The 139,579-nt window shown below is 35.7% G+C and overlaps 1 protein-coding gene and 1 long non-coding RNA gene across 9 annotated transcripts; both read left to right on the top strand.

Annotated features, from left to right (window-relative positions):
- Positions 1–18,300: 18,300 nt before the first annotated feature.
- On the top strand, positions 18,301–48,652 carry LOC149786507 (uncharacterized). 2 transcript variants are annotated; one of them, XR_016424936.1, is made up of 4 exons: positions 18,301–18,372; positions 18,882–19,014; positions 41,545–41,615; positions 44,352–48,652. It is a non-coding gene; the product is annotated as an uncharacterized LOC149786507 (long non-coding RNA). The 2 variants fall into 2 exon arrangements; XR_016424937.1 differs by lacking the exons at positions 18,301–18,372; positions 18,882–19,014 and adding an exon at positions 21,457–21,618.
- A 9,940-nt stretch (positions 48,653–58,592) lies between these two features.
- On the top strand, positions 58,593–99,241 carry LOC149786506 (baculoviral IAP repeat-containing protein 8-like). Of its 7 annotated transcripts, XM_089976984.1 has the most exons (14): positions 59,752–59,850; positions 61,850–61,898; positions 74,869–75,023; positions 76,628–76,736; positions 78,092–78,511; positions 80,399–80,556; positions 81,687–81,729; positions 85,638–85,817; positions 88,373–88,548; positions 91,311–91,407; positions 91,532–91,636; positions 94,328–94,447; positions 96,114–96,152; positions 96,967–99,241. In XM_089976984.1, the coding sequence occupies exons 5-14, from the start codon at positions 78,112–78,114 to the stop codon at positions 97,164–97,166; spliced, it is 1,518 nt and encodes a 505-aa protein (XP_089833110.1). In that variant the 5' UTR covers positions 59,752–59,850; positions 61,850–61,898; positions 74,869–75,023; positions 76,628–76,736; positions 78,092–78,111; the 3' UTR covers positions 97,167–99,241. The 7 variants fall into 7 exon arrangements, with proteins under 7 accessions (XP_089833114.1, XP_089833112.1, XP_089833115.1 ...); XM_089976986.1 differs by lacking the exon at positions 59,752–59,850 and adding an exon at positions 58,631–58,710 and having other exon boundaries at positions 76,628–78,511; XM_089976990.1 differs by lacking the exon at positions 76,628–76,736.
- The last annotated feature ends 40,338 nt before the right edge of the window (positions 99,242–139,579 follow it).

Below are 139,579 nucleotides of genomic sequence, written 5' to 3'. Positions count from 1 at the left end.
CGAAATTACATTATTTTGACAAATAACGAAAATAAAAATATTTTTAAAAAACTTACAAACAAATAAATTAAATCAAATATACATAACAAAGCAAAAACAGAGGTGGACAAAGTAGTCATTCATAAACAAAGAACTGGGAAACACCTGCCGGACAAAATTGGCACACAATTCCAATAAATTGGATGCAATTATGTAATTTCGTTTATATATTCCGTATGGTATGTCTGGTATGTCATATCTTTTATTTCAATTTATGCGCAATACACATTTGTTCACATTAAATTATGTGCTTTAACACACATAAAATTCTAAAAAGAAGGCTGTCAATTAAGGTTTATTTTTGTTAAATTTTACATCATGCTAAAATATCATGTTGAAAAAAATGTCACATGTACAAGGTAAGAATTAAACTTATTGTATGTTACTCGTCTATCCCATACATAGCTGAACATCAATACAGGAGATGATTGAAGATGCACGCGACTTCCTGTTTACGCGATCGTACACTTGATTCCCCCTGCACTAGTAATAGTTCAATCCAGTATCGACTTTTTTTTACCCAGTGTGATGCCCAACTGCCATTGTAAAAAACCATAGCGATCGATAATTTTCGTCTGAAATTGTTTTGTGACAATTAATGAGTAGATCACTAAAAAATGACGACTGAACAAACTTTGTTATAACTGCTAGTATATTATGATTAAATTTTAAAAATAAAATTATTTTTAAAAACTTACATCTGTAAATGCGTAAATTGGTCTATATAGCTAAGGAAATCTTGCCAATCCTGAGAAAAGTGAACATCAAATGTATCCGCAATGGATGTTACAAGCAACACACGCTGATCTGCCAAAACACTATGTCCACGCTGATGCTTGATAATATCAGTAAAATATCTGCTCGGGTTTCTGCCATCAAACAACCCTTGTATGATGCAGAGTATTAATCATCAAAGCAACGCACACTTGATATAAAGATGATAATTAGAAACGATAATGTAACTTCGGACCTTATTGGACTTATAAAAGCACAATATAAACATGTACATGAATCTAACTTGACATAAACGAAACCTACGCAAAACAAACCAAAATTCCAGTCCAGATAAAGCCCAGTTACAGAAAGATTTGAAACGTTTCCAGAGACATGTAAATTGGCTAACAACCTTGTTACGTGGGAAAATAAATAGCACAAGATGACACCAGCATTTTTAACATTATTTCATATATTTTAGCTGGGTCACACATTATAGGTCAAACTAAACAATCGGCTTTCTCCATCAACATTTGAACGGTAAAATAGCAGAAAAAAGTGTTAACTTTTTTAAACATCTGTAACATCTATCGGCAGTGATGACTTTATGTATGAATGTTTCAACTCGACAAGAAATATCGCTTTTACCTTTATAAATATCTAGTTTTAATAAATTATTTGATCTCAGATACTTTTCTTACTGTTGGTCAACATCTGATATCTCATCGGTTCACCCATTCATAAGCAGGGAATATAAATATGCCCGAAAATTATGTAGGGATTAGAAGTTGTATTTTACCAGACCTCAGCTTACTTCTGTCCTAAATGAAAGATTAGTAAAATATGTCTAATGATAATGTTACTATTGGGGGAAAGCAAATCAAGCTGTTTTCAGAAGCGATGTTGATAATACCTTTATTCTAACCACTTTGTTATGTAAATATTTTAGGAAACAAAGCTTGTTTTGATCATTACGAAAAAGCATCTGACATTATTGATTGGATGTTACTAGGACAAGACCAGCAACTCTCTAACACTGTGTCCCATTTTTGTGCCGGAATCTGTCTAAAATCTTTATACACCATAATCAGTTTTCACACTTGACTTATTCTAATTATTAGTACAATCGATCAAGCGATAATAATAATAATAATAATAATAATAATAATAATAATAATGATAATAATAATAATAATAATATTCAGGTTTAACATTTTTCAATTTAAATCCAAATAGGAATTGTGGTTTTCTTTGCATTTAAGAAAAAAAAAGAAACAAAAAGAAAAACAAAACAAAAATCAAAACAAAACAAACCCCGCCTCTCAAAATGCAGTTATTAAGCCCTATCTCATCAAGCGAGTGCTATAATTACCTTGCATAGAGCAACATATGAGTATTCGGTAATAGCACCACTATTTCACTAGAGGTAAGTAATGCAAAATACATTACAATACAGAAAGAATGCCAGGGTCACACAGAACCAAAGATCCGGTGTTCTCTGTGGATATTTCACTTACTACATGTCATTTCCGTCCTTGAAACTGTCAAAGAGGTATAACTCAATGAACAGGTTTATCAAGCCCTCAGCAAAATTAACTCCCTTTCATGCTTACGATTTCCAAATATTTATGATAGTTATATATTGTTTTATGGCTTGGACGGGTATTAAATCACAGCCCTTAGATTACGAGTCCGCCGCTCTACCAACGGAAACACCGTGGCTCCCCAAACCTCACATGAATACAAACGAGAATGGTATTGGAAACAAGGGAACTGAACACCAGAAAGTTGATTCTACATGTAATAACAAATACAATTTGAGCAAATCAATACATCCCTCGAGGTCGTTATTTGTACGCTACTGCCACCTGGATAAAATAAATAAATTTGTCTACACGGATGATGATAATTAATAATGATGATAATAATAATAATAATAATAATACAAACCAAGGGTATTTGCTTTGACCGAGCGGTGTAAAACCCTGGCGTGATTCCGCTAGAAGCCTGAAGTTTACCCTAATCCAAAGACTTCTATACAACTTCTGTTTAAGTCAGAAAGCCCAGCGTGTCCATTCTATAAACAAGTTTAGTATAGTCAATACAAAACTACAAATCTCACAACTTTCCAATTGTCTATCAACCGCACATCTGCATGGTTTCTCTTCAACTTTCTGTACCGTCAGCAGTTATCCCCTAAAACAGGGAACTGTGTTTACTAAGTCACCTTAGGCAAGTCAATTCATGGTTTCGAATTACATTTCGCATGTAAACCTGCATCACATTTGTCACCATGGTGACATCAACGGTATCAGCGGACGACAAAAAAGTCCCTTCTTGTCTATTCCATTGTATAATTTGCCAGTTTTCAGCCATAACTACTACACCTGCAGTCATCCAACCAATGTACACTATTAGATTTAATAGGGACTATGGAACGACAGGGACACTCATGTGCCTCTGACCCGAATACACCGCAAGCAAATTATGGCATCATGTAAATTCATTAACACTTCATTCCGTGACGTTTGCTCCTAGTAATTCGCTAATTATTTCGGGCTAAGGAATATTTCCACTGGCACAAATTCCTATAATCAAAAAAGTAATCACAAAAATCTAATCACTCCTTAAAACGGGGCTTAATACCAAATGCGCATACTCCAAATGTATTAAATTGATAATAATAATAATAATAATAATAATAATAATAATAATGTTGTTGTTGTTGTGATTTGGATTTTTAACGTAACTTTAACAATTTTTCAGTCATATCGCTACGATGTCTGCAATGTGGCAGTTTATAGTGATGTCTAGCACTGGGGCATCATGCCGCAGACATGTAGCATGATGTCCCACCCAGTCACATTATCCTGATACCGGGCCGACCAGTCCTAACACTAACCTCTTAATGCTGAGCGCCAAGCGAGGCAGCTGTTAGTACCATTTTTGTAAGTCTTTGGTATGACTCGGCCGGGGATCGAACCCACGACCTCCCGCATCCGAGGCGGACGCTCTAACCACTAGGCCACCGGAGCGGTAATAATAATAATAATAATAATAATAATAATATTATTATTATTATTATTATTATTATTATTATTATTATTATTATTATTATTATTATTATTCCATCCCATTCTGTTAGAAGTATGGCGATTGGTTTTTATGCATTTTAAATCCATAAACAAGACGTGAGTCTCATGTAGAAGATAAATCAACTCTTGTAAGTTTAACACAGTGTTTAGGGCATTTCGTCTTCGCAGTACTTAGTAATTTAGTTTTTAAATTAAGAACAGGAAACTTCTAAATAGGTCATGGGACAATCTTCTTAACAATTACACCTTTAAGATACGTACTGTGAGTTTTTAGTACATGTATATCCTTTTCTCCATGTTGGTTTATTTCTCTTCTATCCTCTCGTACTTAATATTCATGATATAACTGAACAGCAAATACACCACAAACAGAACATGTAATAGTACTTCTTCTCTCTGTCATAGCTTTTTATAAGCAGCTTTTATCGACGACTGGTATAACGTCTATCAGTTGAATAAATTATGTATTGGATATGGGCAAATGTACATATTCGCATTCGGCTAGAGTCACCGAGACAAGTTAAAATCTCGTTACCTTCACAAAGCAATCTACGAAGATTCATACCATCTACATAATTTCTTGAGACAAAAAAAAAAAGATCAAAACAGAAAATGGTGACGAAATATTTGATTTTTTGTATTATAATCAATAATAGGGATGGATCAAGTTGACATCCTCCTGAAATCATTGATACGTTTGAATGGGTTGTAAAAATGTTGCAAATGATGAAAATTTGTTTACGTTGTCATCCTAAGAAAATGCTACGTTTTCTTATTTGATGCTGCACATCCCATTAGTCTATAGATTAAATATTTTCATCCTTTAATAATTTTCATTATGATCAGGTAAACAATCCTTGCATAATTGGAATTTTAGATTTTGCTTGATAATTTTTTTTAAAAAAAGGCAATTTCTTTAAAGTTTCCTATTTATCTTTGTCATATCATAGATCATAGAATTTAGATCTTAACATGTACATTTTTCTTATTAGGTCACCAAGAGATTCAACTTTGAAAATTCCAGGAACCTGTCTGCTCATTTGCTGTAGGAAACTAAACATGTTATTTATTGGATAGTTACTAGAATCATTACACATATTGTTATTTCTCATGTTAATATGCATGCTGACTTTTTCAACAGTGACTTAGTATTCATCATTAATATTATGATTGTTACTAAGTCTGTTGTAGTAAATTTCACACATCAAGCACAGTACTGTAAATCCACTTACTGTACATTTATTTGTTTTACTGATTTTCTTCTATTACGACAAGCGTAATCTTTTACATCGCTAACACTGGTTCTTTTGTAAAGGATATTTTTTCTGCAATTGAACAGGCTTATAATTGTTTTCTTCCTGAGATTTGCAATTTGTTTACTAAATACAATATTATTCCCTCAATATGAACAAGTTCTTCGCTTAGTTGCTAAAATTATTTTATCTCAAATTCATAGTAATCTCAATGTATAATTTCAGCTACTGTGTTCGATCATAACTATGAATCATTTTTAGCTTTAAATCATTTTACGGTACGTAAAGCAGTATGAAAGTGATAACAGAGTTGCACTTTATATACTACTGCGAAAGAACAAACGGAAATGCTCTTAAATCCAAGGGTCATGGAGACTCTTCAGATCTCGACCACTCTCCGATCTACTGCTTTTAAACAAACAATAATATTTAGTCCTTTTAACACACCAACCATATTCTCTTGCCATTACTCCTGTACAATTTCATATCGCACTACTGAAACCTGTTTGCTACAATAAATGTAGATAATCAATGGACCATCTACTTTGGTAAAACTGACATCTTACCACAACAATAAATAAGGATAACGGAACGCTAAAATTGTTGTACTGGCAAAATACATACCAAAATGGAACGAAGAAGACCGATGTTAGTTTTAAAGGTCTTTCTCATTTAGGAAGAAACTTGATTTTGGGAAAGGCAAAAGCTAATTTCTGCGCCCTGTAAGAGCTTATGTCGAAGAAAAAGTAAATGCAAACACTTCCACTGGCATCGGAAAACAAACAAATAGATAAAATATTACAAGGAAACCGCAAGAATATATCAACTATAAAACAGATTAAGACAGCAAAAATTTGAACAAATATGCCAATCAAATCCAACCGACACTGGTGCCATATATAGAGTACAATATTATTTTGCCCATGATCTGATTGATATAAACAAAAAATGAAACACTTGATGCAAAGCACATTCTTTAGACCACGCTGTGATAACCTCAGATGTTCTAAATCACATACAAATAATTGCATAAACCTATATTGTGACAAATTAGACAGTTTTCAGAGAGATGAATGATTTCACGAGTTTTAAGGGATTGACAAAAGAATCAATTTGCTGGTAAAATGTCAATTTGTAGAAGGTTATTTTGTTGATCATTCAGACCGCCCAAATAAAATTTGTCAGGGATAAAGTAGTCGATTGATGGCTGTATACAGTTTTGACAAAACCATTGTTTAAGTCGTCCATACTACGAGTTTCAGAGATGCCTACAAAGACTGTGTATGATCAGTTTTCAATGTGTATCTATTGTTGAATGTACTATCACTATATTAAGAGGTTTTTTTTTTAGTAACATTAATATATATTTAGTAACAGCCACTTAATCTTCATGGTGAAGAAAGTTCTTCAAACAAAGTCACGAATGGTTGATTGCAACAAAATAAGAATATATGGTTTCACCGAGAATCGATTATTTGCAGGATTATCAAGATGTTTATCCTATTTGTTCTTAATCGTCCTGCAACGTCTACCTCCTTCAACATTGTTAATTACCCCAACACAGCCCAAGACTCATACCTTATACATTTCAAACAAGTTTACATGTCAGTTTTAAATGCAAACTGATCTGATGCCAAAATATGATTTTCTTCCATTCTTCTAGAACCGAAAGATTTGCAATTATAGAAAAATATGGCATTTGAAATTATCTGACATTTCTCAAAACTGACAATTCCTTTATCCCTAAAGTATCCCAGTCTTCCTGTAAAAATGGTTTCTTCTTTTCTAACTTAATCACAACACCCTCAAAATAGTTCTCTGTATCCGTTGTTATGTGTATCTATATTTGTTGTAATTCGTGGTTCATAATTTTATCTAATTTTTAAAAAAAAAAATTTGTATTCACGGCTGTAAATTCTACATATTGTCTTTACTTAAATTGTGCATACGTAACCTGAGTATATTGAATTAGTATTAAATATGATTTATAAATAGATGCATTGTGAACAAGTAGAGTTGTCGTCAAAGACAGATGAAATATCGTTAAAATCGCAATTTCTCTGAAATACTTCTGTAACTCAATGAAGGTCAATGTGCAAGAATCCATCTATATTTATGATTCATCACCAGTACGAAATATCAACTGAGCCCCGCATATAAATTGCTCCATCCAGTAGTTTAGAGAACATCCATAATGGCTACTAAATCTGATAAAAGGCTTTAAAAATATTTGTTTCGAATTTTTACCATATGTGACCTACATGTCTCTACAAAATGTCGTCTCTTCGTGATTTTTCGAATTATCCTGATAGAGTTAATTGTATTACAAACATTGTGATCAAATCAAGAATGTTTCCAAAGAATGTGCTTTTAATGGATGTAAACCGATAGTTAGATAGACAGACGCACAATAATTTATCTGCACGTTTTATTTTCGTCAGTAAATTCATTGATATAGAAGGTTAGCTTTCAGAGTATTTCATTTATTGGAATATTACTGCAACATAATTTCATCATTTTTAATTTTCTCAGAGTTACCATAATTTCTAGGCGTTAGAGAAGGAATGTTGGTATGCCCCACATCCACGAATATCGATCCCTTAGTACTTCTGTAACTTTTGTTTATTAGACTCTGTGTGAAAATTCATCAAAATTAGTCTGCCCTTGTGGTAAATGTTTTTTTTTCTGGTCTCTGTTATTGGCTCTCGCCATAACATGTTTCATTATTCTTAATCGGAAAAGCAATTGAGTAATGGTTTGCTTTCAACACAACTTTTGATAAAAAATTAATTCCAAATTGGAATGCAACCTAAATTGCGTTTGCCAGTATACGATGAAATTGTGTTATTCCATGTAAGGACTTTATTTCCCTCGTCATACTGCCGCTATACTTGACATACACACCTACACAGCAATATAAATATATGATTAGTAGTCAAAATAAGATATCAACAGGTTTTTATGGCCTATATATGTTTATTTAAGTATATGAGTATATTCATATTCAGTCAACCAATACCTCACTCCTCAACAAAATGATGATACTAGTGATATTCAAGCTATTGATATATATATATATATATATATATATATATATATATATATATATATATATATATATATATATATATATATATATATATATATATATATATATATATATATATATATATATATATATATATATATATATATATATATATATATATATATATATATATATATATATATATATATATATATATATATATATATATATATATATATATATATATATATATATATATATATATATATATATATATATATATATCGGTTATCTTGGTATCAATGTCATTTTCGTGATAAAAATTTGGTCTACTTTGTAGCTGCCCGTGTCAGTTTCAAATGTGAATTCGTTTATTCATGTATGGTAAGTGCATACATTATTATGGAGGTTTGTTCTCACAGTTTCCAAGTTACGAACGATGGGCTAACTCAGCGAAGGTTACAAATAAAGAATTAGAGCTGAAACAAATAACTGAACATTAAATCAGATTTTTATTGCGAATATTTGAACGAAACAAAATAGATATTCAAATAATATTAGTCTCATTAGCAAGTGAGTAGCGACATTTTAAACCAAATTAGGCACTCAACCATACTGGCGTGGATTGTCGCGAGGCTGTTAGTAAAAGAAACAAAGTAAAATATGTACGATGCAGCATTGAATTAGTTTCCAATAGAGCAACTTAAAATGTGCTACAAAACCTGAAATTCAAAAACACACTCTAACAGTAATAATAATGCTGAAAATGTTTGACATTACTCACAATATCTGCCTTATAGTCCTTGTCATTAAGGCGCATTAAAATATAGTATGCAATATATCTGATAATACAGAACATGACATAGAATAGGATAAATATCTGAATCAAGAAAGTCTAAAGTATTAATCATCGTACATAAATATCATTGTGGTATTTGTTAGCACATGCTTACCATAAATCAAATAAAAGGGCGTGATTTTGGAAACCAGCTTAAGAAAACGAACAAACAGAAAGGACAGTCTAGTAATCAACTGTGTGCGCGAATTTATAATTTATTTACATGTTTTGCATTCAGGTCAAGATGTGATGAAATATTCCGCGTGTTTAGGTGAAATAGCAAGTGAGAGTTACTGCACCATTTCTACCTTTAGTCCGATTCCTACACTAAACGAAAGTTTATGGTTATAATGACTTTGAAGATAAACATAGAGGAAAACCCACCAATATTAATTTGCTCAGTCCGAATAAAATGAACTATGCTGAAGACCCCTATAACATCATTGAATTTCATTTGGGTGAATGGGCTCACAATTTTTTCAGTTGACTGGGTAGGGGTGGAGGTGTCAATGAATACCAAAAATGGTATTTTTAAAAGTTTATTAACATCAGCTAATATAAGGATTTATTCCCTTTACATTCAAGGAATATTGAATAGCACAAATTGGTATTAGGTTCAATTTTAAAGTAAATGCCAAAAGACCAATGTCAGCTGTACATCTGAATTCGTCTTTCAAGGAGATTGTAATTACTTGTCAAAGAGCATTGTGTAGTACCATTCAGCATTACACACTAAAATATTTCCAAAGGACGCAAGGGAGACCACTGTACAACACAGTGGATAAATCATGGCAAACAGAGTTAAAATAAATAAATAAATAAATAAATAAATAAATAAATAAAAAATAAATAAATAAATAAATAAAAATAAACAAATAAATAAATAAATAAATAAATAAATAAATAGAATATCAGTCACATGTCAACAGTTCTACAAAATGAACAACGAAGTGCATAATACTGTAAGTGTCAAAGACAAAGAGGCTTTTGTCCTACTCCAAGGTGGCATTTGTTCTATTAGCTTTTGTTCTATACAATCAGAGGGATACTGTCATATGGGGCTTTTGTCCTGGAATAAAATTGTTATTATAATCAAATGCTCAGATTGGGTGTGTGCTCAAAATGCTTTGGTTCATTGCAAATAATTAAAACAATGAAAACCATAATGCAATTATTTATTTCAAGAAATGTGTACGGGGTTTGGGTGGGGATGTCTTCCCTCGTATTGGCTTTTGTCCTAGAGGGCTTTGCCTTACTCCTGTCAGAGGACTTTTGTCCTAGTGGGGCTTTTTCCGTACCCTGTATCACACATCTAAAATTTCTGTCTCGCACACCCAGCCTGGAGCTACAAGTTAAAATATTAAATAATAGTCCACTTATTAAATATCTGGAAAGATTTATTTTTCCACATCTTAAATTATAAAAAAAATGATGAGACATGTTTAAATAATTTTTTTTACATATTTGGTACAAATGGTCGCATTTGGTGTTAGGGATAATGGGGGAGTAAAGTAAGTAGTGACGGGAAGTTAATGTGCATTTCACGGTATCTGCGCCTAACAATTAGAGTTCGTTGAGGTGGATAAGAATCTTGGTCAGAATGTTTGACAAAACGTTATCAGACGAAGCTGGTGCGCAAAGTGACATCAAATTCAGTTTGTGTAGTAAATCTGAGGATACAACTGACAAAGATTTGCAACGTAAAGGTAAACGTATAAAGTGAGCAACACTTCTTTTCGATTGTAACCCAAACTAAAAGTGGTACTTCCGTTACAATGTTCCATTTGAGAAGCAAGGAAAAGTATTGCAGATTAAATTCATCTATTTGTCCCATACAAAATTTAAAATATATAAAGCTAAATAGCTAATGCATATCTATAATGCAGATAGGCTGATGATGCATATCTATAATGCAGAGAGGCTGATGATGCATATGTATACTGCAGATAGGCTGATGATGCATAACAATAATGCAGATAGGCTGATGATGCATATGTCACAGAATAAGGCAAAGAAATAACTTGGTTTTGTCTTAAAAACAATTAAACTATTTCTCGTTGTACATACGTACAACGTTATATAGGGTGAATGTGTTTTTCCAGGTAAGTGACTGTATTACATGTACCTAGCCACATATTACTTGTGTCGGGTATCATGACTAACATGAGGTGCACGGGTATTCTACCCCGACTTGTACTCACTTTCCTATGGATTTAAGTAAGACGATTCCCGAAATACCACACTGGTCATTTTTTTGGATCACGTCAAGGAGTATACACTCTCCTTTATTCTCCAGCCATAGGGGTAAGTGTTAAATTTACATTCTATTTATTTGATAGGCGAAACTTATTCGGTTTGTACTGTGTTATCGCGTAATAATGTTTATTACACCGCAGATGTTTAAAGTAATATCATATATATAGAAATTATGCATAAACTATTATGTCCCATTTGGTTTTATTATAGCTGCGTATGTGAATCTGTAGCTGCGTCTGCGTCTGTGAATCTGTAGCTGCGTCTGTGCGTCTGTGTGTCCGTGTTGGCAGCTAAGTCTGTGTTGGCAGTAGCTGTGTCTGTGTTGGAAGCTGTTTCTGTGTTGGCAGTAGCTGTGTCTGTGTTGAAGCTGATTCTGACTGTGTTCGTAGCTGACTGTTCGTAGCTGACTGTTATAGTAGCTGACTATTATGGTAGCTGACCGTGTCTGTGGCCGTGAATGTATATGACATGTTATAGTGAATATAACTAGAGCGGTCCGAAGCTGTACGAAGCCGTCTAAAGTTTCATGGAGTCATCTGGAGCTTCCAGAACAACGCTGTCTGTTGTGATAGCATTATTGTGAATCTTTAGTCATGATAAGATTGTTTTGAATCTTTAGTTGTGTCAAAGATTATTGTGAATCTTTAGTCATGATAAGATTGTTTTGAATCTTTAGGTGTGTCAAAGATTATTTTGATATCTTTAGTTGTTTCAAAGATTGGTTTGAATCTTTAGGAGTGTCAAAGATTAATTTGAATCTTAAGTTGTTTTCAAAGACTATTTTTTTTTTTAAATCTTTATAATTTTGTTCTTGTTGAACAACATACTGTTTAAGGGGTAAGTGCAGACCGTGAGGGTTCTTGGATCTGCACTTCATTTTATTCAATATTTGTTTTGTTTATTTTCAATTGTATTTTTACATCAAATATTTATCATTATTAACTCATTCATAAATTTTCATCTTTCCTACATTGTGTTTGGCTTGTTCATTTCGTCCAAAAACCCACTCGGTTACAATTCTGTGACAGCATATCTGTAATGCAGATAGGCTGATGATGCATATCTATAATGCAGATAGGCTGATGGTGCAACTGCACAACATATGAGTTCTGTACAATATCTTTAGTAAAATGCTAACTTCCGGATTTATATTTTAAAAGGAAACATTAAACATTTCTTTAAAAATGTGTGAATAAAAGGGACATATGTAATAAATACAACAGCACATAAATGGTTTACTCCGAGTTGGGGATATCACTTGATAAGGCGTAGGAACATAGTATTGACCTTATATTCCTATGCCGCGTCAATCAAACTCGTTCTTTCCGCCCGTTCTGAACAAAACACATGTAGTTTTGTCAATATCTTAGCTTTTGTCAATATCTTAGCATCATTTAATTTTAGAGAAGCTTTCATTCGGTCGAAACAGCGACGTAAAATTGTAACGATTTACGTACATTGAAATATCAAGAGATTATGTAAGACCAAAAAATTAAATATTGCATTATGAAATACAGATAATACGAAATTCTTGAGAATACTGTCATCACTTCATTTGATTTTGCCGTATAAGGATACGCGTTTCTTAGATTCATTCACAGCTATTAAATCCCATTAATATATAATTCCTCCTCATGAAGAAAAGACTTTTGCGAACACCATATGCAACAAAAAAAAGGGTTTATTAAGACAGGAAGTCTGATATAAGTGAAGCGTAGACATGTTTATAATTAAACCCCGTTTAATCATTATCTGTATAAACCAAGATGTTATTTTCATACTTATTCACAAATACAATGGCGAAATTATTTTAAGTACAAATCATAATCATTTATTGTTGTCACTGTTTTGTATTGTTTAATAATAGGAAGTCACCGTATTTTCACCTCCAGCAGCAGAGAGGGCGAACAGACCATATAATCCGAGCAAAACGCATTTTAGACACAAAAAATCCATGCTGATATATAGGTCATACCACGTCTACAATCGTGTTTGTCCCAAACAGGATTGTAGACAAACCCTCTCTGCAGCTATATTAATTAAAAAATTGTTATATCAAAATAATGGTACATCCGGAATCTCATACTGCAAGAATAGCACGAGAGAGACTAGAAGCAAGCATCAAAAATTTTCTTACTGTCATGGATTCTTTCATAAAAAACCTACAAGCGCAGCAACAATCACAAGTTGAGTACGAAGAGGACACTAAAAAACTGTTTAAACCCGTCACTGCAGCTACTGAGAAAGTTTCAGCGGCTGTTGAAAAAACTATATGGGAAGATATTGCGGAAGAAGATGAAAAAGGGTATTTTTTCGGTATTAGAACAAACTGCGGCACAAACTAAAAAACAGCAAAAAGAACTAAACAGACAAAAAAGATGTCAAGAGATCTTCCAAATGATATAGCTGCGGCTCAACCTCCACCTCTTGGTGAAGAAATACTTGAAGGTATTGGAAAACTTCATACTGAAGTCGCTGACGTAAAAAAAGAACTTTCACCTAAACCTAAACCAGTAAAAGAAAACGTAGAATTGATTGCAAAATTTAAGGAAGGGTTTGTCGAAGATATTAAAAATACTAAGAGACCAATTACCTGAAAAAATATTAATTAGTATATCTAATAAATCTAGTATTTTAAAACCCGGTCATAATAAAGTAACTGATGATAATCTTATTAAATGGATATATCGCGTATATAGAAACAAAAAACAAGCTAGAGATGATGATTTAGAATATAGAAATCTTGATGAAGAAGTAAAAAGACTTTATAGAGAGATTGGAACAACTGGAACAAAAGCTCGCCCGGCAGGAACCTTCATATCAACTTCCTCCACCAGAGCAGGAACCTTCACCCCTGCAGCGATTATACACCCGACGAAGTACTATATTGAGGGAACCAATTGAGGAGTTTAAAGAAGAAAGAACGGATGTTGATAGGGGAGGATGATGATGATCCTCCGAGCGCTGTAGGAAGTGGTTTTCTGACTACATCGGGAGAAAACAATTTTGTTTGTCCTGATAATATCATTAATGATGTGTCATGGTTAGAAGTTCTCACAGGAGGAAAACGAGCTGGAAATAATTCACCAGAAATAATTAATGAAGCAGCTGATATTTGTCGGCGATTATTTTAAGGTGGTATCATGGATATCGGCGTTTACCGAGAACTTATCGATGAGCTTGTTGACGACTAGTTGTTAGATAAATAACAAATAAAATAAGATGATAGTACACAATAAGCATCGTAAATCCATACAGGTCAGAGTGGTAAACTCAAGATTACCAATCTATGAAGCAATTTACGGAGATGGACTTGGTGATGTTGTACGAGGATTATTCACAAGGATAGCTCCAAAAGCAGCACCTGTTGCAAAATAATTATCGATGAAAGCTATTGATATTGTTCGTGAAAAAGCTCCTGGTGCAATTGTCAATGTTGCTGGTAAGGCGTTCTTGGCGATCAAAGATAGACTAGTACGATTAATGCGACGAAGATCACAACCAGTAAAATTACCAAGTACTGAAGTGATGCCAGCAAATGTCAGTAAAATAATAAACCAGGCTGCAAATAAAAAAACTAGCGGAATTATCTGAAGAAGCAGAAGGAAATATAACAGCAAATTTAATAGCAGGAAGCGGTCTTCGTCGACGACGATGATTTAGATCACCATTTGGAAAAATAGTAATTATAATAAAAATGTTTAAACGCATATCAGACACAGCATTTAAAATGGAAGCACCTGTGCTTAAAACTGAATCTTTGCGTGATTATCAGTTTTATTCCTATGACGCAAGACAACCAAATCAGCGGGAGAGAATCGAATTACAGGTTCAGGATACAAGTAGATATTTCTTGCCCGCTGAGGCGTTTATTTAAGTAGAAGGTGAACTTGTAAAGGCGGATGATACTAACTACGGCATCAATGACCGAGCTGGTTTTGTCAACAATGGGATTATGGCACTGTTTATTAGCGCCACGTACATGATTGATGGAAAAAATATTGAATCAGTTCAGAATGATGTTGATGTTGCTTCAACAATAATTGGTCTAGCGAGATATTCTGATGATTACACAAGATCATCTGGTCCAACAATGTTTGCCAAGGATATTACTAACCACGCTGATCATGTTCAGTATATTAAAATACGAACACCACGAGATACTGCACTTGATCCTCAACCGATTGATTTTGAGCACTCAGCCAGATCATATGCTGTTTTTGATGTTATAGGAAGTGTTAATGCGACTTACAACTTTCATTCAATAACCATTATAAGACTGAAATGAATACATTAATTATTTCTTAAGTAAATAAATGTAATCAGCGTTTCAACAGTCATATATATGGTTTTCAATTGTGGTCTGCATCATTACCATCATTTGTGTCGTTGTAATCATTGTCATCATCAATTTCATCAACATCAGCAGAGAAAAGAACACTACTGATATATTGTCAGAGTCGTCAGTATCTGCAAATGATAATAAAGATTCGTTTTATTAGCAAGCGAATATATTTAAATTCCAGTGAAACTCAACTGTTGCCCAATATTTTCTTAAATTGTTGTTGGACTTTTTAGGATAAGTATTTCCAAATGTTCTAGACCGCTCTGCTGGCCTATGTGGTTAGAACGGCCACCTCGGATGGGTCGAACCCCGGCCGAGTCATGCCACAGACATATAAAATGTACTAACAGCTACGTCGCTAGGCATTAAGAGGTTGGTGTTAAGACTGGTAGGCCTGGTGTCAGGATAATGTGATTGGGTTAGACATGATGATACATGTCTGCGGCATGATGCCCCACTGCCACACTGCAGACATCGTAACGATAACATGTGTGGTGAGGTTTGTCTGAGAAACTGTAACAAGCTAAACAACAAATTCATGTAGCAATAAAATAGTCATCTAGATTGAAATGAAGTTTGAACAACAAAAACATAAAATACGAATTAAAAAAAACCACTTTATTTTGTGAAATGCAATAAACATATTTTAACATGGCAAAATGTTTAACTTTCTCTTAAAATGAAATAAATAAATTTTCTTAAAAATTATTTTGCCTTATTGTCAATGCTTGCTAATAAAATGTTTTTCAAAACCCGTTTATTTTGTTAACCTGAAGATTCATTTGCAGTTTTTGATTTAAAGACCCAAAGAAAACTCATTGTCTTTGAAAATGCACAGCTGATCATCTTTTTCCATTTTAGTTTTCTTTTCCATGCATTTCTTTTAACTAAAATTTTGACAATAATAATGTTTGGTTTATCCTCATGGTTACAGCTGCACATTAAACTTTATTGCAAATTGTTTGGTACATATTCTAATAGTCTTTAACTGCTCAGTTACAGGTACATACTGGTCCAATTTATTGCAAATTTCTTGGCAACTAGGAAACTCATTTATTCTGGATTTTCTTGCATACGAAATTCTTAATACTCTTTATTAAACCTGATCCTTAACCAAAAATATTAGTGTCGCATCGTCGTGGAAAAGATCGTAGTTGAAGATATTGTAATAAAAATATGTGACATGAAGTCTATCAATTTTAAAATTGTATATGTCCCATAATAAACAATGTAAAGTTTCGTAATACATCTTGATTATACAGCAGAACATAAGACATCCATTTACATATAGCCAAGTTTGATAAATATATATGACATTAAGTGACATTATTTTTAAAGCATCTAATTAAAACAAATTCAAAATATGTGCGTCGTTTATCGATTTTAAAAATGTTTCGTACTTCAGTTGCCTTTATATTTTATATTTGATTGTGCGCGCTAATAGATTTCGATAGGCCACTTGTGATTATTTTCTTTTTAATACTCATTGATATCCTTAAATCTGATATATTGTTGTTACGCAATTACAAATTTATATCTGTCTGAAACGTAACTATTTTCATGCTCAGGTACACAAAACACAGCAGAACATTGAAGGCAAATAGCTGACATTACCGTAAGACATCTACGATTTAATCTATTCTATGTTCAAAATGACTAAATACGGTAAAGCAAAAAATAAAATTTGTTTCGTCTGAGTGAATAACGGATATATTTCGTCTCAAAGGTTAAAGACGTTTTTTTCGCAAACTCGACGAAATATATCCTTTATACAATCAGAACAAGCAAATATCCTGTACGTTTATGTCTGAATTGCTCCGTTTGCTATTTAAGCAATTGTGTTCCACATATAAATGTATTTTTGGAAAGGATCATTTGCAAAACTGTCAATGCAACAGCAGCATATCTGCGAAAACGAAAATTTGAGTCAGGAATCAATGGGTTTTTAAAGCCTTTTTGTTCTGTTGGTGCATAAAGGAATCTCATGGGTAAATAAATGAAGTTGTTTCTTTTGACTTCAATCACATGCACTGACATTACATGACATATGAACTTTCTTATCACTTGAAACCCAGTTTCGATCTAAATGTACCTCATACTAGCTCTCAGTGAGAACTATCCAGATATTACTTCTCTTCTGTTGTTATATTGTTTTTTTTACATATATTTTCTCTGTCTTTTTAAGTTTCTTTTATCCTAAACGTAATTATTAATGAAATACAGCCAATCCTTCATGCTTTCTGAAGAGCTGATTCGTGTCATCTCACTGTTCGAGGCCACGATAGAAAGTGAACTTCAGTAATTGTGTGATCAATATCTTTTGTGATGTGCATACACTGACTAAACTCTACACAAGTGGTGTTTGGTCCCGACAGCAGTCTGGCCCTGATTGTTGACTTCGACCGCGTATTAGTGGTTTCCCAACTAGGAAGCAATGTGCCGCGCGCGTGACTAGTATAATGACTGGAAGTTTAAATTTAGTTACATATTTTATTTTATGTATAGCTCCGTGTAATGATAACGTCTTTTGCGAGAAGTCTTACGAGAACTAAGTGCGATTTTAAATTATAACCGGTGCATTGTACGTATCGGTACCTTTAGAGCTCATCAAAGTGAAGACATATTATGAAATATAAGTAATAAACATGGGATCAGAAGTATGACCAAGAATTGCACTACATGTTGTACACTATGTTAGCTTATATATATATATATATATATATATATATATATATATATATATATATATATATATATTGCAGTACTCTTTCCTACTACGGCTCGATCAGAATTGTGGGCTCTCGGTAATTGTGCTTTAGTTCTTAGAATATTCCAAAACATGTTTTAAAACATGCAATTTGCAACCAAACATATTGTTTACTAACTCTTCTTTGATGATTGCTTCTCCTCTCGTTATTCATCGATATGCAGGTTCTTACGGAACACCTTTTTAAATATTTTCTGTCAAATCTTCGATCAACATTTTGCTAACTTAAATTGTGCCACGATTCAAGCATAAATAAAACAACTCCAATTATGAGAACGGGCTGGACTTACACTTATGGTAAGTTATGATATCTTGTAAAGGACATTACAAGCTTAATCTATGCCGAACATACTAGTTTTTGGTTGGTGGGGTGTGCGTGTGCTGGGATTTTGCATGAAGATAAAACTCTCTCATTTAGCAAGAATATGTCATTGAAGCAAAAAAAAAAACAAAAAAAAAAACAAACAAAAAAACAAAAAAAACACGCAGCCCCACTCCGCAATGACATGTTTTGTCCCAATAACATATATTTTATTGTATTTCCAGCTGAGACTGAATCTTCCATTAGCATTACAATATGTACAAGAGTTTGTTGAGTGGTTTTGGACCAGAATCTCCCGGAAGAAAACACATGCATGGTCATTACAGTGGGACCGTCGAAAGCCAAAAGGACTCAAAGGTTTGGTTGACTTGTTATTAAATTGATTTGAGTTTAGAGGAGAGTCAAAGTTCATGATAGTTAAGACCTGTTAGGTTAGATGTGCTGAAGATAGACTGGTCTCGTGGAAGCTTGCCGTATTAATATAGTGTTAAGTATATTTAATTTGCATTATTTGTTGGTTAGATTTTTAAAAATAATTTTATGTCATGCCATGCTATTGCAATGTACCATTGCATGTTGGACTTGGCCGTATCCAAATTCGAGTTCATTTCTGTTTGACCCGAACTGACTTTCTTATTTTACTCAGTGTAAATAACCAATGCACATCTAAATTATTCTCTAGGTGTATGGGTTTAATATCAAAATCAGTATTAACAGAAGTAGTAAATATGTTTTTTGGGGTCTGGGTCTAGGTTTTGGAATTTCCGTATTGTAGTCTAGGTCCTATATTAATAACTGACGTTTAGTTATTTTGTAAACAGTATGATAATTCTTGAAGGCTATTTTCCGTTTGGTATCAGTTTTTACTTTGAAAATGCTAATTGTGACATGTGGTCAAGTAGAGAGATATACAATCTTGTAACTGAGAGGATTTTTCATTCGTGTTTAAATATCTTGCACAATCCATTTATATTATATGTTGTGTATGGTTGGGCTAGTAATTTTATTTCTTCAAATTATTGAATTCGAGAGATTATTTTATCTGGAAATACATAAACGCTCTGATAAAATTCTCGGACAGTGACATTAACTGGAATTTATAGTGAATTCAAACCTGGAATTATATTACTACGATTGAATAAAGGCCCGTCATCACATTAACCCTGTATATGTTACTACAGATACATCATCGCCTTCAGCTTGGAATTTATTCTGGATTTCCTCTGAATTGTATTCAGGATTTTTAATTCCTACGACTTGTGTATATAATTCTTAGATTTTGTTTGGATTTAATTTGTAATACCGTAAGTTTTTTTTCTTTCTTCTCATTTTACCATAGTATTCTAGGGAAATAAAATATTTGTTGAATTTACACAGCTTTTTCCTTTATTTTTTTACTTGTTTTAGACACTAGACTCGTAACAGAAACTGGGGGCTCGTCCGGATACGAATTTATCTAACATATTTCAGGAACATTTGCTTTGAAATTTCGATTTACCTTATTTTGGAATTTTCTAAGTTAGAAATCTTGAGAGAAACCATCAAGCGCTTTACAATATCATCTAAAGTTGAGAACTTTGTTTCAAATCCTACCTTGGGTGGTTAGAAATTTTGAAATGAAATCACAGCTAAAAATGTTGGAATTAGAGTTATGACAGGTTCGGTTTCATGTAGAAATGATGAAGTTGCAATGCCAGAATTAAAGCGAGGAAAGCCAAATCTAGAGAGACAAGTAAAAACAAATGTAATCTCAAATTAGATTAAAATAATTAGAGCTGGCAAGTGATGTTTTCGGAAATACCAAGTTAATACCCCCTTTTCAGGAAAAAGAAGTGGATCAACATTTTTTTTTTATTTTGAGATTATTTCTGAAATTTTTAAACGGCCAATATAGCACTGGACTTTATTATTACATTTTGTACTTATTAGCAGAGCTCGTGATAGTTACATTCCATTGTCACTATAACAGTGTGCGCATTATGATCGGGTTATGGAATGTATCTTGAAGGGTTATGAGATAGTCTACCAGGCTTATCGACAAAACTTCAGTGACCATGAAAAACTAACGAAGAACCAATGCAAATTAAATATGCATAAAAATAAACATATGCATATATTAGAAACTTTTTTTATACATATGAATTAGGATAGTGTTCTTTACTTGCAGTTTCCTTGTATCACAGCGGTTTTCAATGTATTCTTATAGAAAATTACTGTTGTTATTAAGCTATATCTTGTTTGTTTATATTGAATCTTAATTTTGATGTCGTTTACAACGCTATAAGTATTTGTTCGCATGAAATGTGAATAATTCTTTGACAAATACCGCTGGGGTGGCCTAGTGGTTAGAGCGTCCGCCTCGGATGTGGGAGGTCGTGGGTTCGATCCCCGGACGAGTCATACTAGAGACTTAAAAAATGGTACTAACAGCTGCCTCGCTTGGCGTTCAGCATTAAGAGGTTAGTGTTAAGACTGGTCGGCCTGGTGTCAGGATAATGTGACTGGGTGGGACATCTTGCTACATGTCTGCGGCATGATGCCCCCAGTGCTAGACATCACTATAAACTGCCACATTGCAGACATCGTAGCGATATGACTGAACAATTGTTAAAGCTACGTTAAAAATCAAAATCACATCACAAATCACTTTGACAAATATCAACTGCGGATAAATGTCAGTTATTTCTATCCGCTTGTATTCCCATTGCACCTATTTATAAACTACTATATATATATTAGACTTTCCTGGGGACTATCCCAGTACTATTTTTAGCTGTTATCGCGTGCGTTTGCCTTTTCAACTATCGTATACTACTGATTGTCAGTAAAACATGTGTTAATATTTTGTATCATCTTACAATTGGATTATCTTCCTTTAACTACTAGATTCAAATATTGGAGATTATGCGTTTCGTTTTTCTGATCTATGCTGAACTGCAAAACCAACGTTCCCTTTTTCAGGTTTGTCCACTTAATTTGTAACAAGACTCATAAATGTTTGTATGGTTGGATGTTCATGATATTATACGTAGGCCCTTCAGTTGGAAATTAACCGTGTGTAAAAAATCTTACAAGAAAAGTGCACCATAGAGTTATCCCTATACCATGATAAACGCATTTGTCTCTATGAGTTTTTTTTAATTTTATCTCTCTTTCTCTTTTTGAAATAATTTATCCTTTCTGAATCGAGCTTCCTCCCCCACGACAAGATTTCAAGACATTCGGTAAATTGAAATAATTGAACAATTAAAACTTTTGATTTACATGTAATGGCCGTTCGGTGTATATTCTCCTTTCTCAATCGACAGGATTTGAAGACATTCGGTAAATTAAAACATGAACCTTTAAACATAAAATACCATAGATTATCAGAGTAGTTAGTTGTGAGGAGGCGTGTCCTTTTTAAACGCTGTATGACGGCTATTAGTCATCGTAACTCCGCCCCCTGTTTGCTTTAGTCAGCTATCTCTAAGCTGAGGGATACTTTGGGGATATAATAGAGCTATGTCAAAGAAGGATGTTCTGTGGAACGTACCACACCTGTCAACATTTGTCTGTAGTTTTATTGTGTTTTTTTAGAGTAGATGAGTTGAAGGCATTAACAGGAATATGAACGCTATGAAAACATGTTATGCTGTGAATATTAAGTAGTACAACACTGTCTGTTGTTCTATTGAGACCTTTGAATGGTTTTTAATTTTATGATATGGAAGTGTTGAGAAACTACGCCGAGCTGGGTTTTTTCTTCAACCGAATAAAATGGAAACGAATTCGTATTTGACGGATATTCATGATGCAGGAAAGATAATATATGAATACGAAGAAATTTTGAAAAGGAGACGAAATCAATATTGGTACAAACCATTACAAATTAAACTATCGAAAGAACGAACGCATATATACTATAAATTTACAGATAAATTACTTCTGTCGATATGAATTATCATTTACGTTCTGTTCTTGAATGATCCAGGTAAATTGTTTAATCTGCGAAAAATCACGTTCTCTCAGTTTTCAGGCCCTATGCATCATAAATATGGAAATTGAGTTGCAAACGAATTATATATGACATTTAAGAAGAAGATACCACATAAAGACGGCAACGCAAATAATGACACTAAGCAGTTTACTAATACTTTTATAGCATACACACTCATTTGCTTGAAACTGTCCGCTAACAAACTTCAGATAGCTTACAATTTATCACCTACTTGGTATTAGAAGACATTTTAATTTATTATTTTACCTGAAATTTTAATTATCCATTTTTTTTAAGATTTCTGTTTGTTCATAAAGATTTTTTTTTGAGGGAGAAAATTGGTCGGTAAATATGCTTGAACACTGAAAACTAAGATTATATTTTCTTCGCGAACACATGATAAGCTCTACAACTAATCGGAAGGTTATCTTGTTTTACATCTATTTATCCATCCAGTATTCTCCTTCCATCGCATATTTCTCAATAAATGGATTTAAATTCTAGAATCTTGGAACATATCTTCAAATCAGTTTCATTTGTAGTGACAAGGTTGTAAGTCCCCATGTATTCGGAATAGGAGGGGTTGGTGACAATACTATCCACTTTCTTGCAACCAGCTCAGACGCCTACCTGAGGAATCAGTGAACAACATAGCGTTCATTATAAACAATAGCAGCATTAGTTTTTATATCAGCTCTGCAATGTACAATGCGTGCGACAAAAGCAATCAAATTATTTTTGCCTGCATTATTAATCGGCCGACACAAAAGACAGGAAATGAAATGCCATCTGCTCTAGGGAAATTAAAGTTTAGTAGCAGTGAGTCATAAAATGGTTCTTCGTCGTATCGTTGGACATATTTAAAAGATGTATGCGTCGAACCTGGAAAAGCACGGCGATTAGCATCAAAACAACTTTAAGGGAAACTTAAATGTTGTTAGTGATACATCATGTAAATCCTATTTGCTTCGGATACAGAGAATGTAATTAATTGATTGAATAAAAAAGTCAAAAGAAAAGAAATACACAAATCCGTTATAAAACCAGCAGTTAGCATCATTATTAGACATTCAGTTGTTTAAGTTGCTTTGTGGATTAAAATACTTTTTGGACACGGAAATACAATCAAATGCGAGATCAACATGTTTTAAAGAAATCAGGTTGATGTTCGTTATAGAACATTAAGTTAGCCTTAATAAACTGATAGATGAACGTAAGAGGTGATGTGCACTTATTAAATGTCTACCTACAATTGAGAGTTTGATTTTAGTACTTACTACTTATTACATTTTCGGCTTAAATAACAAGTGAAATTTATCGAGAGCAACTTAATTCTTGTATTTATTAAATCATGAAATAGTGTGAGTTGTTTTGCTTCACTCTTACAAATACTGAACAAAAACTGATTTACGAAATATGATTGATAACGATTACAAGAGTGACAAAGAGTTTTCCTCCACTCAAAGATACAACATACGTCATGATTAATAATTTAATACAATTGTTACATATGACTCAAACAATAATCACACATTAATGAACGTATTTACACAAAGTTACAAGAGGTAAGTAAGGTGTAAATATACCTGAGTAGTAATAGGGGCCACTATAGCGACAATGGGAATTAGCATTACAGAACCCCCCTGGGCCACTATAGCGACAAGGGAAATTTAACATGGAGAAAACTCATGGGCCACTATAGCGACAAGGGGAATTAACATGGGAAAAAAAGCATGGGCAACTCTAGCGACAAGGGAATTGAACATGGGGGAAAAAAGCATGGGCAACTCTAGCGACAAGGGAAATTGAACATGGGGAATTGTAATAGGGTCCAGACCTGATAGGTCTATTGAAAGGGAACAGGGGGAGAGGGACATAACACACACACACACACACACACACACACACACACACACATATATATATATAAAATAATTCGGGGCTAGGCAATTTCAAGTCAATCTAAATAGGCTAGGCAATTGAAAGTCAGTCTCTTTTCGAGAAATAGGAGTGACCCTGAAAAGGGCGTTTGGATTTATGTTAATATGCCCTTAACATAAAGGGCATCTGTGGCATTTTCTTGTCCTCAAGCTGCGTCTTACAGCAGGGTCATATATCAGAGTCCTCTTGAGGCAACCTTGTCTCTCTATGTAGACTCTTCGTATCCACAGACTGCTGCTGGTCCTGTGGACAACTGTCCACTTGGATCGGACATACATGAGCATGTCCGTCCTGAACATCATTGAAGATACGAGGGTGGAAGATTCAACGTCATTCCACATATTGCGGCTACGAGAATAGGTGAGTGATTGTACTGAACTGCGTTTATTTATAGGGAGAGAAAGGATTGAAACGGATTGAGTTCGTTGACCAATCCAAATACGCGTGACGAAATTCAGTCAGTCCGCATCCAATGGGAAGAGAGCAGTCTGTGACGTCACGTGGCCTATATACATTCGCTAGCGCCTGTGCGCTGTCAATCTATGCGACAGTTATTCAACATGACGGAAACTCAGAAAACGATCCATTGGGGTGCACCGACGGTGGAGTCTACCCAAGGGAACCCGAACTTACTTTCACAAGCGGTAAACTGGGATTTTGTGGATTTTCTGACCTCGCAAGAATTTGTTCCAGAACCTTCGTTACCATCTTTACCACACGTGGAGAATTTTCGACAGAGACAGAAAGAAGAATTGGAGAAATTTATACAGAAACAAAAGGAAGCAGAACAAGCTTTTCTGCTACAGCAACAGCAGCAAGAAGAAGAGATAAGAAGAAAAAAAAAACAGCAAGAAGAAGAAGAAGCAGCAAAGAAACAAGAGGGTGAAAGTCAAACGGTCACGGTACTGTTGGACATTTTAGCGGAGTTAAAAAGTCTGAAACAAATGTATCAGACTTCTTTATCACGACCGAAGAGAATACGACCTTCCCGAGCTAAACACGCCAACCCTGAGACTAAGCCTACCTTACCACCCTTAGTGATTTCAACCCAATCATCATCATCAAAAGTAGGCCTCGGACGTGGCAAAGGCTTAAGACAGTTAAAGTTGATTGCTTAAACTCACCCCTACACCAAGAAAATAACGGCCCTTTTCAGGGCCACCCACTTCTCTCGAAAAGAGATACAATTTCAATTGCGAATAACTCAAAATAACAACCCATTTTACCCCATAGTACGTGTCTGTGTATGAGTGCGTGAGTGTAGGTTCTTACTTTAAAATCATAACCCAAAGTCACTTACCTTTTATCATTAATGTATTCTGTTATCCATAGTTACAATCCAATTCACAACAGTTAGAGAGTGAAATGAATAGTGAAAGGACAAGACTCATACCCTTTTATATACGCTGGTCTGCCAGGACTATAAAGTAGCTCATGGTGTTTAAACTTGAGTCATTTGACTTTTTGCTTTCAAGATGAAACGATCTAATTCATTTGAGAAGAAAGAAGAAGAAGAAAGTAAGAGGCAGAAACGTGATCTATCGCCTCGTACCAGAGCTGAAGTCTTGGCACAAATTCATGCCAGTGATTTTGAAGACGACATGAGTGAACCAGAATCCAAGCTCTCTCAACCAAGTTCACCGCCCTTAGTTAACCCTGACAAATACTATTCCATTCGAGAGACAGAAAAGCGCTCCTCTAGAAAATTTAGAACCACGGCTTACACCTACACGGTGAAGTTTAAAGATTTCAAGTCCGAAGTACCCTTAGAGAAAGCAGAAGGGTTCATCACCGAGATGTGGGATTCTTTACTCACCGCACCCAAGCGACAATCTCAACCCAAAGAAGACGATCGCTTGACACTATCCATACAACACGATGGTTTGAAATCCCTGTTTGGATCGAGTTTAGCAGACCCACAGAACTGACCCCTTCCAAAGTCATGGGCAAGATACAACAGGTGCAACAATCCAATGAGCAGTTTGACATCACCGATGGTAAAGCCACACTGAAAATGGCTCACGTCTCTCTTCCTCAAGGGACTGGACGCAAAAAGATGTTATTGGTGAACGATCTTCGCAGCATTAAGGGTAGCCTCGTCCAAATTTACAACCCTCATGACCAGATGTGTTTAGCCCGGGCTATCGTGGTGGGGCGAACCTATGCCAACAAGAACGACACGGCAGAATGGAAAAGAGCCTGGAAAACTATTCAACGATCCGACCGAGCCAAACAACAAGCGGGCCTGTCCAAAGACACACCCTGTGGCATTCCTGAAATGCAAACATTGCAAGATGTCCTAGCTCCACGCTACACCTTGAAAGTGCACCCTCAAGAAGTGCGCGGACCTCTGTTGTTTCGAGGCCAAGATTTTAAGGATGGAAAATACATTCACCTTTATCATCACGATGACCATTTCGATACCATTACCAATATCACTGGATTCCTGGGATACAGATATTACTGTGAGAAATGTGACCATGGTTATAATAATCGAGAGCAACACAAACATTGCGGATTGAAATGCTCAGGATGTTTGGCCTCTCCACCCTGTCTGAGCGAAGGACCAGTGCATTGTTCAACTTGTCTGCGCACGTTTGTCAGCCCTACCTGTTATCAACAACATTTGAAGACGCAAGGTTCATAGCAGAAATGTGCTTGTCAACTGCTGAGATTGTGCCCTACGTGTGGACAAGGCATACGTACCAATAGTGCCAAGGCACACGTATGTTCAGGAAAGAAAAAATGTCACATTTGTCACCACATCGTGGACTTGGAACATCAATGCTACGTGCAGAAATACCAACCAGAGAAAGAGGATGGTCACAAAAATGAAAAAGGCAATTTCATCTTTTTCGATTTCGAATGCATGCAAGAGACCGGCATTCACATTCCTAATTTCTGTGTGGCTCATCCAGCGTGCGACAAGTGCATTCAAGAACCTATTTTCAGTCATTGCCCTCACTGCAGCAAGATTCCTGGAGGGCGTGAAAAAATCTTTCGGGGACCGAACACGCTAGCCGATTTTGCCCAATGGGTCTTACACCCCATCGACAAGACGTGGAGCCAAGAGGACATCGAACGTTACGGAGATTGTCATCGTCATGCCACGGTGATGGCTCACGATTTCTCCGGATACGATGGACAGTTTCTTTTGAGGTATTATACGGAACAAGACACCAAACGACCTAAAGTCACTTTGAACGGAGCCAAAATCATTTCCATGCAAGTGGGACAAGTACAGTTTAAAGATTCCATGAGTTACTTGGCCATGCCTTTGAGTCGAATGCCCAAAACGTTTGGAATGACAGAAATGGCTAAAGGGTATTTTCCACACTTTTTCAATACGGAAGCCAATCAACACACCGTTCTACTCCATTTGCCTGAGGCTAAAGATTACGACCCCGATAACATGGGTACCGAACAACGAGAAGCTTTCTACGCTTGGTACCAGGCTCACGCTTCGGACCCTTTCGACTTTCAGGAAGAAATGTTAAACTATTGTCGTTCCGACGTGGACATTTTACGGCGTTGCTGTGGAAAATTTCGAGAACTGTTCATGGAACACGGAGGGGTCGATCCTTTGAAAGAAACTTGCACCATTGCCAAAGCGTGTTCCTTAGTGTACAGACAAAGATTCATACCTGAAAACACCGTGGCGGTCATCATCCCTCAAACGACCAACTATGTCAAACGTCAATACTCGGTCAAAGCCCTACGCTGGTTACATTACTTGTGCGACAAGGAAGACAAATGGATTCAGCATGCCCGCAACGGAGGGGGCGAAAAGACCATCGGAACGCATTCGGTCGATGGCTGGGACTTAGAAAACCCCAAGATCGTGTACGAGTTTAACGGTTGCTTATTTCACGGATGTCCCGTCTGTTACCCTGACCGTGAAACTAAAAATCAGTTTTTACAACGAACCATGGAAGACTTGTACCAGGCCACTTGTCAGCGACGCCTAAAGTTAGAACAGGAAGCATACCAAGTGGTGGAAATGTGGGAACACGAGTACGATCACCGTTTGAAAACCGATCCCGAGTTTAAAAGTCTCGTGGAAAGTTACAAGCTGGTGGACCCCCTGAACCCGAGAGATAGTTTGTACGGAGGAAGGACCAATGCCACCTGTTTGCTGTACCAAGCCGACGAAGAGAAAGGAGAAGAAATGAAATACTTGGACGTGTGTTCGCTGTATCCCTTCGTGTGCAAATATTGTCGCTTTCCTGCAGGGCACCCACAATTGTTCACGGAACACATCGACCTGAAAAACATTCGACAATACGAAGGCTTGATCAAGTGCAAAGTTTTGCCTCCCACGGACTTGTACCATCCCGTCTTACCTCACCATTGTCAAGGCAAACTGATGTTTCCTTTGTGCCGTACTTGTGCCGAAACGTGCAACCAAGACCAGCCTTGTCAGCACACCCAAGAAGAACGGGCCTTGACGGGGACCTGGGTCAGCGTAAAATTGTTCAAAGCTCTGGACATGGGATACCAACTGTTAGAAGTGTACGAAATTTGTCACTTTCCCAAGACAAAACAATACCACAAGGGTGACCCCACGCAGAAAAGGATTTTCGCAGACTACGTGGATGCTTTTATGAAACTGAAACAAGAAGCCAGTGGCTATCCGTCCTGGTGTCACACTCCCGAAGACTAAAAGACATTCAAAGAGAAATACTATGCACAAGAAGGCATCTCTTTAGACCACATCGAGAAAAACGAAGGCAGGCGGTCGTTTGCCAAAGTGATGTTAAATTGTTTGTGGGGCAAAATGGCACAACGCCCGTGTTTACCCAGACGGAGTATTTGACTGAACCTTCCCGCTACTTTCAGATGCTTCACGACAAAACCAAATACATGAAACACGTGGACGTCGTTCGCGAGGATTTGATCTTGGTCAATTACGAAGAAGATCTGGACTTTGTACAAGACGACCCTTTTGGAAATGTCATCATTGCGGCTTACGTGACAGCTCATGCTCGCTTAAAACTGTACGAAGCTTTAGAACTGTTAAGGGAACGCGTCCTGTACTTTGACACGGACAGTTGCATTTACATCCATCACCCGAGCCAACAGCACCCTGACATCGAAGGAGACCATTTAGGAGCCTGGACAGACGAGCATCCCGACGACAAGATTCTAAGTTTCGCCAGTGGTGGTCCTAAAAATTACGGTTACGAATACCGGGACAAACAAGGAGAAGTGCACACGCAGTGCAAAGTGAAAGGATTGACTCTGAATTATCGTACCAGTCGAGTGGTGAACTTTGGGGCAATGAAAGAAGCCTTGCAGTCTGGAGAGGACGAACACTTTAAAGTAATCACCTATCAACCCAACAAGATTGTACGTTTACCCACTCACCACATCGTCAGTCGACCCTTGGAAAAAGTCTATCAAATCGTGTACCAGAAGCGAGTGCGACTTCCCAATCATTTCACCGTACCGTATGGACACGTCGGTATTGGTCTGTATATGAAAAGGAACCCTAGGCAAGATAGATAGTTCATTGTGACTACCAAGACCAAGTGAACAAGATGAATACTTTCAGAGAAACACAAAACTAGTTTAGAAAGGCACAATTCAAGTGTGGGGCTTCTGAAGTGGAATGCGCTTGTGAGCCTGGCGACTTTTCAACCTGTGTTAGTGACAGTACCAGAAGAACCCGTCACCCAGGACAGGACTGTCGTGGACATTCCTGAAAGATCATTCCGGGAGGACACTTGTGTGACAATACCTCATGTAGAGACTGTAAGAACATTAATCACTGTCCCTAGGACATCTTGGTTACCCAGAACATGTTGCACAGAGACCTGTTTATATTCCACTTTGATAGTTTTGATGTGTTTTTTATTCCTGTACATAACTATTTGGCTTTTATGTATTTTTGTCTTTCGTGTTGTACATATTTGAAACATTCAAGAAACGTGTCCTGAAAAAAGTATATAAACTCTTGTCTTGTTTTTTTCGTGTCACAAGTGACATTCCTCACACTATGGCTACTTCTACTGTCTCTGCTACCTCTTCCTCCACTGTCAAAGTCATCGACGAACACTTAGATCGTGCCAGTTGGGAGGCTTTGTATCTTCGTCATCCCTTTAACATGCTCATTGCTGGACCTAGCGGTTCAGGCAAAACCGAATTTGTCAAACGTTTGATCGAACATAAACATCATTTGATCGATCGACCACCTCAACGCATCGTATGGTGTTACAAAGAGTGGCAATCGGCGTACAGCCTCTTGCGAGAAAGTCAAGGCGATTCCATCGTGTTTGTGGAAGGCATTCCTAAAGAAGACGATGGCATCGTCTCTGACTCCCGTCAAACCCATTTGGTCATTTTTGACGACATGTTGGGAGAAGACGAAGAAGAAATTAAACTGTGGTTCACGCGCAAAGGGCATCACCGTAATGCCAGTGTCGTTTACATCACTCAAAATTTGTTTCAACAAAGTAAAGCCCATCGCACCATCAGTCTCAATGCACATTACGTGGTCTTGTTTAAAAGCCCTCGAGATAAATCGCAAGTGCAAGTCTTAGCCAAACAGTTAGGAACGCCTTGGCTGACTCAGGCGTACGACGATGCCACTCACACTCCATACGCCTATTCACTCGTCGATTTGAAACCTACGACCCCCGATGATTTGCGATTTCGTACCCACTTGATTCACCACTGGTGCCAAGTCGGAGGGCCTGTTCTGTACACGTCTCCGTCCTCGACTTAACTTCATTCCACAAAAAATCTATAAAAACCTCAGACCCTTTTCGTCTGTCTCACACACAGTGTGAACATGACGTCCCTTCAGTCGCATCTTCCCGTCAAATTGATTCGTGCCTTGTACGGCATCAGTCGAGAAAAAAATCCACAAATACGAGCTCGTGTCTTAGAAGCTAGTCTCAAAGAAGTCTTACGATGGTTCACGGTGACGGCACGTCAGTTACTCCAAGGGATCATTCAGATTCCTCATCAAACCAAACGCTTTTTCGATCGAAACAAAGTCGCTTTGACCCAACTGGCCGATCCCCGCATCGACACTCAGACCAAAAAACAAATCATTTTGAAACCTGGAGGGAGCGGTACTCTAGGAGGAGTCATGATTCGCTCACTCTTAAGATGGGATCCTAATGCCCCCAAAGTTATACCCAAGACAAAAGTCCAACGAAGCCCTAATGCGCCCAAAGTTCTCCCCAAGACAAAAAAAGAAGTCAAACGAAGCTCCAAGAAGAAAAAGAAAAAGACCAGGTCCCCAAAGAGAGCCTTGTCTGCAAGAACTTCTCCAGTGGCGGGACCCTCCTCTTACCAGACACCACCCCGGAAAAAGAAAAGTTCCCAGAAGAAAACTAGTCGCAAGAGAGGCACTTCGGCCAGGACGCAACCTTACACTCGCAAACCACGGCCAGCCACGGCGGTGACTGCATCTCCGGTAGCCTCAGGTTCAATCACTTCTCCGTTGATGTCACCAAGAACAGAACAGTACTTGGAGACGTTGATCACACCAAGAACTTCTCCGTTGATGACCCCAAGAACTTCCCCAGTGGCAAGGCCCTCCCATTTAACGGCAGTGGCTGCGACTCACAAAGTACCTGCTCCCAAAATCAAAGTCCAAGAGAGATCGGGCATGTTACAAAGTTTACTGGATTTGTCCAAGCAAGAACTGGCTCGATTTAGTCCGTTGCGTACCCCTCCACGACGTGTCATGCCTATCTTCAAGTTGATACGCCGTCAAGACAATTAGTGGCGACGCGTTCCAGTATAAAAAAGACCTGTGACCAAGTTGGGGTATCAGTGTTTTTGGTGCTGAAGACTCAAAGATGTCACCCTCCAGAAAACATCCCTCATCTAAACAACCCTAAGGAAAGAAAAGGAAAGGACTGCCTCCACGTTTAGTCAAACATGGGGACATGTTATCTGTCCTGTCCAAAGCTTCTCCACCCCTGCGAAAAAAACTCATTCAATCGGCCTCCAAAGAGGTCATCGATACCGTGTGCGAATGTTGTTTGAACGTCTTGAAAGGCACGATCCCTTTGTCCAAACACCAGAAACAATGCTTAGGCAAACATCGTCACGTTCTGCGTCAAATGGTTCAAAAGAAAATCCCTCTGGGACAAAAGAAGAAGATGTTGGTTCAACGTGAAGGAATTTTACCCCTTTTGCTAGGTCCCTTACTGAAAGGAATCTTGGGAACCATGTTGGGAGGCCTGATGGGAGCAAGATAAAAAGGCCCTCTGGAGTCCCAAGATCTCAGAATCGACCTTTGACATCCCATGGAAGGACGAAAACTAGCTTTAGTGCCTTACAAACGATGGATGGAATACCATCATTGGCAAGAACAACGCACCCGCATTTACCTCCCAACCCCCATTTGAACGAGATGTCCCAGTTACAACACGAATTGCAGTCCTTAATGGATCGCCAAGATTTCTCCGAAACAGAAAAATCGCAAAAGTACGGCCAATTCTTGCAGCGACTGCAACTCTTTCACCAAAAGGCTTTAGACGAAACAGCTCTACCCACTCTGAAAGATTTTAAGACCTTGATGAAAAGTCCAGGACCATCATCACTACTACCACCACCACTACCATCCCCAGTGGTCGCCATAAATGCTACCCAACGAAGGTCTGAGGAAGAAGAGATACGAGAAGTGTTTCAAACACCGTCAGCAGCTCCCATGTCTAGTAAGATTGCAGCATCCTTGCTGACCCCGTCCCCCACACCCCAACGAGAAGAAATGAAAGCCTGGGTTAAAAAGATGATGTCCACTCTTCCTTCGACAGACGTGAAAAAGAAAGAAGGGAAACCAGAAGTGAAAAAAGAAAAGAAGACCAAAGCCATTCCATTGTCACCTCCACCACCACCACCACTACCTTCGACTTCTACTCCCGTAGCCCATCGGACACGTAAATCCGTTTCCAAGCCAGCCTTTCGTCCCACCCAAAGTAGCATCACCGAAGAGTGGGTGACTTATTAACAAACCAAAAAAAACCATGGAAAAAGCCTTAGCCAGCATTTACTACGATCCCTCCCATCCTGCAGGTTACACAGGAGTTCAAAAATTGTATCGTGCTGCCAAAACGCGACTGAAAAGTCTCCGTTTACCTCAAGTGCAACGATGGTTACAAGAACAAGCTACTTACACTTTACACAAACCCATTCGACGCAAGTTTTCCAGAAGTCGCACCCGAGTGGAAGGCATCGATCATCAATGGCAAGCCGATTTAACCGATGTCTCTCATTTGGCCAGCTACAATCGTGGCTACAAATATTTGTTTTGTGTCATCGACGTCTTTTCCAAATTTGCCTGGGTCGTGCCTTTGACTTCCAAATCGAGCAGCGAGTTAATGCGAGCCCTGCAACGAGTGTTGAAAAAAAGCGGTCGTCACCCTCTTCGATGGCAAACGGACAAAGGCACCGAATTTCTGAACCAAGCTTTCCAAAAAGAATTAAAGAAACGTGACATTCATTCTTTTACCACCGAGAATCCCGAAACCAAATCCAACATCGTGGAACGTTTTCAACGCACTTTGAAAGAACGAATGTGGAAATATTTTATGCATCACCACACTCTGAAGTACATCGACATCTTACCGCACCTGGTACAAGCGTACAACCAATCTTACCATCGAAGCATCGGACGTGCCCCGCAAGACGTGACTCCCGACAACGAAGTGTTGGTGTTTGAGCGTCTGTTTGGTACGTCCCCGACGAGGGCTGTCCCTAAGAAAAGTGGTGTGTTGGACGTAGAAGATTGGGTACGCATTGGCAAAACCAAACACACTTTTGACAAAGGTTACTTACCTAACTGGACCACCGAATTGTTTCATGTCATTGGACGAGTGCATGGTCGTGATCCTGCCGTCTATAAATTGGAAGACATGAACGGAGAAGTGCTCAAAGGAACGTTTTATTTGCCCGAGTTACAACGTGTCACCAAAAAAGAAGACGACGTGTACGACATCGAAAGCATTCTCGAACGCAGAACCCGTAAAGTGGGCAAACGACGTGTCAAAGAAGTCAAAGTACGTTGGAAAGCATATCCACCCAGTTTCGATTCTTGGATCGACGCTTCGCAAGTCATCGACTATAAAAAGAAGTGACCATCATGCCCTTTCACAGAGACGCAGCTACGTCGACCACTCCTTCACCCAGTTCTTCTCTGCAAGATTTACAAAAACAACCCTTGTGGGTGTAGTGTGGAGAACGTGTGCCTAAAACCCAAATCGTCTTTTTCTGTCAAATCTTCGTGGTGTATTGTGTCATCGGGGCAGCCATTGCCAATCTGAGTTTGCAACAAGGAGACAAACAATTGTGGACCATTTTATTGAGCAGTTGCATCGGTTACCTGCTTCCTAATCCCTCCCTGAAATTCACCTCGAACGGGAACAACGGGAACCTTGTGTCCAGTGCCAGTGCCAGCCACCATTCCAACAACAACCCCATTTTGAGCGGAGACACGCCTCTGACGTCCAGTAACCCCTCGGACAGCCACAGAACTCTGGAATTATGAGTCACCAAAACCAATTTTACTTAACCTTACCTAGTGACAGTTCCATGGAGGTGTTTCCCAACAACACGTTGTGCTGTTACACGGCCAAATTACCTCAATCCATCCCATTAGATCACGAAGCCCATTGGGAAGTGGCTTTAGTAGAAATCATTCACCCGACCCAAGTCCTCAATGTCCTTCCCAATCAAAATTTTTTTACGGTGGACGTTCATGACGAGCCAATGCAAAAGTACTTGAATACCGATGTCAAATATGATCACAAAACCTCTGATGACAAAACTCAAAAGCGGTCCTACCACTTGTTGATTCCCCCAGGCTACTATTTTAGTAGTCAACATTTGGTCAGCACCATAGCTTCCAGATTTAATGTCGTGTCTGGGAAAGCTTTGGAAACTGTCAGAAAAAGTGTCACCCTGGAGTGCCACAAAGCAGCTCGTCGCTTCTTGATGAAATTTGACAGGGGTAAAATCGTGTCCATTTTATTTTGTCCTGAATTGTTTAACATGTTGGGCGGGGACATGGACATGAGAAGGGTCATGATGAAGAAAAACGAATTACCAATCGTTTCCGACAACGATTCTTTTAGCAAGTTATTTCGTTTCCCGGTAGAACTGAACCAAGGACTGAATTTGATGTTTGTGTACTCCGATGTGGTGGAGTACAACGTGGTGGGACACACCTCCGCACCGTTACTACGTGTCATTCCTTTCAAAATGGATTCTGCCAAGGTCACTGACGAAGAAGGTGGAAACACTTACCACGTTCACCGCGAATTTGTACATCCTCACTATTTGCGTGTCAGCAAGTCTTATTTGGACACGGTCAACATTGCTATGAAAGGTGATCTGGGACAAAATATTTCATTCACCAAAGGGAAAGTCACGGTGAAACTCCATTTTCGAAAACGGTTCTCTCACGACTCGTAAGTCATGTATCCAGTGTACCGAGGGGTTGCTCGACAGCGAGGACACGGTTTAGGAAATATGTTAAAATCGGCTTTTCGTTCGGTGGCTCCGGTGTTGAAACCGATGGTGACACGCGGATTGCACGCCTTGAAAGATGCGGCACTGACACACGGTAAAGTATTTCTCCAAAATGTCATCATCGACAAACAAAACCCCAAAGAAGCTTTCATGAGGGCAGGCAAAAATGTCTTGCTGCTAACGGGTAAAGACCTTTTGGGCCGACGAGACACACCTATAAATGCCCTGCACACTACCGAGTCAGGCATTCAGCAAGGACAAGGCAGAAAGAGACGACGAAGAAAACACCCTTTCACCAGATTTCAAGCTAGAAAGGCAAAGAAAAGAAGAACCGTTCGAGACTTAGACGTTTTCGATTATTGAGAAACAGACAAAAAAAATGATGCACCGAGAGTCTTGCGCTTGTTCCAAGTCGGAACTGGATCTGTTTGCCATGCCGCCCACCATGATGACCATGCAAGAATCCCAATGGGTGGAATTTCACCCCGTCTCCTCTTTGACGGATTCCGCTCCCATCGAGTTTGAAATCAAAGGGCAGCCCGAAGATTACATCGATCTGAATAGCAGTTACTTGTAATTGAAAGTCAAAGTAATGAAAACGGACAATACCCATCCTGGAGCCAATGATAGAGTAGCTCCTGTCAACAATTTCATGCATTCCTTGTTCAGCGAAGTGGACCTGTACTTGAATAACAAACTGGTCAGCAGCAGCATGGATATTTACCGTTATGGTGCCTACCTGGAAAATCTCTTGACGTACGGAAAAGAAGCCAAGAATACTCATCTGGATGCTTGCGTGGTATGGAAACCTGACACCGCGGGTGATAACACGTTTAACGACACAGCCCTCACAGCAGATGACGATCCACACAATGTGGGGTTTAACACACGTAGAAATAAAATTCTGCAAGGACGTAGTTTAGAACTGATGGCTCGTTTGCATTTAGACATGTGGTTACAAGAAAAGTATTTACTGAACGGAGTGGATATCCGCCTGAGACTGAATCGTAGCAGTGCCGCTTTCCATTTGTTGGCTCATGCTAACGAATACAAAACGTTCATCCAAGAAGCCAGACTCTACGTGCGACGCGTGGAAGTGTTACCCAAAGTGGGAAACGATATCAGTCAAACGTTGAGCAGAACCACTGCCAAGTATCCCATACGACGCGTGGAAGTAAAAACCTTCACCATTCCTGCTGGACAGCGATCCATGATCGAAGATCATCTGTTCCAAGGTCAGTTACCCAAGCGTTTGATCCTTGGTATCGTCAAGAATTCAGCCTTCAACGGAGTCCACAACGAAAATCCTTTCCTGTTTCATCATTACAACGTAGCCAAGATCTAAGTCAGTCGCGATGGCAAGACACTGTGTACCCGACCTTTTGAGCCTAAGTTCGGTGACAGGAATTACTTGAGGTCGTACTTGTCCCTGTACGAAGCCACCGGACAGTTAGGGATCAACACCAGTCACGGCACATCGTACGAGGATTATACAGGAGGCTACGGCTTGTGGGCGTTTGATTTCACTCCAGACCATGGCAGGGACGAGGGGCATTTCCACCCTATAAAATCAGGCCAGATTCGTGTGGAACTTCAGTTTACTAATACTCTACCTGACACAGTGAACGTCCTCCTGTATGCTGAATTTGACAATACCCTAGACATCAACAGTTTGAGAGAAATCATTCTAGATTATTAGAAGCCATGGGAGACTGTTCAAGGCACAGATTCCTTGGTGTGTGGACAATATTGCGTGTATTTTTTGCATCATCGCAGCCTGGGCTATTCCTTAGAACATTTAGTGACTCATTTTGATCCTCGTTCTTCTTCTAGAAACGATGTGAAAGTAGATCGATGGTTTTTTGACCAGTATGCTTATCTTTTGTCTCAAGCTAGGAAACGTAGTGTCCATCAATGGCCTAATGACTTCCATCAGTGGAAATCACAATATCATTCACAACGTTGTCAGCCCTGTCCAAAATAATGTGTCAGTTGAAAACATGTTTGGTATTTGAAAAAAAATGTTGGATGTGATATTGTTTAATTATTGTTAAAACATGTTAGAGTTGTTGGTTAGTGTTGGGTGATTTTGAATAAAAAATGTTGTGTTTTGAAAAAAATGCCTTTGTCTTTTGTTGGGCTATAAGAATGTTGATTCATGCACTTTGACTTCTCTCTATCTCTCTCATGACACTCATAAAACGTTGTGGATCGAAAACCGTGTAGGGATGTTTTCCTTCACGTCCGCGCTTTGACTTTAAGAACCGGGGTTAGCCTATAGTCTAACCATCCATTGTTGACTCATCCTCCTACGAAGATGTGCTCCAAACTAGCTAAGCTAAACGAAGCCTACGTGAATTTGCATAGGGTCAGACACAGTCTGATACCTAAAGCTGAAGAGATAGAGAACGTGAGAATGTTAAAAGTCACTGAAGACCTGATAGAAGAGCTCTTCAGAGAAGAAGTGAACAGGAAGAAAGAAGAATGGACAGAGAAGTACAGACTTCAGAGACAGCAGCAACAGCAACAACAGCAGCAGCCGCAGCAGCAGCAGCAGCAACCTGAACCTGACAAAGGCTTTGTCGATTGTCGTATCGACACCAAAGAGTTCTTCTTCTCTTTCCGAAGAAGCAGACCTATCGTCAGAAAGTCTATCCTCAGAGGACGTCGCATTCTTAGAAACTAAAAGATGCCCTAGCTTCAACTTGGCGCAAGCAAAAAAAAACAACAAAAAAAACAGCCCTTTTCAGGGCTATCCCAATCTCTAGAAAAGAAATAACCATCGATTTGCCAATGTGTGTATGTAGAGTAGTGTGAATATAAACAGTGACTCTTTTTATATAGTGTGAGTGTTTGTGTTTGTGTATATGATTGTGTGTTTGTAAGTGCTCACGTACGTTTTTGTGGATAGTAGATTAAGATCATGTTTTTTTTTGCTGTTTGACGTGTGGGGAGAGTAGATTTGGGGTTTGATTGATTTGAGTATGTGGATGTATATTGAAGTGATTAATGAAAATTTTTAGAATAGTGGTGGGTATTATAAAAAAAGTCAGTGAGTGTTTCTTTTAGGTCCGCGCGTTGTTGGGTCATGATCTAGGTAAGATCAATCTCGTTTCAGGGGGATGTTTTCCTTCACGTCCGCGCTTTTAGTATAAATTAAATGTCACTAGTCAGTCTAGCTACCCCTATTGATTGATCAACACCAGAATGAACACCAGGCTAGCGAAACTGTTGGAACTTCATGTGCATCTGGAATATGCCAGGCACATACTAAATGAACTGGCCGCGGAAGCCATTGTGGAAGAGGGAAGGATGAAAGAGGAGAGAAGAAACAGAGAAGAGGAGGAGAGAAGATACAAAGAAGAGGAGGAGAGAAGATACAAAGAAGAGGCGGAGAGAAGATACAAAGAAGAGGAGGAGAGAAGAAACAAAGAAGAGGAAGAAAAAGAGAGAGAAAATTTCAGAATCCCAGAGACAGAAAATTGGGATTCTGAAGTTATTTATCCCGCCTCTGCTCTCTCCCCCAAAAAAGTAAAAGAAACTGGGGAAGAAGATGTGTATGTGGCGCCAGGCCTGGAAGGTGCCATCATTAACCAGGTGTCCATGAAGTTCCCAAAAAACCAGCCCTTTTCAGGGCTACCCAATACTCTAGAAAAGAAATAACCATCGATTTGCCAATGTGTGTAGGTAGAGTAGTGTGAATATAAACACTGACTCTTTTTTATTGGGGGGTGTGTGTGTGTGTGTGTGTGTGTGTGTGTGTGTGTGTGTGTGTGATAAACTGTTCCCTTTCCATAGACCTATCAGGTCTGGACCCTATTACAATTCCCCATGTTCAATTTCCCTTGTCGCTAGAGTTGCCCATGCTTTTTCCCCATGTTCAATCCCCTTGTCGCTAGAGTTGCCCATGCTTTTTTTCCCATGTTAATTCCCCTTGTCGCTATAGTGGCCCACGATTTTTCTCCATGTTAAATTTCCCTTGTCGCTATAGTGGCCCAGGGGGGTTCTGTAATGCTAATTCCCATTGTCGCTATAGTGGCCCCTATTACTACTTACCTGCTATGATCCTAATGGTTATATCAGAAATCCAAAAGTATACAGTGTTCAGAATGAATTATAGTATCGAGTCTGCTGATGTGTCCGTAGCCTGGAATGTTCTAATGTGTCAACAGTTTTTACGTATATCACTGATATAGACTAGAATCTCATTGAATGAAGTCACAATAATTGGAAAATAATGATCTAGTCCAAAAGTCAAAGATCACTTTGTAATTCCAATAAATAATGAAACCAATAAATCCTCCCACATTATCACTGAATGCAGACAAAAGACTGATTCCGCTACAGGTGTTCAGATAGGAAGGAATAATTCTGAGTTAAGTAACCTTAATATAATACAAAATAAGATCACCAGGATGAGGGTCCAAAGTTCATTTCATGAGCGTTCTATGTTGTAAATAAGTCCTTTCTGTTACTAAAATTGTTGCAAAGAATATGACAAATATTAGGCAGATCAGGACTTTCCATGCGAATACCAATGTCCTGAACTGACATCTAAGTAAACAGGTTTAATAAATTTAAATTAGTCAGAGAGGCCCATACTCCTGCATTCAATTATGGAAAGAATCCAATCACACAATACACATTAAATATACATACCAATACACTAAGAATCGCAGAGCTTTACATCATGTCGATAAGTAATCAATCATTTCATATATGTCTCTGATATTCCTATTACCGGTTTTGTGTTAGTCTTAGTACTATTACAATATGGCCACACTTTCACCAACAGCAGCCTTCACGTTAAGTCTCAATTTGTCACATTTAATTGGTCAATTTTAAGTTAGACCTAAATCTCACCCAATGAGATGGCTGGATAATAGCCAAAGGTTTCAGTCTATTTGGTTAAATTCATACCCGGTGTCATATAACCGTGCTGCTCTTTGGCAGCTTTGTTTTTGCCAAGTTAAAGACCATATATAATTATTAAATAATTGAAAGAAACATATTTCTTTCTACTTCTCATTTCTTGAGCCAATCTATGTAAACCTTTTGGAGTAAGTCTAACATTTCAGGTCGGCTACGACGTTTTAGTTTTAAAACTTTCGATATCAGATAAAATGTTACTCCATCAGAGGCCATATGTATATTTAATAAAGCTATTCGTTAATGAACTTCGGAGTTAAAGAATATTTGGTACAAAAAGTAACTTTAATTCTTTCTGAAAATATCGAATTAAGCTATAATTCGTATTCATGCCTTATTTAAATTTCTCCTTTATAGCTCATATCTCTTCAATATGTATGCACATATTTAAAAAAAGAATTTTGTTACATTTAGGTCGAAAAGGTTTAATCCATCATTATTATAAAGTTTCGATGATGCTTTACCATACACATTGAAAAAAATGTGAAAGGTCGTCCGATTCAATGATTTAAATACTCACTATACTGAGAAATTTGTCAAAATTTCAGAATGTATTACCTGGACTAGAGGTGACAAGATATTACAGGTATGCCGGCTTACAGCGGTATGTTTTCATAAAGTAAGTAACACGATATTTTTGCACTATACTTGTACTTCGTTAGTTTCCTTTATTTCTGATATTGAATTATCTAGAGACCATGCTTACCTTATCTAGTTTCATTAGAGTTTGTCTCAGTTCGTTGATATTGAATGGACTAAACCGATGAGGCTATTAACTATCACAATATATGTGTGTATAGCACAAACCTAATATATCCCCATTTGGTGAAGCATAATATTTACCATATGCAATCAATGGTTGGTGATTTCGTTTTCTTGATCAAAGGTTTCCTTAGAGAGATTATTTGAATCTAACATAATTTCTACATATTTTATTTCAAACGGAACAAAAACACCAACCTCAAACCAGTTTCGTTAGAAGTATATGGGAGTTAGAACCTGGAACTTACATATGGTTCCATAATGCTGCAAACTGGTTTTGGATCGGCAGTAATATGCAACAGTAGAGGTTGTACAACTTGTTATGTATTCGTGTCTTTCATATTCTCTTGTTAGTGATTAGTCAATTTGGATTCCTTCAATTATTTCGAGAACAACGGTTTCCAATGTCTCGATATTTTATGGAGTTTTATCAGACGTTACGTAGTTTAGCAACGATGATATGCCAACTCTCACGTGACCAAAGCAAATAAACACACTAAAATCATTAATTTTTTTTTTCTTTCTTTCGCTGACTCATTGGTGGATATATGATGCTGACGAAAAGATACTTAAGTTATGTTTCAAATGAGAAATGAATAACGGTTTGGCCTGAACCCTCGGCAATATGATGAGTCTGTCGGATTACCAAATGCTTTACATGGGCTTCCCAGACTAAACTAAATCATGAGTAATGATGGTCTGTGCTTACACGTGGAGTACCATACAGAGTGGAATTGTAGTTTCAAAAGTAACGTCCTTTCTTAAACCTTAAATATAGTAGACCATGTTTCCCCTCCTCTGTCTGTTTATCTGTCTGTCTTTCTATATATATATATATATATATATATATATATATATATATATATATATATATATATATATATATATATATATACTAACGGCCTCCCAAATGCACGGTGTGACATCAAAAGTGTAATACTTGTCACCCCCCAAAAAAAATCCCAACCCCACATATTATTGTTTTAAGCGACTGGCAATAGCTATAATTTTCTAGTAGCCTGTATATGACAATAATACCAGACGAGATTTTGGTATTAAACTGCGTTTATCACTTAGTCGGAATGATATAGTCAAAGTAACAATATAAAGGCCTTTTAATGCCTGTTTTTTCAAAACCTAGCCATGAAAGAAAGACTAAAATTTCAAAGAAGGTAACCTGGCATATATTTCTGATGTATACGCAAATGATAATGATATCCAATCCAGTATCGCTGCCATTACAAGGAAACGAAAACAATAAACTTTCAAAGTTGGAAAGCATCATACTAACACAGATATTTAGAAAAATGGCTCTGGTGTGAAGTGCAGGTCCCGTATCTGCCAGTTCAGGGATCCCATACCCACTTGCAATTTTTGTTCCTCAACGAGCACAGCTTCTAAATATGTACAGCCAAATTTATGTTTGCCACCAAATAGTTTATATAACATGATGATGATGTCCCATCTAGTATGTCAGTCATTACAAAGAACAGAAATCCAGAAGAAAAAAACAAGTCGTTTATTTGTCGGAAACTCTCATATTAACCCAGATTTCTAGTCCAACTGGCAAGGCATTTAATTTTAGTCGATGTATGCCAGGTGAGCGATTTGAGTCACACTTGTTACTATTGACGAATAAAATATCTCAATATTTACCATACTATATTCTTTTCAGAATATGGTCGTCTCGATCTAATCTTTGTAGGACACGATTCATAGCAGTCATATGTCCGGGGTCGGTGGTGTTGTCAAACGTTTGTTAGTATTTGTTAAAGGTTTTAGTCAATGCTTTGCTTGTGTGAGAGACATATATAGGTCATCCCCTTGTTAATATAATCAGATCATCAGGTACATCAAAACTATATGTGACAAAGACATTTTTACAAATACTGAATCGAACAAAATTAAAACCATTATTAAGCAAACGTGCTCTAATCAGACGGCATATTACTTCTCTTGGTTGATGATGTTGGCGAATAAACCCTTTAATCGGGAAATTCATTTTTTTAAAAATTGTTACTTGATGAATATTCTAACGACGACGATTAGCTGATATAAGAACAAAACTGTCTTTACTACAATATTCAAAATTTTAAGTTTCCCTTTACCCTTGCAAGAGACATCTTTCTGGAATATGTCACAAAAGTTACTCAGACGAGATGGCTCTTAAACATTTCGGTTCGCGAGAAACTTAAGGACACAGTAGGCTCCAATGCTGAATTTATGCTGGTCACATTCCTGATCTTAGCAAAAAAATTAGAATGATAATGGAAAGTGAAGAAAAAAGAGGAGCAGTGAGACATTAAAAGTGTGATTTGGAGTATCTTTGGTATTACTGACCATTATTGGTTAGGACTCTACTTTCAAGTAGTGCTGTTGTAGTTCTGATACTACGCCATTCAGACTTTGATTATATTTCTGATGATTCAGATTTCATAATATAAGTCGTCAGTTTATCACTTTTCTAATGATTGTATAAGATGCGAAACCATTTCATTACGGAATTAAAAGAATGTTAATTTCTATGAGTATTTAAAATTATGTTTGCATTATTATTATTATTAAGTTGTTTTTATTTTTATTATCTTTGCAGACGTCAAGCATTATACCACTGAAATGTAAAAGGATACAACTGGTGAATAAGTGATAATATAATGTATATTGAACACGCCTGTTGACTGAAACGAGAAGTTGAATTCAGCGCAGAATCTATTAACGGAAGTTCCATGAAATAATTCCTAAAAAATCAGAAACCCCACAAAACGTAATACCTAATCAGGAATGAATATATTAACGAAGTTGAATTTTATATATGAAATAAACATGGTGTAACTCAGGTTCAACAGTGGATGTTTGTGTAGAGACATGTCGGGGACAACATTTATTTACCAATGCTTTTCAGTTTTAATACCGAATGCAAATGCGAAATTACGGGCAAACTCCAATACGAGAACAATGGTCTTATAAGTTACACATCCATTTTCGTGTTGTCTCTTAGATTTTTAAGAGATCGTGACAGTATTCAATTGCAATAGCCTGAGATAATGCCGAAAAGTATAGGAATTTATTTTGCAGATATTTATGATGTTATACAGCTAGTATGCTCGAGCGATACCGTCTTTTTTTGCCAGAAAAAGTTATATAATCTGTCAACCCATAGAACAAATGAATCTCTTTATTCTTCCTTAAATGAAAGATGTTTCTTGCGGCAACAAAGATATTTTTTATGCAAACTCTGAAGCAAAAAAGACTGAATAATGACAGTATATCAAGTTAATTTCAATTGGAAATTCAACACGTTTTCAATACGAGGCTGTGGACGAAGAATTCCTGGCTTTGGTCTCTTGCTACATCAATGCTATTTCGGTCGCAATACCAAATAGTGAAATATATCTAATGTGGGTATCATTCTTTTGTGTATTAGTGAAGATATCCAGACTTTTACTGTATGATTTCCAGATTCGATGGATTTATTTATCATGAATTCATGTTGTGTTAGTGTGGACGTTGTGTTTGAATCTTTTCATGAAAATTATTTGAGTATACGTTGTTCAAAGGAGTATTTCATGCAGTGTATCGTGTGTGCAGTGAAACTTGCTTCTAATTATTCACCTGAATGTCAAGTTTTCTAATGGAAGAATTCAGATCGTTTTGGAATATGTGCGATTTCAACTGTGTTATATAAATGTGTGGCTTATATTTTGTTCTTTACATGTAAATTATTCAAGAAAATATGGAACACAAGGAATATTTCATACGGTGGTATAGGTATTGTTTCCCTTCTTCCAAAAAGTCTCTCAGGGTTATAACGAGTGTGTGATATATACATTTCCATTCTATATACATGTATCCTTCCTACATTTGATACATTCAAACGGAAGTGTCTTAATTTGGTATGTATTTGATCTTTCGTCGAACCAGGTAAGGTATATAGTATTTTTGAGTATAAATACTTTAGATATGCGTTGCATGCAAAAATCACAAAAAAATAAAACAGAAATGAAACTTTTCTTACTGTATCTAGTAATGAGACCATAATATGTTGCCACTCCTAACATAAGTCCCTCAATTAAGAGGATTTTAAATAATTCATTCAGGTGCTGATAAAATTGTTTTATATTCCAGAGCTATCTATCAATATATATATATATATCTTTCTCTCTCTCTCTATCCATCTATCTATTTGTCTGTCTGTCTGCCTGTCTGTCTATCTATCAATTTACACACACACACACACACACACACACACATATATATATATATATATATATATATATATATATATATATATATATATATATATATATATATATATATATATACACATACATACATACATACATAGATCGATAAATAGTGTCTGTATTTGTGTGTGTGAGGGAGTTCCTTTTGACCTATCAATTGGATTAGAACAGATTTTAATACACGTTAGAGCCTAGCCCATGGAATAAAAGGTATATTGTGGTATACATGTTGTCTGTAAATGCTGGATGTGACACGACATGTTCCTCCAAACCATGCTGGTAAGATGACTGAGCATCAATACCTACGCTTCATGTGTCTTTTGGTCCTTGTAAAATAAATATTCTACTGAACACAGGACGGGTCATTCATGTCGACTTCGATGCATGCATGCGTGTGTGTGTGTGCGTGCGTGCGTATGTATATATGTATGTGATGTGATTTGGCTTTTGTGGCAGTTTATAAGGATGTCTAACACTGGGGCATCATGCTGCAGACATGTAGCATGATGTTCCAACCAGTCACATAATTCTGACACCAGGCCGACCAGTCCTAACACTAACCTCTTAATGCTGAGCGTCAAGCGTGTCAGCTGTTAGTACCATTTTTGTAAGTTTTTGGTATGGCTCGGTCTGGGATCGAACCTACGACCTTCCGCTTCCGAGGCAGACGCTCTAACACTAGGTCACCGGAGCGCTCATATGTATGTATGTATGCATGTATGTATGTATGTATGTATGTATGTATGTATGTATGTATGTATGTATGTATGTATGTGTGTGTGTGTATGTGTGCATGCGTGCTTGCGTGCGTGTGTGTGTGTGTGCACGCACGCACGCAAGCACGTATGTACGTACGTACGTATGTATGCGTGCGTGCGTACGTACGTACGTTCGTATGTATGTATGTAATCCATCAGTTGAGTCGGTATATTTGTATATACCTCTGTACTTGCGTGGGTATCATAAATCTACATGCACTTAAATGTTTTTTTTTCCTAATGCACCAATTTATATTTCATGACTTTTTTCATGTTGAATTCACGTATAGTATTTTCACACAGCTTTATTCAAATTGTAACAATTATTACGTATACAGGCGAGTTACTTTAAAATCTTCTATATATTTGACAAGTCATTAGATTTCGCTTGTACAACAATATGTATTTCTGTATTCCTTTGGATTCTGCTTATATTTCATGTATTGGATTATTCATTTGGATTCAACGTTTATTGCAAGAATTTGATTACTCGTTTGGATTCTACCTGTATTTCATGTATTGGATTACTCATTTTTGGATTCTACGTACATTATATGTATTGGATTACTCATTAGGATTCTACTTTATTACATATATTGAATAACTCTTATGGATTATACCTGTATTACATGTATTGAACTGTTCGTTTAGTTTTATTACATGTATTGGATTACTCATTTGGTTCCACTTTTAATATATGTACCCGACTATTCATGTATTATACTTGTATTGCATGTATCGGACTACTCATTCGGATTCTACTTGTATTAAATGTATCAGACTACTCATTTGGATTCTACTTGTATTACATGTATTGGACTACTCATTTGGATTCTACTTGTATTAAATGTATCAGACTACTCATTTGGATTCTACTTGTATTACATGTATTGGACTAGTCAATCTGATTCTACTTGCATCTGACGACTCATTTGGATTCTGCTTGTATTAAATGTATCATACTACTCATTTGGATTCTACTTGTATCATACTACACATTTGGATTCTACTTGTATTAAATGTATCAGACTACTCATTGGGATTCTACATGTATTGCATGTATTGGACTACTCATTTTGATTCTACATGTATCATACTACTCATTTGGATTCTATATGTATCAGACTACTCATTTGGATTCTACTTGTATTACATGTATTGGACTACTCATTTTGATTCTACATGTATCATACTACTCATTTGGATTCTATATGTATCAGACTACTCATTTGGATTCTACTTGTATTACATGTATTGGACTACTCATTCGGATTCTACTTTTATTACCTGTATCAGCCTACTCATTTGGATTATATATGTATCTGACTACTCATTTGGATTCTACTTGTATTACGTGTATCAGACTACTCATTTGGATTCTACACTTATTACACGTATTGACTACTCATTTGGATTCTACTTTTATCAGACTACTCATTTGGACTCTACTTGTATTACATGTATTGGACTACTCATTTGGATTCTACCTTTATTACGTGTATCAGACTACTCATTTGGATTATACATGTGTCTGACTACTCATTTCATTTCAACTTGTATTAAATGTATGAGACTACTGATTTGGATTCTACTTGTATTACATGTATTGGAATACTCAGTCTGATTCTACTTGTATCATACTACTCATTTCATTTCTACTTGTATTAAATGTATGAGACTACTCATTTGGATTTATCTTGTATCTGACTACACATTTGGATTCTACGTGTATTAAATGTATTGGACTACTCATTTGGATTCTAGGTTTAGTACGTATATCAGACTACTAATTTGGACTCTACATGTATCTGACTATTCATTTCATTTTACTTGTATTAAATGTATGAGACTACTCATTTGGATTCTACTTGTATTAAATGTATCAGACTATTTATTTGGATTCTACTTGTATTAAATGTATCATACTACTCATTTGGATTCTACTTGTATTAAATGTATCAGACTACTCATTTGGATTCTACCTGTATTACGTTTATTGGACTACTCATTTGGATTCTACTTGTATCATACTACTCATTTGGATTCTACATGTATCATACTACTCATTTGGATTCTACGTGTATTACGTGTATCATACTACTCATTTGGATTCTACTTGTATCATACTACTCATTTGGATTCTACATGTATCATACTACTCATTTGGATTCTACGTGTATCACGTGTATCATACTACTCATTTGGATTCTACGTGTATCACGTGTATCATACTACTCATTTGGATTCTACTTGTATTACGTGTATCATACTACTCATTTGGATTCTACTTGTTTACATGTATCATACTACTCATTTGGATTCTACGTGTATTACGTGTATCATACTACTCATTTGGATTCTACTTGTATCAGACTACTCATTTGGATTCTACCTGTATTACGTTTATTGGACTACTCATTTGGATTCTACTTGTATCATACTACTCATTTGGATTCTACATGTATCATACTACTCATTTGGATTCTACGTGTATTACGTGTATCATACTACTCATTTGGATTCTACTTGTATCATACTACTCATTTGGATTCTACATGTATCATACTACTCATTTGGATTCTACGTGTATTACGTGTATCATACTACTCATTTGGATTCTACGTGTATCACGTGTATCATACTACTCATTTGGATTCTACATGTATCAGACTACTCATTTGGATTCTACGTGTATCACGTGTATCATACTACTCATTTGGATTCTACTTGTATTACGTGTATCATACTACTCATTTGGATTCTACTTGTTTACATGTATCATACTACTCATTTGGATTCTACGTGTATTACGTGTATCATACTACTCATTTGGATTCTACTTGTATCATACTACTCATTTGGATTCTACATGTATCATACTACTCATTTGGATTCTACGTGTATCACGTGTATCATACTACTCATTTGGATTCTACTTGTTTACGTGTATCATACTACTCATTTGGATTCTACTTGTTTACGTGTATCATACTACTCATTTGGATTCTACTTGTATTACGTGTATCATACTACTCATTTGGATTCTACTTGTATTACCTGTCCTGCTCATTTAAATTTTTCTTGTATTACATATATTGGATTAATCATTTGGATGCTGCTTGCATTACATGTATCGAACATTATTTGGATTCTGCTCATATAGATAGTTGATTGTTCATTTAGATTCTTCTAGTTCTACAACATGTATTTCTTTAATCGTTTGAATTCTTCTGGTAGATACTATATCCTCTCAGATGGCTACACTTTTGTGATTTAATGTTTAAATCAAATGTTATCTCCTTTCGTCTGCCATCTTTGTTGTTTTTCTTGTTACGTATATTTTAATTTACAACTAAGATATATGCGGTCATTGTTACAAATGGAAAAATGCTCATGGAACGCAGATATCGTGCGCATTACCTTAAAACGTACCTGAACACAAATCCCAACCATGGTGTGACTGAAAAACAAGGATAACACTATATGCTGCCACCACTCTCATACCCGGACAACCTATGATAATGAAAATGTGTTTACTAACTCGCTAACCATAAAACATAAATCAATTTCGTATATTCATTTATTTCAGGCATTAGCTACATGATGACGTATACTAATTCAAATTATCAATTGCTTTATAATTTCGCTTATTCGCTAGATCGTAAACACTTGGTTATATTGTTGTCATATATGTGTACATATCTATCTATCTATCTATCTACCTATCTAATGCTATACATTATCGATCTGGACACGTTGTAACAGGTTACTATATTTATGAAAACATTTGGAGAACACATTTATAGCCGATGTAAGAGCTACCTCTGGGAATTTTGCCGTGATACAACAGATTTTTATCATTGTCAGTCATGTTAAATTTGATAAAGTTAGCATTTAGTTAGATCATGTATTATCTTTTCATTGGCTAACCAAAATAAAGCCAACGCAAATGTATTTTTAGAAGGGTATAATCAATTTTACGGCTTGAAATTTGTTATGCTGTGTCACGTAGTTTAGGACATTACAGTATACATAGGTCTGATGTAATTCCTTCAAATATTATTTATACACACTTATAATGCCACAGTTTCTAGAAGCGGCTTTTAGCAGTTAGCTTAGAAAGTCTACAGTGACTGCATTCCAATTATGGATGTATTACAGGGTGAAGCAGCATGAAACCTACGATCTTCGTGAACCATATCATGCTCTAACTTTGAGAGCTTATTTGGAAGGCTTTTATCTCTGACAAACACTTCAAGAAAATACCTTTTTAAACATTTTATGAAGACTATTACATTACTTTTATTATAATTTCTAAAATCTCTAGTTTATATTTTCTCTGCAAAATTTGAATAACATTTACATGGTACCGTTTCAAATTAAAGTAAATTAAGTAGAAATATAACTAATTACACCCGAAAGTATAATTACAACAAAACAAAGACAAGACAGATCAACCCTTTTAAATATACGTATATAGGAGATATTAAAAAATACAAGTGAAAAGGTAAAACTGGAATAGTTATGTGAAGTATTTATAAAAGTCCTGAAAACAATTTGTTTTATCAATCACATTTCCTCAAAAATCAAGTCGGACGAGTTTATTGTAAAACCACCAAACGTCATAGAAGATTTTGTTTATGTACTGTTTAATGCAGTTGTTTATACTTTCAGCTTGTATATCATTTATGCATGTGACACGTGTTTACAAGTTCTTAAATATTTTGAAAATCATTTCGTCTGTCGGCAAAGGTTTTCTTGCTTGCCATTGAAAATTGGACGAAACCATCAGCATTGAGATATTTGATCTGGCAATATACCTTACTCGCTTTTAGTGTCAATACTTGAAGCGAAAGTGTTGATTAGTGTGTTTTGAAACGCAAACATGCCCCTGGTACATTTTTTAACTTCAGCACCTAATACATATAAGTAAAATCTCGATTCTGCGATGGGGACATTTTTTTTATGAATAGATACATTTATCGTTCCGCTGGTTTTACAAACGTTGACAGGGCAAAAGTAATTAACACTGAGTAAACACGTTATGTACAAACTAAGATCTTCCTAGGTATGATATGGCCCGTATTGTGTTAGACGTGCCAATAAATCCCACATAAACGAAACAAAACCAAATATAGTGGCCTAGGTTGTACCATAGCTCTATTTTTCAAACCAAATTTCGATGTGAGTGTTTGACTATAAGTACAATTCTAAAACATGTATTTTATACTGCACCTTCCAATTTGGTATATATGTTCTTATTTTGCCGCTCACAGGACGACTTTAACAAATATGTTCAAGTTTTATTCTATAGGACGGACGTATACAAATCAATTTTAGCAATTATTATTTCATTAATCTAACGAAAATGAATAAATGGGGAGTCCATCTATTTGATTGTAATAAACAGTGATAATTTCATGTAAACCTATTGTATACAGCTGTGTTTCTTTCCCTTGTATTTGAGTCAAATATGGAAGAAATGTTGAGAAACTCACTATTCCCCGCCTCATTTCAACCTTTATTTTTTATAAAACAGACGTTTTCATAAGCATAAGATTGCTTTTCCTATTTATTCGTACTCAGCACAAGACGAGATAGGAATTCCATTATTTTCGCTCAGGTACTCATATTGGACTTTATCTAAAATCATAAACCAGTTAATGCGCTTAAAGGAAATTCTCCAGCGTATTTCTGATCTAAGGAATGCGAATAATCATCAAAGCACTTTTTAATATGGCAAACACAAAATAAGCCCGTGTGTTTCTACTCTTCTTGAATATAAACAAAAGTTTGTGCATTATGTTATTTTGAAAAGGCATTGGGTTACCTTGCATTAACACATTAAATAAAACTTTCAAACGTAATTGAAATGATCATTCGGGAAAACGATTTCTAGTTATTTTCCCCGCAACTGACGCGTCAAGGTGCCAAGATGCAGTTAGAGTGAGGTAGAGGGATTGGTTATTTTACAAATTGAAAAGATGGGCAACTTTCATTGACCAAAAAAATGCCACTAGAAAATGTCATGCCAAATCACATTGGTACCATAAATGCTCTAGGTCGCAAACTTCCAAAAACCCGGAAATATTTCAAATAGAAGCCACAGATTTCGCCGAATGCTCAATCCCAACCAAGATTTGTACATGTTTGAAAGTCCTAGGATAGTCACCGAAACTGAATAAGTAGACAACATCCGCATACTTTAGTTGGCGTTGAGAAATGGAATATCAAGAGCAAAACCACAAGCGCGAGAGTGTCTGGACGAGAAACGAATATTTAATTTTAAAAAGAACCCCAAAAACCCCAAAACAAACATCAAAACATATATCAATTATTGTGAAGTGAAACACACATACTTACATACATACATACATACATACATACACATATACATACATACATACATACATACATGTTTCCTAAAATACTTAGATTAACTTTGATTGTTTGTAACTTTTACAATAAACAGAATCGTCACAACAATCATCTATGATACCAGTACATATTGAATAAGACGTCTTTGAGAATGACATTTTTGCAAGGGTTTATTAGAAAAGAGGAAAAAGCGGACAAAATGCAGAATATCCTGGTGTGAATAGTTGGTCACTATAATCATCATTTCATTGCCTAGTTCAAACTATATTTATTTCAAACAGTTTAAAGTATGCTTACATAGTATCCACTTTGCACAAAACATACCATCTAGGAATAACTTTCGTATGTAATATGTGAATTATGATTATACTTGCGAGACTGACTGGTAATATATTGTAGTAACATATAGCATGAGTACAGAAACATGTGTCACTGTATCCATTGAATAACGGCCAAGGAAGCATTGTTTAGTACAATTATATTTGATCACATAACACGATTTTACAATATTGTAATTGTGAAAAATGCTTACATTATGTGTATACAGTGTTATACAGAGTACTTGGGGCACTTAAAATAAGGCATACATGCATACACACATACACACACATACATACATACAAGCAAACATACATACATACATACATACATATAATCGACCATGTTAAGATAGTAGTTAACAATTGTGTCGACAATGAAACCCATTCTTATTTGTTTTCTTTTATCAGTGATTCAACCAAGAGCAGTTTCGTTCCCAGATTTCCTCTCACGCAAAATTTGAATAGTGTTTGGAATTTTTAATCACCGACATTGTTTACTCGATAGTATTGTTTGAATAGTTATTGTATATTATTTCCCTTTTTGACAACAATTGTGTCTGTAATTGTTTGGTTTTTAGGCTCGTATAATTTGTCTTCCTAAACGATCGTTATCTTTACAGTCTATTTTGTTTCTCTCTTGTATATATTTAACCAGGCTATGCAATATTTGTGGTAGCTATTCAGCCGTTGAGGCATCGACATTCTACCTGTTTGTACTGCACTTTTATTTCCTCGTCTGTGATTTTTGGCCATTGGATGCAATGACTGAATATGAGTTATGAATAAACATATTTATCACAGTCTGGTCTTGAGTAGAATAATTTGTTATACGAATTAACCGTAACAAACTAAGTGCTATAGCACACAATCCGATACGTACAGCTTGGCGGATCGAGCAAATACGTCTGTGCTTCGGGTCTGTGAATTTATTTGGTTGCGGCGGCAAGCCACCGCATCAAATCAAATTTAAATTGTTCCAGTTTAAGCACTGTTCCTACATGCTCGAGACAACGGGAGCACACAACTCGAATGGACTCTTCAAATAGCATGTATTCACAGCGATCCGTGTTTGTACCAAAACATTTCACTCAAATACACAAGTAATGAGTTATGTCTGGTACATAGTCATGCATTCAATGTTAAACTTACAATGTACCCTTTTGAAGTCGATTGCCTCCACCATTTTTGGCCGATCTACAATGCACCGCTATTTGTTTAATTAGCATTACATACTAAGGGATCCATATCACGAAATCCAATGACTCTTGCAATGACATATCACTAAGATACCTGCTCGAACCGCCAAATTTTAGATATGGTTAACATATCGGCGCCATGGCTATCAAAGATGCATATACTATTCGCGTTAATTCATACGTTCTGTTTTATTTAGAAGATTCTCAGGCAAGGTATAAGTCGTTTGTTCATGAGTCACTACTGGCATAAGAATGTCTACAAACGCTAGTGGTTACCGTGGTGTGCATTTAAACAGTGTGAACTGTATTGGCAACGGCCGTATATATATATATATATATATATATATATATATATATATACATATACATATATATATATATATATATATATATATATATATATATATATATATATATATATATATAATTGTAATAGTAATAAGCTGCCATTATACTACCCAAACGTGTATTCATTGACTCATAAACACTTGACTCATTCTCAGGACTACACAAATAATTAAAGCAAATATTGACAGCGCGATGATTGTGCAGAGACAGGTTATAGGTGATCAAATTTTTATTTTGGCAATATATTTCATGACTCGTGGGACATATTAATCGCTTGACAACAGTATGAGACCATTTTGTATTACTGATATATGAGATTTAGGAATTATGACTCCTTCAAGTGGCGATCCGTCGAAATATATAAAAGTTCGAAGTCTTCCGAAAACGATAACATGAGGTATAAACAAAAGACCTGGTATTAAACCTAAAAGGAACATCCTATACCATATGCATCCATTCCAATCTTCTATTATTGTTCTATTTGGTATTTCAGCAAAACGTATTAACGGTTGCATCAAATGGGGCATTATTCTGCATATATTATCTTTAATCTTCAAAACTAGATTCATACTCCTTACCATTGATCCCGCAAATATCATTCGTAATACTACAAAGGCGTAAAATGTGAATTTATTCAAACTTTTATATTTCAGTTAATTCGGTGTTTTTATGTCGAGTACAATTGCATGCTTAACGTGTACCGTGTGATACATGGGTGTACTTGTATAAGCATGTGCTTTGTAAATATTTGTGTGAATGACTCATTATTTAGTTTACATATGATGCGCATACTTGTATAATATTTTGTGCAATTATTGTTTTGAATAGATGTATATGTGTCGGATTGGTCACCAATGTCTCTTTTTTGTTATTCTAACACCTTATTGAAATGATGGGTGGCAAAAGCGCATTAGACTGTGTATATACACTTCTATCGTAGCAAACAATGCCTTATGTGTCATTGAATTAGAGATATGTCTCAAAAATGTTCTTTTTCTCTAAATGATAATCCCATTTCATGAAAAAATGTTCACACAATAAATGATGACAGGCGGTAGTCATAAACATTTAGAACGTCAAAAGAATGATTGACAGATTAATTCATTTTATTTCTAAAGGGATTAATTTCACACAAATAGCTCAGTTAAAATTTATAGTATTGGGCGTATGACTGTTCTAGTTTACACTTAAAAAGCTCTAACCTTTGATCAATATACACAAATAACACATCTACTAGTGCCAACATTTCTAATACGATCTGATTAGGTAGAAACATGACTAATTTCACCAGCACTTTTGAATAACCAACTTAATAGATTAATAGTAATATTAGAGTTTACTAAATGTACAATGATCCGATCAGTAGATGATGTGATCAGTAGTATCTCTATTAATACAGCAGTCATTGATATTTATTTATCTTTGAAGAATCATAGCATTGTTGCTGATAATGGTGATTTTTCAATAATATTTGAGTTACCTCTTGTCAACGTTTTCTATAAAGCTACTCTCCACCTCTATCCGAAGTCCATCTTCTTGCGCCTTTTTATTTTTACTTTCCAAATGTTCGTACAATACAGCCATTTATTTGTATCTCACTTTTCGTGTGTGTTTTTAAATTGTTCCATCTGTTTTACATGCTCATCAACGTTTATGTATTCTATCTCCGATTCAGCATGGTTGATGGTATTTGCATAACCAGCTCATTTTCTTTCTTTGCGCGGAGTAAATAAACCTTTTGATTTATCCGCTTTGATCTGCATGGTAATGATATATTAAGTTCACGTGCTGCTCTACTGGTTCATTCGTCTTGATTACTATCACTTATTTCGTCACGCCAATAAACGTAAGGAAGCTACTACTTACATTTATTTAATTATAGAGTTTCACCATATTTTCCGTTTTACCTGGATAGTACTTTGGTGGTGATTTACCTCCTTTTTCGTGGTAATGCAGTGGTTCGTCCTGAACCTTTAAACAAGGTTTGATTAATCATCATTGTACATGACCTATATTTAAAAACTGTTGACCATTGTTTGGTATTTATCAAACAAAGCTATAGGATTAGGAGTTCGCAGAATAGTTTCAGTTCCTTCATATATGCTCATTAATCAGCCGTATAGTTTTTCGTTCCACGTTTGTTTAATACTAGCATTAGCCACTAGACTTTATAGTCATAGCACAGATAAATGATATTTGACCAAGTGTATGAAAAGAATAACATAGAACTACAGAGAACATTCAATGATAATGTTATTGACATATATAATGATTGATCTCCTAGCTGCACTAACTGCAATCGTCCTAACCTATATTTGACAATTATTGCTTTCATGGAATCTTCATAAAGTGCAATTTTTGTGATATTTAAGAAACACATATTTTTAAAAAATGAAACTGAATTCAATTTCTCTCTCGAAAAAAATGATAGTGGACTTTACTGCAAATGCGGTTACATTTTAACTACTTTCAGGGACTTTTGTATCTGAATGGACTCTAATAAATTCAAGGTTCGGAGCTAAATCTGGCAATATTTAGAGACAAATTGGGCATTAGAAATACGTTATTAATTAATCTTATATGTTTTTAAACAAACTGGAAGACAAGAAATGTTAAAATATCAGTTATGAGAGACAGCCGTGTCGTTTTGTTGTTATCACTTCAAGATGAGATTACAAATATAAAATACACATATATAATACACAACAATAGTTAAAGTCTTCATTCCGTTAAAGGAATATAACATATGTAACATTTACTTTACGTTCTCATTAGCTCAAGGATCACCGACTTTCCACTAGGATGTCGCTGGTAGTTCAGAATAAATTGAACTATATAACATATGTGAATAACAAACTATGCTATCACATAGGTCATACATTTCCTGATATTCCTGAAAATCTTTATCATATAACGCCAATCACTTCATAAATAACTACAATGTACTTACTATTTACTGAGTAAGATAGACAAATGGCTATTAAAGAATTATGCATATTTGTGATAATCTGTATCAAGTATACCTACAACTTGGGCTGTACCTATTAGTCGGTAACTGTGTCTAAACATTCTCAAAGTTACATGCAAGCTTTCATCATGTGATAACTCTGACATTTGACCGAACAACAATAAAATAAACATAAGACGAATGCATTCATTATTTCTTAGGTTGTTAGATATCTCGTTGTAACCCCCGTTGCATAATATTTATATTTTAATGCAATTCTCCGTGTCTGTATATGTGAATCAAACTTTTCGGGTCGTAGAGAAGCTTTTACGAAACATTGGGTGGTCTTAAATATTGCTCTTTTACTCTTGTATCTTATTTGAATTTCTTTTATATGTTTAGTTTACATACTATATGTTATGGTATTGGTTTAGAAAAAAAATACTTTGTGTTTTTATTATTTTGATTTAATATTCTCAATGATGTATAGTTATCAAAATTTAACGTATCCTCCTGCTGGCCAGGAATAATGAATAATGAATGTCATGATTTATAACATCAAACGACATGATAAATGTATAGCGCTTCGATGCCCGTATACGTATGATATTTTCCAAGGCTATATCTTTATTGATTGTGGCGGTTAAACTTGTCCTATATATACTAAGTGTGTAGTTACATATAGATAAGGTAGTAATGTAAAACTAAGCGATATTTCCCTTTACATACAGTAAATACGTGGAGTAGCAGTGTACTAAGTCGTAAGTAAATTTTTGCATTTATCGATATATTTTGCTAGGATTCTATTTATAGAAGCAGACAGAAATGATTTATATCGACTTTGCATATACTTCTTTCTGTTAGACCAGAGGGTTGGTTTGCTGTTTCGACATATGTGACCGTAGAACATAATAAGCTTGATAGATCTGATTAACTTTAGAAGAGTGGTGTCTGTCACAGCGTAAAGGAGAATTTGTCTTCAGATTTTGTATATATCAGATCAGTATGAATTATATAAATTTATATAACATACAGACCATGTAAAATATTTCAATCCAAATGGCACAGGGTTGCACAAAGACAGGTAAGACGTATACATTTAAATAGTTTCACCTATTCAATATAACATGATGTCTGCCTTTTGTTGTAATTACAAAAGCGTCCTGTACGTTTTGGTAAACATACTTCTGGATACACGAGGAGTCTCTAAGTCAGCCAAAATTGCAATCGAATAAATCTAGGGATATTCAGCAAAGAAGGGCATCTTTGCATTTTTCGACTTAATTTGTAGTTCTCCACCCAGTCCAACGTGAGAATGATAAATTGTTAAATTGCTAAACATTTGTCGGTATTTTCAGTCATGTACAATTGTCAGTATGCATGTTCACACATATGCAGTACAGAAGTATGGTCACATATATTGATAGTAATTTCGAAAAACTGTGTAATAACAATGTAATTTACCGTTGTCTAGAAACATTTAGTTAAATGTTATACGCTGTACTATTTAAAGCTAGAACAAGTAGTTCAGGCGATATTATTTGGTACCTTTCGACCCGCCAGCTTTATGTTACTTCAAATAGGTTGCATACGTTAACTTTGTTACTAAAAGAAAGCCACTCTTCAAATCATTTAGCACGGAATACAAGTCCGATAATGATGGATACACAACGTTTCATTAACAGTACGTCCACAGTCTTGTGCTGTTACTGCTCAGCGAATCTAACTCATTAAATATATAATAATTCAATGAGTGGGTTTCAGTGCGCATGTAAGTAGCAGCCAATGATTGATCAATTGCAAAACAGATAAAGGCAAAATCACATGCGCTCGGAAGGCAAATGTTGTACTGTTTGTGAGCAAAGCCGTCTTTCACCAAGGACACGGGAACATTAACTAAAGTGAGAAAATATAAGATTCATATGGCTCGATTCTAATCAGTGGAATCCTAGGGAATGTATTCAAAAGTTATTTAAAACACAACACAGAATTTACAGATACATATATATTTTAGACTGCATTTATTTCGATGTATTTTCAAAGTTAGATATACGAAACTGTAAGATAAAAGTTCTTAAAAAACTTGAGTTTCTGAGTTTAGTATGATAAATATATTAGGCTTTGTAGATCATTTCGACCGCTCCTTTATCGTATATGAATGTTTCCGGAAGTGACATCAAAGTCTCACTCGCACAGGGATTAAAATCACACAAAAATTATTAAAATGTTATAAGTATGGATTTTATTTCCGATCTGACGATGTGTAAAAGAACTGAGAAGAACTTTGTAGTTTCACTTGTTGAATGTTTGAAAGTGAAAAACACCTCACTGAATGACGAGAGGATTTTGTATCGATGGAATATGAATTCTAAGTGTCAAATGTAGCAAACAGTTAATGATGTATGGTCACCACGATCCTTCTGGATTGTCGAATATAAACATCAATTAACGTGGAAATGGAAGAAAATACCTTATGTTGGTGTTGTTTGTATCCCTTCTGTAGATCTATGAACGTACTACTGTCCGTAAACATAATATTGTCAATGAAACTAGTCTTGCAGTTTTTGGTGAATTGCAGTGAAACACATGTAACATTATGGCTATGATATGTACAATGACAATATTAGAGAATCTGCCCTTTTAAAGGTGAACTTGGAGATAGTGTATGATAGTAAAATTTGAATGTGACTCGACTCTCGGCTTTTAGTGGATCACCATAACGCCTGTTTCATGTTGTAGCCATAATCTGATAATGTTCTAATGTGCTAATTACTCTGTTAACTCAGTTTTTGTCAGTGTTATTTATTATCCATTTGCCATGCAGCTGACATCAGGCCATATAATCTTGTAAGGCTCCAATTTTGAAGAATGTTTGTTAAACCTCGTAATAAAGGCCATCGTCTACAGCTAAGCATACTAACGATAGCAATGGTATAGAAACAACGTAAGAGGAGTTACTGTTTTGATTGTAGAAAAATGTATGCAGAGCATAACGGAATTTTAAGATAGCAGTTATTGACGGTTTGTGCAATATTTGGCACATATTGTGGTTATTATCAGTGGATGCGTTTATTGTCCATTCACTGTACTTGCGAATCTTTTGTGAACGTCTTTGACATTAGTAATTTTCAGCTAATGTATGGCACAATCTTTCGGTTGCAGTTTGTCTTACTGGTGCTGATAGATTACTCGAAATGGAGGCACGTAATCTAAAACAATAGTTTTTAATTGAGACTCGATATCACATCGGTTTGGCTGCAAAAGGTGTCAGGATGTATTTTATATGTGTAAATTGCACATGTTTCCTGTAGTGGCACTCTAATGTTGGGTCTTACTGGGCGTTTGTGCCTATCGAAAATGTCTCTACAATATGTACATACGGTACAAGATCAATATTCTTTCCTTCAGTGGATCGTAAATAGAGACGAAGCCGATTAGTGTTGAAATTAAAAAATGTAAATGTTCCAAGTGGTGTCGATTTCAATAGATAAATAAGTTTTCACTCATTTCGGGAGCATGAGACAAACACATTCGAACAGTTCAGGTTTGTCGTTTAACATAACATCGCAGTTGAGAACGGTCAATCTTTTGACGCTCAAATATTTCGATCACAAATTTCTCTTTTTAAACCCATTATCTCAAACTGTGCTAACTTACAAACGGTCTTAAATGATAATATTGGGCTAAACGGTTGTCAAATGTGTTTCAATTATTTTAAGACATTTTAAGATATTTCTGCGAATTTACTGCGCAGCAACGTTAAAAAGCCATAACCTAGTCATTTTAAGGCAATGTTGAAACAAAAAAAGACTAATTATAGCATAACTAAATAGGCTGAGGATCTCTCATTTTATTTATGAAACGTTTGCGTTAATTAGCATTTTACAATTTTTTTGACAGGAACAGGTCTTTTGTGAGATCATTGTAAAATGGAGGAGAAATATTGATGGTAAGACATTTTCACAATAATTGAGAATCGAGACGGTTTCCACTCAATATGGTGTTAAACTCAAATGAAAACTGTAAAATAGATGCAAGTTTACTCTGACCCCAGCAATTTATACTGGTTATAGGCTGGCATGTGCATGGATTAATACGGAATTTGTTTGCCCATAGGTCAACAAGTGTAGATTATTAGTACGTTCTTAACTTACGACTTAGATGCGAAATTTGCAGCTATTATTGTTTAATAATCGAATATATGGATATACTGTGAGTTAGTTGTTGCAGCACTGTGTTCTTGCTCCCATTGTACCATCGCAATATTTTGGTATTGCATTATCAATAGTCGGCTAAGAAGCAGAGCTAACCACCCGAAGTTGTATTCACGTTGTGATCAAGGTAAGTATAATATCTTACGTGGATTGCTACTAGTTTGAATTGCATCCTGCTGTTTAGTGCGTAATGTTCTTCAAACTTATCACTTAGTGAAAGGAATTACTTTTACTCTGTGATCATCTCTTTAATGGCCTTCTGACGTGAAGAAAATGACCTTCGGGCATGAAAAATATTTGTGTGAATTTGCGGTTGTGTCACATAAACGCTGTTGGATATGAGCTTTCATTGTCCTGTCCGATCCAGTGAATAAGTTTCGAATGGTTTCGATTATGTATAGCTATCAACAAATATGGCTCTTTTAACCTGACTGGTGTGAGGTATATTGATTAACTTTCAATGCGATTGGTCAAGATGTTCAGAAGGTTAATATATTCAAAGTCTGTACCAAATATATGTGCACTTTGTAAGGATCTATAAAGCATAATAACAACTACCTGATTTTGTAGTCTTATAGTGATTAATGCCATTATAATATGAATATATTGCTAACAATATATTTTATAATATGAAGACAGAGTTTTTACTATAATATATTAGGGACAAAGATTCCTTCAGAATCGGAAATGTGTTGGCTACCTTTATTTATTGTCCCTTGGGTGCAGTGGGGGCTACCCGGCCAAACTGTCTGGTATATTTCCATATGTATTCTTATAAATAGATATAATGGGTGGTTTTATGGCCAGAATCAGTATACTTCACTCATTACTTCATTCATTATAATTTGTGATCAATATTGCAGATGATATAACACATACATATATATTAATTACCTTAATGAATTGACATATCTCGATAAGTTTGGATGGGTTAATATTTCAACATGTAACAAATAGCATCTGAATTACACGAAATAAACACTTATTGTTGTATTTGCTTCATAAACATACTTTGACAAATTAATGCTGAAAGATTTCAACATATTAATACATATTAGGAAAATTACAGAAATGTGTTTACAAATTCATGTAAATTATATAAACTAAATGATTCGAATCTCATATTAATTTCTTCAAATTATTATAAAAAGACAAGCTATCACAAACAAGCTACTTATAGGTGTCTACGGTAGCTAATAATATGACAACTAGCATGCTTTTGGTTCTTTTTTGTGTAGCTCATCTAGATAAAACTCATGGCTAAACTCGTATCTAATCGTGTTTTGCTTGTAAAAGTATTTTTGATCTGTTTTCGAGATTATGACTCCAAATTGTAAATAACACATCTTCTATTCTCTGTTTAAATACAAACATATATTTAGAAAATCAGTTGAATCAGATTATTATTATATCTCGGCAAACGATAATTTGATATGCATATTTCTCAATAATTGAACTTCAAGGTATATAGCTTTATATTGATGGTGCGCCGTAAAGTCCACAATCAACCATCCAATAATTAAATCAGTTTGTACACATGCTACCTTATAATTGTTGCGGGAGTATAGCATATGAAGTTTGGAGAAAAATACTCTCAAAAGTCCAATATTTCAGAAATCTTGCATAATATATCTACATATTTGTTACGGTACTGTGCCTGATCAAACATTAATCGCCATATTTATGTGCTTTGGTTCACATTCACCAGATGCTTGTTAGGTTCTATATGCATTTTTATACAATTCTTTTCTCTTTAATTCTTATTTATTCTGTTAAAATATGTGCAGTTTATACTGAACATAAATCCCGCACATGTTTCTAGCATAACTACGAACTACACCAATTTTTAATGTTGATTGCCATAGTTTTCATTAGCTGCTCTTTGATGAAACCTGCAATTCCTTTTTTCAATTTTCCAGTTTTAATTAAGCACAAAATTCTGAAACAAATGAAAACATTTCTAATTGCACACCTGTTATTTCCAAGTGATCTAATGTATTAGAATGCTTCTCCTCTTGCGACGAAGTATAATAATAGACGACATTTATTGCTTAGATGGATAAGCACGAATCAATATGTATATGTATATATGTGTATGTGTATGTATATGTATGTATATGTGTTTGTATTGCTGTCTATGTGTACATATGTATACATGTATTTAAACATGTACATGTGTATAACATAAACCAATATGAGTGTGTGCATGCATATATATGTACATGTTGATGCATGTGTGTATTTGTGTGCATGAAGTGTACATTGACCGTGACTATGAAATTTGATATTTTACTGTAGTCTATATGTTTACTACTTTAGGTCTCACTAGCTTAGTATGTTTAAACATTTTAAGATATTTACTTGTTTTTTCAGGGGATCCTTCACGCTATGTTACAATTTAGGTTATATGGGTATATTGGTATGAATTTTACGATTCTTTGTAATCTTATGTGAAAATAGTTAGTATTTTGTCTTTAAATACAAACGGGGAAAAGGAGATAGGAAAAAACAAAATGATGCATTTGAATTTGCAAGAAATCGTGTTCCATTTACTTTTTTTCCACTAAATACTCAATTCACACGAACAATCGAACCATATGTTGAAACAGAGTGGGGATACAAATGTTGCTTTATTTCCGGTACTAGCAAATGTCGTGGCTTGGCAATACTTTAAGAATATCAAAGGAAGTGCAATTTTTTTAATATGGCAGTTGAATAATAAAGTTTATACGTATGTATTGTCCAAATGAAGATTATCTGACATTTTACAATTTAGTAAATCGGTTATCACAATGTACCAAAATCCTAATGTTTTCATTTGTGCAGACTAGTACGTGGATCAAGATTTGCTATATAGATGTATATAGTCAGAGAACAATAAATAATCCGAAAGCAAGCGACAGAGTACTGAATTTGAAAAAAGAAAAGAATTGCACCAATTCGATCGGTGGAGACTATATAACTCCCAGATTAGACTGTATACTTCATCTGAAAAGACAAGTTTAGACTTTTACACAATAAAAATGAGGGTTTATGTTTTATTATTATTTAAAATGCACACATATGTCCCTGTTAATGGTCTGACGTTTACACGATGATACGCACCTTTCAATTTACATAATTTAAAAACCAACAAAGTTTATGTAATTTAAAATTCATTGCTAAAAGACAAAATATATGTAGAAAAGTTAATGAAACATCTAGAAGAAATTAGTTACTATATACCTTACTAGTACTAATAATACCTCTACTACTACCGTTACTACTACTATTAATAATAATAGTATGGATGATTTTTCGAAAGCCTTTAATTGTAAATCAGCGTCTTCTTGTTAAAACATCATTCTTACAGCAACAAGGGAAAGCCAAAAGAAGAAAAGGAATTCTTGAAGGAAATTGAACATTTGTAAAATGTACTCAAACAAATTTAAATGAACTGAGTTAGGATGCGGATGAATTTTCGAAGGAAAAATGAAATCCCATCAAAGTCTGCAATAGCTCTACTTTGATTTGATAATTTATTTTAAATTTGAAGAAAAGATGTCTGATATGGGAGATTCAAGAAGTGAAGGAAAAAAATATTTACTATATGGCAATTGAGTAATGACGAGGAATGTGGAGTAGTTGATAACGTGAGTGTCATATTTTTTAATGTGATTGCTGAATGAAAACTTGACTCTGAGAAAATAGCTCATCTCTCCCTCTCTCATATGTCTATATGTTTTGATTAGCATATATATGCATACTTTTGTGTACATATGTGTATGCGCATGCTTTTGTACATGAGTGTGCCGGCATCCACATGCTGTCTTATTTGTATTGTAGAAATGCAAATATTTTGTTTTTAATATTGATATGTTACATCGAAAATATGTAATGTAAACAGTATTTCATTTCCGATTCCCCATTTTCTCTCTTCTTTATTGCCTTCCTTCGTTAAATCCATTGAATATTACTTACTTTTTTGTTCTTTGTAATTTAAGCATTGAATATATGAAAAGTAGGTTATAGGTCCAAAGATTCATTTTCTATCATGGTATTTGAAATTTATATTCCGATCTAATCAGAAACATGATATCTGCCTGGAAAGCCTTGAAATAACCATTAACAGTTATAATGGAACCCGAGTGAATTATATTTTAATATCAAACTAGATATTTAAACCCTGGTTTATTTATTCTTAAACTCAAAGTTTGTTGTTATTTCGAGCATGCTTGTGAAACACTGGAAACTGGTATGTACAGCATTAATGTAATAACAATCAGGATTTACAAAATCAGATGTATAACATTTCGGTGCACAAAATAGTATACTTTTAAAGTCTTTTTCTGAATAGGAATTATATTTTCCTCGTATGACCTTCAAAGCTCCTTTAGTTGAGTAGTACATTGCAAATAGATACTTAAGTCGTGTGACCTGTGACATCATGTACACAAAATTCATTCTTGAACACTAAATTACAAGTATAACTATATCTAACATAAGTTTGATACTTTCGGCGGACGACTCAAAAGAGCATGCTACCTGCTCTGCAGATTGCCTTCTTTCTTCTTCTTTTATGTGTTTCTATCGTTTTGAATTTGGACGCATTTTGTATCATTTCGTCGCAATTAATCATTATGTTAATTAAACTAGTCTGGTGTTTGTCGATACGTGCTGGGTTTAAAGGGGTAATTAAAAGACAAAATAGTGTGAAATTGTCTCTGTTTACGATCTCTCCTACTCCAAATTACCTGAATATTCCAGTGAAAATTGTTGATGCTTTGAGTCTAACAACTATGTATGTCAAGACTCGTTGTCTAATGTGATGCAGTAAAAGTACAAAGTATTACCACTGAAGAAGATAGATGAACCTGTATCTGTAACCTGTAAATAAGCTCCATCAATTTGATTAAAAGACGCATGTAGTGACAATAGAGGGTGAGGCAAACAATAAGTACATTTTCTTTCACAAATAATAATAATAATAATAATAATAATAATATTAATAACAACAACAATAACAATAAGAATAATAACAACAACAGCAACAACAACAATAATAATAGAGCAATTAACAATAATAGTAATAATACTTTAAAGTGCAACACCTACAACAACAGCAATAATAATAATATCATAATCAGTAATAATAATAGAAACATCAACAATTATAATAATATATCATAATAAAAATAATAATAAAAATATTATAATAATAATAATTTAGACAGCAACATATGCAACAACAATGACATCAATAATATCATAATCACAATAATAATAATATCATAATCAGCAATAATAATAATAATAATAATAATAATAATAAAATTAATATTAATATTTATAATAATAATAATTTAGACAGCAACATACACAACAACAATAACAATAATAACATCATAATCAGCAATACTAATAATAAAAATAATAATAATAAATTAATATTAATAGTTATAATAATAATAATAATTTAAACTACAACAACTACAACTAAGAAAATACTGAGTATTAATAATTTATGCTACAATAAATAGAACAACAACAACAATACTATTTCTACTACTACTGCTACTACTACTACTTCTACCACTACTACTACTAATATTAATAATAATAATTATCGTAAAATATAGTTACAATCAAATTATGACGAAGGTATGGAATAAGGTAGCAATATCACTTCCTTATGACGAAAACGATGATTATAGACCCCTTTGCTTAGCAATAACAAGGGATCTAACTCTTACAAGACTAGAGCCTCTGATAAGCACCGAAAATGTGTAGACAAAGAAATTTTATAATATAGCTGTCTGACCAATTTCCTGCATTCTAAGTGGTAAAACTTAGTTACGAGACGAGCCTCAACCAGTAAGTATCATATTAACTCAGTATCGTTCCATATAAGTCATATGTATTGGAGGTTGTTAAGCAAATTGAGTAATGTAAGGAACTCACAGGATCGAATAAGTTTGTTACTACGTAAAATTACATAGCAGAAGATCTATCATGACAATAGAACGTACAATCACGCCACATCGTACTGAGTAGTTGATTGATTTCATACTAATTACTAGAAAGGTTATCTGCTCGAAAATGTTGGGATTGACTTTAATTGCGTGAAAAACACTTTAAAGACAATATATTGTTTGATAATGGCTGATTATAGTGTTTGCAACTTTGTGGAGTGGAAACTGTGGCGAGACTTCAGCATCCATTATACAAAATGTGTAATTGATGTATTATGAAACTCAGTTTCTAAACTAATACAGCTGAATATATACTTAAGTTTGAAATATAGAATCTTATTGGCAAAGTAATTTTTAAATCCTTTCAGTCCTATATTTTCACATAACAATACTTATAAGATTTCCCATCCTGTTATGCCACACTTGATTTTGTGTCGATACGTGCTGGGTTTAAAGGGGTAATTAAAAGACAAAATAGTGTGAAATTGTCTCTGTTTACGATCTCTCCTACTCCGAATTACCTGAATGTTCTAGTGAAAATTGTTGATGCTTTGAGTCTAACAACTATGTATGTCAAGACTCGTTGTCTAATGTGATGCAGTAAAAGTACAAAGTATTACCACTGAAGAAGATAGATGAACCTGTATCTGTAACCTGTAAATAAGCTCCATCAATTTGATTAAAAGACGCATGTAGTGACAATAGAGGGTGAGGCAAACAATAAGTACATTTTCTTTCACAAATAATAATAATAATAATAATAATAATAATAATATTAATAACAACAACAATAACAATAAGAATAATAACAACAACAGCAACAACAACAATAATAATAGAGCAATTAACAATAATAGTAATAATACTTTAAAGTGCAACACCTACAACAACAGCAATAATAATAATATCATAATCAGTAATAATAATAGAAACATCAACAATTATAATAATATATCATAATAAAAATAATAATAAGAATATTATAATAATAATAATTTAGACAGCAACATATGCAACAACAATGACATCAATAATATCATAATCACAATAATAATAATATCATAATCAGCAATAATAATAATAATAATAATAATAATAATAAAATTAATATTAATATTTATAATAATAATAATTTAGACAGCAACATACACAACAACAATAACAATAATAACATCATAATCAGCAATACTAATAATAAAAATAATAATAATAAATTAATATTAATAGTTATAATAATAATAATAATTTAAACTACAACAACTACAACTAAGAAAATACTGAGTATTAATAATTTATGCTACAATAAATAGAACAACAACAACAATACTATTTCTACTACTACTGCTACTACTACTACTTCTACCACTACTACTACTAATATTAATAATAATAATTATCGTAAAATATAGTTACAATCAAATTATGACGAAGGTATGGAATAAGGTAGCAATATCACTTCCTTATGACGAAAACGATGATTATAGACCCCTTTGCTTAGCAATAACAAGGGATCTAACTCTTACAAGACTAGAGCCTCTGATAAGCACCGAAAATGTGTAGACAAAGAAATTTTATAATATAGCTGTCTGACCAATTTCCTGCATTCTAAGTGGTAAAACTTAGTTACGAGACGAGCCTCAACCAGTAAGTATCATATTAACTCAGTATCGTTCCATATAAGTCATATGTATTGGAGGTTGTTAAGCAAATTGAGTAATGTAAGGAACTCACAGGATCGAATAAGTTTGTTACTACGTAAAATTACATAGCAGAAGATCTATCATGACAATAGAACGTACAATCACGCCACATCGTACTGAGTAGTTGATTGATTTCATACTAATTACTAGAAAGGTTATCTGCTCGAAAATGTTGGGATTGACTTTAATTGCGTGAAAAACACTTTAAAGACAATATATTGTTTGATAATGGCTGATTATAGTGTTTGCAACTTTGTGGAGTGGAAACTGTGGCGAGACTTCAGCATCCATTATACAAAATGTGTAATTGATGTATTATGAAACTCAGTTTCTAAACTAATACAGCTGAATATATACTTAAGTTTGAAATATAGAATCTTATTGGCAAAGTAATTTTTAAATCCTTTCAGTCCTATATTTTCACATAACAATACTTATAAGATTTCCCATCCTGTTATGCCACACTTGATTTTGTGTCGATACGTGCTGGGTTTAAAGGGGTAATTAAAAGACAAAATAGTGTGAAATTGTCTCTGTTTACGATCTCTCCTACTCCGAATTACCTGAATGTTCTAGTGAAAATTGTTGATGCTTTGAGTCTAACAACTATGTATGTCAAGACTCGTTGTCTAATGTGATGCAGTAAAAGTACAAAGTATTACCACTGAAGAAGATAGATGAACCTGTATCTGTAACCTGTAAATAAGCTCCATCAATTTGATTAAAAGACGCATGTAGTGACAATAGAGGGTGAGGCAAACAATAAGTACATTTTCTTTCACAAATAATAATAATAATAATAATAATAATAATAATATTAATAACAACAACAATAACAATAAGAATAATAACAACAACAGCAACAACAACAATAATAATAGAGCAATTAACAATAATAGTAATAATACTTTAAAGTGCAACACCTACAACAACAGCAATAATAATAATATCATAATCAGTAATAATAATAGAAACATCAACAATTATAATAATATATCATAATAAAAATAATAAAAAGAATATTATAATAATAATAATTTAGACAGCAACATATGCAACAACAATGACATCAATAATATCATAATCACAATAATAATAATATCATAATCAGCAATAATAATAATAATAATAATAATAATAATAAAATTAATATTAATATTTATAATAATAATAATTTAGACAGCAACATACACAACAACAATAACAATAATAACATCATAATCAGCAATACTAATAATAAAAATAATAATAATAAATTAATATTAATAGTTATAATAATAATAATAATTTAAACTACAACAACTACAACTAAGAAAATACTGAGTATTAATAATTTATGCTACAATAAATAGAACAACAACAACAATACTATTTCTACTACTACTGCTACTACTACTACTTCTACCACTACTACTACTAATATTAATAATAATAATTATCGTAAAATATAGTTACAATCAAATTATGACGAAGGTATGGAATAAGGTAGCAATATCACTTCCTTATGACGAAAACGATGATTATAGACCCCTTTGCTTAGCAATAACAAGGGATCTAACTCTTACAAGACTAGAGCCTCTGATAAGCACCGAAAATGTGTAGACAAAGAAATTTTATAATATAGCTGTCTGACCAATTTCCTGCATTCTAAGTGGTAAAACTTAGTTACGAGACGAGCCTCAACCAGTAAGTATCATATTAACTCAGTATCGTTCCATATAAGTCATATGTATTGGAGGTTGTTAAGCAAATTGAGTAATGTAAGGAACTCACAGGATCGAATAAGTTTGTTACTACGTAAAATTACATAGCAGAAGATCTATCATGACAATAGAACGTACAATCACGCCACATCGTACTGAGTAGTTGATTGATTTCATACTAATTACTAGAAAGGTTATCTGCTCGAAAATGTTGGGATTGACTTTAATTGCGTGAAAAACACTTTAAAGACAATATATTGTTTGATAATGGCTGATTATAGTGTTTGCAACTTTGTGGAGTGGAAACTGTGGCGAGACTTCAGCATCCATTATACAAAATGTGTAATTGATGTATTATGAAACTCAGTTTCTAAACTAATACAGCTGAATATATACTTAAGTTTGAAATATAGAATCTTATTGGCAAAGTAATTTTTAAATCCTTTCAGTCCTATATTTTCACATAACAATACTTATAAGATTTCCCATCCTGTTATGCCACACTTGATTTTGTGTCGATACGTGCTGGGTTTAAAGGGGTAATTAAAAGACAAAATAGTGTGAAATTGTCTCTGTTTACGATCTCTCCTACTCCGAATTACCTGAATGTTCTAGTGAAAATTGATGCTTTGAGGCTAACAACTATGGATGTCAAGACTCGTTGTCTAATGTGATGCAGTAAAAGTACAAAGTATTACCACTGAAGAAGATAGATGAACCTGTATCTGTAACCTGTAAATAAGCTCCATCAATTTGATTAAAAGACGCATGTAGTGACAATAGAGGGTGAGGCAAACAATAAGTACATTTTCTTTCACAAATAATAATAATAATAATAATAATAATAATATTAATAACAACAACAATAACAATAAGAATAATAACAACAACAGCAACAACAACAATAATAATAGAGCAATTAACAATAATAGTAATAATACTTTAAAGTGCAACACCTACAACAACAGCAATAATAATAATATCATAATCAGTAATAATAATAGAAACATCAACAATTATAATAATATATCATAATAAAAATAATAATAAGAATATTATAATAATAATAATTTAGACAGCAACATATGCAACAACAATGACATCAATAATATCATAATCACAATAATAATAATATCATAATCAGCAATAATAATAATAATAATAATAATAATAATAAAATTAATATTAATATTTATAATAATAATAATTTAGACAGCAACATACACAACAACAATAACAATAATAACATCATAATCAGCAATACTAATAATAAAAATAATAATAATAAATTAATATTAATAGTTACAATAATAATAATAATTTAAACTACAACAACTACAACTAAGAAAATACTGAGTATTAATAATTTATGCTACAATAAATAGAACAACAACAACACTACTATTTCTACTACTACTGCTACTACTACTACTTCTACCACTACTACTACTAATATTAATAATAATAATTATCGTAAAATATAGTTACAATCAAATTATGACGAAGGTATGGAATAAGGTAGCAATATCACTTCCTTATGACGAAAACGATGATTATAGACCCCTTTGCTTAGCAATAACAAGGGATCTAACTCTTACAAGACTAGAGCCTCTGATAAGCACCGAAAATGTGTAGACAAAGAAATTTTATAATATAGCTGTCTGACCAATTTCCTGCATTCTAAGTGGTAAAACTTAGTTACGAGACGAGCCTCAACCAGTAAGTATCATATTAACTCAGTATCGTTCCATATAAGTCATATGTATTGGAGGTTGTTAAGCAAATTGAGTAATGTAAGGAACTCACAGGATCGAATAAGTTTGTTACTACGTAAAATTACATAGCAGAAGATCTATCATGACAATAGAACGTACAATCACGCCACATCGTACTGAGTAGTTGATTGATTTCATACTAATTACTAGAAAGGTTATCTGCTCGAAAATGTTGGGATTGACTTTAATTGCGTGAAAAACACTTTAAAGACAATATATTGTTTGATAATGGCTGATTATAGTGTTTGCAACTTTGTGGAGTGGAAACTGTGGCGAGACTTCAGCATCCATTATACAAAATGTGTAATTGATGTATTATGAAACTCAGTTTCTAAACTAATACAGCTGAATATATACTTAAGTTTGAAATATAGAATCTTATTGGCAAAGTAATTTTTAAATCCTTTCAGTCCTATATTTTCACATAACAATACTTATAAGATTTCCCATCCTGTTATGCCACACTTGATTTTGTGTCGATACGTGCTGGGTTTAAAGGGGTAATTAAAAGACAAAATAGTGTGAAATTGTCTCTGTTTACGATCTCTCCTACTCCGAATTACCTGAATGTTCTAGTGAAAATTGTTGATGCTTTGAGGCTAACAACTATGGATGTCAAGACTCGTTGTCTAATGTGATGCAGTAAAAGTACAAAGTATTACCACTGAAGAAGATAGATGAACCTGTATCTGTAACCTGTAAATAAGCTCCATCAATTTGATTAAAAGACGCATGTAGTGACAATAGAGGGTGAGGCAAACAATAAGTACATTTTCTTTCACAAATAATAATAATAATAATAATAATAACAATACTAATAATAATAACAACAACAACAATAACAATAAGAATAATAACAACAACAGCAAGAACAACAATAATAATAGAGCAATTAACAATAATAGTAATAATAATTTAAAGTGCAACACCTACAACAACAGCAATAATAATAATATCATAATCAGTAATAATAATAGAAACATCAACAATTATAATAATATATCATAAAAAATATAATATTAAAAATATTATAATGATAACAATTTAGACAGCAACATATGCAAGAACAATAACAATAATAATATCATAATCAGCAATAATAATATCATAATCAGTAATAATAATAATAAAAATAATAATAATAAAATTAATATTAATATTTATAATAATAATAATTTAGACAGCAACATATGCAACAACAATAACAATAATAATATCATAATCAGCCATAATAATAATAAAAATAATAATAATAAAATTAATATTAATACTTATAATAATAATAATTTAGACAGCAACATACACAACAACAATAACAATAATAACATCATAATCAGCAATAATAATAATAAAAATAATAATAATAAAATTAATATTAATAAAATTAATATTAATAGTTATAATAATAATAATAATTTCAACTACAACTACAACTAAGAAAATACTGAGTATTAATAATTTATGCTACAATAAATAGAACAACAACAACACTACTATTTCTACTACTACTGCTACTACTACTACTCCTACCACTACTACTATTTATTAGTATAGTTTGTTTCTTCTCTTTTTACAGGCCTCAATTTGCGTTGTAAAATATTAGAATTAATTGGATCAGTCATGCTGATAGACGTACCAGCATGAATCGCGTTCAGAAATGCATCATGATCTAAGAGAACAAGTGACTGACAAATAACGGACAGCTTTAGCCACTGCAAGAGTTGTTTTCAGGTATGTGCTTTTCAAAATCCAAACAGCCGAATGCTTCCTATCTTGAACTGAATTTTCCTCTGCAAATATGTGTTCTATACGGTATCTTACTATTTACTATCACTTTATAAACTCCAACTCCTGAAAGCATCAGAGTCGGTTGCAAGTGTATGAAATTTTATTAAGAAACTGCATCTTGCTGCTAAGTACACATTATTTCTCAGAGTTAGTACCTTGAGAAACGGTTTTGCTTCCACTGTGAGCAAAACGGACCTTCGCGCTTGAAAAAAGCCGGTATGTACTTGGGTTTGGGGTGTAAAACTAACCTTAAAATTAAATTTAACTTGTGAGGTCAAGCAAATAATATGCTTTGTTTTAATATTACTATCCAAAATATGGACCTTTTTGACATAATTCCTGCAATTTATTGTCTTATGATGTTTTATATTAGGCAGGTTAGATGCAGCAATAATATGTGCCTAAAACTGTCCAATACAGCCTGACGACAATGATAAATCCACTGTGATATATCTTGAAGTAGGCTTGTTTTGTATTCACATATCATTATATGGTTCAGAAAAAGTCAGACTATAATTAACAGTGACAGATTAGGTCATCTCCATTCAACAACTATATGATGTCACTGATATTATATGATCCGCCTTTGAAATGGATGTAAAATGTCTTACAGGGATGTGTGGTATTGTGATGACGAGTGAGTTGAATCTTCTATACCTTGATTCTAGAGCGAGTTTGGTACACAAATAATAAACTTTTCTTTTGCGGCATAAATGCCGGATATTATTTATGTCGTGACATTCGTTATTTCAATGTTAGTTAAAATATCGAGGTTTTAAAATATGAAAAGAAAATATTCTCTGTACATATAAATTGATGTTGCGAAAATTAATATGGATACAAAAAGGTTTGATGAGAAATATTGTTCTAATTATTATTGAACACATGTATTTTCGTGATGTGTTTCTATTTACTGTTGCGTCACGATAAACATGTTTGGAGGGTTTCTTAGCAACATACCTACATACATCTATATGTGCTTCACAGCACAAAATAATTTGATGACGATGCTCAATCAGTAAAACATTAATTAGATTATGTTACACAATGTATTTGCATGGACAATTCACAGGCGGGTATATAATCAATTACGTTTATAGCAAAATACATTAAAGAATTTGTACTATTAGATACTGTGGTATGGCCGAACATACTTGGGGCTCAAACGCTCGCAGATCTACTTCAGTCTTGCACGTAATATCCACCAGTACAAAAACATGTTACAACTATCCCTTTTAACTAGTTTCTTCGTTTCAGTTGGCTAAAGAACGTCACCTGAAGACGTCGAATAGCACAATGCCGGGTCAATGGGAAAAATATAATTGGTCCATATCATGTGGAATCACGAACGACTCAGTTTTCATTAAGACCATCCACGTTTCTTTCAATGCTTATACATAAGATGATTGGAATAATTGCAAAGAGATTATCAAAGTCATCAGAGTAAATTAGCTGCATGATTTGATCGTAAACCAGTTATAAATTATACCAAGTCCGTAGAAAACTTACCTGGACAATTTACGCTTAATTTGTATTTTTTATTCTAGATACAGTTGGGCAAGATCTGCAACAGCCAATGTCTATTCAGTAGCAAAACCATGTCCATGAAACAGAACCTGAACTAAACAAGTCATGGTTAATTTACAGTACTTCCATGTAATATATAAACGATAGGACATAACACCTTAATGGTTCTTTATTAATTGAGTTTTCCACATTTGTTAAAACACACCACCGGTCCAAACATATTTATTCAAATATCTTTGTTTAATAATAATTTAAAAGCCGCAATAAAGTTTACAATTAAAAACACCCTGACAGATATGTTTTCTTATTTATTTTCAAAGATGCTCATAAGTGAGGAACAACTTGTTTGAAATGGCTCTAGCTTATCCACATATTAAGCCTATCAGTTCGATGTGCACGTGCATTGCTCGCCATTTGTTTTAATGCCTGAAGCGTACATATTGTGAGAAAAATGTTTGTCATTCATTTACTTCAGAGCAGCCCTAAACATATGCCGTACATTGATGTTACTTTACAAACTTTGATAAGGATGCATCTTTAAAATTAAAGCAGAATATTCATTTGCACTCACAAATATGTTTCTTCCAGGTTTAGTTTGGAAATGCAGAAAATGTATTCAGTTCGAATGACAACAACTGGTCAAATGTCGTAAAGAAAGCCAATATGTATTTAGAATTATGATGAGTTAAATTTAGAAGCTCTGGAGAAGAGGGTCTGCTTACCTGCTGACATAATGTGTCCATAATATTTAAAATAATTTCATTACCTTCTGCAATCTGAACGTTTTTCCTTCGTTAGTTATAATCGAATATAGTTATATTATACATTGGAGTAGTAAGGGTTAAGGAAAGAATCAGAAGTCATTTTCCCTTAAAAAAGAAAAACGGAGAACTAGTTTATATGCTATTTTGAATGTATAGATACCTCGATATCAATTTAAAAATGGGACGATGTTTTGGCAATATATAGGACATACAATGTTTTCAAATGTATGGATAAAATTGAGTCTAAATATTAATAAAATAAATAAGATAAAATATGACTAACTAGAGTAATTTAGATTATATTGATTTCAAAATATAATCCAATGCCTGTAGTGAAATGATATTGAATCGTTTTGGTCTTTGTGACGGCATTTCATTTATGACAGACAATTGGCTTGGTAGACTGTCATTCATATCAGTTTAATATGATGGGGCAAGAGCGGCAAATAATATACGGTTTTGAAACACACAAACCAAATCCTCCTTGTTGCTTATAAAAACCAATCAGTATTGTAAAGGACGAAGTAAGCATTTGTCACGAACGACATATGTTAACACTTAATTACTTTATACTGTTAAATCTATGTAAATAATTGTAGATTTAGAAACATTACTACAACATATTTAGCATAGTCATACACATAGTCGAAAAAAGACATACTATACCTAAAGAATGAAATAGATAGTTCGATGATCGGTTATTACATTTATCATTACTAGTCTATCGACCACAGTTGATCATGTCACAAAAAGTGCATCAAGAGAGAGGACAGTTGTCACTCCAACGGTGCATTGATGAGGTTGTGCAGCCAAATAGTTCGAGGACAAATGGTGAATCCATTGTAGAAGCTGATAATGTTAGTTTTGATAGCATTAGCTCTCGTACAAACCTTCGGCGAAACGCGGACGCTATCGGCAATCACTTGGCAGACAGACCTTCAACGCCAACATTCTCATGTGGTGAACATGATAACTTTCAACAATCTCACTGGAATACTTCTAACGGAGGAGCAAATACCCCATTGCCGCGTCATCCCTTTTACCAGTGTTACGACAGTCGCTTGAGGTCCTATGCCACATGGAGACAGTTCCAGCAGTTTGACACCTCTGCCTTGGCTGATGCAGGTTTTTATAACATAGGTAAATTGACAGTGCTCATGACAGTGCTCATCCTGAATAAAATATATTCAAGTTGATTCTTGCCTATACGAAATAATCTGTCAGTGTCAAAGTGCAACACCTTTTCGTAATTGCATTATTTAAAAATATAGTGCTCAAACTCTAGCTTAAGTTAAATCTCAAAATTTCTGCGTCGGGTTTAAAATACGGTCATTACACTTTGAAATATAGCTTAAAGGAAAATGCTTTTTCTCTCTAGAAATTGTGAGGAATTCCTCAACTCTATATGTCATGAATGAAAGGTCTGCTCGTGGTAAATTGTAAACAAAAAGTGATTTTGCATCATTTTTGTTGTCTCTAACTCTGACAAATATTACGTTTATGCTCTTAATAAACATAAGAATAAATAAGTGAAGACATCATGCTTTGTAAAATTTAACAAATAATTTATTTTCCTAGAAAAGCAAGATAACAATGAGGAAAGGTACTTATTGTTCTACAAATCAAATCCAAAAATAGTTCAAGAATAATCCGAGAGTTATAAAATAGATGTCCTAGTAATAAAACTCCTAAATGAATCTTAGTTGGAATCCTCATAAATAAATCCAAGATGGAGGACGATAACGTATGCAATATTCAGTGTTGTCCTGACGAGTCAACAGTTCTTTGTTGAACACAGAAAATAATATTCTAGTTTTGAATTCCGAATAAAATTTAAATAAATGTCTTTGTCTAAGAATTCTGTATGAACACTTAAATATTTCCAGGAAAAAGAATTAATAATTCCATAAAACAGAATTTTAACACAAACTGGTCACAGCAAAACACATTTAAGTGTTAATGATTTATAATCCAACTGACTAAATTCTCTATTGAAAATAGTTATACACTTTAAGACGTAAGAAATATTCTTATATGAGGGTCACATGATTATGTTTCTTGAAAAAATAAGAAGCTTTACATGCTAAACAACACGTACGCCCAGTATGGCCTTGATTTCACGTTACAAATCTATACTTAGAAAGAATTAAATAAATAAAAGAAGTTGTTTACTTCAACTCACCGATTCTGAATCAAGGTCAGGAACTAGGTCAGCATTTGAAACAAAGTTTATATTATTAGTGTTTACAAAAAGAACAGTGAGGTCAAACTGAACAAAAATTGTGGAAAATGAATTTCTGGAAAATGTCAAGTCTAGTAAATAAAATGATATTACAATATAATGTAATTAAATAAAAAGTATTAAAACTAACAAACAAGCAATTAAAATTGAATCAAATAGAAATTAAATCAAGTATACATAAAACAAAATATTATCCAAAGCTTCATAAATCTATAATATAAATCTCATTTATGGAGAAAGTTTAGAATTAAATCGGGACCGGGTCTAGAAGTTAATCTACGTTATTACAAAGTTTCACATACCTCCATTCTTTTCAATGGAACTTGAGGTAATGTGATATACATATATTTTGAAGAATTAGTGATCTCTTAACTATATTGGAACATTTTCTTTGGGTACCCTATGATCTCTTTCAAAAATATCCTATTCAAAACTTTACTGCCCTGAAATGGTTTTGTTGTCCTCTTTAGAGGAACTTGTTGTACAAAGACAGCTAGACAAAGAGAACAAAAAATAAATATAAATATTTACTATAAGCTTCATTTAAATGGCGACTAACTAATACGAGAAAGAAACCATTGGGTCAATGCCTTACTTATATTGTAATTCATTACCTAGCAGCATAACATTTGTAATTGTCAGGATTACGTATATCATATATTTAATGTTTGAAAGACGGTCATTTACTGTAGTTAAGTCAATACTTTCTGAAACGTTACTGATGTCTTTCTAAGTGACTGTTCAATTTCTTTTCTGTACAAAACAAATTGTGTTATTTCTTATAGGAGTAGAAAATGGAATCGTAATTCGATGTTTCTCTTGCGCCACTGAGGTCGTCAATCCAGCGTATAATGATAATCCCCTGACTGCGCACATAAAGAAGTCGCCTAACTGCGGATACCTTATGCAGAAGTTGGGAACACATAATCTAATTGCATACCAGGTACTGAATATTTAATGAATTCTAATAAATGAAGGTTAATGCTAGTCAGTCAGCAGAACTAAAAGATAAAATTAATTAAATCATTATATGTTAGATTTACTGAGTTATCTATATGTTTGGTGCACACATTCTATTATAGCGAATTAAAGCCTAAATGCCGTGATAGAGGTATATTATTCTTGGCTGAAACAGATGAGTTGTGTTGCCAAAAACTCTACAGCTGTACAAAAGAGAACATAACATTCTATGACACTAGTGACTAACCAAAGAACAATGTATTTGGTTTAGCATCAGTGAAAAAAGTATATCAGACATGTTCAAATCTGAAGTAACATACCATTTATACCTTTTCCTTGAGGAACAATACAACATAAATTTCAGACTTTCTTCGCTTTGATGAGTTTGCCTCATTGGTTCACAATAAATTATCAAAGAAAGGAGGAGGCTTTAGATCATTTCGACCAGTAAAGACAGACATTCGGAAATCTTCACACAATCAAGCGACACTATAAATCGAAATAAAGGGGAATAAATCTGACAATCTGATAATCACTTATGAAGGTAAAAAGAAAGAAACACAAGCTTAGTTATCTAAACTTTTAATCTCATAATCTATTATTGTGATACATCTTGTCCTTAAAACACTTTTGTAATGATCAAACATACTGCTGAACGTTAACCCAAGCATAATTTAAAACAATGTTGATAGGATGTTTTGTTTTCGCCATGTACGTGGATGTTGAAGCAAATGCATTTTACTTTCAAGTAGGCCTCTTACAGACATGTACCCATTCATACACGCTGTAATGCGCATGTGTCCTCAAAATAGAATTCATGTTTGGACTAAATTCGTGCTAACATTTAATTTATTTAATGACAAAAATATTTATTTCATTATTTGTATTACTTTCTTTTTGAAAGGAATTCTGATGTTTTTAACAATACCTTACCACTAAAACGATATTTAATAACATTTCAGGGATTCATAGTTTTAAACTCTATACCATACAGTTTGACTTTTTTACGTGCTTAATTTAACGTTCCGTACATCCGGGTATATTTTGTGGTCATATGTCTTATTACGGTGGCTTCGGTTATTTTATATATTTCTTAACATCGGATCTTTTCAGGAACGAATACGCGATGGAACACAGAACCTGTTAACAACTGACGGTATGCTGAATGTTACCTTCAGAATATGTTAACCTCTAGCGTTTTATCGCCATTTTTAAAACAAACGTTCCCTGTGCGAACTTAAAATTTGAAGGACACACTTTATTTAGTAGCACCACTGTTCTTGAATCTCTCTCTCTCTCTCTCTCTCTCTCTCTCTCTCTCTCTATATATATATATATATATATATGTATTTGTAAAACGTTTTACGCTCACGTAACTCGAACAATTTTTATTTCGATTTCTTCAATACATATTGTTACACATACTATATGAATACAAAAGATAGCATTGCTTAATACATTACAATTTTCGGCTCTCGTCTTTGTACTTTTGAATTCATCAAAATCGCACGAGCCTTCATTATTTTCCCCCAACTAATAGAAGAGTCGTGAGGATTAAGCTAAATTGTACTTTATAAGAACAAGATATATCGCTCACAATAAGAATGATAGAGATTACCTGATATTTGCTTTTGCAACTTAAGCTAACCACCAAGGTTCACAACGAAACTGCTACCTTTAAAATGACACATAAATAACCCACGCAACCAGGTATCACGTTTCTGCTTTTTAATGATACGTTTTAACAGTAACAGAGCCTCGCAAACGAATTTACAAGCAAATAAGAAAAACATAGACATAAACCCCCTCACTAAACATGCAGAAAATAATTAAATTAATGCATTTCTTCATCCAGATGACGCAAGCTCTACATTCTTGGCTCATAACTGGTGACTTATAACCACGATTCATATAATGTTCAACTCTAATTCATTTTATTTAAGAAAGGATAGACTTTCTTTAAGAACCCATTGCAACTTAAAATTGCATATTAGGTGTCTAATGTATATATCATATGGTATATTAGAACGTACAAATTTAGAAAATAAAACACTTTACACAAACAATTATTGGTTGATATTGAAGACAAGCTTACTAGGATTAGAAGTCAAAGATGGATACAAGAAAGGACAGAACAAAGAACAAACCTTTACAAAAATTACTCAAACATTGCATATACTGGAGAACGCCCTAGCAGGTATATAAAATACATAACAACCATATGTAAATAACTGGAGCCTACATCTTCTCTAAAACAGACAAATGTGCCTATAAAACATACAAGCTATGTAAATTCTGGGGTAAGTTTGCATGTCTTTCTTTTATTGATAACTTTGTCATGCGTTTGCTACAGTTCATAACTAGGGTGTACGTGTATATAATATTTACTAAGTTCATGCATATCACTCAAATCAGATTTATATACCAAAACCTGCTGATTGTTATAAGGCATTTCCGTTCAATTTGTACATCCTTAGGTTATTATTCTAGTCCTATGTGGTATACACGAATGTCGTCGTTCAAAATACTAACATGTGGAATACATTTTTTTAATATAATTCATGCAACAATACATCAACACATAAAGTAATTTAGAAAGGATTAACTCAACATTCATATGATGAAAGCTTTCCTTCCGAGATCAAATCTGTGGATGCAAGCGGTAATTGAATGTGATGATGTAATTTAAAATTGTGCAAACCGCGTTGCGGTAGATTGCTTAAATTTGTACTTTTATTTCTACAACACGCCTATCTCTAATCAAGGTACTATTTGATGAATTAGTATTCGGTCTACATCAGAATTACTTTCAGAGAGTACTTAATTTTTGGTACCTCAATGCTTGCACAGCGCATTTGTTATGTTCATGACAAAGTCAATAGCATGGCTATGAAACTAATCAATATTGCTTTAATTGATTCTACTCTAAGCGATATTTTAAAGATTGTGTTTAGTTTATTGATAATTGGACATTTTCGCTTAAATATAATACGTTTGAAATTGATCTGCCACGTAAAATGTATATTCTTAACTGAACAAAGCCAATACTATTGAAATATTAGGTAAACTTATCGTTTGATTTATGCAATAGCTAAACAAATAAAGCAGGGTAGAGGCAGTTCGTAATAAAATAGTAATAACCGATAATAACATATTATGTATTCAAATTTGTGTGCAATATGTCTGCTTTGATTCATGCTAAATGAAGAGTATCTTCTTGAAATTCAACCGTGTAAGAAGCTTGTGGAAAGGAAGTAGTGGTGCCTGAAGCTGTGAGAAAGACGTAAATAAAAGCGATAACCTAATTACCCGATACAAACATTACCTAATCTAATGTTGAATCTTAATAAGGCTGTGCAGTTGGAATCTAACTATAAATCCACTTAATAGGGATTTCTTTATAAAAACCTACGTAGAATTGTTTTAGCTAATAATGATAATTGTCCAAAACTGTTAATATCTAATTGAAATTTGCACAGCGTTCTGTAGCAATATAATTTTTACATGCAAGGTTCCTCAAAGCAATCGAAACGAACACCTGCGTCAGCATGGCTTGATAGTCCAAGTTTCCCTTTTGACCTCATCACAACAATCATTATCAACCGAATGGTCATTGAACTAGCAAATACTACATAACTTTTCTACTTTTCACTATCTAATGAACACACATCAAGAAACTATGATGTTTCACTTGATTTGTTGTTCTTTTTTACATATGTAGGATTCCTCAGTAAAACAGTCAAAGCTATTCAATACGGAGCACTATCTAAAAGCTAATACAAAGGAATTTTCTATCTCAAATCTCAAATTACCAAACTCGCATATCTAAAAAGTGATGCAGGTAATTTCCAATGTCAAGAAATTAGGGACGGTCCAGTTTTCAGAATGTGTCATGAATACAGTAAATTACAATATATCCGCATATAAAATTGCTAATTACTCAAGTTGAGACAGATTTCCAACACGGACCCCCCTCCTCACTCCTTCATCAAACACATGATCATCAAAATTAAGCAAGGTAATAAACGGAGACGTAAATATAAATATAATATACCCTAGGTGTTTTACAATATACAAGTTTAATTACAAGTTATACGATTTGTATATTGATCCACGGGTTATAATTGAAAATAATAAAGAAATAGGAACATGAAAAAGTATCGTGAAATAGCTGATTTGTCATGATATGGATACCATTATAAATAATTCTATTTGATGCAGCATCATACAATATAAATAATAATTACTTGAAATTATCAACAGACTATATCAGGAAAGACATCTGAAAGACAAATAATACTTCGAAGTCTGTAATAATACGTAGTGATGTTCCAATTATGTAAAAAGTGTATTTTCAATAAAATATAACGCTACACTAAAACTACTGAGCAGAACAAGTTTTCAGTGATCTGCTACAAATTTATGTCACAGACTGGTGGAGCCTTTGCTGCAGCAGTCACACAAATTTTCTGTCCACATAAATCGTAACAGCTATATTTACTAATAACTTTATATAATTCTTTGTGCATTGATATGTACGTAAATTTAGTGACTAATCTACAATTTGTGGCATTCATGCCATATTTAATTCACGCAAAACTAAAGCCAAATCCTATAAGTGACAGTACAGCATTACAAACTTTAATGCCAACAATGGTACATTTTACCTTATTTATGAATGTTCAGCTTTTTGATGTGAATGTAATAGCTGTGTTGGATTTTGTTATTCAAACGATTAAACTGTCACGTTTATAAATAATGCTAATCTTTCATCTGTAGAAGAGTGATATATTATAATCACCAAATTCTAATTACCCTTAAATAGTTATGCTTGATCAATACATTTGACTGCAACATTGTTTGTAAATTCCTTATTCCATTTCAACAAATAAAGTTGAAACTATTATCTTTGAACTGTTGATTTTTGCTGTCGACGTTATTTTTACTGTGTGTCTTTAGGGTTATTATTTATGTTTTGGAAACATATATCTGTAATTCTCGTCATAGTTATAGCAGATTCAATAAACTTAGACAGTCCTTTGATCATTGTTTTCTTCTCATTAGGTTACGCTGTTGAAACAATTAGCGCAAGCTGCAAGAATCCGGTGTCATGGAATTCATCGGAACATATCCGAAGCCCACAGTACCAGTCCTACAGTGTTCGATTAGCGTCGTTTACAAGATGGCCGAGTGAAATGAGGCAAAGACCCGAAGAAGTTGCAACTGCTGGCTTCTATTATACAGGTAGTGCGCGTACAAAATATTAAATATCGTTATTATTCCTTGTCTATGTTGATAACCAGCTCTGTTTCAATGAATAGTCCTCCGGTTTACACTATACAGGCAGGGTATAATTAAAGAATGAGGATCTTGGTTGTTGTTGTGAGGTGTAGTATAATTCGCAAGTTTTATTGGATGCTGATTGTACGTTGCAGCAAAGCAAATAATAACAATACAGCTTGTCTTTTCAAATGGTTACATACAGTTGTTCCCAATCTTTGTTCACTTGTTATTGCCGACACGCATTGTTAAGCAGTGTTCATAGACATTGGAGTGTGGATGAAACGCCTGTTCTTGTTTTCAAACTTATAGGTCAAAAATAGAAATTCTGTGGAAATTTTATACTTTTATTTTCAAACCAGAACATGTTATATTCCAAAAATTAAAGTTTATGAACCATGAATGTTTGCCAAATCAAAACTGGGACGTTACATTTCACATAGTTAATTTATGGAGTACCATAAGCATCCCATAAGTAGACGAATTTATATATGCATATTTGCTTAGTCCATCTGTTATTAATTTTACATATCAGTGCATACGCTGTGAGGAGATTCAGTAGACTTGTCTGACTTTTGTATTTAAAATTTTCCTTTATCAGTTATACATAATGTGTTTTGCTTCAAGTTATATGTGAATACATTTACGCGCAATCATAAACCAGAGATATGACTATTATTTTGGACATTGCTTCATTTTGAAATTGTCTATGATTTACTACTACGCTACGCTGACAAATCTGGCAATTCAGCCACTATTTGACTACTGCGTAGTTAACAACACTTTCTCCATTTTGTGAAACATATTAAAAGTTATGGCATAGAAAATAACTTATTTTTTTTGTTTTAGAAATAGTAGGGTCACTTAAATTTTTTTATATTATTGTCTCTTAACGAATAGTTTAGAATTATTCGGGTCCCCTAAAAATATACACCCGAAGTAGGCATGAGATGCAAAATGAAAAGAAATAAAGGAAATCATGGAAAACAAGCGAGCGTGGATGAAATAATCCATCAAGAAATGAAAATGGGCCATACATATTAAGCATTGGCGACCAGACATGAACTTTAAGGAACCTAAAATGAACTAGACGTAATTGAATTATCACCAATGAAACTATGCGCTTATATAAGTGTAGCCTAAAAGTGTTTTATAAATACATACTGTACCAAGTATTGTGAAATGTCAAAGTCGAGGAAATAATGATTAACTGATTTTTAATGTATTGTCTTACTTAACAAAAGTCTTTTATGAACGAACGGGGCCTGTTTGTGGAATTCTGACCGCTTTTGCAAACATATATATATATATATATATATATATATATATATATATATATATATATATATATATATATATATATGACCTATCATGGTTGTATTCTTTCTGATGTCGGCAAGGTAAAATTAGGTTCAATCTATTTTTAGACTCTAAATATAATCGAGGGAGTGAAACTAAGCTAGAAAGAAAATAAAAATGTTTATAAGATACGGCATGGTTAATTTTCAACTATTCTATGTAAAACACACGTGACAATTAACTATTAATAAGTTTAAACCACTGATTTTATCATGTAATTACACTCGAATACTAAAAAGTATCTACCATGCTAATTTTAAATCAATTTCATTTATTTGTTTCCTTGTTATTTCTCCTTTCATTATTTATTTATTTTCATTTAATTTTGTTCATTAGTTTCATTTTTGTAAGTTTGTTTCCTCGTCTTTCTTGTAAGAACTACCGCCACTAGTTGCTATTTTTAAATGAGATGTTCAATAATGTCATTTATAGATATCGCAAGCAAGTTAGCAGTGGGTTTTACCACAAAAAAGTGCTTCTAATGCATTGAGAAACAAAAAGGAAGAACTAGCCTGTATTATGAAATATGATATGAATTAAACACATCGTTGCTTCTCTCAGTAGATGTTTCGATAGGACGTTTGCTTGATTTTCGAAAGGGGCCCACGCAATGCAGATGTGTATATCAGCTTAACGGATTACACGGTTTCTTCCTAGTTATTAGTTTTGAAACACTTTGTGACACTCGTGCCAAATAAATCCATTAAATATAACGGAATGTTTTCCTTAACAGCAATCTTGAAAATTATTATTTTTCTTTCATGTGGAAAATGTGTATGCAATTGAAGAAAAGCCAAACGTTTGAAAATAGTTTATGTTTCAGATGTGCATATCGAGCACTTTATACTTATTCAAGTCGTGTCCTTTGGCAAGGCACTTTACTGTCATATGCCAGTCAACTGCTACAAACACCTTAAATATTGCAGCCTAACGAAACCAAATTGCTATTTGACGTAGTCCTAATTTTGCTTTATGTCTTGACGAAGAAATGTCTTCTAGATATTAATATATATTCTTAATACGTTTTGCACATTTGGGTGTATATTGTGTATTATGGTTTACATATGTGTTATTTAAAACCAGTTTTGCACTCACTGTGCATTCAGTTACAAAGATTGTTTCCGTTATAGACTTTCTCCTTCTAATGTTCATATGACTAGGTTCGGAAGACGTGGTCCGCTGCTTTGTCTGTGATGGGGGAATGAAACACTGGGAGCCGGATGATGAACCATGGATTGAGCATGCTCGCTGGTTTCCAAAATGTCCTTTTGTGAGACACGTTAAAGGTCAGGCGTTCATCGACCTTGTACGACGAATGTCGGACGATTCGGATGAGGTACTCCTTCTGTTACTAAAAGAAAGTAAAACCTTTTGTCGCGCCAATATATTTTTGAAGTGTTATTTTGTATTTACATTTCTTTATTAGAGATAATTTTCTTGTTTTCTTATGTCAAAATTTATTTAATTGGATAAATAATTTGTGAGTGTTATATCTATTGTATTATTGTATTTAGCAATGTCATGTCATGAACAATGTTGGAAATGGATGCATCCGAATGTTAAACTTTTTTCTAGCATTTTCTGAATTGCTGGTTCCAGTACTATTCGTCTCTGGCCTGTCATTTGACTAGTAAATTATAATTATACCTTTATCGAAATTAATGACAGTCCAAATTTAAACGCATTATAGATTTTGCGGAAAGAATTAAACAAAAAGATCATGTATATCTGTCAAAATCAAAGCAATGTCATAGTGACATTTCATTATTTACTTCATAAAAAACTCCCATTAGTTTAACATTGTTATTTCGAGTCAATACCTAGCGGAATTGACTGGATTGAAGTAAAATTATTAAACTCCTCCTGGCATGGTAATTGCGTATCCAGTTCGAAGAGCTACCTTTTTCTACTTCGAAATAAAAATGGTAACTAACGTTAACCGCGTCTAAAAGTTAAAAGTGGATGCAAGTGATCGATACACAAATGCAGGTGACGTGAAAAATTTAATTACTAATTTATAAAAACACAATTGTAAGGCGGTGACACAACGATATGTAAATGATGTTCGGTAATGGTTATGGGATGTGAAAGAGAGACCGAGAGAGATAGATAGATAGATAGATAGATAGATAGATAGAGAGAGAGAGAGAGAGAGAGAGAGTCTCTAGAACAATAAAAAGGACTCATCCACATTTATTGAATGAATATCTTAGAAAGCGTTTTATTTCAAGCGTCATGGCTAGATAAAGCTCTTCTCCAAAATAAAATTTTAAACAATACCAACGCTAGCCATCACCAAAAGCCAAATACTTAAAATTGCAAGACAAAATGGAGAGAGAGAGAGAGAGAGAGAGAGAGAGAGCACAAGACAATAACCCTTGGTACCATGTATCAATCAGCAGGTTCATGACTATGTTCTGTTTCACCCAAACGGTTCACTTCTAGTAACTCAGAATAACATTGTTGTATCCCGTACTTGCAATCTTATGAAACAAAGCGACTTTAAAATGAATATCAATCCTTTTCTGGAGGTAATACCAAAGACCGATGGAACACTATACATTGTGAATGTTGATGAAGATAGCTGCTGAAAAAGCGGGATTTAAGAACAAATTTACGAGTCATTGCGTGAGGAAAACGAAAGTAACACACTCTCAAGAGCCGTAGTATCTCCAAATAAAATCAAATCATGCAGCTCATAGGACATAACACACATTTTTACAATCACGGCATAGGACTATTATCTCAGTGTAAATGAGTCAAAGGAGTATTGGTCTGTCATGATGCTCAATATGTTCCAAATCTGTTTCCACATCTCACATGCACTGCTTCGGCTATTGCAGCATCATCAAAAGACGACCAATTCGCCCACAAAGACCACATTCGAGCGCATCTTTTCATAATTGTACCTTCACTTTCCGATGATGCATTGAGTCAGTTTTCCTCATATGAATATTCTTTCTGTTTCATTGGCTACATAACATTTTATTCTCTTTTGCAAGCTAAGTTTTGTTCACTGCTGCCCTCGCGTTCATGGTCTTAAAATAGTGTATATTAAAAGGCGGTGCTCAGGTTTCATTCATAAATTGAACATCATGTCAAATATGAAAGTAAACAAATTAATTTTATTTTGTTTATCGTATTATTCCTCTAGTACAACAGAACGAGTAATACAACTTGTTTAAGTATATTTAAAACTGTTTTTGACTTAGTATTGACAAATATTGGTCCTTTGTTCATATAGCGTAGGATGTCCTCCCAAATTCGGACATACTTTGCAACATGAACTCGGGATGAATAAGTTTTAATACTCGGTCAGTAACCTTTAGTAATGACATTCCTATTTATTTCTACTCCGATATTTAATTTTCAAAATAATTAGTAAGATAAACGTTTTTCGTATCTACTTTTCCCTCCATTTCTCCAATCGATCCTTTATTTGGATTTTTGTCTTCACCTCTTTGACTAAATCCCATGGACATTTAATGACGTGTTAACTCGAAATCAAATTAAAAACATTGTTTAGTGATTTAGTTTAGTCTACTTTCATCATTTAATATAGCTACATAAGTCAATCGAATAAAATACTGGGTACAATTTAAAGTAAGCTGCGGCACAAATATTGAGAATAACAATGGATCGGATCGTTAGAACCCACATTGTTCGCATCTTTACCATTAAGCACATAGGTAAGTAGCTGGCCAAATTATTGACGAAACACCTTTCCTCAAAAGCTCGTTTCAATACAGTTTTCCGTCACGTGAATAAAACTATATTTATTATTTGAATTATACAAACAAGATAACATCAACATAGCAGTTTGCAAAGATATGATAAGCAAACAAATGTAGAACATTATATACGAAAATTGTGAATGAAATTAGTTAAAACATGTTAAAGGCAATCTAAATTTGATAAATACTCTGAAGCAAAGATAGTACAAAACATAAACATTCCATGGATAAGTTATACTGTTTTTGAATGTATTACCAAAATAAACTAAAGCAAGCACGATCAATTTATATTATTATACAAATGCGTGCATTTCACACCAAATTTTATTTTCCCGTTTTTAATGTGAATATAACCTATTTAAAGGAAGAAGACGCAGTAGTTCGCTCGACCTTCCAACCGAACAATCCGATGGCTGATATACCCATCTTGAGGAATGAAACGAATCTCCAGACAGACCAAGGTAACACTGCAATACTTTTTACGAATAATAATTGTATATAATTTAGTTTTGCATTTTATATTGTCAATCTATTCTACAAAAGTATGATATGCTTGTCGTTAACAATCTTATAAATTATTTGCAGTAAATGAATCAAGTGTTCTTGAAACTGTCGCTGCAAAGAGTGTGCTAGACACTGGTTACTCTCGTGCTGCTGTTGCTCAAGCCATTAACGAGTTGCTTACCAAAGGTAGGTTATATTTGCGGAAAAATATTGTGGTATAGGTGTGCTGTTTGTTAACTCTTAGAAATATTAAAATAATATGCAAATATCTAACATATTTAATAGTTATAGACTAGGTGTCCGATTGAAAATGTGTTCTTGAACTTTTGTTTTGTTTCTTTTATGTTAGAACAATATAAAACGGAAACCATTGATTATCATTTTGTTAAAATAATATTTCACCCCGACCACATGTACAGGTTGTTTAAAAAATATATGTGCTATTTAAGTGATATTTCAAACGTCACACATTTTATTAATTTGTATTAACCACGTCATGTACATTATTGCAATGAAATTATGAGTTGATATGTTTTAATATGTATCAGCCATTCTGATCGTAGACCATAACAGCTTATGTGATAGTCTGTTATCATTTGTCCGTCTTCCATCCGTCTGTAACACAGGATTGATACCGATGTCCTCCTAAATTACCAAGAAAATTGCCCAGAAACAATACTCACTCATTTATTACATAGCGTATTTACGATTCAATGGGTATAATGCTACTTGGACATCAAATATGGCCGCAACAGCTGTCATCTAGTAATATCTACTCCTCAATGGCAGGTTCGAGGTATTCACTAAAAGGATTTGTATGATGCGTTCTTTGATCCTAAGTAAAAATATTGCCGAACATATGTTCATCGTGTTATTATCACTCCTCCTGAATGCAAAGTCATTATTATGATATCTACTCCTCTCCAAATAGATGATATATCCATATATTTCACCTGTAAACAAATTTTTTTACGTAGTCGGTCGTCAATGAAAATCACCGTTCAAATGACATCTATATTAAAACTGGTGTTGTCTCTTCTACTCCTGGATTATTATGACAGTGGTTTTGTACCATGTCCTAGATACAAATAATGCCAGTTATACATACAATATGGATGCCTTGATGAATGCCTAACAAAACCTTGTCACTGCTTCACCTGACAGGTAGTTTGCACAAACGTATATGTAATGATATATATTTTGACCTCAATGAAAATGATGCTAAGCTGACATCATATTTGTATACCCCAGTAACTAATCTGAAAATCGTATTATTTCGGAAGAATATCAGCGATGGTTTTATTACTCGACGGAATAGTCCTATCTTGAATTCTTGTAAATTAATTGTGTGCATTAGAAAAACACATCTTTATGAACTATTGAGTTTGGTTAGTTCAATCTATTGAAATATTTAAAACATTTTTTTTAGAATATGAATGAAACAAAATGTAAATGTACAATTTCTTTTTTACGGATATTTAAACATTTGTTTTATTTTTCATTGTGTCCCTATATTGCAACGTGGTTTTATAAAATAACGTCATGACAACGATGGTCGTACACTATTGGAAGTCATAACAAAGCGGAAGTCGATACAATATTGCATGTTCGGAAAGGTCGGTTGTATGCATATGTATGAAAATACTTCTAATATGGATGCTTTCGTGTGCGCACCAATCTTTGAGCTGGCTTCTGATTAATAAAGGAAACGTTATATTATAAAAACGTTTAGGTCGCAGGTAGAAATTTGCAACAGTTTTAAACGGTATAAATTTCATAGATACAAAGATGATTTAGTTGATACTATCTAGTCGGTGAATGTCTCTAGTTATACATTTATGCGGTGCTGTTTGCACGGAGTTTACCAATGACCTCTCAAGGTTTCTAACAATGACACCAAAATGACACTTTGTGTCAGCTTTGAGACCTTGCAGATCGGGAACTCATACCGTCGCCGATAAAATTATACCGCGGGTGCGAACTTATGGCATTTCTAAGATAGATTGCATAGCTTAATCAAATGTTGGCACGATTACGTATCGTAATTTATCATTAAATAGTATTTATTTTGGTAACCAGTTACACTATTATCAACATAAGTTACACTCCAACCGTATATATCCTATAATGTAATTGGCCTCGTTTTGCAACATACATGCACGTAGATGAAAAGGTAAGATTGTATTATATTTATCAAGTCTTATATGATTTGTGGTGTTAGTTATATTTAACGGATGCACGCTTAAAACACTGCTGTGTTATACATTTCAAAGTTCTTAAGATGAAGATGTATATCTTTTTCATGTGGTTTTCATGCATTAGAAATAGCACTAGTAACAAAATTACTTGCAGTTTAATCAAATAGTTTGATGGAATGAATTAAGTATAACTTTTGGGATGTTCCGTTTATAGGTTTAGAAACAAACGTTAGCAACAATCATCATCTATCATAATAATAATAATAATAATAATAATAATAATAATATATCACTACACGTATAAAGTTTGTATAATAGTTTAATCGGAATGTTAATACGAGCATAATGAACTTAAAAAAAACTTTGATTTGCCTGTATCTATCATGGAGAGCATCAACTATGTCTTTCTTCTCCATTGGACAAGATTCTAATATATATTCAATAGTAGGGTCAAATGTGTTGGACTCTTTGTGCTATAGTAACAATAACAATACTGACATTAATAGATATAAAAGAATAGGAATTTGATTGTACAGTGTGATAAGGTATTCACCAATTTTATGATATTCTTTAATTCTTTTAGACGTGAATTAGTAAAGAAAATATATTTTATAAGCCAAGAGCATATTTGTTAGTTGAAACCTTGTTATTTAGACTACTTCGTTATTTATGAAACTAGGTCAAACTGAATACAAAGCATATGACATACTGAATGTCATCTTTGAAATGGAAAGCAGTGGCCAGCTTTTTAGCGAATATGATTCTCGGCCTGGAACTGGTCGTGACAATGAAATAAATGGTGAGTAAAAGGTCTTCAACATTCATAATGAATATCTTAATAATAAATATATATTCCATAAAGCTTGACTGAAACTTCAAGAATAGTACTTTAGCTTTAAGCGTTTTAGCAATGTTCAATACAAGAATTGTAACAATCTTGGCTGTATTATGCAACAATATACCGAAGCAAAGTTCGACAGCTTCATCCCAGCCTTCAAACGGAATGGAAAGCTTAGAAATTCTAATAACATAAGCTAGTTCTAGGGTATTCTTTATGGTGGTTCTACGACATAGACACATCTCATAAATATTACTTATTAGAGTGTAATGTGTCTAAAGGTTGGGGGGGGGGCTCTTAAATTATTAAATAGGTCGTATGTAGAACTTTGCAACAGCTTTCAACGGTATAAATTTCATAGATGCAAAGTTGATTTAGCTGATACGATCTAGTCGGTGACATGTCTCTAGTTATAAATGTATTAGAGTCTAACGTGTATAAAGCCTCTGGAGGGAACTTATATTATTAAATATATAACTCAACTTATTTTCTGTGGGTTTTTTTGTATCCCCCACACCACCCTTCGTGTCAAAGCAATTCAATGTCAATAAAGAGACAAAACAGTTGCTCTTATTTCATGAACGAATGTTTAAAGATCTAACTTCCAATACGATTTTGCTTGACAACGATATGTTAAAACAGGATAGATGGTTATATATCTTTCCAAGACAAATTCCTCAAGCTCTTGTGCTCTTTGTTTGAGAGAATCACGGAATAGATAGAAGTATACCTAGATAGAGAGAATGGCTTATTAAATGAAGCAGTTCATGTGAGTTATCTTCTCCTGTCACATTAAATTCATAGACTTTGAAATGAAATCTATTTTATTTCATGAAATGTCCAAGATTCTTAATCTAAATGTTTTCACAATGTAATATAACGGACCTGATTTATCATATATAGACACTGCAAGACTGTTTTCTTGCAACGAAATACATTGAAAATTATCTTGAAAGTTCATTTGTGTGAATCGTTTTTAAAATGAAGAAATTAATTTTTAGTATCTGTCTTTTTTAAATGGAATTCGCCATTTTGCTTCGTGTATTGCACTCGTATTTCTGTACAAACGGGTTGCATATCTGCAGTGTCTCCTACTGTAAACCTTTTCGGCTGCTCTACAGATACGATGTGCTAAATATTCTTGCCTGATTTCTTTGAGATGCATAGATGCAAGTGGTTTTCACATTCAACAATGATTTTCATTTTGTAAGTTTTTTTGCATGTGTATATATTATTTATCTTAGCGAGATGAATGAATATTTGTAATTCTTTGTTTTGACAAACGTCGTTAGGTCATTGCTGATCATTTTTTATTTATTAATTGATTTTAATTAAATTGGTATGACTTTATAATATCTGTTGATCTCGTTTTGATTTTATAGTCATCTTTCAAGACTCAATATTCCCCAGAATATACAATTTAAGGACTTCACCAGCACTAGGATATAGTTTTCTCGCTGCAAATATTGTAATCCTTGTTGCTGTCACCGTTTACATAGCTTCATTTTGTTTTATTTCTATTTAACGACTTACCACCACAAGTTTGACAGATTTCGAAAATAAGAACAATTAATCATAATACTCGTCTGTAAAATCAAATGCCAAGCGTACGTTTTTATCTTTTCAGGGCCATTGTCTTCAGATAGTGGCAATGACACTGGCACACGTAAGTTAGCTATTTCAGTACTGATTTACTTACTTAAAACAAAACGTGCCCCATTTTTTCCCGGAAAAGGTATGACTGTAAAGCATACGATGTTGTCTTCTCGTTCACAATGAAGGGCATCATACACAATCTCAGCCCACAGTTCCAAAGGTCTATGTGACAACTCCTTTATGTAAGCACATTTCTATGAGAGAGCCCTTGATTTGTACTACGGTATAATTAAAGTCTCTGTGTAGTCGTTGTTCCTAACATTTTTGTCCAAAGTGTGCATTTTGCAATATAATAATATGAAAAAGTATTTCATAAGGACCTACTTTTCATGCAAGAAAACAAGAATATCTAAATACAAGAGTGCAGGTATCTACAATATGTGCCCAATTTTACAAAACTATTTCATCGATGTGGAATATGAATTAATTATACATATCAAAGTTTAATTTGTCAAAAGCCTTTTTCATGGTGCAGATTTTATGACAGTCAGTATCTTTCAAATTAGTATCATTCATATCATATCAGAAACTTCCCTCATTGGTGCCATGCTACTTCAGGATCTGCATAGATCTAAATGCGTATTACGGTTTAGGTGTTGGGGGTTGTTCGTATTTTCTCACTGTTAGCAACATACATATCCAGTTAAATGCAATGTCATCAATAAAATACCACGATATATTGTTTTGTCTTTCCTCATTAAATCGAGCAGAATATAGCATTCCTCTAGAGGGGCTGTCACCTTTAAGCAACAAAACATTTGTGTTTATGTCGTATGTGTAACTTGGTTCATATTTACAGGTTGTATTTTATACATCTATTGCAGGTTCTGCTCTGGCTCTTCAGCAAGAAAACGAAAGGTTACGGCAAACTATGCAGTGCGTCAGTTGCAGAAAATCGCAAAGATCTATTTTTCTGCTGCCCTGTACGCACTTCTGTCTTTGTTCCATTTGCGCGGAAAAATCATCTATCTGTCCTCTGTGTTATAAAAGGATTACAGAAAAAATTAAAACATACCTAGTATAGTGAAAGCGATGCTGATATATTTCAAGATGAAACTGTGCTTGACTAGAAATCATACTTGAAAATATCCTGATATTACATCTGTATTATTCCATTTTAAATAACATAAAACTGAAAACAACCGAATGAAGGAAACCATATATACAGAAATACAACAGAAGCTTTTAAAGGCACATATTTGACATGTTTTCGACACATGAAAGAGCCAATGCGACTGAAGGTGCCAATTGTATTCGCTGAATCATGCAACGTGTGCAATGTTTCAGTCAGATAAAATAGGAGCCATTCAAAAAGAGACATATGGGGTTGTGAGAATGGTCATTTACATGAAACAATCCGAAATTTATTGGATATATTTGAGGAAAGCAGTGAACAATGAAAACTAGTGTTACTACGAGATGTCTAATGAGGATTCTTTACCATGATAAGACTGACTACATCGGGTGTAAACCTGGTTTTAGATGAGAGATGGAACGTCTCTAAGCCAATAGAGACGAAAAGGAGAAATCATGAAATAAAGTGTATATGTTGTATTATGAATTCTTTAAATCCATAATTTACAGTCTTGGCGATTGCCTTTTTGAGAAACAATTGTTAATATTTGATAAAGAGCTCCTGATTTATTGTAACAGGAAACACAATTAATCTTTATTGACACCCTCTTCTCAGGCGCGAGAAATACCCTTTGAAGATATTGGAAACAGTCAACAAGTATGTAGCCCTCTCCGACAAACAATCAGAAATAGACACTACTGCATGGGAAATTGTACTGATATAACTAAGAAATATAAATTTCCATATATGATGGAGAAGGTTTTGATCGATATTATTTCCAGGAAAGTTAGACATAGATTTTTTATGTTATGTTCGTTCCGACGTTTATGGAAAGTTTTCTTTTATGTGGGTAACATTATGTTGGGTTTAGCCGATAACCAAACCGTATGTGCCAAATTCGTTTGTATACAACACATGGAATTCATGAAAAATGAAACCATATAAGCTAGTCAAATGACGAAATTTTGCATGATATATAGAGAGAGAGAGAGAGAGAGACAGAGACAGAGACAGACAGAAAGACAGACAGAGAGACAGACAGACAGACAGAGACAGACAGAGACAGAGATAGATAGATAGACAGACAGACAAATAGATAGATAGATAGATAGATAGATAGATAGATAGATAGATCTGTATATAGAGGAGACCGATCCCGCCCAATGTTTTGTACTAAAGAAAGAAAGAAACGAATACAAATAAATTTTAAAATATACACTACAATGACTATAACAGTTTTACTTCTCCAGCTACTAAACAAATAATCCATACATTTCTCTTAATCTTCTTTCAGCTTTTGATTAAGCAATATTGCACACAGTACCAGTAACTCTCAAAAGATCCTCATTACAGTTGTGCTGAACTGCTTGGATGTTTCTTTTCAGTCGTATGTCGAGAAACTGTCCTCCATCCTAACGCTTAAATTGCATTCGTGTTCCCTTGCGTATTGTTTGTTTTACGGTTCCATTAATTGTGTACCATATTAGATTGTACATAATGTTAAAAGTCTGACGTATTATCACTACTTTGATTTGCCTGAAATGAGTGGTAAACACACACTTTGTAATCTTTAAACTACAGGTCTGTTGGCATTTTATTAGTTTGGTAGCAATATACTAGGCGAAACCTGATTATTTTGGATGTGTCAATGTGTCATGGACGACAGCAATATTATGAACTAATGCAGCAGCCAATGTTTTCGAAATATACCTTATTATCAAGATTACGTCCCTTTGCAAAATGATTCCATTTGATATTAATATGCCTCATAAGTAAATACTTCCCTTAATACGGACGTTGGTTATGTGATTGATATATAGAGTTAGACATTATCTCATCTAATAATGACTATCTTGGATAGGTACTTATCTTACAAGTGTTGATTCACGTGTGCAAATATTTAAGGATAAAAAACGGTATGGCCATGAAATACATTTCAATCTTCTGATTTTATAATCGTCTGACGTAATAATTTAATGGGTTTCCAAATATTGTATAATTTAAATAAAAGCCTTAATAGCAAACCTGACATGTTTGGCGTTATTTTGTACTTAAACGTTTTAAACAGATATGTTAGTATGTGAAATTATTAAAATAAGGATGTTTTGTGGCCCAGTTATCACGGTACTATTCCAAGGATAATACCTCTGGAATCACAAGATAGGAACACAGAGTTATATATATATATATATATATATATATATATATATATATATATATATATATATATATATATATATATATATATATATATATATATATATATATATATATATATATATATATGTGTGTGTGTGTGTGTGTGTGCGTGTATGTGTGTGTGTGTGTGCATGTATGTATGTATGTATGTATGTCAAACGCCGCCTTCATTCTAAGAGTGAAAGTCATCAGTAAGACTTATCAATTACAACGGTCTTAGGTTTTCTCAATTTTGAGAAAAGCAAGAAGTCTGGACTAAAACGATTAATTTCAAAAGTTTCTTTTCAAGGGACAGAACACATCTTGTAGCTTATGTTTTATGAAGATTATGAACGATTTAGTTACCCATTAGATTTACAAATTCATTCGATACATTTTAGGTCATTATATTGACGGTTCAATAAGCAGATCAAGTCTGAATTAAAGCAATCAGAGTAAAAATGTTAAGTGAGCAATTAATGACAGAAAAGGTGTCAAGAAGCGGACGATTAGACAATATCAGCAGAGGTAACGTTGTTTATTGAATATCTATGTACTCATTCGTTGCAGCACGTCAGTACTATATGACGTTCTTAGCTACCGTAAATAAAGTAAATTGCGCAAGATAGCTGTTATTTTCCTACACTTGTAAATGAGATAAGCAATTTTGCATATATGATACCATACTGGATCCAAATTACGTGATGGTATTTTGGTAACCGAAACCGTATCACAACCCCTTACCTATATCATACTCTTAATGTGTGTTAAAAACACCTCAAGCAAGTCCCTTAACTACTCCTTTAGCTTATTGACATTTCTGTCGTCTGCACGTTCGACTTCAGGCATAGACAAGTACAAAATAAAATATAGCAGAAACTACCTTTAATATAACTCTTACAAGACTCAAAGCAATTTTATTTAAGTATATTGCAGAGCAACATTATTGTGGACATCAAACGAGTCAAGCTGTCTTATTGTTTCGGTACTATTATCGTTCAGTTAATGTAATAGGACGAGGATAAAATGAATCAGTGTAATTAGCATCTAAATGGAACCACTGGAAAGATAAGTCCTAAGGGGAGCCACTAATTCTGAAATGAAGCGCAAGGCTGTATACCAAAGTGTCGAAAATCACAAACCATAAAACGGGCATAAACCTTTTGTGCTGAACTGAGACTTGGTAACTAAATTTAATTTGCATGATCAGAAAACATTCGTATTAGGCATTTATTAACAACGTTACCAACACAACTCGCCAATCACGTCCTAAAGTATCGCAACGACGAATCTAATATTACAACGTGACGACAGAAGACAGAATGAGAATAACCAAGGACAGACAATACTAGTTTCTTAATTTACAATATCTTACAGCTCTATAGATGTTTCAGATTTGCATTATAATTAGCCTGACAGATGCCAGTATTTTAACATTCCTACGTGTTCATTGTTGTGGCTTTCTCCTACAGAACGACTACTGAAATGAAATAATACTCTTATTCTATTAAGTGTTTGATCTTGTTTCCAGTTGAATAACTGTAACTACACATGAATCCCTCTTTAATTAAACGACCTTCTGCCGCAAAACACAGTGTGCTCACCTGGACAAATCGAACCAATTTCCATTATCTGGACCACCGCGGATATAGCTGAAATATAAACATTTGCGTCGGATGTTTGTCCTAGCAGTGCTTTACAGAAAAGGCATACCTTGTTTCTTCGCAAAATGAATCCCCAAACGTTTCAAATCAGCATCTTTATTCAAACGATCATTATGGCAATGGTATTTACAGAGAAGATGCTAATAAAAAAGTGTTCAGTGCATTTATGGAATCTTGGTATATCTTTAACTTGATAATAGCCCCGGTGGTCGAAACGACAGGTAATCTTGGCATACATTTGAAACATAATGTGTACAATTGACCTCGAACATGCAAACGGATATCCGTGATATTTTCCCACAATGATCAATGATTACAACGCATTTACATTTTAATACTTGCACCGGGTAATGTTAGTGTTCCCCCAAAACAGGACGGATATAAATTATAAGCTCCAAGTTTCAATTCAAACCGAGCAGAAGATGATATGTGCTGCTCCAACTCTTTTAAATACACGTTTACATGTACATGTTCAGTTAAATGCCAGTGTAGAGGCTTAACCTTTTGACTACACTCCTTGCAAATATGATGTGTGAAATCGCCTTGGTTCAAGACAGTATCTTTACAAACTACGCACTATCTACTTCTCGCGTCCTTAAAAGACGAGAATGATCTTGATCTTATCAGACAAATATTGACTAAATTGAAACTGTGCGTATATACATTCAACCCTCATTCCAGCAGCATGTCATCTACTATTCAAGGCACCACACTATACCATCCAAATAATATACATATACTATCCAAAACGCAGTTTCTAGCGAACCTTACAACGTACTTACAATTATACACGTCGTGTGTAATGAACAAAGCCAAATCACCTTCTATCCAACACCAAGCATTATACCATCAACACAACTTGAGTAGTGACCAAAACCATACAATACTCAAACGCAAATTCGTCTAATCTCTAACATCCCTTGATTATAACACCAACACTTCATGTGTAGTGATCTGATTCCTCGTGGAATATTTAGATATAAACATTACCTATGCATAAGGTGATGATGGTGTCAATAAACTTGCATATATTGAACAGATGTTATAAATACTTTAATCAAGGTAACTAAGTCATAATAACGACAAAAAAAAAAAAAAAAAAAAAAAAAAAGTATGTTAGAATAGTACTAACAAATATAAACTGTCAAGGACTTTAGCTAGATTAAAATATGTCCGGAAAAGCGTTAAAATTGCAGTTGTATTTACACTATGTAACAAAAAAATTATAATAAACTTTATTTTGCACATTTTGAAAGATATGTATCAACCATTAACATTTCTGGCTGTTATCTGAGGTGTCAGCACCCCTCACCTACTAACCAAAGAACATAGTACAGTGGTCAAAACCCTGTCATGAGGGTTCTACAACCGACATAAATTATCCACCACCCACCCTTACTATACAACACGCCATCTGGTATGGTTGTTAATTTGTGGTAGAATATCGAATCTATACGGAAAGAATAAATCAAGACAAATATACACTTATTTTTTTGTGCAGCATTGTGAAAAAGAATCTTAATTAAAATTTGAAACACGTAACGATAATCAATTGTCTTCATCTTTGTCATTGTGTCGTCTTTGTAATTATTTATTTTAGCATTGGTTCTTCTGGTTTTTTTTCAAGCTACAGTTGGAAGCCCACAGAAAATGTTGCTGATCATGATTACATGTATCTTAACTTTGGCCTATGAGTTCTTCTGTCTACGTGGTCCCTTTTTCTTCACGATCTGGACATTCTGAAGCTCACTATCGTTACGCTTGACAGGCAGAGTTGTTAATGTGGCTATTATTCCGAGAGATAGAGTTAGACGTTGTGTCTTGTTGCAAATGTACTTTCAAATAAAAGTCTGAAAATCTCTGGATGGTTGAGCTGTTGTAGCTATTCCGTGTTCACGGATTGAAAACTGATATGTGTATTCTCTTATTCCGACGGGTTTTCTTCCCATATAATGAGATATTGTCTGCCATATTGAAATCAAATCTGCATAATATGCTGCATGGTACGATCAAAAATTTCCATAGGGAAGAGCAGACGGTAAGAGCCGAACACGTTCCGTGACTCATACCAATATGTGCGGACAGTAGTTGCCTAGTACGGAAGCGATCTGGAAGAAAACGCGAATGATCCTGCGCCCGTGCATGTCTTCCTCTTCTCCAAAATACAAGGAGTCAAGATCAACCAAGAAGATTGGTTTTGCATCTAGCCAACCTAAAAAGTGACTTCCATAAATGTGGAACAAGGGCTTTAAACCTACGCTGTTAAATTTAAAAAGTTCAAGTCTCAGGTTGCAGCAGAAAAAGCAGCTGATTTCATTGTTGACTTATTGGAATGAGTTGTAGAGAAAATGCATAAATGACGCCAAGCTGAAGCCAAATTGAAGCTTGCACTGTATGTTGCAGTCGCGAACAAAAAATACAGACGTACGTTCACATTTGTTAAGAGCTAGACTCACATAAGTGATGTGATCGGTTTCTTTGACAGCACGTCAATTGCTAAACGTGATAATGTATATATCAGACAAAACTAAACATTTTGTTCTGGAAAACAAAATGTTAGCTTTGTCACAACTAGCTGATGCTAGATAGAAAATAATTGCTTTTGAGCCTGATGAAAATGGATATTTTGAACGTCTAATTATTTGTTAATATATTAATTAAATCCTAATACCGAAGCTAAGAATACCAATCCATGCACGGAAGAGAACATAAGAAGACAGGTGCATCATAATCACACTCACAAGAAGAAGAAGAAAGTCCCAATACATCTTCAAGAACGATAGATAATGCACTAGAACCCTCATGCATTTAAGAAAACAAACCTTGCTCCTTGTCAGTTTCTTCTGCCACTTACATATAACGATAACCCCTGCAAAGCTAATGTAAAACCATGTGTCGTAATTAATGAAAAATAGAAGCCCATTTGTAACAACATTTAACTCCTTTGAAGTAGTTGTTGCTAGCTGCTCCTGCGTAAAACTTAGTGGTCTTAGCTATGAAAAAAGTACAACTGTAGCAGATATGTTACAGAGGTTACTTGCTTTGTCCAGAGTCCGGAGATACAAGAATAATCAGTATTTAGTCCCCTAAGAATAACAATCATGTTCACTTGACTTTCCGATGATCTGTGGAGAGGAATTTCACAGTCTTAGATATGAGTGACTTCGTTATTTCTTCCTCCTGAGGTATACATGTCGCAATGCTCACGCCAGCATCATCAACATCGAACGAAACAATCTTCTAAGTAAAAGAGGAAGAGAGGAAACTCACTCCTTCTTCGGCAAAACTGTCTTGTCAATACTGAACGAATCTAATGCTCCAATACAAGAACAAGTTATTCAAAAATATAGTGTACCCCGCGCGAATGTTGTTTAAATGTTTCAAATGATGGAAGGGTACACTGGAACAAGATACATAAACAGTGGTTAGGGACATATCATACAATTCTTTGAAGTTGTCTCAAAGAAAATGCCTATCAGTCAAAATGAAAATCACATAGATGGAAAAGAAAAACGAAGCAAGAGTATTGCTTCATACTTTGTCTGAGCCTATTTCTCCTCTTCCTCCTAGTATAACACCCATGTAGTCTACTTCCAAACGCGGCGAATTGAAAGCTTGGCTTAAATCACATTCTACAATTGAAGAAGGGAAAGAAAGAAAAGAAAGAACGGAAGACAAAAGTAGAAACGAAATCAAGATTAAAGTGTGCAAAGTACTAATGACTACATCTACTAATATTGCTCATCGCACAGGTCAAGCATCATATTCCAAAATAACACGCGCACAATCTGCAGTGGCGTCTTATTTATCAGCAGAAACGATATATACCACAACGAGACACGTTTGGCCATCATTAGTTATATTCCCGCCCATGTTGCTGACTACCGAGGTGTTTACAATTTGTAAACCGTTCTAAAATAAACTCAAACGTCTACGTCTAAAGGATCATGCTTTCAATTACAATCGACGCAAACGTTACAAAAGCCCATTCGACAAAGATTTTTAGGAAGTCAATCGAAAATAGATGGAATCGATCATCATATCAAGCAGATTTAACGAACGTCTCTCATTTAGTTTCTCAAACTGAGATTACAAATATGTGTTACGTGACATCGGTGTGTTTCTTTGACTTCTGAAATTAGTTCGAACTTAGTGTAAGCTTTAAAACTGGTCTTGATGGAAAGTGATAGATATCCTCTATTAAGGCAGATATATGCAGATGCCAAGACATTCAGGAAGAATTAAAAAGATAATCACTCTTTAACCACAGAAGATCCTAGAAAAAAGTCAGTCACGTAGAACCGTCTCAAAGAACTTTGACAGAACGTACGTGAAACTGTTTTACATATCAACACACTCGCAAAGACAGGGAAGCGTTACCATGCCTAGTCTGATATTGCAATCAACAAACCAAACCATTGTGGCATCGGGTATGCTCTAGGAATCTGATCGTTTGTTTGCAACGTCTACGAATAAAGAGGTGTTAAACAATTTAGTCTGTGTTTGCAAAATTAAAGCAAAGCTCACATTTAACAAAATGTTCTCAACTCATCACAACGACAAAATTATTTTGTGTCAAAGTACAAGTGCATGGACTTGATATATTTTCTTAACTATTAGCTGAAAAATGTTAAATGAAACAGTTTATTTAAATGAGTTACAACTATTAATCAATAAAAAAGACATTTGCGATATCAATTGCATTCTCCATCAAAGTAGATGAAAAGTTGGAAGACGCTGACTGCAATAAGTGAATGTTCTTTGAAAAGGATATTTCCTCAGTTTCGATTCCTTGGATTGATGCTTGAAAGTTATTGACTTTTAAAACAAGTAGAGGTTACCAATATATGTTAAATACAGCTGCACCTCCTCAAATTTCGCCTCCCAAAGAACAACAACACAACCACTGCGGTTTTTACGTCAAGAACATGTTCCCTAAATTCAAGTCATCTTTATCTGCCAAATCTTTTCTGGTGTATACTGTCATTCGAGCACCATTGAAACCTTGAGTTTAGAACAAAGAGATACACAATTGGGGACTAATGTACTCAGCGGTTGTATTAGTGACATTTTAACTAATCCCTAGTTGAAATAGGGCGACTGTAACAATAAAGTTAGCCTCGCAAAGGTCAGTCATAGCTTTTCCAATCATATTAGTCATATTAAAGAGTCCTCTTGAACAAATTTCCTTTGACATTGATATACAAAATAAAAAAAGCCGAGACTAACCAATTCTATTTAATGCTACCAATGACAGTTTTTGGAATTGTATCAAACTGTGGGTTGCGCCTTTTTGTCCAATTTTTAGGCCTTTCCACCGGTCCTCGCCTCTACTCGGTCTTGAAATATTTAGCCCCTAAGTGACCGTTACATGTTGATCAATTTTATTTTCTTCCATGAGGTGCCTGCATCGCAAACCCGTCTGAGAGTGAGCCAATCATGGGAGTATTGTCTCGTACGCCTGGAGGGAAGCGCCCCAGGAGTTTCAAAAAAGGGCAAAATACCATATTGTGATACTATTCTGTGATTGTAGAAACAAATTCATCGGAGTGTATGTATGATACCGATCAATGCATACAATGCTAGCCCAGCGCAATAAATTAATCTACTGTGGTGGCTAGTGTGTTTTTGATGAATGCTGCGTACTGACGGGCTTGTATTACTGATTTATTTCCTCCTCAGCACTTCTTGCACAGTTTGTATAGCATGATTCTGTTCTGATAAGAAGATATATATAGTTGTGAATATTTTCGTATTGAAGAAATGCTTCTGGCGGTTGATATATATGTTGAGTTGAACAGTAGCCAGGCCATTGCCTCCCAATGTATGCTGAAGGAACTTATGGTGATTACAAACAATGGCATAAACCTGTCAAATAATTGGAATAACGAACATGTGACGAACAAACTGAGATCACCATATCATTTAAATGCGTCGTAAAGGTCTAATCTTAGGAGAAAAACAAAATAGGAAAACATCCAGTTTCAACAACCAGGAAAACAACCAGTAGCTTTCTTCCAGCAACAAAAATGGTGCGCAAGCACTCTGTGAGTGGCTTTTTATCGAAACTCGGCAAGACAGTTTGTTCTCTAATCATAGATATATTGGTCCACTAAATATGGATAACAATAGTGTGTCGAAATAAATTCCAACATCAAATATAACTGTTAAAATCCAAACAATCCGTGCCACATTTGGCAATATCGGACGTCCAGCGGAATAGATGGTGGCCATATATTTGCTGAGCGATAACGCATACGACTCCAATCTAGTTACATACATTTCCAAGGTAGTCTGCCTGACAGGAAACGAGGGATCTACAACATTACAGACACTCGGGGACTACTAAGCTGAATGCAGTCATGTTGGTGGTAAAGGAAAATCGATATTTGTCGACTACATCTACGTAGTTCGATACTGTGCTCAAAACGATATCTTACATTCGCATGAAAACCCCTATGCACATCTGGCGAAAATGGATCCGCCAGAATGGTGTAAGGCCATACAGATGGCGCTACCAAACACAAAATATTGGGCAATGCACAACAAAACGCTTACTGCAGAACAACCCACACATATTTAATCAAAAAGTGCACACAGTTATTCGACCAGGCAAGGAGAAATAGCCCGAACCGTCTCCAAACTTCTGCGTCGAGCCAACTAAAAAGACAACAACAATTGGGAAAACTAAAAAGTAAAGCGACGAGATTGCAATTGCAGTATTCGAATATAAATGAGATGTTTCTCAGATATCAATGAAAGTCTTGCACGTCAAACCTTCCAGAATTCGAACAAACTTTGCTTGCAAGTGGCTTTGGTTTTTATTGTATCGACTACACTCAAGATCGCCCGAAACTAGTCCAACACTTGCGCAACCAAGATTTTCGAATGCAAGGATACGAATATGAGAATTTCGACGATGCTGCTGAAAGATAAATCGACAACTCAGTCTGTTGGTGGCAATGTATTTCCCTACGTGCGAACATCAGCACTCGCATTATACATTATACCCGGCGAGATCTATACAAATGTATCGTCGCAAAATAGAAACCGAGTGGGTTTTAGACTAAATGAATAAGACAAACACAATGTGAGAAAGATGTAAAATGTATGAAATGAAGTAATAGGAGAAACAAATATATGATGTAAAAATATAATGATTCTCTCACGCTCTCAACACAAGACAGACTCAAATCACTCTACACAACATTCACACATTGAAAATAAACCATAAATATTAAAACCGTATGAAGTACAGATCCAAGAAACCTCATGGACTGCAGATACGCTTCAAACAGTATTTACACTACAAGAGAGATTCACATAATCTCGAAATTGCACCCCTATTAAGATTAAAAATAATCTTATGAACACAACTAAGATTCGAAATAATCTTATGAACACAACGAAGATTCAAAATAATCTTATCAACACAACTAAGATTCAAAATAATCTTATCAACACAACTAAGATTCAAAAAAATTTTATGACCATAAAAATGCAATTGGAACAACAATTGAACCAAACGTATGCTTCTATACCGCTTGTAATGTCGCACGATTCCTTGGGCTGGCCCACACTCTTACCGGCCGCTCGCACCTTTATGGATCCACCACATGCACAGTCATACGTATACACACGTACAGACAGCATACAGCACGCTTTTTAATTTGCTACGTCTACGTCCGTGGCACAGACAAACGTACATACATACATACGTATCGACAGCACGCAGCCTTAAACACTCTGGAAACTCCAGACAGCTCTAAACAACTTTAGACAGCTTCTGACAGCTTCTGTCAGCTCTAGTCATATTCACATTCACAATCACAGTGACAGTCATAATTACAGTGACAGTCACAATCACAGCGACAGACACAATCAGAGCGACAGACACAATCACAGCGACAGTCACAATCACAGCGACAGTCATAATCACAGCGACATTCACAATCAGCTACAATAAAGCCAAATTGGTCATAATAATAGTTTCTGTATAATCTCTAGATCTTTGATAATAATTTAACCTCTAATAGTGACTTGTAATTCAAAGTTCAAATCTGCGTTGTAATAAATGCATTATTGCGCGATAAGACATTACAAACCGAATAAGCTTCGCATATAAAATGAAATGTAAACTTAACACTTACCCCTATGGCTGGAGAACAATGGAGAGCATACACTCCTTGACGTAATTCGGTTTTAGAAATTGATCTTACTTAAATCCATAGGAGAGTGAGCAAAAGTCAGGGTAAAATACCCGTGCATATCATGTTATTAATGTTTCTTCGTCACATGTAGTTTCTGGCGAGGTACATGTTAATACAGTCGCTTACCTGGAAAACCACGTATTCACCATAGATAATGTTGTACGCATGTACAACGAGAAATAGTCAAATAGTTCTAAGGCAAAACCAAGTTATTTCTTTGCCTAATTCTGTGACATATATTATTACGTTTCAAAGCCGGAGATTATATGGAAGTTTTGGTGGGTATCTAGCGGACTATAAGGAAAAACCGAACAAACATATGTGCAAACATTTCTGCATATAGGCGTTTTGGCACGAGCCTGTACTCGTATCAAAGTAGCGTTTTGTGCACGAAGAAAAAGTATGGAGCCATACACAATATACGTTTAGAAGTTGTTGGAGTTGTTTTCGAATGTATATGTCCCAATTGAGATCCCCGCCCAAGTGCTTCGTTTGTAATATAATCCCCAAACACGAAGCAAACAAAGGAGCAATGTCTCAAAAGTGCTTCACAGGCCTTTGTTCCAGTGAAAACCATATACTTGCCATGGTATGTACAAACAAAAACTGAGCATGTCGTAGGAATACGTCTATTGCCAACCGCAAACAAAGACAAGAAATAGGACAGATTTAGGATTTCTTATTTGCACGATATTTCGAGAAGATATTTAAACAGTCCACGCTGGAATCGATCTATCTCCACTCCGATGATATACAAAAGATCCTAAATTTCGTAGACAAATTGAGGAAATGTTGTCGATCGCAAAACATAGATTGGTCCCAATCATTTTTCTGGCCAGTCAGAACTTCCTTCGAAACAGGCGGGTCTACTACACCAGCAAAACAGAATCAGGAGTATCACGTGTGCGCAACAGTTGTTGCAGTTCTTCGCCACTCTATGGTCACACCTTTTATAGCAGTCCATCTGCTTTGACGTTTTCTAGTACACCGTGTAGACTTGTTTTCGAAATCAAAGGTCTAGCACGTGTCTGGCTACACCAGTGGCTTTGTTTTTCTCGGACAGAGTCGATGGAACCTTTGTAAATATATCCTGGCCTAAACCATCTAATGTTCTAATGGCTCTACATGGATCCACCAACTCTTAGGCTTAGCACTTTTGGGCCTTGCAAACCACAACCAGGATTCGACAGAGATAACCCAGAGCTGTAAATCAGTCCTTACCAAGCGATTAGGAATGCGTATTGAATGGTACTCATGGCGAAATTCCGTGCGGGCGCAAAATAAATTGTTAGGTTTCTCGTATACTTGCTCTGCTTCTCTTCAGCATCCTGGTATATTTCTTTGTAGAACAAATAATGTTGACTGGTTGGTTCGGATGCCAATCTTCAGCGTATGGGCCAATAACTATTGTTTTAATTATCTTTCTCTTAAACATCGTCACTGACCTCATCCAAAATGTCAATCGCAACAGAAAGCAGCGGGCGAGTTATTTCTTTATGCTGATCGTTTTTAGTTTTATTTGCCTCAAAAATTTCGAAGTATTATGTGGTCGCTCCTAGGGTGACCAACATATCAATGTATTCTATGTTTGTTTCTGAGAATCTTATCAACAGTCACTTATGGGTTAACTTGTCATGGGGGCTAAAGACGAGGACGGGTGGAAGGTCCACAAGGAATACATAAATTACAAAACCCTTAGTCTGATACTATTCTAGGGATGTGCTTCTCCAAAAACAACTTATATCTTTTCACTGCCAAAGTACCTAGGGGCATATGATTGGATTCTGAAGCCCGATGGAAATAGCTTTTGTACAAGTCGTTCATACTGCTGAAGCCAAAAACATATACTAACTCGAAACACTTCCATCAAAGATATTCCCGACTAACGAGTCCATGTTCAGTTGTTCTAAATATGATTCTAACTTTTACGGATCCAAAAACAATAAAACAATCAACTTCCATTATGCATTAGAATATCAATACTATGACAAGTCCCAATGGAATTTAGATAAAAATAACTGCAGTTATTTTCCACGATCAATTTTGCAAAGTCAGGGACAACTAGCCGAATCATATTAATACATTTTCTTTGTTTATATCTTAAAATGATTGTTAGTCACGACGAAATGATTTTGATCTCTTTTGCTCCGGTTGTTCGTTTCACTAGGTGAAAACACTTCACTCATTCATATCAAATATAAGTAGTAAATGGGGATACCCTAGCCTCAATGGGAATTAGCATTACAGAGACCCCTGGGACACTCTAGCCTCAATGGAAATTTAACATGGAGAAAAATCGTGGGCCACTCTAGCCTCAAGGGGAATTTAACATGGGAAATAGTCTTGGGCTACTCTAGCCTCAAGGGGAATTGAACATGGAGAAAAAACCCTGGGCCACTCTAGCCTCAAGGGGATTTGAACATGGGATTTTTTTTAATAATTTTTTTTACATTTAAATTTAAATTTAAATTTAAAAAAGGGGTAGGCAATTGAATAAAGTCATTCTCTTTTCGAGAAATATGGCTGGCCCTGAAAAGGGCCTTTGGGTTTATGTTAATGTATCCATTAACATAAAGGGCACCGCATTGGTCTTCTTCTTGTCCTTAGGCTGCGTTTCACTGTAGGACCGTAAATCAGGACTCTTTTGAGGCATCCTTGTCTTTCTACGTAGATCCTACGTATCCACAGGCTGGTGTTTGTCCTGTGGACAACGGTCCACTTGGATCTGACATACATGGGTATGTCCGTCCGGAACATCATGGAAGACACAAGCGTAGAAGATTGCACATCGGTCCACATCTTGAAGCGACGAGAACAAGTGAATCAATGCACTGAACTGCGCTTATTTATAGGTAGAGGTAGGATTGAAACGGATTGAGTTCATTCACCAATCCAAACACGCGTTACAAAATTCAGTCAACCCGCATCCAATCCGAAGAGAGTAGTCTGTGACGTCAGTTGGTCTATATAGATTCGCTAGCGCTTGTGTGCAGTCAATCTATGCGACAGTGATTCAACATGACGGAAATTCAGAAAACGATGCATTGGGGTGTACCAGCAAGGGAGACCGCCCAAGGGAACCCGGACTTACTTTCAGAAGAGGTACATTGGGATTTTGTGGATTTTCTTACCTCGCAAGAATTTGTTCCGGAACCTTCGTTACCTTCTTCATTACCGCAAGTGGAGAATTTTAGACAGAGACAGAAAGAAGAATTGGAGAAATTTATGCAACGACAAAAGGAAGCGGAACAAGCTTTTCTCCTACAGCAACAGCAACAGCAACAAGAAGAGGTAAGAAAAAAACAACAGCAACAACAGCAAGAAGAAGTAGCAGCAAAGAAACAAGAGGGTGAAAATCAACGGCTACGGTACTGTTGGACATTTTAGCGGAGTTAAGAAGTCTGAAACAAATGTATCAGACTTCTTTATCACGACCGAAGAGAATACGACCTTCCCGAGCTAAACACGCCAACCCTCTGACTAAGCCTGTCGTACCACCCTTAGTGATTTCAACCCAATCATCAGAAGTAGGCCTTGGCCGTGGCAAAGGCTTAAGGCAGTTAAAGTTGATTGGTTAAGCTCACTCCTACACCATAAAGAAAAAAGGCCCTTTTCAGGGCCACCCACATTTCTCGAAAAGAAATACAATTTCAATTTGCCAATAACTCAAAAATAAACCCCACCCATTTTACCCTTATAGTACGTGTCTGTGTATGAGTGCGTGAGTGTAGCTTCTTATTTTAAAATCAAAACTCAAAGACACTTACCTTATATCATTCATGTATTCTTTTCTCCATAGTTACAATCCAATTCACAATTCACAACAGAACACTTTAATTAAAAGTTCATTGACTTCTTCTTTCTTCTTGTTTAGTCTCTCTGTTTTTTGAATTTCTTCACCGTTTTTTCCTCATTTTCTTCCCTTCTTCTTTTCTTCTCCTGTTTCTTTGCCTCTTTTAAATAGAATTGTCTTCTTTCTTCCTCTTCTTCCTCTGAAGAATCCCTCTCTTCTTTCGAAGAATCCCTCTCTTCTTCTGAAGAATCCCTCTCTTCTTCGAAGAATCCTTCTTTTCTTCTGACTCCTCTTGTTTCTTTTTTGGGCAATCTGGAGACCAATGTCCTTTTTCTTTACAATAATAACAGGTATCTTGACTTTTGTCTTTTTTAGCCCCTGTTTTTTTTTCTTTTTTGACGGTCTGGACACTCTGAAGATCAGTGCCCTTTCTTCTGACAGATATAGCAAGTATCCTGACTTTTATCTCGAAAGGAAGGAGAGTAGTCCGTAGGCTGGTCTGAAGAGAATTTTCTAATGACTCCTCGCAAAGCTCTGACGAAACGTTCCATCTGGGTAGTCTCTTCCATCGTTGTGCTCGGTTTGAGAGTGAAATGAATAGTGAAAGGACAAGACACACACCCTTTTATATACGCTGGTTTGTCATGACTATAAATTAGTCTATGGTGTTTAAACTTTAGTCATTTGACGTTTTTCACTCAAGATGAAACGATCCTATTCATTCGAGAAGAAAGAAGAAGAAGAAAGTAAGAGGCAGAAACGTGATCTATCTCCTCGTACCAGGGCTGAAATCTTGGCACAAATTCATGCCAGTGATTTTGAAGAGGACATGAGTGAACCAGAATCCGAACCCTCTAAACCAAGTTCACCACCCTTAGTCAACCCTGAAAAGTACTATTCCATTCGAGAGACGGAAAAGCGCTCCTCTAGAAAATTTAGAACCACGGCTTACACCTACACGGTGAAGTTTAAAGATATCAAGTCCGACGTACCCTTAGAGAAAGCAGGAGGGTTTATCACCGAGATGTGGGATTCTTTGCTCACCGCACTCAAGCGACAATGTTAAACCAAAGAAGACGATCGCTTGACACTATCCATAGATCACGACGGTTTGAAATCCCCTGTTTGGATCGAGTTTAGCAGACCCGCAGAACTAACCCCTTCCAAAGTCATGGACAAGATTCAACACGAACAACAATCTAATGACCAGTTTGACATCACCGATGGTAAAGCTACACTGAAAATGGCCCACGTCTCTCCTCCTCAAGGGACTGGACGCAAAAAGATGTTATTGGTGGACGACCTTCGCAACACCAAAACAAGTCTCGTCCGAATTAACAACCCTCAAGACCAGATGTGTTTAGCTCGAGCCATCGTGGTGGGACGAACCTATGCCAACAAGAACGACACGACAGAATGGAAAAGAGCCTGGAAAACTATTCGACAATCGGACCGAGCCAAACAACGAAACGAAGCAGAACTCCTGTTGCAACAAGCTGGCCTGTCCAAAGACACACCCTGTGGCATTCCTGAGATGCAAAAATTGCAAGATGCCCTAGCTCCACGCTACACCTTGAAAGTGCACCCTCAAGAAATGCGTGGGTCTCTGTTGTTTCGAGGCCAAGATTTTAAGGACGGAAAATACATTCATGTCTATCATCACGATGAACATTTCGATACCATTACCAGTATCACTGGATTCCTGGGATACGGTTATTATTGTGAGAAATGTGATTATGGTTATAACAATCGAGAGCAACACAAGTATTGTGGGTGGAAATGCCCAGGATGTTTGGCCTCTCCACCCTGTCTGAGCGAAGAACCAGTGCCTTGTTCAACTTGTCTGCGCACGTTTGTCAGCCCTACCTGTTACCAGCAACATTTGAAAACACAAGGTTCACAGAAGAAATGTGCTTGTCAACTCCTGAGATTGTGCCCTACGTGTGGACAAGGCATACGTACCAATAGTACCAAGGCACACATATGTCGAGGAAAGAAAAAATGTCACATTTGTCACCACATCGTGGACTTGGAACACGAATGTTACGTGCAAAAATACCAACCCCCACCAGAGGAAGAGGACGGTCACAAGAAGAAAGGCAATTTCATCTTTTTCGATTTCGAATGCATGCAAGAGACCGGCATTCACATTCCTAATTTCTGCGTGGCTCATCGAGCGTGCGAGAAGTGCATTCAAGAACCTATCTTCAGTCATTGCCCTCACTGCAGCAAGATTCCTGGAGGACGTGAAAAAATCTTTCAGGGACCGAACACGTTAGCCGATTTTGCCCGATGGGTCTTAGACCCCATCGACAAGACGTGGAGCCAAGAGGACATCGAACGTTATGGAGATTGTCATCGTCATGCCACGGTGATGGCTCACAATTTCTCCGGATACGATGGACAGTTTCTTTTGAGGTACTATACGGAACAAGGCACCGAGTGTCCTAAAGTCACTTTGAACGGAGCTGAAATCATTTTCATGCAAGTGGGACAAGTGCAGTTTAAAGATTCGATGAGCTATTTGGCCATGCCTTTGAGTCGAATGCCTAAAACGTTTGGAATGACAGAAATGGCTAAAGGGTACTTTCCACACTTTTTCAATACGGAAGCCAATCAACATGCCGTTCTACCCCATTTGCCTGAGGCTCACTATTACGACCCCGACAACATACGTACCGAACAACGAGAAGCTTTCTACGCTTGGTACCAGGCTCACGCCTCGGACCCTTTCGACTTTCAGGAAGAAATGCTAAAGTATTGTCGTTCCGACGTGGACATTTTACGGCGTTGCTGTGGAAAATTTCGAGAACTGTTCATGGAACACGGAGGGGTCGATCCTTTGAAAGAAGCTTGCACCATTGCCAAAGCGTGTTCCTTAGTGTACCGACAACGATTCATGCCTGAAAACACCGTGGCTGTCATCAGCCCTCAAACGACCCACTATGTCAAGCGTCAATACTCGGTCAAAGCCCTACGCTGGTTACATTACTTGTGCGACAAGGAAGACAAATGGATTCAGCATGCCCGCAACGGAGGAGGCGAAAAGACCATCGGAACGTATTCGGTCGATGGTTGGGACTTAGAAAACCCCAAGATCGTGTACGAGTTTGACGGTTGCTTATTTCATGGATGTCCCGTCTGTTACCCTGACCGTGACACTAAAAATCAGTTTTTGCAACGAACCATGGAAGACTTGTACCAGGACACTTGTCAGCGACGCCTAAAGATAGAACAGCAAGGATTCCAAGTGGTGGAAATGTGGGAACACGAGTACGATCACCGTTTGAAAACCGATCCCGAGTTTAAACGCCTCGTGGAAAGTTACCAGTTCATGGACCCGTTGAACCCGAGGGATAGTTTGTACGGAGGAAGGACCAATGCCACCTGTTTGCTGTACCAAGCCGACGAAGAGAAAGGAGAAGAAATCAAATACTTGGACGTGTGTTCGCTGTATCCCTACGTGTGCAAATATTGTCGCTTTCCCGTAGGGCACCCGCAGTTGCTGACGGAACACATCGACCTGAAAAACATTCGACAATACGAAGGCTTGATCAAGTGTAAAGTTTTGCCTCCCACGAACCTATACCATCCCGTCTTACCTCACCATTGTCAAGGCAAACTGATGTTTCCCTTGTGCCGTACTTGTGCCGAAACGTGCAACCAGGACCAACCTTGCCATCACAGCCAGGAAGAACGGGCCTTGACGGGAACCTGGGTCAGCGTGGAATTGTTCAAAGCTCTGGACATGGGATACCAACTGTTAGAAGTGTACGAAATTTGCCACTTTCCCAAGACACAACAGTACCACAAGGGTGACCGTACTCAGAAAGGCATTTTCGCCGACTACGTGGATGCCTTTTTGAAACTGAAACAAGAAGCCAGCGGCTATCCTTCCTGGTGTCACACTCCCGAAGACCAAATACAATTCAAAGAGAAATACTACGAACAAGAAGGCATCTCTTTAGACCACATCGAAAAAAACGAAGGCAGGAGATCGTTTGCCAAAGTGATGTTAAATTGCTTGTGGGGTAAAATGGCACAACGACCGTGTTTACCCAAGACGGAATATTTGACAGAACCTTCCCGCTACTTCCAGATGATTCACGACTAAACCAAATACATGAAACACGTGGACGTCGTTCGAGAGGATTTGATCTTGGTCAATTAGGAAGAAGATCTGGACTTTGTACAAGACGACCCTTTTGGAAATGTCATCATTGCGGCTTACGTGACAGCTCATGCTCGCTTAAAATTGTACGAAGCTTTAGAACTGTTAGAAGAACGCGTCCTGTACTTTGACACGGACAGTTGCATCTACATCCATCACCCGATTCAACATCACCCTGACATCGAAGGAGACCGTTTAGGAGCCTGGACAGATGAGCATCCCGACGACAAGATTCTAAGTTTCGTCAGTGGTGGTCCCAAAAATTACGGCTACGAATACCGTGACAAACAAGAAGTGCACACGACGTGCAAAGTGAAAGGACTGACTCTGAATCATCGTACCAGTCGAGTGGTCAACTTTGGGGTATTGAAAGAAGCCTTGCAATCGGGAGAGGATGGAAACTTTAAAGTGACCACCTATCAACCGAACAAGATTGTACGTTTACCCACTCACCACATCGTCAGTCGACCCTTGGAAAAAGTCTATCAAATCGTGTACCAGAAGCGAGTGCGACTTCCCAATCATTTCACCGTACCGTATGGACACGTCGGTATTGGTCTGTATATGAAAAGGAACCCTAGGCAAGATCGATAGTTCATTGTTCATTGAAGTAACTTACCATGTCGTTGACGAAGAAGAAACCAGATTGGTTTGGCTTGGACCCAAGAGGTGGCCCAGTATGCACGAGAGTTATTCAAGGAAAAAAGTTACTTTTCAACCCGTGTTAGTGACGGTGCCAGAAGAACCCGTCACCCAGGACGGGACTGTCGTGGACAGGCCTGAAAGACCCTTTCGGGAGGACACTTGTGTGACCTCACCCCCTACTGTAGAACTGGTTAGAACATTACCCAAAACATGTTGTACAGACACTTGTTTTTATTCCACGTTCATGGTTATCATGTGCCTTTTATCCTTGTACTTAAGCCTTTGGCTTTTATGTATTTTTGTCTTTCGTATTCATGTTTGAAAAAAAAAAACATTCAATAAACGTGTTCTGAAAAAGTATATAAACTCTTGTCTTGTTTGTTTTTCGTGTCACAAGTGACATTTCTCACACAATGGCTACCTCTGCTGTCTCTGCTCCCTCTTCCTCTACTGTCAAAGTCATCGACGAACACTTAGATCGTGCCAGTTGGGAGGCTTTGTATCTTCGCCATCCCTTTAACATGCTCATTGCTGGACCTAGCGGTTCAGGCAAAACCGAATTCGTCAAACGTTTGATCGAACATAAACATCATTTGATCGATCGGCCACCTCAACGGATCGTGTGGTGTTACAAAGAGTGGCAATCGGCGTACAACCTCTTGCGAGAAAGTCAAGGCGATTCCATCGTGTTTGTGGAAGGCATTCCTAAAGAAGACGACGGCATCGTCTCTGACTCCCGTCAAACCCATTTGGTCATTTTCGACATGTTAGGAGAAGACGAAGAAGAAATTAAACTGTGGTTCACGCGCAAAGGGCATCACCGTAATGCCAGTGTCGTTTACATCACTCAAAATTTGTTTCAACAAAGTAAAGCCCATCGCACCATCAGTCTCAATGCCCATTACGTGGTCTTGTTTAAAAGTCCTCGAGATAAATCGCAAGTGCAAGTCTTAGCAAACAGTTAGGAACGCCTTGGCTGACTCAGGCGTACGACGATGCCACTCAAACGCCACACGCCTATTTACTCGTCGATTTGAAACCTACGACCCCCGAGGATTTGCGATTTCGTACCCACTTGTTTCACCACTGGTGCCAAGAAGGAGGGCCTGTCCTGTACACGTCTCCGTCCTCGACTTCATTTCACTCCCCATCAAAAAATCTATAAAAACCTCAAACCCTTTTTCGTCTGTCTCACACAGTGTGAACATGACGTCCCTTCAGTCGCATCTTCCCGTCAAATTGATTCGTGCCTTGTATGGCATCAGTCGAGAAAAAAATCCACAAACACGAGCTCGTGTCTTAGAAGCTAGTCTCAAAGAAGTCTTACGATGGTTCACGATGACGGCACGTCAATTACTCCAAGGAATCATTCAGATTCCTCATCAAACCAAACGCTGTTTCGATCGAAACAAAGTCGCTTTGGTCCAACTGGGCGATCCCCGCATCGACACTCAAACCAAAAAACAAATCATTTTGAAACCTGGAGGGAGCGGTACTCTAGGAGGGGTCATCATTCGCTCACTCTTAAGATGGGATCCTAATGCCCCCAAAGTTATACCCAAGACAAAAGTCCAACGAAGCCCCAAGAAGAAAAAGACCAGGTCCCCAAGGAGAACTTCTCCAGTGGCAGGACCCTCCTCTCACCAGACACCACCACCACCCCGGAAAAAGAAAAGAAGGCCCCAGGAAAAAGAAACAGAAAAAAGTCCCCAGAAAAAGAAAAGTCCACAAAAGAAAACTAGTCGCAAGAGAGGCACTTCGGCCAGGACGCAACCATACACTCGCAAACCACGATCTGCCACGGCAGTGACTGCGTCTCCGGCAGCTTCACGTTTGTCCACTTCTCCGTTAATGACACCAGGAACTGAAGAGTACTTGGAGACGTTGATCACACCAAGAACTTCTCCGTTGATGACCCCCAAAAGAACTTCCCCAGTGGCAGGACCCTCCAATTTAGTGTCAGTGGCTGCTGCTCACAAAGTACCTTCTCCCAAAATCAAAGTCCATGAATGATCGGGCATGTTACAAAGTTTACTGGATTTGTCCAAGCAAGAACTGGCTCGATTTAGTCCGTTACGTACCCCTGCACGACGTGTCATGCCTGTCCTCAAACTGATACGACGTCAAGACAATCAGTGGCGACGCGTTCCAGTATAAAAATGGCCTGTGACCGAGTAGGGCATCAGTGTTTTTTTGGTGCTCCTGAAGATTCAAAGATGTCACCCTCCAGAAAACCCCAAGGAAAGAAAAGGAAAGGACTGCCACCACGTTTAGCCAAACATGGGGACATGTTATCTGTCCTGTCCAAAGCTTCTCCACCCCTACGAAAAAAACTCATTCAAACAGCCTCCAAAGAGGTCATCGATACCGTGTGCGAATGTTGTTTGAACGTCTTGAAAGGCACGATCCCTTTGTCCAAACACCAGAAACAATGCTTAGGCAAACATCGTCACGTTCTTCGCCAAATGGTTCAAAAGAAAATTCCCATTCGCCAAAAAAAGAAGATGTTGGTCCAACGTGGAGGCATCTTGCCTCTCTTGTTAGGCCCCATACTGAAAGGAGTCTTGGGAACCATGTTGGGAGGACTAGTGGGAGCAAGATAAAAAGGCCTTCGGAAGTCCCAAGATCTCAGAATCGACCCCTGACAACCCCATGGAAGGACGAAAACTAGCTTTAGTGCCTTACAAACGATGGATGGAATGCCATCGGTGGCAAGAACAACGCACCCGCATTTACCTCCCAATCCCAATTTGAGCGAAATGTCCCAGTTACAACACGAATTGCAGTCCTTGATGGATCGCCAAGATTTGTCCGAAACAGAAAAATCGCAAAAGTACGGTCAACTCTTGCAACGACTGTAACTCTTTCACCAGAAAGCTTTAGACGAAACAGCTCTACCCACTCTAAAAGATTTTAAGACCTTGATGAAAAGTCCAGCACCATCACCAGTACCAGTACCAGTACCAGTACCACCAGTACCAGTGACCAAGACAGAAAAAGGAGAAGAAGAGGATGGGTTTCAAACTCCACCAGAAAAAGTACGCAAGTTAACAACACCACCTACCTCCAGAATTGGATGGATTAAAAAGATGATGGCCACCCCTTCTTCATCACAAGAGAAAAAGAAAGTGAAGACAGAAGTGAAGACAGAAGTGAAACAAGAACCGATATCCCCCGCTCAGATATCCCCCTCTTCAACACCTATTGCTGGCCGCACACGCAAAGCATTGCAAACCAAGAAAGTACCCCAAGAGAAAAAGAGTAGCATCCTCCAAGAGTGGGTGTCTTATTAACACACCAACCAACACAAAAAAAATGGAAAAAGTCTTAGCCAGCATTTACTACGATCCCTCCCATCCTGCAGGTTACGCAGGAGTTCAAAAATTGTATCGTGCTGCCAAAACTCGACTGAAAAGTCTCCGTTTACCTCAAGTGCAAAGATGGTTACAAGAACAAGCTACCTACACTTTACACAAACCCATTCGACGCAAGCTTGCCAGAAGTCGCACCCGAGTGGAAGGCATCGATCATCAATGGCAAGCCGATTTAGCCGATGTCTCTCATTTGGCCAGCTACAATCGTGGCTACAAATATTTGCTTTGTGTCATCGACGTCTTTTCCAAATTTGCCTGGGTCGTGCCCTTGACTTCCAAATCGAGCAGCGAGTTAATGCGAGCCCTGCAACGGGTGTTGAAACAAAGCGGTCGTCACCCTCTTCGATGGCAAACGGACAAAGGCACCGAATTTCTGAACCAAGCTTTCCAAAAAGAATTAAAGAAACGTGACATTCATTTTTTTACCACCGAGAATCCCGAAATCAAAGCCAGCATCGTGGAACGTTTTCAATGCACTTTGAAAGAACGCATATGGAAATATTTTACGCATCACCACACTCTGAAGTACATCGACATCTTACCGCACCTGGTGCAAGCGTACAACCAATCTTACCATCGAAGCATCGGACGTGCCCCGCAAGACGTGAGTCCCGACAACGAAGTGTTGGTGTTTGAGCGTCTGTTTGGTACGTCCCCGACGAGGGCTGTCCCCAAGAAAAATGGAGTGTTGGCCGTAGGAGATTGGGTGCGCATTGGCAAAACCAAACGCACTTTCGACAAAGGTTACTTACCTGACTGGACGATCGAATTGTTTCGCGTCACTGGACGAGTACATGGCCGTCATCCTGCCGTCTATAAATTGGAAGACATGAACGGAGAAGTGCTCAAAGGAACGTTTTATTTGCCCGAGTTACAACGTGTCACCAAAAAAGAAGACGACGTGTACGACATCGAAAGCATTCTCGAACGCAGAACCCGTAAAGTGGGCAAACGACGTGTCAAAGAAGTCAAAGTACGTTGGAAAGGATATCCACCCAGTTTTGATTCTTGGATCGACGCTTCGCAAGTCATCGACTATAAAAAGAAGTGACCATCATGCCCTTTCACACAGCAGACTCAGCTACGTCGACCACTCCTCCTTCACCTAGTTCTTCTGTGCAAGATTTACAAAAACAACCCTTGTGGGTGTGGTGTGGAGAACGTGTGCCTAAAACGCAAATCGTCCTTTTCTGCCAAATCTTCGTGGTGTATTGTGTCATCGGGGCAGCCATCGCCAATTTGAGTTTGCAACAAGGAGACAAACAATTGTGGACCATTTTATTGAGCAGTTGCATCGGTTACCTGCTTCCTAATCCCTCCCTGAAATTCACCTTGAACGGGAACCCCGGGAACCTTGTGTCCAGTGCCAGTGCCAGTCACCACTTCAATCACAACCAGAACCCCATTTTAGACGGAGACACGCCTCTGACGTCCAGTAACCCCTCGGACAGCCACAGAACTCTGGAATTATGAGTCACCAAAACCAATTTTACTTAACTTTACCCAGTGACAGTTCCATGGAGGTGTTTCCCAAGAACACGTTGTGCTGTTACACGGCCAAATTACCTCAGGCCATCCAGTTAGATCACGAAGCCCATTGGGAAGTGGCTTTAGTAGAAATGATTCACCCGACCCAAGTCCTCAATGTCCTTCCCAATCAAAATTTTTTTGATGTGGAAGTTCATGACGAGCAAATGCAACAGTGGATGGATAGCAATGTCAAATATGACAAGAAAACCCGTACACAAAATCAAAAGTACACCACCTATCACTTGTTCATTCCCCCAGGCTATTATTTTAGTGGTCAACATTTGGTCAGCACCATAGCCTCCAGGTTTAATGTCGTGTTTCTGAAAGCTTTGGAGCATGTCAACAAAAGTGTCACCATGGAGTACCACAAAACAGCTCGTCGCTTCTTGATGAAATTTGAACGGACTAAAATCCTGTCCATTTTATTTTGTCCTGAATTGTATGACATGTTGGGCGGAGACATGAACCTGAGAATGAGCATGATGAAGAAAAGCGAATTACCCATCGTTTACGACAACGAGTCTTTTAGCAAGTTATTTCGTGCCCCGGTAGAATTGAACCAAGGACTGAATTTGATGTTTGTGTACTCCGATGTGGTGGAGTATAACGTGGTGGGACACACCTCCGTAGCGTTACTGCGTGTCATTCCTTTCAAAGTGGATTCTGCCACGAACACTGACGAGGAAGGTGGAAACACTTAGCACTTCCACCGCGAATTTGTACATCCTCACTATTTGCCTGTCAGTAAGTCGTATTTGGACACGGTCAACATTACTATAAAAGGAGATTTGGGACAAAATATTCCATTCACCAAAGGAAAAGTCACTGTGAAACTCCATTTTCGAAAACGGTTTTCTCACGATTCGTAAGTCATGTATCCAGTGTACCGAGGGGTTGCTCGACAGCGAGGACACGGTTTAGGAGATATGTTAAAATCGGCCTTTCGTTCGGTGGCCCCGGTGTTGAAACCGATGGTGACACGCGGATTGCACGCATTGAAAGATGCGGCACTGACGCAAGGCAAAGAATTTCTCCAAAATGTCATCATCGACAAACAAAACCCTAAAGAAGCCTTCATGAGGGCAGGCAAAAATGTCTTGCTGCAAACGGGCAAAGACATTTTGGGTCACCGAGAAACACCTATAAATGCCCTGCACGCTACCGAGTCAGGCATTCAGCAAGGACAAGGCAGAAAGAGACGACGAAGAAAACACCCTTTCACCAGACTTCAAGCTAGAAAGGCCAAGAAAAGAAGAACCGTTCGAGACTTAGACGTTTTCGATTATTGAGAAAGAAAAAAAAAAAAAATGATGCACCGAGAGTCTTGCGCTTGTTCCAAGACGGAACTGGATCTGTTTGCCATGCCCCCCACGATGATGACCATGCAAGAATCCCAGTGGGTGGAATTTCATCCCGTCTCCTCATTGGCCGATTCCGCTCCCATCGAGTTTGAAATCAAAGGACAGCCCGAAGATTACATCGATCTGAATAGCAGTTACTTGTACCTGAAAGTCAAAATTCTAGATAAGACTGGAGGTGCTATAGACGATGAAGCAGTAGCTCCCGTCAACAATTTCATGCATTCCTTGTTCAGTGGGGTGGACTTGTACTTGAATAACAAACTGGTCAGTAGCAGCATGGATACTTACCCTTATCGTGCCTACCTGGAAAATCTCTTGACGTACGGAATAGATGCCAAGAACACTCATCTCAATGCCTGTGTGGTATGGGAAGCTGACGAACCTACCAAGTTTGAAATATTGGAAACTGATGAAAAGAAAGACAACAATGATGGATTTCTAGAACGAAGAAAGAGAATCACGGGGGTCGACACAAATTTAGAACTGATGGATCATTTGCATTTGGACATGTGGTTGCAAGAAAAGTATTTGCTGAACGGGGTGGATGTCCGCCTGAGACTGAATCGTAGTAGTGCCTCTTTCCATTTATTGGCTGATAGTGACGGTTACAAAACCAAAATCCTAGAAGCCAGACTCTACGTACGCCGTGTGGAAGTGTTACCTAAAGTGGGAAACGACATCAGTCAGACGTTGAGCAGAACGACTGCCAAGTATCCCATACGACGCGTGGAAGTGAAAACCTTCACCATTCCCAAGGGACAGCGATCCATGATCGAAGATCATCTGTTCCAAGGACAGTTACCCAAACGTTTGATCGTTGGTATCGTCGAGAATACAGCCTTCAACGGAGCTGCCGAAAAAAATCCTTTCTACTTTCAACACTTTGGCGTGTCCAAAATCGAAGTCAGTCGCGATGGCAAAACCTTGTGTACCCGACCTTTCGAACCTGACTTTACCAAGAAGAATTACTTGAGATCGTACTTGTCCCTGTACGAAGCCACCGGCCAGTTAGGAACCAACACCAGTCACGGCATTACGTACGAAGATTATGCAGGAGGCTATGCTTTGTGGGCTTTCGATTTCACTCCAGACCAAGACAGCGACGAGGGACATTTCCACCCTATAAAATCCGGCCAGATTCGTGTGGAAATTCAGTTTAAAGACCGAGACCCTGATGAAACGGTGAACGTCATCCTGTATGCAGAATTCGATAATACGATAGAAATCAACAGTTTGAGAGAAGTCATCCTAGATTACTAGAAACCATGGAAGACTGTTATCCCTCTTTACCTAGTGGAGAAACTTTGGACATGAAATGTGAGGAGACCGTGGAAAAAGAAGAAGTGATCATGATGAAGTCAAGATGGCCAGAACAAGAAGCCCATTTAGTCTCCTGTTTTGCCAAACACTTGGTCGACAAAATGACGGAATTGATCAAGAAAAATTGCTATGGATGTCAAAACGATCATCCCAGTCAAATTCAACACGATAAATGCCTGATGTTGACTCCAGAAGAAAAATTGGACGAGTATCTGGACGAAGCTTGGAGTCTCATCTGGAACAAAGACGTGTTGCATCAGTGGTATAAAGACTTGCGTAAACATTCTTGTCCACCATTAACCACTCAAGAGAACCATCGTATCGAAGCTCTCCTGAATCAGAGTGAGGAGACGAAACGAAGAAACGGTTATTTGTCAGACATTTTCAAGCAAAAAGTCAGGATCGAATTGACGACTTATTATTACCTGTGAAGAAGAAGAAAAAACCACACAAAACAATGGATACCTGGGAACTTTATTACCTTTTGAACCACAGTTCGTATACGGCTTCTTGGAATCCTGTCGTCTGTGCTAAAGATGAACTCCCTCATCGCAAATCTAAAGACCATCAAGCTTACGTGATCAACACGGACGACAGTCATCTCCCAGGAACCCACTGGGTAGCCGTTTACTTTCCTCAAGAAGGATGTGTGGAATATTTCGATTCGTACGGATTGCCCCCTTTGGAAGACGATATCATCGACTTTATGAGAAGAAATGCTCAGACCACCCGATTCAATAATGTGAAATTACAAGGCACAGATTCCTTGGTGTGCGGACAGTACTGTGTGTATTTTCTGCATCATCGCAGCCTGGGCTATTCCTTAGAACATTTAGTGACTCATTTTGATCCTCGTTCTTCTTCAAGAAACGATGTGAAAGTAGATCGATGGTTTTGTGACCATTATGCTTATCTTTTGTCTCAAGCTAGGAAACGTAGTGTCCATCAATGGCCTAATGATTTCCAACAGTGGAAATCACAATTTCATTCACAACGTTGTCAGCCCTGTTTAAAGTAGATTGTGAATTGAGAAAAAAATGTTGGTGATTTGAAAAAATTGTTTGATGTTATAGTGTTGGATTATTGTTAAAAATGTTAGAGTTGTTGTTGGTTAGTGTTAAGTGATTTTTGAATAAAAACGTTGTGTTTTGAAAAAAATGCCTTTGTCTTTTGTTTAGCTATAAGAATGTTGGATTGATGCTCTTTGACTTCTTACTATCCCTCTCATGACACTCACTGTACACTGCGACTCGAAAACCGTGTGGGGGATGTTTTCCTTCACGTCCGCGCTTTAACTTTAAGAACCGGTTTGTTTCCAGTCTAACCATCCATTGTCGACTCATCCTCCTAAGAAGATGTGTTCCAAACTAGCTAAGCTCAACGAAGCCTACGTGAATTTGCATAGGGTCAGACACAGTCTGATACCGAAGCCAGAAGAAATAGAGAATGTGAGAATGTTAAAAATCACTGAAGATCTGATAGAAGAGCTTTTCAGAGAAGAAATGAACAGGGAAAAAGAAGAATGGACAGAGAAGTACAGACTTCAGAGACAGCAGCAACAACAACAACAGCAGCAACAAGAACCTGAAGCTGACAGAGGCTTTGTCGATTGTCGTATCGACACCAAAGAGTTCTTCTCTTTCCGAAGAAGCAGACCTATCGCCAGAAAGTCTATCCTCAGAGGACATCGCATTCTTAGAAACTAAAAGATTGCCATAGCAAAAAAAAAAAAAAAAAAAACCCAGCCCTTTTCAGGGCTACCCAATACTCTAGAAAAGAAATAACTATCCATCTGCCAATGTGTGTAGGTAGAGTAGTGTGAAAATAAACACTAACTCTTTTTAAAAAAATGTGAGGGTATGTGTTTGTGAGTTTGTGTGTTTGTAAGTGATCAAGTACGTTGGTGTGGATAGTAGATTAAAATGATGTCTTTATTTGGTGTTTGAGGTGTAGATTTCGGGGTTAGATTGGATTGCTTTGAGTATGTGGATAGTCAATTGAAGTGATTTATAAAAAATTTAAAATAGTGATGGGTAGAATAAAAAAGTGAGTGAGTGTTTCTTTTAGGTCCGCGCGTTGTTGTTTTTTTTTTTGGTCATGATCTAGGTAAGATCAATTTTATGTTTTTAGGGGGATGTTTTCCTTCACGTACGTGCTTTCACTATAAATTGAAACTCGTTCGGCAGTCTAGCTACCCTTGTTGATTGATCAACACAAGAATGAATAGTAGCAGAATAAGCAAACTTCTTGAACTCCAGATACATCTGGAATATGTCAGGCGCCTGGTAAATGAACTGGCTGCGGAGGCTATAACAGAAGAAGAAAGAATAAAGAAGGAAGAGGAGGAGAGAAGACAGAGGGAAGAGGAGGAAAAGAAAAGAGAAGAGAGGATGTCGTTCAATATTCCCGAGACAGAGGATTATGGTTATGAAGCGAATCATCCTCCCTCTTCGCTCCCCAGAAGAAAGGTGAAAGGAGACTGGGGAAGAAGATGCGTGTGTGGCGCCAGGCCAGGAAGGTGCAATCATTAGATAGTTGCATCTGGAGTTAAAAACAAACAGCCCTTTTCAGGGCTACCCAATACTCTAGAAAAGAAATAACTATCGATTTGCCAATGTGTGTGTGTGTGTGTGTGTGTGTGTGTAGGTAGAGTAGTGTGATTATAAACACTAACTCTTTTTTCATAGTGCGAGGGTATGTGTTTGTGTGTTTGTGTTTGTAACTGCTCACGTAAGTTTGTGTGAATGGTAGATTATGGGTTTCTTTATTGTTTCTTAGCGTATGTGAAGAGTATAGTTTGGGTTTTGTAACCGCTCACGTACGATTGTGTGGATAGTAGATTATGGATTTTGTTTATTGTTTCTTAGCGTATGTGGAGAGTATAGTTTGGATTTTGTAACCGCTCACGTACGATTGTGTGGATAGTAGATTATGGATTCTGTTTTAATAATTTGCGTGTGTAAATAGTAGATTTGGGGTTTGTTTATTGTTGCTTCACTTATGTGGATAGTATATTATATGAAATGAGAAAAGTAGGGGATGTTTTCTTTCACGTCCGCACGATGTTAGGTCATGATCTAGGTAATATCAATTTTATGTTTTAGGGGGATGTTTTCCATCACGTACGCGCTTTCACTATAAGAACCCACAGTATTCGTCGTTCAAACCATTCTACAAAGAAGATGGCTTCTAACCAAATTGACAAAATGCAAACATTGCAAGACGTTTTGGACAATTTAGGAATGATGGAGCAGATGTTAATAAGACTCGTTGAAGACCACTATTCCTATAGTCCCCATCGTGTAAAGATGGAAATTAATAACTTAAGAAAGGTAAAGGATAAGATAAGTGGTGTAATGAAAGAGATAAAGGAGGAGAAGGAGGATGAAGAGGAAAGGATAAGAATACGCAAATGGAACGAAAAATTGAAAAAGAAGAAGAAAATGAGAAGAGGAAGAAAGAAGAGGAGGAAGAGAAGAAGAAAGAAGAGGAGGGGAAAAAAAAGAAAGAAAAGAAGAGAAAGAGTGTAGGAGAGAAAATAATAAGTTGGTTGAGAAAAAGAAGAAATTAGAAGCAGAAGAAGAAGAAAAACCAAAGGCCCTTTTCAGGGCCAGCCATATTTCTCGAAAAGAGAATGACTTTATTCAATTGCCTACCCCTTTTTTAAATTTAAATTTAAATTCAAATTTAAAAAAGATTTTAAAAAAAATCCCATGTTCAATTCCCCTTGAGGCTAGAGTGGCCCAAGGTTTTTTCTCCATGTTCAATTCCCCTTGAGGCTAGAGTAGCCCAAGACTATTTCCCATGTTCAATTCCCCTTGAGGCTAGAGTAGCCCAAGACTATTTCCCATGTTAAATTCCCCTTGAGGCTAGAGTGGCCCACGATTTTTCTCCATGTTAAATTTCCATTGAGGCTAGAGTGTCCCAGGGGTCTCTGTAATGCTAATTCCCATTAAGGCTAGGGTATCCCCATTTACTACTAATATATGTGTTGCAAACATTTCACATCCCTATCAAATTGATTTGAATGACTAACTGTAATGCTTCTTTACTCTGATGACATCGAGTAAAACGTGATGAAAAACGCTCGAGAGAATTGGAACAGATTTATCTTTTGTACAGAGGAGCAGCCTGTCAATCAAGACATGATTTAGGCAAAAGTTTAAAATTGGCTTTTAGTATGCTTTCGTCAGAACCTATTATGCGATAAATAATGTCTTATATATATATTCTGACAAAAGCGCAAAACGTTGTCCTGATAAAGACAGAAAAAACTCCAAGGACACTCACAAAATTCGCAGTTCACTTGTGGCGATCCCATTATTTCTTCCTCTATGTCTCAGCAAGAAGAACGGGCCACAAACAGACAACAAAAACCCTTAAAACATCGTGGACACAACACAGCCTCTAAAAACATGAATAACTGGATGCAAACAACTATTACAGATTTGGACGTTTCGATTACTGAAAAAGAAAAATCGTCCAATTTAGAACTCTACCTGCTCTTATCCCACAGACGGTTATGACATTCTCTCTGCCAAACCTTGAATTTTTAAGAGGGGTATTGTCATTCACATCCGCGCCCACATTGTTGAGTTTTGATCGAAATAATTTTTTTATACAGATCTTATGTATGTATGTATGTAGGTAGGTAGGTAGGTAGCTAGATTGATTGATTGATTGATTGATAGATAAAGATGGATAGATAGGTATAGATAGACAGCTAGATATATATATATATATATATATATATATATATATATATATATATATATATATATATATATATATATATATATATATATATATATATATATATATATATATATATATAACTCCGGGTTCATTGATTCTAGTTGATTTCGGAATTTGCATTAATGGCAATAACTCGTTATGATTATTTTAAGATTTTGCTTACGTGACTAGATTCTGTTTCAGGGATGTACAAAGAAAGCGAAATTGCGTAGGATCAATAAATAGTTATTTATTTATGTTGTGACATTTGCTGATAATATAATTATTAGTAAACATGTTGCCGAGATTCTGCCTTTATCCCACTGGACAGATGACAGCTTTGGAAAATTAAGTTAATTTGTATTGGATGAATAAGGTCACTTGAATATAGAACGTATATATAAGGAGAGAACTGAGCAGTAAATATTCATTCCTATGTTTTAAGTATTTCATGTTTTGTTATTGCTGTAGCACCAGGTCTGCAGACGGGTTTTGTGTTTTTCTTCGATATTTTTTGAGAGGAAAAACATTTGTTTGGATTGATCAGCGGAAATATATGTTGCTCGTTTGGATGATATTATTACCTTGGAACTATTGTGAATTATTCGAAGGAGTGCTGGAAATAGCCATTTTGACAACGTCACGATTCTTGCAGACTGTATATTTCCGGTTTTTAAATATTTACGTACCGTCGCATTCTTTTGGACTTTCAATGACATTTTGTCAGGATAATTTGAATTAACTTTACAATACTGTAAGTTCCTCACACATTTTCATATTGATTATAAATTATTTATTAAATTTTACAAAGCTTGATAATTTTGTTTCTTCGGTTAATTAGTTTATGGCCATAATGTACACAGGAAAATTAATTGATAGCTTACATCGTTATAGATTTACACACGGCAGAGCTTAATCAAATATCAAATCATTTTTTGTTATACCTTACGATAAAAAGATAAAAAGAGAAAACCCCAGAGATTTTGTATTTAGACTTGTTACGCCTTTGTCCAATACTCATCCTTGCATTTATCCACGGTTTTTAAGGGTGGATTCAAAACTATAAAGCAGGATTGTAATACGGAACGCACGTTCGAAAGGGCTCTCACTTTTTTGTAGAAGCCTAGGAAGGTTATAAATTGATCATTGTCATAAAACGTTACTACGAAATTATTTAGTATCGTAAAAAATGAACATTTTTTTATGTATCATAATGTTTAAAATGAAAAAAGATACTACTTATACATGTCTAGTAGTACATAGCACTTCTGAATTTGATCATACTCTATATTTAATTAAACAAAATTGCAATATGTATGACCTGTGTGATTGACCTAAGGAGGAATGTGATCTCTTTCTCTATGTACTCCTGACAAATCGGTTTGTGCATCATTACGTATAATGTGTCTTTCCAAAGACATGCCCGCAGCCCGTTACTTTATATCGGTTGCGCGTAGGACACCTGTTTCCTATAAGATATCATATAGTGAGAAGTAAAACAATCGCTTCCTACAAGAGCTTAAGTGCGCTTAAAGGTGACAGTAGAGATAATGCTGCATTTAGATGAAAATCCACAGATAATACTAAAATAATAATACAATTAAAAACATAAACTTTACATATAACTGTATTTTATTGATGTCTCTACCAAGAGCCGTAACTTGATGCAGTCTAAAATAAACATTGGCGACATATATATGTAGCAATTGAGTTTCTCAATCGCAAGTAAAACTAGGTTGGACAGAAACAATATTCTTTATGGAGAGAGAGAGAGAGAGAGAGAGAGAGAGAGGGAGGGAGAGAGAGAGAGACAGAGAGAGAGAGAGAGAGAGAGACAGACAGACAGACAGACAGTGTGTGTGTGTCATGCGTTTAATTATTATGCAGTTATATTTTATGCTAAGCAATGAATTACTTGATTTTCTAATTAAATGATGTTGATATTTCACTGTATTTAAAGTATATCAATATTTTTTTCACTACAGGAACTACTTTTTGGGGTCAGGACATACTTACCTCCCTTTGCTTTTTGATTTGATTACATCCCTTAGCAAATTATTAATTACTAATGAATTATTAGCAGATTAATAATCCCTGTTTGTTATCCTTGAAACTTTTAGTTTGTTATTCTGGAAATATCAGTTAATATTTATAGCACAGTAGTACCTGTTCGGAAAACAGCCGACATTACCGTAAGAAAGCTGCCAATTCACTGTGTCACAAACTTTAAGTAGCCAACGTATGTGAGCATAAAATTAAAAAAAAATATTGGGTTGAAAGGAGTGAATAACGGACACATTTCATCTCGTGGGTGAAAAAATCAGTATTTTCACTCATGGTTTCGCCACTCGTGAAAATACTTAGTTTTCTTCCACTCGATGAAATATCTCCGTTATTTACTCGTTTCAAGCACATATCCTCTATATGACCACAACAACTTACACAATATGGCAAAATAGTGCTATAGTATTATGCTTTCATTTTTCATTGTTATTTTGCTGTTGTTGGCTAAGTAACACATGATAAATACACTATACTATTACAATCATCCTGCACTCCCACACATATTGGCAGGTAAATAACATATTTATAATTCTTTATCCAGGTTCAGTGGTAAAATCCATACAGAAGAACGCCATATACAGATCAAGAACATGCCATTCACAAAAGGTTCTAAATCGGTCAGTTGATAATGTATGTACAATGCAGTGTGTGAATTGTACTTGAAAAGCCGTACGCATATTAAAAGCACAATGTAATATATCACTGTATGGGTCAATTCAGAAGAATGTATCTTATCTTGAGCAAGGACTTAAAACTTAGTGAATCATAGACAAAGAAGTAAATTGATTATATTTAAATATTAGTTTTGCATTGTCATCTTTAATTCAGTTCAATAGTGGAATACGGTGATACATGGTTTATATATAAGGACACTAATTTAAATTCAGTTCATATCTAGAAACAAAGTGGTGCATGTAATATTTGTAATGTTTTTCACTACGATTGACCATAGATTTGGTTTTCACAGCGATGTCACTCGATAAATCAATCATTAAATCAATACATCAGCGTTTTTTGAAGAAATAATAATAATAATAATAATAATAATAATACTAGATTATAATTATGCGAACACAGTTTTATCTTTCTTGCACCCGTACAATGTTCACGCTTTTGAAAGCTTTTTGTTGATCTGGAAATAACGGAATCGAATGTACTAAGTACAATCATCACTCCTTTGGCTGCCAGGCGTCAGTCATTGATATCAACCATAAATCATTATGGGACCAGTTGGCAACCAACTAGTTACGGTCCATATATTACAACCCTACGTCGGCCAACGCACACTCCATCTGGTGACTCATGATAGATCCAGTTTACAATCAGTGATCGCCTCAGCGAGGGAATAAAGATGATACATTCGTTAATACCGGTGCCACCCAGATAACGGCCAGTAAACGATCCAAATGGAATGGGAGCCATACAGTCAGCTAACACTGAGTTTTCCTATGGGCTGCATATTCATGCGACGAACAGTGGACAACATTTATATCTGGTAGGACTCACAAACAACATTATATGAGCCATCTGATCGACAATTGGTGATCGACTCTGTGGACGATCAGTTGATGCCTAGTCGGCCATCGTAGACAAGCCATAACCAAAGTAGACTGGAATGGCGAAACACCACAGTGCTGGAACAGGGGGTCTCAGCGTCATATATTTTGACATTAATTGTCATTGACTACGAACACATATACTCAGATACGTTAAATAACCCGAATTAGTTCGAAATGTATGTAAAATCATTCTCACCCTATGTACTTGATCAGTATTCCAAAAGCATGTGCACAGTCTAACACCATGCACCTCATGGAAGTTACATACATGTAAATTATACTTGGGGAAGGATATCAAAACAATTCATATATACTATAGTAAATATAAATGGAAAATAGTAAAAGTTACATATAGTAAAATAATTCCGTACTTCTTTGAAATGAACGGTGATAAATATCAAATTCAGAGATGCAATCTGTAAGTTTTAATGCATTTTAAAACGATGTTCTTTGTGGGGAACGTCTATTTACTTCTTGTTAAACTCTACACTTTTCAGATTAAACGTAAAGAAAACGTGCTGGTTCAACGGTAGGTTGCGAGATATTACTTGTTAAATAGCAGTTTTGTTGTGTTTATTCATAATGCCTAAAATTGAAGCCATTAATCTACCTGACTTATACATTATCAATTCATACTACAACTTGTACATTATCAGGTCATATATATATATATATATATATATATATATATATATATATATATATATATATATATATATATATATATATATATATATATATATATAGAGAGAGAGAGAGAGAGAGAGAGAGAGAGAGAGAGAGATAGCAAGATGGCCGCTATCGCTTAACCGGCTTGAAGCAGCTGTTCCGTTTTTAGGGCCATTTTAATGATATTTGTTCTTGTTGCATGTCTTTATCTAAGTTATTGTGTAAATTATATATTGTCTGTTCAATTCGTATGTGTTTCTTCATCTCCTTGTTTTGGAAATGAGAACAATTAGACTTTTTTTCAGCTGTCTTGCTCCACTGTCTTTGAACAAACCGCCATCACGTGATGTTCGCCAGTTAATCCGTTTATGAAATGATGACCCTCATTAATTGCTTTAAATGAACACACCTTGGTTCTCCACACTACATTGTGCTCTAGACTAAACGAACTGGGACTACATTCATCATTGCCTAAATGTAAACAGAAGCGAAAGAAATAAACGTTATTTCAAAGCTGGCCAGCGTAGAACAGGAAGATAAATTCAAGTTATCTCCCTTATTTCGGCTCAACATTTTAAAAAAAATTCGACCGTTAATTTAGATAACCTAATTTAAATACCTATTAATTCATCAACCTTTGTGTATCGCATTAATCAATGCCCAATCAGTAGGACTACCGGAAAAGCGCACACAATTATTTAATTTTATCAACAACCAGAATATTGACGTCTTTTTCCTGATATAAACCTGGCTAAAAAACACCAGGCGACGAACCCACGTGTGCGGATCTAACACCCACTGGTTACTCTGTCAAGTAGTTCCCCTTTAACTCGCGCAGATGGAATTGCTTTTATCACAAAGAACTCCATGATCAAACGTCTTTACCACACCATAACATTCCATTTCGACCACTAGTCCAAACCACACTCACACTGAAGCCAATGTCAGTTCATTTTTTCTGCCTGATCCGCCCTCCTCCATGTAGAACAAACAAGCTGACTGAATCTCTCTTTTTGGACCAGTTTCCGAATCTCCTGGAGTATGGAAATTCGATACGCGGCAACTTTTATTTTCTTGGAGTTTCAACTTTCAATTTGACTGTCTTGGAAACCCAAATATATAAAAACTCATAGATTCCATTAATGTTTTTAACACCAAACTGTCAGTTAACCAACCCACCCATAAACATGGTCACATTTTATACAGGATTATTCATATGCATGATGATAACATTATACGGTCCTCCCTGGTATCCCATGACCTTGTATCAGATCACCTATGCATTATATGCCATCTTGATATATCAGTACCTAACCCTCCACCTTTATCTGCTACTAAGAGAAACCTCCGTATGATAAATATAACCAAACTAATGCATGACATCCAAGCAAACCTAACAACTTTCTTACCTCCTAAGCAGAACAAATTGATAACTGCCTGCGTTCATTGCTCGACAAACATGATCCAGGTATCAAGTGAAGAGTATCAGTTCAAAAGTGTTAGGGACCAGCTTCGCGCTGCTAAGAGAGACCGCCGTAAAGCTGAGAGGCTTTGGCTTTCCACCAGACTCACTATTCATAAGCAAATATATGAACCCGCTAAGAAGAAAGTCACAAATATAGTCCATGCAGCAAAACCAGCACACTGCATTACTAAGATCATGGACAGTTCCAGCTGCAAAGAGCTCTTTGAGATTACTAACAAGCTAATCTCAAGGAACAAATCTAAACCACTTCCAACTACCTTCTCTCCAGTGCACCTTCCGGACATGTTTGCACATTTGTTCCGTGAAAAAGTAAAAACCATTAGACATAAGCTTGACCCCACACTGTCAATTGACTCCTCGTTACCTTACAGTTGGGATAAAGAATTTGAGCGGCAACCATTAGCAGCATTTGAACCTGTCTTTATGGATTTCATACGTACAGTGGTGATGAAGAGTGCACCAAAGTCATGTAAACTTGATCCAATTCCATCATCACTGCTGCTTGAGTGCTTAGATTCAGTATTAACTTCACTAACTGATTGTAGTAATACCCCTCTCTCATCAGTGGAATTCAAATCATTTTTCAAAACTGCCATTGTAAAGCCTTTGCTGAAGAAACCAGCACTAGACTATAGCGATTTAAAGAACTACTGCCCAGCTTCTAATCTCCCATTCATATAAAAAATCTTAGAAAAGTTTGTTCTATCCCAGCTTGTATCTCATCTGAATTCAAACAGTCTTTTTAGCAATGTACAATCTGCATATCACCCTTGCTACAACACTGAAACTACTCTTATAAAAGTAGTTAATTACAGTCCTCGCCCTCCGTGATTTGTCTGCAGCATTTGACTCAATAGACCATGCTATATCACTTCACCGTCTTCATCATGTATTTGGCATTTATGATACAGCCTTACTGTGGTTCAGGTCCTACTTGGACAACAGGACACAAATTGTAATTACAAATGAAATACACTCAGCCCAGTTGATATATGTTGCAGTGTTCCACAGTGGTCTGTTCTTTGACCGTTTTCTTCATTCTATACACTCAGTCGCTTTCAAGTGTCATATATCATAATACAGTGTCTCACCAATTGTACACTGCTTACACCCAAATATACAAATTTAGTCACCCAGCAAATATACAAATTTAGTCACCCAGCTGAAGTTTATGCTACCATCCAAGGTGTAGAGAGGTGCATTTCTGATGTGAAATCTTGGATGCCATTTAACAAGCTGCCGATGAATGATGATAAAACTGAGGCCATTCTGATGACAACACAAAGACCTTCTCATTTACATCCTTTACCTCAAACAATAAATATCAGCAACACCAACATTAAATTCACACAATCAGTACGAAACTTAGGTGTTACTCTGGACAGTACTATCACATTGCACCAACATGTCATGAACATATGCAAGGCTGCATCTCTTGAGCTGAGAAGCATCAGCTCCATTCGCAAATATCTTTCAGTTGATGCAACTAAAACACTTGTGTGTTCATTAGTACTTTTAAGACCGGACTATTGTAATTCAATTATGACTGGTTCATCTCAATATCTACTCCAGAAACTTCAAAAAGTTCAAAACACAGCTGCTCGGATCATACTTAGAGTACCACGATCACAGCACACCTCTCCACTGTTCTGCACACTACACTGACTATCCATTCGATCCAGAATCAAGCACAAAATTTGTTCTCTGTGCTACGTTTCACTGTCGGACTCTAGTCCAACATAAGTATCCGACCTCATCCATGTGTACACACCAGCAAGATACTTACACTCCTCTTTAGACAATAGTATACTCATTATTCCCACTATGAAAACAAAGTCATATGGACAGCGTTCCTTTGCATAACAGGGCCCATCAACATGGAATGAATTACCCACTGAGCATAGACACACATACACAGTTATTAAGTTCAAGAGTGCTCTCAAAACTCACTTATTTCGACTGCAAGAACAAACTTAAAGACCTGATAATGTTTCCTACCTTAAATATTCTCAGATTGTTATTTATGTTTTCTAATTTCATGGTGTTTGTGTTTGTAATCATATCATTATATATGTTTTTTTATCTTATAGGTGTTGTATAATGTTGTAAAGTGCTTAGAGCTTCTAAGGTCCTCATTAGTATTATTATTATTACAAATTGTCAATTAAAATTACAAATTGTACATTATCAATTCATATTACAAAATTGTACACAATCAATTCATATTACAAGAGACGCTGATCTGTTTAAAGTCTTTAATTGTATTTCATTTAAATAGTATAATATCTGACTGACAATGTACATGAAGCTAAAAAGGCAAGTGTTTTCATTTTGCTATGTAATTTATATGTATCTGAGACTCAGACATGAAAGGTCACGAAATCTTCGGACTGCTGGAGCAAGTAAAAAAGAAACAACTTTGCTTTATTTTTTATTTTAATGAAAACAGTTAGTTCAAAACGTTCAATAGAATAAGGTACAAAATCATCGTCCCAGAGATTGCATTCATCCCCATTTGAGAGCAGCCGAATTTATTTTCACATTTAATACAAACAATTATTGAAACACATACTTTTCAACGGTATATCGTAGGTCCCATTTACAGTGTGAGGTGCATTTAATATGCATTGTATACAATACAAAAGTACGATTAAATTTTAAACCACTTAATATCCCAACATTCAAGCAAATACACAATGATAAAAAAACAACCACAAAAGTAACGATGATACATACTACAGGATTATATTTGATATGTGGTGCTCATACCTTTACTCGGTGTGTTGTTTCGTTTCTATCTATCAATCGATAGAATATAACCACCACTATGCAATTACCTTAAACAAGAACATTGCCGTTTGATCATACTACAATTTTCAGATAAGGAAAACATTCAGTATTTCAAATTATGTGTACTTCTTTATGTAGACGATACGGTTCTCCTCTCATACAGCTCCAATTTATATTGATTCTTTTACTAATACGTCTACCTACCATTTCGATTATTGAAAATTGTATTTGATCAAAAGATATAGATGTCAAAGCATATAGTACATATTCGGGGTTTGCATACATACAATCTGTTTGTGAAGACGTGGATTCAAATACATTTATTATTTGCAATCTTTGCATACATAACAACGATTCATCAAGATTATGAAAAACATACTAACGGATAGATATTCGGACAGTGATAACAACACTAATGTAACATAGCTAGGAGATATGTATAGGGATTTAAAATTTCAATTTCAATACATATGTAATAAACCGAAAAAACTCTGTCTACAATAAATAGTATTGAAGACAAAATAAATTACATTTTACGATATGATTGATTAAGTTATACTGAGCATTTAATATTATATAAATGTATAAGATTTATCATGTCAAAATAAAGTTGACATTAGGAATATATAACTACATAAAAGAATATACGTATATATTTGTATATATATGTATATACATGTATATATATGTCTATATCTATGTTTATATGTATATATATATGTCTATATCTATGTATACATGTATATATATGTACATATATGTATATCTATGTATATCTATATATATATATACATATACATATATATATATATAT

The sequence above is a fragment of the Sinohyriopsis cumingii genome, chromosome 12 (assembly GCF_028554795.1).
Source record: "Sinohyriopsis cumingii isolate HCF-2022 chromosome 12, ASM2855479v2, whole genome shotgun sequence".
Classification (NCBI taxonomy): domain Eukaryota; kingdom Metazoa; phylum Mollusca; class Bivalvia; order Unionida; family Unionidae; genus Sinohyriopsis; species Sinohyriopsis cumingii.
This window is presented reverse-complemented; position numbering and strand designations above follow the sequence as displayed.

Bases quoted from the DNA above. Each gene is read 5' to 3' on its own strand.
- LOC149786506 (XM_089976988.1), top strand. From the start codon at position 78,112: ATGTCACAAAAAGTGCATCAAGAGAGAGGACAGTTGTCACTCCAACGG. The intron at 80,557-81,686 runs GTACTGAATATT...GGATCTTTTCAG, and splicing joins ATAATCTAATTGCATACCAG to GAACGAATACGCGATGGAAC. The intron at 91,408-91,531 runs GTAACACTGCAA...AATTATTTGCAG, and splicing joins GAATCTCCAGACAGACCAAG to TAAATGAATCAAGTGTTCTT.